Source organism: Neoarius graeffei, chromosome 6 (assembly GCF_027579695.1).
Source record: "Neoarius graeffei isolate fNeoGra1 chromosome 6, fNeoGra1.pri, whole genome shotgun sequence".
Taxonomy (NCBI): domain Eukaryota; kingdom Metazoa; phylum Chordata; class Actinopteri; order Siluriformes; family Ariidae; genus Neoarius; species Neoarius graeffei.
Window position 1 is genome coordinate 89,052,925 of NC_083574.1, and position 144,179 is coordinate 89,197,103.

General features: G+C 42.2%; 1 protein-coding gene across 1 annotated transcript; it reads right to left on the bottom strand.

The window, feature by feature from the left end:
- Window positions 1–4,438: 4,438 nt before the first annotated feature.
- On the bottom strand, window positions 4,439–58,450 carry LOC132887538 (probable G-protein coupled receptor 149). Its single transcript, XM_060923005.1, has 4 exons — window positions 57,545–58,450; window positions 45,085–45,268; window positions 44,503–44,984; window positions 4,439–5,032 (listed from the first exon to the last, which is right to left on the bottom strand). Exons 1-4 carry the CDS (start codon window positions 58,448–58,450, stop codon window positions 4,439–4,441), a joined length of 2,166 nt encoding a protein of 721 aa, XP_060778988.1.
- Between the last annotated feature and the right edge of the window lie 85,729 nt (window positions 58,451–144,179).

The following is a 144,179-nucleotide window of genomic DNA, read 5'->3' on the forward strand; positions in this document are numbered from 1 at the left end:
CTCAAAGCGGCGAAATGACAGAAGCAATTTGTGAAAAATGCGATAATAATAATAATAATTCTTGAAAAATAATTTTTTAAAAAAGATGCGTTTTTACCATCAAATACTTTTATTCCATATTTTTTGGCTTTTTCGTATATTTTTGGGGTTTTGTGTTCGAGTAGAGTTTTTATTTCATCCCCGGTTGGTTCAGCAACACGCTCCGCCATTTTGTTTTTCTGTACTCATGATGTATGAGCTGATATCCTAGTAGTAGAGTAGCCAATCAGAGCGCACTATTGCTCATATCCAGTGAATGTGGATAGAATAATTTATAATATCCTGTATACATTTTAAAAATGTTATAGATCTGTAAAAGTTTGCTGCCTCACCCCCACACTCCCATGTTCTCGGGTTTGGCTCCGGATCCACCCTGACCCTGACTAAGCATGAAGTGCTGACTAAAGATGAATGAACGATGGAAATTAAATCAATCACCATGAGTTGCTTTTATATAATTACCATTTTGATGTCTTTAACGGGAACTGGAATGAAATCTTTACTCCCTTTTCACTCAAAGCTTAGATTGGTTTGGTTTGTAAAAGCCGGTGTTTTTCAGCCGAGAGTACACCTTGATCAAATTTGACCATGCGAAGATTTTTTTTTTTTTCCAGGCCCGTGGCTTTTGTTGTTGTTTATGACACTTGTGCATCATGCGAATGGCGTTACTGATTTTGGAGGAAAAAAAAAGTGTGGCTCGAAGCTGTTTGAGGACAGAGGTCTGTTCACACTAATAACACGAGAGTGGTAATCAGGAGGACTGGGAGAATTCCCAGTGGGATTATTTTCTTTCAGGCTGATTAAAATTGGCTAACAGCATTATCTTTCTGTAACCGGCTGTTACTGTTTCCTGTAATATACACACCCAGAGACACTCTAATTGACTGTAAACATCTCACACACACACATACACACACAAAGACTGAAGACCCACCTCATTACTAAAGCACTAAATCCAAGGGGAAAAAACATGACATTTGTACTAACTCCTCTCGAACAGGATTTTTAATTGAACTGTATTATTAAAGCCTCAGCATACGGAATGCCGAGACGACGTCTGTGAGGTTCATATTCATGAACGCAAGCCAGCATGTTTTCTGAAGTGTCATGTTGGGCGCTGCAAATGAGTGCTCCAGATTTATAAAGAGAAAAGGAAAAGAAAAAGAAGAAAGCAAGTGGTACATTAAAGACCATAATTAGGCGTATCAGACGCTCGCTGGCTGTGCTGTGAAAATTGTCCATGCAGACGCTCATCTAAGTTTCCAAATCTGTCAGAATATTTTCTATCATGAATACTATCATTAAAAAGCTTATAATGTCTGCTTTCCAAAGAAATGTATCTGGTTAAGATCTGTTCAGTACTTTAGGAGTAATGGCAGGTTGACGTTGGTACAACGGAGTACACTCTCTGCTCTCGGGACATCGGGAAACTGCCGGTGCTTTTCTATGTAAGTCACGGGAAAGTGATCAGGCTCGCTCTCTCTTCTGATCAGTTTCTGACTGGATTACTCGTCAATATCAATCAGATCACTTTTACAGGGATGTCCTCTCGCTCTCATTGTTTCTGATGAAGGATTCAGCAAAATTTTCCCTCAGCTAGTTTTGATGCTATGATTCACGCGAGACTTTGAAGTGAGTTTTTGTAGCTTTACCTACTTATTTTTTCAAATCAAACTGATTCATGTAAAGAAACAACTATTTTGGAATATAACGAGTTGTTGTGATGAAACAAATTGAGATCTTAGTGGTTGGAATGAGATTTTAAAAAAACGGAAGTCAGAAGCGCGAGTGTCGATTTCAATTCAGTTAATGTGAATTGTTTATTGGATGTGGATCAGACAGCTTTTTCAAGGTTCGCCTTGAAGCCTATGAATATTAATCGAAATAATCATTTATATTCTTTCATATAAACACTAGTAGGCCCTACTATTGAGAAATACCAAGCCCTACAGAGCACAAAGTGGGGATTAGAAATAATCTTTTATTACCTTTTTATTGAGTGTACCGATTTCACATGTTTTTTTAACCCAATTAGCATAATTAATACTAATTAAATACTAATTTGCACAATTTGTTTTTAATAATTTTTCAAACTTTGTATTCAGTATCCAACCATCTATGTGCCTGCCAATTTCCATGTCAATATCTTGAAAAATAAAACAGTTATTAAGAAAAAAATATTTTATCTCATTGGTTAATGAGGCCCATTTTGGACCACGTGATCCTCATACAGAATATTACGGCCGTTTTCTAAAAATTAAGCCGTTTTTTCAATCTTTGATTTGTAATATCTCAAGAATGGATAAACATATTTTAATTCTGTAAAAAGTATGTTGTTCTGCATTCAGTTCTTAATTCAATTTTAAGCTATTTGGACTGAATTTGAATTTTCACCTGATATACGTATCCTTAAATAAACTAAGGGTTGAGGATGGTGGGTTTAGCACGCTAGTAAAACGTGTGTGATGCCTGGAATTAAGTGGCTTGGGTACCCTTCATTTGTAACGACCAACAACATGGAGTTCACCCAACGACGTCCTCGCGCATGAAGCATGCTATCGCTCTGACCTCTTTTGCTAGCATGAGGATACGTACGGCTATGTTTAAGATGATGTAACAACATAACATAAGATGCACCTTCATACATCGTCAACTGTAAACTTTCAGATTTCAAATAGTTTCAAAAGGATACCAGTTTTCCTAAATTACCTATGAACAAATAAATGCTAATATTTATTGGAAAAAAAAAACAATGGAGAGTTAAAGTTCTACTTGGAGTGCTAGTCAGGAGCAAAACCCTTTCTTATAGGGTTCTACATAAACCCTTTACATGGTCCCCCAGTAGGACAAATCAAAGACTGCTTCATGTCTTTAGATTTTACCTTTTTTTCTTTAACTCTGGTCATTTGTACATATACAGTACTGTGCAAAAGTCTTAGCCCCCTATATATTTTTTTCATACAAACTTTGTGACAGATTTCCATTTTATGACTTCTATATTATCGACTCAGCAACACAAAAACATTTTACAGAAAAAAAAGCTTGTATCTGAGCAGCGTATTTAACAGTTATTCCACAAAATTGAGTCGTACATGAGCTGATAGCTGACGAGGCGTGCAGATTGAGTGGAATAACTATTTTATTCTATCCATATTCACTGGATTTTGAGAAACGGAGCATTTTTATTTTTTGCAAATTCGGTAAATAAAAACTTTATACCAAACGTCCGACAAAATCATTTCTGCTTAGAATGTAAACAAACCGGCGAAATGACAGGAGCAATTTGTGAAAAACGCGGAATTCTTGAAATTTTTCAAAAAAAGATACGTTCTTACCATCAAATACTTGCATTCCATATTTTGTTGCTTTTTTTGTATATTTTGGGGTTTTGTTTTTGAGTAGAGTTTTTATTACGTCCTCGGTGGGTTCAGCAACACGCTCTGCCATTTTCTCCTTCTTCTTTAGGGTTTTTTGGTGGTTGGCAAACCAACTTAAAGGTGCATCACTGTCACCAACTGGGCTGGAGTATGGAACAGAAGATATTGGGGGGGACTATATCCTTTTAACTATTTCTGTTTCTTTTAAATACTTGATAACAAAGTAACATATTTGACTTGATGTGCGCCGCCATTTTGTTTTTCCCTACTCACAGTATATGAGCTGATATCCTAGTAGTAGAGTCAATCAGAGTGCATGATTGCTAATATCCAGTGAATGTGGATAGAATAAATACATAAGAGAATACTTTTCAGATTAAAAAGAAACCATAATGAAGGCTACTGGGTTTTGGGGCAAAATTAAGAAGCGAGTGTGACAGTCAAAGTGTCCAGAAGAACTGTGGCTGGTTCTGTAAGATACTCAGTAAAACCTACAGCTCATTTCCGCATAAAACTGCACTCACTGGACCTGAGACTAATATACTTTTTTTAAAGCAAAGGGTCGTCTCACACCAAATATTGACTTTGTTTCATTTGGCTTACTGATTACTGTTTATATATATATATATATATATATATATATATATATATATATATATATATATATATTTTAATGCTGAAACATTTCATTTCAGTATTTTTAAGCCATTTTTGGTTGACAGCATTTCTTTACATGTACCTAAGACTTTTGCACAGAGCTGTATATATAACTGTATTTAACCATGTGAAATTCTTGATATCTCTTAAACCTACTTTCTATTTTGGAGAAACCACACACATTTCCTTCATGAGTTGACCTCTAGATCTCTGGCATGCTTCTGAAATGAACTGTATCCCAAGCTTATGTCCTTACTCTCCTGTCTACCTTCTTAAATTTTTGCTTTTCAAATAATACTTTTGCGTTGAAGACATTCAAACCTGTTTCAGTCAGCACTAGCAAAGTCTTTGAGCATCTGCTAATATTATTTGTCCAGTTCTCCCTCCTGTTTCTTGTAGACCTCATTGAGAAGCTGGATCTCCTCACGGTAGCCACCTGCCTCGCTCCGTTGGCGCCGGCTGTTCTGCCGATGTGCCTCCACCGTATCTGGGATGTGTATGTTGAGGCCATCGGCATCAGGGCTGGAGCCAGGGATCAGCAGTGAGTATGAAGCCGTTTCTCCCAGCTCACAAGATACAAAGCGGTTTTCACGGCGAGAGTAGCGCAGCGATGGGGAGCGTGCATGCGTTGAGGACTGGCTGATGTTGGACACAATAGAAACACTGTCCATGGCTTCCTCATTGTCACAGATCTCCAGAACTTCCAGATGGATCTTCACGTTGGTGTCGGCCACCCCGCCACCACCCCCATTGCCAGAGTCAGGCTCTTCCGCGCTGGGCTCATGACCCACCGATTTGGAGCGGTACACCTCAACCTTCTTGGCGTTGTTGGGAGAAATCCTGAAGCCATCGCTGCTGACCTCATAGGTGGAGAGGGACAGTGTTTTGCCCGTGGGTGCTTGGAGGGACACGGTGCCCTGGAAGGCACAAAGAGGGATCGCCAATCCACCTGAAGATCTCTGTTGAACAGAAATAAGAATTAAAGCCAAGTATCACCAAGGGCTGTTTTTAAAGCCTTATGGATAGAAAACGCATTGAATATATCCATTATTTTAGTTCAGAAATATATTTTTGATTAATTTGTGCCTGTTTTTGAAGTTTCTTTAAATCACTCTGTGATCTGGACCACATTACTTGCATTTCCACCAAATCTGGGTATTCAAGGAACAAAAAAGTATCACAACTGTCCTTAACGAGAACTTCACAGTTCCTGGTTGAGTTCCTGCTTTGTTTTCCCACTTGACTTTAATCCATAGGTCCGAAAGAAGGCAACTTGGCTTGCTTGAAATTCTTAAAGACATTTCACCTCTCATCCGAAAGGCTTCTTCCGTTCTGTCTGACTAGTGTGGAGTTCCAGGTATTTATCCTCAAGTGGATCAAAAGCAACCCTAAGGCAAGTCATTGAGGTCACCTGGGTGGTTGACCCTCTCAGTCATCCTGTAGGTTGTTAGGATCACTGGAGGCCAGGTGTGAACAGTGTTAGCAGCCTAGAGGGTCATTAGGGTGATCTGTGGGTCATTGGCTCTCTGCCATCATGTGAGTCATTGAAGTCAGCTGAGTCTTGATGTGGATGGGTATTCAGTCTTCTGGGGAGGGTGCCAAGGACTGCATTGTAGGTGGCTGATAAGGCTGGCTGAGAGGGTCAAAGACCCATGTGACCTCAATGACTCTCCTTAGGTCCACTAGAGGATAAATACTTGGAACTCCCCCACTAGTCAGACAGAACTGAAGAAGCTTTTCGGATGAGAGGTGAAACATCTTCAAGGATTTCAAGCAAGTCCAGTTGTCTTCTTTAGCACCTATGGATTACGATGCCCTGGATGACTAGAACCTTCACAGACACGACTAAGGCTACATCCACACGACAACGGCAATGAGATTTTTTTTTAAATATCGCGTCCACATCAGTAAAATTTCAGGTACATATAGCAACGTAACGCTTGCTGAAAACGATGCAATACACATGCCACACCTCTAGGTGCGCTGCAAGACGGTCCCATCAGAGACACCAGAACAATAGAAGAAGTAGATGCATGCGCATAAACCCCTTCTTCTGTAGCATTAGCCACATAAAGTTTTGATTATTAATCAGTAGCGTAAAACGAAAGACGCGGAAAGAGGAATGAACGGGAGTAGATGGAAGCCGGTACGCCAACATTCTGATATCCTCCAGAATTCTTTAATGGTCCGGAATAAATTGAATGCTACACGTTGCTGGATTACTTTGTTCTTCTACGCCCTTTTTGAGGAATGTATTGCCGGACTTAAACCAACATCTGAAGAGGTGAGATCGCTCCTTTTTTTTTTACTATTTTTGCTGGCGGGATTGTTCTTGTTTTTGGAAAGCGCACGGGCGGTGCGCGGTTTGGTACTGCTTCCGCAGTGTTTGGACTAAAGACTCTGCCCTAAGGGCTATTCTCTCACTCTCTCTCTCTCACTTTGCACCATTACACAATAAATATTCACAGTGAAAATATTTTGTAAGCGCGTTTCATGAACCAAGTTATAGGATTTGTTGACAACTCGCATCGAGTTCGTTACACTTCTACCCGGCGTGAAGCACTGACAGTCATGTGGTTGTGACGTCATCGTAAACAAATCCGTTCTACTCATCCAGACGACTTTGCAACGGCGCCGTTGCCAGATTTTTCCACTCTGGAACCCGTTCTCAAAAGATTTCATTTTGGGGCACCCAAAACGCCGGTGCCGTGTGGACGCCAGGCCGAAACGATAAACAGTTTTATCAGATTCACCTGAATCCGTTGCCGTGTGGACAGGGCCTAAGTGCTGTGACCATTACCAGAAGTTACATAAACTAACATTTCATGGCATGGCACAAACAAAGCAATTCAGTAAAAATGGAGGACTGATGTTAAGGGTCGATATGATTTTATCGATAATGTAGCTTTTACATCAGGTACCTTTTAGTTTTTCCATAAGTGTCTTGGACTTATTTTCTGGACTCACCAAGTTTTTGTTTCTGGTCATGCCACACCACATCCAACCAATAGTTCCTGGTTTGCACATGAACTACAAAAGGTTCCTGATAAATCAAAGGAACTAAAATTGTTTCTGGTTCCTCAGGGTTTGAAGTTCCTGAAATGGTTCCTTCTATGGAAACGCACACACTCAGAGCAGGTTTTCAGTCTTGTCCTCAAAAACCTGGTGTGGTTGAAGGTTTTCATTCTAACCAAGCAGGAGCCGCCTGATTCCACCTGTTTAATCAGTTCATCTTGGTCTCCTATCAACTATTAAATGTACCTCCGATTTGGCTGGAACGAAAACCTACAGCCACAATGGCCTTTTGTGGACAAGTTTGAAGATGAAAGAATTTTTCACTCTGAACAGGAACTGAAAATGAACTAAAATTGTTGAAAAGTTAACTGTGAAGGAAAACTATACTATTATTAGCCCTTCTCAGATCTTAGCTCCACACTATCAGACACCCTGGACTTCTCTTGCTAACAGTTAACACACTAGGAAATGTCTGAAGTGGTGATTAGAAACTTCATCTACAGATACGGCCCAGAGGCCAGCTCCGAGATAAAGTCCAGTCTCGAGAGATTTGAAATAGAAAAAGGGGAAAGAGATGAAAATTCTCCTCATTATTCTCCTGCGCAGTGAACTATGTCCAATAAAAGGCTCTAAAAATGAATCTGCATGGAAAAGCATCCTGGCTCTCGATTTGATGAAAAACGAATCAACTTCGAATTAAAGATGCATGAATTACATTTTATCAGTGGAAAGGCAGACTGCAGTTTGTCAAAGTGCTCAAGCTACTATGAGAGAACACTCATTACCGTCCTTTAGAAATCATTTCATTAATTAAAAGGGACATCATAGGGACATTTCCTCCCTGGATGAGGACACAGGCAAAAAAAAAAAAAAGGGGTTATAGACATTCGACTATGACAAAAACATTAATGACATTCACAAAGCAGGCTGCATTTTCTTATGAACAGTACTGTGCAAAATAATTTTTACATTCTATAATAATAATAATAATAATAATAATAATTTGCAATTTAATACAACCCCATTTCCAGAAAAAAGTAAGACATTGCATAGAATATAAATAAAAACAAAATGCGATGGTTTGCAAATCATGGAAACTATATTTCATTGAAAACAGTACAAATAAACCATATCAAATTTTGAAACTGAAAAAATTTTATTGTATTTAAAAAAACCAAAAAACCCCAAATATATATATATATATATATATATGAGTGATTCCACGCTTATGGGTACTGAAATGGGGACATGAACTTATTTTTAAAAATTCACCTAAAACCATTTCTTTTTTTACCATCAGGTCACAAAACATGTAATCTTTAATGATTGATATGTTAAAAGATAACTTTAATTTTCTGAGATGTAATAAAAACATATTTATATGCCAAAGTCAAGCCTATGAGTTCCAAAATGATGTCTGTTCCATTACTTCTGTTACGATTGTCCATCTCGCGTCTGTTACAAATTAATTACAATCTAGCTATATACCATGTTAATCTTATTGAAAGAATGTGTATGTTTATTCTACTACACATGTTTATTAATTATATTTGCTAAAACATCACCTTCCTATGTTTCAAAAAGTAATTCTACATTGTTAAAATTGAGAATATATATGTCCACAACACTTCTGTTACGTTCTGACTTTGGCATATAAATATGTTTTTATTACATCTCAGAAAATTAAAGTTATCGTTTAACATATCATTCATTAAAGATTACATGTTTTGTGACCTGATGGTAAAAAAAGAAATGGTTTTAGGTGAATTTTTAAAAATAATATATATATATATATATATATATATATATATATATATATATATATATATATATATATGCTCATTTTAAATTTTATGTCAGCAACATGTTTCAAAAAACTGAGGAGACCAATTGCTGTAGTTTTGAAAGTGAAATGTTTCACAATTTTTTGCTTGATATACAATTTCAGACAATACAATGCTCAACAGTTTCGGGTCTCTTTTGTTGAGTTTTGTGCCTCATAATGCGCCACATGTTTTCAGTGGGTTGCAGGCAGGCCAGTTTAGCACCTGGACTCTCTTACTACAGAGCCATGCAGTTGTATTTTTTTATTTACATTTTACACAGCAGCCCAACTTTTTTTGGAAATGGGGTTGTAAAAAAATAAGAAAAAAAAAACAAGAAGACAGACAAGAATAAAAGGAATCGTATAATAATAAGTGAAATAAAATAAAAATATAAAATATATAAAAAACTAAGAAATGAAAACGCTTCTAATCATATTGCTAACTACTATATTGAGCATTAAACAGTAAAACAACCAATCCAATTAAAAATGAAATCAAATAGCAATTGGCCTTCTCTTAGGTGTTGTGTTCTCAGTAATGTTCCATTTGCTAAACAACAACAAAAGTTGGAGCTGATCTACGTTTTTCTTTCCGACACCCTGGTGCAGTAAATATAAAATAAATGTCGGTTGGCCGGGTGTTTTGCTTGCTTAGAGTTAATGAGACCTGCATGTGAAAGCCATGTAACACCAGTAAAAGACTAATCAAATTAATGAGTCCGTTTCCTTCATCACTCTCTAAATGAGAAGTTCAGACTGGATCAAATATCCTTCTCCATCCTGTTATCCTAAAACGTTCTGGCCTTGCATCAGCTGAGAACTTAGCATTCTCGTCTCGGCATGTCAAGGTGTGGCAATGCTCCACATCAGGATTAACTGTGCTGCAGTGTTGTTGTCCTAGACAAGTGATGCTACAAGCGTCTGGAGGATTGAAAGAAATTGATTTTTTTTAACAGAAAGTCAATTTAGACTTTACAAAACCACAGGAGTAGTGTAGAGATAGAGCTGTGACAGAAGATCATTGCACCACACACCACTGAGAGCTAAATTATTCAAAAGTTTTGGCTTTGGTGCTTCTCATGTTTTACAGATAATGATTCATATCAGTTTTTATGTTACCACATGGCATGTTGCATCTTGTCCCGGGAAACCAAATTAAATATTGATCAGTGTTTAGAGGCACAATATAGACATATGAGTCTATTTGAGCTAGACTGCTGAGAAAGAGATGATGTATCATTATTTTAGTTTCTAAGTCTGAGAATGTGTTTTTTTTCCAGTTGAATTCCATTGAAAATCACAAATACAATAGTCACAGGAAACTTGACCATATTCAGCGACGGTTCCATCAACTTTCCTGGTTTGTTTCTGGTCATATTGCTGCATTCCATTTAGCCCAGAAGTCAGAGTTGGGAATGACATCACACCCAAGTAGATCACGTTCCAGAATAGCAACCAATATGAATAATTAACAATGCAAGTTTGAGCTAAAAATGGTTCGCCATTATGAGCAATATCAGTTGATCACAATGCATTATGCGGTATTTTGCTCAGACAAACACCATAGCAACATGTCCACAGATAGAAATTGGACAGTACTGTGTGTACGACTGATCAAATGAGACACAAATAAGACAGAAGTGCGAATAAACAACTTGTTTTACTACACTTTTCATATTGGGGACACATGGAGCAGCCATCTTGGATTTTCAGGTCAGGGTTGTTGATGTTTGTCTAACTTTCCGAGTTGGAAATTTGAGTTCAGGGGGTGTTCCAGTTAAAAATTCCGAATGGGAACGCAGAAATTGTGACTTCAGTACAAATAGAACGCACCGTATGTACTGTAACTTTGGTAAACAGGAAGTGTGATGACGTTAACAGTGCATTGTGAGGCCAAGCTGCCTTGTATATGTTGTAAAACATATTTGCGTATTTTAACTTGTTAAATATTAAGTTAACTTTTTGTGAGACTTTTGCACCATAATGGTTACATCTCTGAAGTTATGCAAGGAACAAAACAATTAGGAGTGGAGTGTTATAGGAAAATAATTAATGATGATATAATGTGATGCAGATTGATTTTTTTCCTGTAGCATTACACCTCAAAGTGTTTTATTCATCTTATAGCAATTTAGCAACATGAACAACTTTGTTTTTATTATTTATAGTTACATTTAATGTCAAATGTCTGCAAAAACGTGTTAATTTCTGTCCTCACTGACATTATAACAGGTTTAAGCAGCTGTTCCCTCACCAGTCTGTCTTTTTCTCTTCCTTGAAGTTAATAAGTTAAAAAAAACACCACACCTTTACCAAATCAATGATTTTACATTTGTTTCTCTTTGCAAATGTGGATCATTAGTATTAGAATATGTGGAAAATAAATTTTATATCTCATCTCATTATCTCTAGCCGCTTTATCCTGTTCTACAGGGTCGCAGGCGAGCTGGAGTCTATCCCAGCTGACTACGGGCGAAAGGCGGGGTACACCCTGGACAAGTCGCCAGGTCATCACAGGGCTGACACATAGACACAGACAACCATTCACACTCACATTCACACCTACGGTCAATTTAGAGTCACCAGTTAACCTAACCTGCATGTCTTTGGACTGTGGGGGAAACCGGCGGAAACCCACACGGACACGGGGAGAACATGCAAACTCTGCACAGAAAGGCCCTCGCCAGCCACGGGGCTCGAACCCGGACCTTCTTGCTGGGAGGCGACAGCGCTAACCACTACACCACCGTGCCGCCCAAATTTTATATCTATATCTATATACACACACACACACACACAACACAGTTATTCAATCGAGTTGTACATAAGCTGATAGCCAACGAGATGCGTAGCACTGAGTTGGCTATAAGCCATGTACGACAAGATTGAGTGGAATAACTGTTTTATTCTAACCACATTCATTGGATTTTGAGAAACAGAGCATTTTTATTTTTTGCAAATTTGATCAATAAAAACTTTATACAAAGCGTCCGACAAAATCATTTCTGCTTAGAATGTAAACAAACTGGCGAAATGACAGGAGCAATTTGTGAAAAATGCTATAATAATAATAATAATAATAATTCTTGAAAACTAAAAAAAGATACGTTCTTACCATCAAATACTTTTATTCTATATTTTGTTGCTTTTTTTGTATTTTTTTTTTTGGGGGGGGGTTGTTTTCGAGTAGAGTTTTTATTTCATCCTTGGTTGGTTCAGCAACACGCTCCACTATTTTCTTTTCTTCTTTTTTTTTGGCGTTTGGCAAACCAACGTAAAGGTGCATTACTGCCACCGACTGGGCTGGAGTGTGCAGGAGATATTGGGGGGGGGACTTCTGTTAGCTATTTCTGTTTCTTTTAAATAATTGATAACAAAGTGATATATCTGACTTGATGCTTGATGTGCTCCGTTATTTTGTTTTTCTCTACTCACAGTATATGAGCTGATAGCCTGGTAGTAGAGTAGCCAGGATCAGGTCTCTTGCTTCGCTACACAGTATATCTTGGATATTGTTACATTATTTATTACCTCTGCCAACTTAGTTGGAGCAGGTTATGTTTTCACCTCTGTTTGTTTGTCTGTTCCGAACATCACTCAAAAACTACTGAACAGATTTTGATGAAAAGGTGAGCCATGGGCCAAGGAACAATTGATTAGATTTTGATGCAAATCCAGATATGTATGTGGAGCCAGGATTTTTTTTTTCTCTTAACCAATGTAACTCAAAAATTAGTGAACGGATTTGGAAGAAATTTGGTGGACAGCTGTAGTATTATCCTAGGTCCAAGTGATTTAATTTTGATGTTGATAATACAGTATGTGGCTTGGCGGAGGTATGCACTCTACCATGTGCCCTTCTAGTTTGCAATAGAATGACTAGAAATGTATATATTGGCAGAAGAAATATATCAAACTACAGTTTGATATCTCATCTCATCTCATTATCCGTAGCCGCTTTATCCTGTTCTACAGGGTCGCAGGCAAGCTGGAGCCTATCCCAGCTGACTACGGGTGAAAGGCGGGGTACACCCTGGACAAGTCGCCAGGTCATCACAGGGCTGACACATAGACACAGACAACCATTCACACTCACATTCACACCTACGCTCAATTTAGAGTCACCAGTTAACCTAACCTGCATGTCTTTGGACTGTGGGGGAAACCGGAGCACCCGGAGGAAACCCACGCGGACATGGGGAGAACATGCAAACTCCACACAGAAAGGCCCTCGCCGGCCACGGGGCTCGAACCCGGACCTTCTTGCTGTGAGGTGACAGCGCTAACCACTACACCACCGTGCCGCCCAGTTATTATGTATGTCATAAAAACATTTCTGCAATTGCAGGAGTGAATTTTCACACTGTATTGCATGTTAAACTCCACACAGTGCAACATTCGTTGTACAATGCAACACCGATAAGAATATCACAACCCTCTGGAGAAAGAAACACAGATGTTTTGTTGTTCAGTAGCTTTCTGACAGGAGGTGGGTGGCAGTCAAAAAGGTAAGAAAAGGTTGAATATTTTGAACCACTTCAAAGAAACTAGATGCTTTCTTTTTGTGTCACTCACTAGTAATATTTTAAAGACAATATTTTAAAAGCTGTACCAGAACAGCGATAAAGGTGATTAGACAGAGGTCGGAGATAATACACACACCATCCCGATGATCACCATTTCATTATAAAATGAATCACAGCCAGTCTGTCATATCCTCTGTCCCACTCTGCCTTTGATTCATTTTATAATTGAATGTGAATGTCTTTCCTTTCCACTGAGTCCTGAGTGTGGGTGTGCTTCACATGCATCAGGAATTCATGATGGAATTTTAAAACCACAGGCCTCCTTAACTTCATCTAAACTGCACAACACACATTATATATCAAAATTTTATATATACACAGTATTGTGCAAAAGTCTGAGGCATCCTATTTCTTTTCACACAAACTTTGTTATAGATTTCTATTGTTTGACTTCTACATTATCGAGTCAGTACAAAAACACTTGAGTCCCAAATGTTCGTTTTTTTCCAGCACAAAATTTAATGTTACAGAAAAAAAAACTTTGTATCTCAGCAGCATATTACATAAGGAGCACTTTTCAGAGTGCTGCTGCTGCTCACTTACGTATCCCCCCGCTCTCGCTTATATCAGAATGCAAGCAATCGAAGGAATAGGACACTTATTATGAATGTTGACTTCAACAAATAATTAACCCTCAAACAAGTAAGTAAAGAGCAGTGTTCTCCCCAGGGATTTGAAATAGCATTTTGCTTCTTGAAATAGCGTCAAAATCCACGTTATGTGTTTCATAAATGCATTCAGTCAGTAAACAGGAAGTCGATGTGGGACAGACCTGAAAATGGTAGACATGGGACAGAACCCTAAGCTGAAGCTCAGTACCAAATATCAAGGAGGTATGATTTGTAGTTGCTGAGAAAAATGTTATGAAAGTTTTGTAAATCCAGGCTATAAGTTTCTTCAGTATATTCAGTCGGTAAACAGGAAGTCGATGTGCGACAGACCTGAAAACAGTATATATGGTATAGAACCCCAAGCTGAAGCTTGGTACCAAATATCAAGCAGGTATGATTTGTAGTTGCTGAGAAAAATGTTACGAAAATTTTGTAAATCCAGCCTATATGTTTTGTAAATACATTCAGTTTATAAACAGGAAGTTGATGTATGACAGACCTGAAATCAGTATACACAGTATAGAACGCCAAGCTGAAGTTTGGTACCAAGTACCAAGTGGCTATGATTTGTGGTTGCTGAGAAAAAGGGTGTTTTGCACAGATGGAAATACGGAGATATGGATGGACGGACGGACAGAGGTAAACCAGAAGGCTACTGGATTTTGGTGCAAAATGAAGACGCGAGTGTGACAAAGTGTCCAGAAGAACTGTGGCTGGTTCTGTAAGATGCTCAGTAAACCCTACAGCTCATTTCCACATAAAACTGCACTCATTGTACCTCAGACTACTATTTTTTTTAAAAGCAAAGGGTCGTCTCACACCAAATTTTGACTTTGTTTCATTTATTATGGCTTACTGATTACTGTTTGTAGTATTTTTAATGTTGAAACATTTCATTTCAGTATTTTTAAGCCATTTTTGGTCGACAGCATTTCTTTACATGTGCATAAGACTTTTGCACAGCACTGTATATACACTGTTTGTGAATGTGTCTATTATGAATAGATATTTCTGCATTTCAATTAAACTTAAGATACTACTAGTTCTATTTTTGCCATCCAAACTGGTCTTATTGCTAGAGGATCGTGATGACCACAGCAGTGGTTTTTATACTTTTCCTCATTAAATAAGATTTTACTCAAGTGATCATCTAATAAGTACATCATTAAATAAAATAAGGTGTGCTTGTGTTGGAATTTTCCAGAGTTGTGCGGGTGTGTGTGAGTCTGTATATACCAGGGGTCACCAAACTTTTTTCTCTGGGGGCCACATTGTCGTTCCTGACTGTGATGGGGGGCCGGGGTCGGGTCAGCTATATAACATAGAATTGTATGACCCAGACAAATATGACCACCAGCAGGCCTCATTGTGTAGTAGAGATTACTAACTTGGCACAGCCATCCCCACTACTATATCCACACTACTAAATCAACACTTAATTCCTGGCACATATTTGTTTATCGTTACTAGTGGTTTGCAAAAGTAGTAATCGAGTCTTCACACTTTGTTTTAATTTGAAATACCACAGATATTCCATTTATTAATTTTCTAATAAAAATAACATCAAAGCTGTCAAGGTAAGAAACATCTGCCTATTTGAGGTGATTGACACTGGCAAAGGTGAGTGGAAAATTATAAACTGTAGGTAGGCCTGTTGATATTATTAATAATATTAATAATAATTGTGTGCAGCACTTAATAAAGGCCAAATAAATAGGCCTATAAAATAAATACATTTAAAAAAACAGTGAAATTATAATATGAGCAATAGATCAATAGATCACAGCAGTTATGCTGTGTCCTGCACGTCATTGCTCTCATCCATGGCCAAAGCAAAAAACTCGAATTCTGACACTTTCTCATTCAGTTGGTCATACACGTTGTCCCCCAAATCTTCGGTTCGCCTGGTCATAGTAGGTGTGGAGAGACTCGCCGCGTTGAGCGCATCCTTCTTGTCGGGACACACCTCCTTGGCCACAGCAAGCATGCATATTTTGTTAAAGTCCCCATCAGTAAACGGCTTTCCATGGGTAGCTAGTAGATGAGCTACCTTATAGCTAGCTCAGACAGCAGCCTGGTTGATCTGGGTTTGGCGAAGGAATACATTCTGTTGTGCAGCCAGTCCGCATTTCATCCTCCGAATCCTGTCTTCTCTTGTTTGCCCTCGCAAACTAGCATACTCTTTGTGGCGGGTTTCGTAGTGACGACGCAGATTATATTCTTTGAAAACTGACACACTTTCTTTACATACAAGACAAACTGCACGGTCCTTACACCGAATGAAAAAATAATCGGTAGTCCACTGTTCTTTAAAAACTCTGCACTCTCTGTCAGCTTTTCGCTGACTGCTAGCCATTTTGCTGTCCTGAACACTGACAGTTCTCTGTGCGTGCGCTGCCTGTCACTGCTTGATCGCGAGCATATGACGAAAATTCGGAAAATATGAATAGTTCATTTTATAACTAAATATCAATTTTAATTGATAAAATCAACAAAATACAAGATGCAGACATGTTGTTATTTGCCAAAAAGCAATTTAAAAAAATAGGCCATGACCACTTTTGGGGATTGCCTCATAGGGCTGGTTCAAGTGGTGGGGGGCAGAGGGGCTGGGGGGCCTGTCAAAGGGGGGTGGCGGGCCGGAGTCGGCCCGCGGGCCGTAGTTTGATGACCCCTGGTATATACTATATATATTCGGGGTACATTTTGCATCTCTGAGACAAACCTTTTGCTTTTGTTATTTTCCACAAAAGAAATCTTTCTTGAATCAGATTTGAACAATAATGCAAATTATGATAAACTTTCACCAATAGCAGTGCTTGATGTACATTTTAAACCCAATTTATCCATAAAACATTAACTAAATGACTCCCACCCCTCCCCCCACGTTATTGATTGTCTTCGACTCCTGAGTCATCCATTCAACTCAAACATGAAGTGATTCAGTCTAACTATCTGTTTTTTGGGGCTTATTTTGTTAACTGTTATAAAATCAATTGCAATTGTGAAAGTCTATTTTCTGTATTATGTAAAATTTCTGTCATAAAAATATATATTTTGTAATCCGTCCCAATGTTCCTGTCAACTCTGTTGTAAAACCGCATAAAATCCACTAAGACTTTTAATAATACGCATGACACCTGCACCGAGTGATGTCACTTCCTCTGGCGGGAAACCTCAGAAAGGCAGTGAGGTGTGTTATGTTTCTTCTCTCGTTAATTTGAACAAAATGTTGAGGATTTTACACCAACGGTAGATTAAATATTCGTCAAATCTGTTATTGTGATATTGGAGTGAATCACTCACTCAATTTTTTAAAAAACAATAATAATATGATTAAAATCCATAAAATCCTGTTTTTATACATGCCATCTGGGAGGTAGTCTGAGGTTAGCATGTGCAGTTAAGACACAAAATGGTGGAGCATGTCAACTCTATTATCATCAGTTCTATTAACGGATTGCTCAGTTTAATGATAAACAGAGTTTACGATGACTAACAGAGTCTACACTTGAAATGGACCCACAATTATAGAATAGACGTTATACAGTTGTGGTCAGAAGTTTACATACAGTGACATGAATGTCATCTTGGATATGGATGTCATGGTAATATTTGTGTTTTCAGTAATTTCTTTGAACTGTTCTTTTTTCTGTGGTGAAATGACTGTACAACATATTTATTTAATAAAAAAAACCCATGAATTTGGTGCAGAAGTTTTAATTTATTTTGAGTTTTCTGAAATCAACACAGGGTCAAAATTATACATACAGGGTCAAAAATTTACATACGCTCACTTAGATTATTAATACGGAGGTGCTGAAACTTCCAAAATGTCTTTTATCTTGCTAAGGCCGAGGTCTCTTAACTTCCTGTTAGTGATTATGATTGACTACAGCTAGTAGCTTATCTGTGCTTTCAAAAAAAGGGTTTGTTTACAGCACTCATTGGATTGACCAACACACAGTAAAATGGGAAAGTCCAAGGAGCTCAGTGCAGATCTGAGAAAGAGGATCGCAGATATACACAACTCTGGAATGTCTCTTGAAGCCATTTCTAAACAACTGCAGATCCCAAGATCAGTTTAAACAATTGTATGCAAGTTATTGTGAGGTGTAGTCACTTTGCGAAGCCACTTTGCTTCAAGAAAACCCAAACTGCCACCCTCAGCTGAAAGGAAATTGGTTTGGATGGTCAGGAACAACCTAGGAACCACCATGGCACAGCCCTGCCATGAACTAGAAGCTGATGGATCACTGTCTACAGTTCAGATCACCATGGACTAAGAGGCTGCTATCCAAGAAATAACCCCCTGCTCCAAAATTGATACCTTCAAGCTTAAGTAAAGTTTGAAGCTGACCACACAGACAAAGAAAAAGCCTTCTGGAGGAAAGCTGTATGGTCAGATGAGACAAAGACTGAGTTGTTTGGCCACAATGACCACCATGTACAGTGGCATGCAAAAGTTTGGGCACCCTTACTGAAAATGTCTGTTACTGTGAATAGTTAAGTGAGCAGAAAATGAACAGATCACCAAAAGGCATAAAATTAAAGACAATACATTTCTTTTAAGCTTTATGCAAGATTTGTGTATTATTTTTGTTTTGTACAATTGGAGAGTGAAAAAAGAAAAGGAAAACCAGGCGAAAGTTTGGGCACCCTAATACATTTGAGTTCTCAGGTAACTTTTACCAAGCTTCCAGACCTTAATTAGCTTATTGAGCTGTGGCTTGTTCAAATTCTTCGCTAGGAAAGGTCAGATGATGCAGATTTCAAAGCTGTATAAATTCTCTGACTCCTCAAACTTGTCCCTAAAATCAACAGCCATGGGGTCCTCTAAGCAACTCCCTCACATTCTCATCTCATTATCTCTAGCCGCTTTATCCTGTTCTACAGGGTTGCAGGCAAGCTGGAGCCTATCCCAGCTGACTATGGGCGAAAGGCGGGGTACACCCTGGACAAGTCGCCAGGTCATCACAGGGCTGACACATAGACACAGACAACCATTCACACTCACATTCACACCTACGGTCAATTTAGAGTCACCAGTTAAACTAACCTGCATGTCTTTGGACTGTGGGGGAAACCAGAGCACCTGGAGGAAACCCACGTGGACACAGGGAGAACATGCAAACTCTGCACAGAAAGGCCCTCGCCGGCCACGGGGCTCGAACCCGGATGTTCTTGCTGTGAGGCGACAGCGCTAACCACTACATCACCATGCCGCCTCCCTCGCATTCTCGTCTCGTCTCGTCTCGTCTTCTTCCGCTTTATCCGGGACCGGGTCGCGGAGGCAGCAGTCTAAGCAGGGAAGCCCAAACTTCCCTTTCCCCAGACACCTCGGCCAGCTCCTCGGGAAGAACACCGAGGCGTTCCCAGGCCAGCCGAGAGACATAGTCCCTCCAGCGTGTTCTGGGTCTTCCCCGGGGCCTCCTCCCGGGGGGACATGCCTGGAACACCTCCCCAGGGAGGCGTCCAGGAGGCATCCGAAAAAGATGCCCGAGCCACCTCAGCTGATTCCTCTCGATGTGGAGCAGCAGCGGCTCTACTCCGAGCTCCTCCCGAGTGACTGTGCTTCTCACCCTATCTCTAAGGGAGCGCCCAGCCACCCTGCGAAGGAAACTCATTTCGGCCGCTTGTATCCGCGATCTTGTCCTTTCGGTCATTACCCAAAGCTCATGACCATAGGTGAGAGTCGGAACGTAGATCGACCGGTAAATTGAGAGCTTCGCCTTTTGGCTCAGCTCCTTCTTCACCACAACGGGCCGGTAAAGCGACCGCATCACTGCGGAGGCTGCACCGATCCGCCTGTCGATCTCACGCTCCATCCTTCCCTCACTCGTGAACAAGATCCCGAGATACTTAAACTCCTCCACTTGAGGCAGAACTTCTCCACCAACCTGGAGAGGGCAAGCCACCCTTTTCCGGTCGAGAACCATGGCCTCGGACTTGGAGGTGCTGATTCTCATCCCAGCCGCTTCACACTCGACTGCAAACCGCCCCAGTGCATGCTGAAGGTCCTGGTTTGAAGAAGCCAACAGGACAACATCATCCGCAAAAAGCAGAGATGAAATCCTGTGGTTCCCAAACAAGATTCCTTCTGGCCCCTGGCTGCGCCTAGAAATTCTGTCCATAAAAATTATGAACAGAACCGGTGACAAAGGGCAGCCCTGCCGGAGTCCAACATGCACCGGGAACAGGTCTGACTTACTGCCGGCAATGCGAACCAGACTCCTGCTCCGTTCGTACAGGGACCGGACAGCCCTTAGCAAAGAGCCCCGAACCCCATACTCCCGAAGCACCCCCCACAGAATACTACGGGGGACACGGTCGAATGCCTTCTCCAGATCCACAAAGCACATGTGGACTGGTTGGGCAAACTCCCATGAACCCTCGAGCACCCTATGAAGGGTATAGAGCTGGTCCAGTGTTCCGCGACCAGGACGAAAACCGCATTGTTCCTCCTGGATCCGAGGTTCGACTATTGGTCGAATTCTCCTCTCCAGTACCCTGGAGTAAACCTTCCCTGGGAGGCTGAGAAGTGTGATTCCCCTATAATTGGGGCACACTCTCCGGTCCCCTTTCTTAAAAAGAGGGACCACCACCCCAGTCTGCCACTCCAGAGGCACTGTCCCTGACCGCCACGCGATGTTGCAGAGGCGTGTCAACCAAGACAGCCCCACAACATCCAGAGACTTGAGATACTCAGGGCGGATCTCATCCACCCCCGGTGCCTTGCCACCGAGGAGCTTGCAAACCACCTCAGTGACTTCGGCTTGGGTAATGGACGAGTCCACCTCTGAGTCATCAGCCTCAGTCTCCTCAGTGGAAGACATGACGGTGGGATTGAGGAGATCCTCAAAGTATTCCTTCCACCGCCCGACAATGTCCCCAGTCGAGGTCAACAGCTCCCCACCCGCACTGTAAACAGTGTTGGCAGAGTACTGCTTCCCCCTCCTGAGGCGCCGGACGGTTTGCCAGAATTTCTTCGAGGCCGACCGATAGTCCTTCTTCATGGCCTCCCCAAACTCCTCCCAGTTCCGAGTTTTTGCCTCCGCAACTGCCCGAGCTGCAGCACGCCTGGCCTGCCGATACCCGTCAGCTGCCTCGGGAGTCCTGGAGGTTAACATGGCCCGATAGGACTCCTTCTTCAGCTTGACGGCATCCCTTACTTCTGGTGTCCACCACCGGGTTCGGGGATTGCCGCCACGACAGGCACCGTGAGGCGACAGGCACTGTGAGGCGACAGCGCTAACCACTACATCACCATGCCGCCTCCCTCGCATTCTGAATAATAAAATAATTGATGCTCACAAAGCAGGAGAAGGCTACAAGAACATAGCAATGTGTTTTCAGGTAGCTGTTTCCTCAGATTGTAATGTTATTAAGAAATGGCAGTTAACAGAAACAGTGGAAATCAAGGTGAGGTCTGGAAGATGAAGAAAACTTTCTGAAAGAACTGCTCATTGGATTGCTAGAAAGGCAAATAAAAACCCCTGTTTGACTGCAAAAGACCTTCAGAAAGATTTAGCAGACCCTGGAGTGGTGGTGCACTGTTCTACTATGCAGCGACACCTGAACAAATATGACCTTCATGGGAGAGTCATCAGAAGAAAACCTTTCCTGCATCCAAGCCACAAAATTCCACATCTGAAGTTTGCAAATGAACATCTAAATAAGCCTGATGCATTTTGGAAAAAAGTCCTGTGGACTGATGAAATCAAAATAGAACTTTTTGGCCACAATGTGCAAAGGTATGTTTGGAGAAAAAAGGGTGCCAAATTCCAGGAAAAGAACACCTCTCCAACTCTGAAGCATGGGTGTGGATCGATCATGCTTTGGGGTTGTGTTGCAGCCAGTGGCACAGGGTGCATTTCACTGGTCGAGGGAAGCATGGATTCGAATAAATACCAGCAAATTCTGGAAGCAAACATCACACCATCTGTAAAAAAGTTGAAGTTAAAAAGAGGACGGGTCCTACACTAAGACGATGATCCAAAACACACCTCAAAATCTACAATGGAATACCTCAAGAGGCGCAAGCTGAAGGTTTTGCCGTGGCCCTCACAGTCCCCTGACCTAAACATCATTGAAAATCTGTGGATATATCTCAAAAGAGCAGTGCATGCAAGACAGCCCAAGAAACTTGTCGAACTGGAAGCCTTTTGCAAGGATCAATGTGTGAAAATCCCCCAGGTAAGAACTGAAAGATTATTAGCTGGCTACAAAAAGTGTTTACAAGCTGTGATACTTGCCAAAGGGGTTGTTAATAATTGACCATGTCAGGTGCCCAAACTTTTGCTTTGGGCCCTTTTCCTTTTTTGTAATTTTGAAAATGTAAAAGATGAAAAAAAAATTGTTTTGCTTAAAATATAAAGGGAATGAGTCATCTTTATGCCTTTTGGAGATCATTTCATCTTCAACTTGCTTAACAGTACTTGCTTAACAGTAACAGCAATTTTGACCAAACTTTGGTGCCCAAACTTTTGCATACCACTGTACAGAGGGACACTGTACCAGCTGCTGGTGGTGGTAGGATCATCATGCTCTGGGGCTATTTTGCTGCCAGTGGAACTGGTTCATTGCTCAAAGTGGATGGAATAATGAAGAAGGTGGACTACCTCAGAATTCTTCAGCATGAACCATCAGAAACTTGAACACGACTTGGGAGTTACAACAGGACAATGAACCCAAACACGCATCAGAGCTGGTTGTGGAGGATAAAGCAGGCTAACATTAAGCTTAAAACAAGTTCTAACTTCAACCCTATTGAAAATATATGGACCGTGATTATAAGTCGAGTCCATGCCAAGAAAAAATAATAATAATTGAACTCTACCAATTCTACCATGAAGAGTCCTGAAATATCCAACCAGAATTCTGCCAGAAGCTTGTTCATGGTAAACAAAAATGTTTGGTCAAGGTGAATCTTGTGAAGAGACATTTTACCCAAATATTAGGTGTGCTGTATGTATAATTTTGACCCTGTATTGATTTCAGAAAACCCAAAGAAAATTAAAACTTGTGCACCAAATTCTAGTGTTTTTTTTTAATTAAAGCTGTATGCTGTACAATCATTCTGCTACAGAAAAAGAACAGTTCAAAGAAATTACTGAAAGCCCAAATATTGCCATGACATTCATATCCAAGGTAACATCCATGTCACTGTATATAAACTTCTGACCACAACTGTAATATTTTATATATATATATATATATATATATATATATATATATATATATATATATATATATATATATACTGTATATATATACTGTGTATTCTATATATACAAATTCTGACCCATTCATGGTCACCATATTGGAAACATGACCTCAAGTCAAAAAACGCTTTCGACTCCAAAGACAAATGTTTCAGCGTAGATGAATGCAGTTAAAAAAGATTCAATTATATGCTTTTTTGAGGCGTCTGTTATGAATTCCGAGGCCTTGATATCGCTCTCTTTCCCTTAAAGCATTTATTATGCATTCAGTGCAGTTCAAAAGGCAGGAAGTCACTTCTAAAGCAACAGTCCATCCTGTTAGGTGACTGTAAATTGGACTGCCAGGGAGGTCATGTGACCTGGCATAAATGAACCACTTCAAATTCTTAGGTAGCAACATTAGTCTTTTTTTTTCCCAGCATAAAACATCACACACACCTGCTATCAAGAAGATCCCTGAGCATGGAAATGGCTTTTTTAGAGCTAGTTTTTCATCTCTTATCGCTTATTAGTAATAACATCGCGTGGCGGTTGGGGCCAGTGCTTCTGGAGTGGCAGACCGGGGTGGTGGTCCCTCTTTTCAAGAAAGGGGACCGGAGAGTGTGCACCAATTATAGGGGACTCACACTTCTCAGCCTCCCCGGGAAGGTTTACTCCAGGGTACTGGAGAGGAGAATTCGGCCGATAGTCAAACCTCAGATCCAGGAGGAACAATGCGGTTTTCATCCTGATTGTGGAACACTGGACCAGCTCTATACCCTTCATAGGGTGATCGAGGGTTCATGGGAGTTTGCCCAACCAGTCCACATGTGTTTTGTGTATCTGGAGAAGGCATTCGACTGTGTCCCTCGTAGTATTCTGTGGGGGGTGCTTCGGGAGTATGGGGTTCAGGGCTTTTTGCTAAGGGCTGTCTGGTCCCTGTACGAATGGAGCAGGAGTCTGGTTTGCATTGCCGGCAGTAAGTCAGACCTGTTCCCAGTGCATGTTGGACTCCGGCAGGGCTGCCCTTTGTCACCGGTTCTGTTCATAATATTTATGGACAGAATTTCTAGGTGCAGCCAGGGGCCGGAGGGAATCCTGTTTGGGAATCACAGGATTTCATCTCTGCATTTTGCAGATGATGTTGTCCTGTTGGCTTCTTCAAACCAGGACCTTCAGCATGCACTGGGGCGGTTTGCAGTCGAGTGTGAAGCGACTGGGATGAGAATCAGCACCTCCAAATCTGAGGCCATGGTTCTCGACCGGAAAAGGGTGGCTTGCCCTCTCCAGGTTGGTGGAGAAGTCCTGCCTCAAGTGGAGGAGTTTAAGTATCTCGGGATCTTGTTCACGAGTGAGGGAAGGATGGAGCGTGAGATCAATAGGCGGATCGGTGCAGCCTCCGCAGTGATGCGGTCGCTTTACTGGTCCGTCGTGGTGAAGAAGGAGCTGAGCCAAAAGGCGAAGCTCTCGATTTACCGGTTGATCTACGTTCCAACTCTCACCTATGGTCATGAGCTTTGGGTAATGACCGAAAGAACAAGATCGCGGATACAAGTGGCCGAAATGAGTTTCCTTCGCAGGGTGGCTGGGCGCTCCCTTAGAGATAGGGTGAGAAGCACAATCACTTGGGAGGAGCTCGGAATAGAGCCGCTGCTCCTCCACATTGAGAGGAATCAGCTGAGGTGGCTCGGGCATCTCTTTCGGATGCCTCCTGGATGCCTCCCTGGGGAGGTGTTCCAGGCATGTCCCCCCGGTAGGAGGCCCCGGGGAAGACCCAGGACACGCTGGAGGGACTATGTCTCTCGGTTGGCCTGGGAACACCTCGGTGTTCTTCCTGAGGAGCTGGCTGAGGTGTCTGGGGAGAGGGAAGTTTGGGCTTCCATGCTCAGACTGCTGCCTCCGTGATCTGGCTCCGGATAAACGGAAGAAGATGAGATGAGATGAGATGAGTAATAATTTAGACGTTTTTTGAAATGGATTTTTCCTGTCAAGTGGGTCACTCCTGGTGTGTGGTGCCCTTAGTGTCTCAGTATTATCTCAAAAGTATTGCCTTAGACTGCTTTTAAATATTCCAGTATCAAATTTTCATGGTTTATGTCGCACAGGAACAGTTAATTGTTTTTTGTATATAAAGACAAAACTTTTACATTTTTTTAAATTAATTTTTAAAAATATTTTATGTAATTGTTTTATTATATATATATATATATATATATATATATATATATATATATATATATATATATATAAATTAACTTTTCATTTTAATTTTTAAAAATTAAGATATAATACATAAACATTATATAAATAAATAAATAAATATCTCATCTCATTATGTAACCACTCTACATATATTGATTTGATTTTATATTACTTTACTGATTCCCCAGTGTAATAGGCCAACTTAATGCTTTTATTCTCTGCAATGCCATACAAATGTTTAATATTTTACAAAAATGCATACTTTAATCTGAAAAGCTCTTCCTTTGAAGAAATTATTCATTTCCACCAATATTTCATTTTATTCATTGGTATTTTAGTTTTTTTCTTTTTTTAAACAATATTCCATCCTGTTAGTATGTAGAATCGTTGCTTTAATCTGTTAAGCTTATTACGTCCTTCAACTATTTTTCATTTAAAACCTTTGTGATATTTTATCGGGATGGTATGTTCCACTCATCCCACTGTTACTTCGAATTACACAGCAAACCAATTACAGTTTACTCGTACATGTTGAAAATATGAAATAATGTTATTTTGAAACCATGTCAAAAAAATTATATTCTCACACAATGACCAATTTAGCAGAATCCACAGTTAACCGTCTTCAAGTCTTTGTAGTTCTCGCTGTAGTTGTCATACACATCACAAATATTCTTACCACAGTATTTTCAAGAATATAAACAGAATAGCATACACTCTAAATGCAATAAGAAGAAGGTTTTTTGATTTCCAAAAGGCAGCGAATAGTACAAAGAAACCCTTGACCTTGTTGTGTGTGTCAGATTTTATCCATCGGGCAGGTCACGAGCCTGGATTTTCCATCATCAGAGGCAGAGCAGATTTTATCGCAGCAAGCTCAGACACACTACAATCCACACAGCACCTGTTCAGTACAGAATACTCAAATAAAGCCCGTACTAAAACACTGTCTGGCAGCAGCTGAGCTACAGTTCAGCCTGAGCGAGTAACATGTGCATTTGCTGTCTGACACACAGCTAAGTGGGTCTGTGAAAGCAGGAGCGATAGAGTGGTTTTACACCTGCCAGAACAGAAGGCAATGAGAAATGGACCTTGATCAGAAGTATAACACGAAGAGCACATGGTTACAATATTTAAGCAAAATGTCACTTATATATATATATATATATATATATATATATATATATGCGCGGCATGGTGGTGTAGTGGTTAGCGCTGTCGCCTCACAGCAAGAAGGTCCGGGTTCGAGCCCCGTGGCCGGCGAGGGCCTTTCTGTGCGGAGTTTGCATGTTCTCCCCATGTCCGCGTGGGTTTCCTCCGGGTGCTCCGGTTTCCCCCACAGTCCAAAGACATGCAGGTTAACTGGTGACTCTAAATTGACCGTAGGTGTGAATGTGAGTGTGAATGGTTGTCTATGTGTCAGCCCTGTGATGACCTGGCGACTTGTCCAGGGTGTACCCCGCCTTTCACCCGTAGTCAGCTGGGATAGGCTCCAGCTTGCCTGCGACCCTGTAGAACAGGATAAAGTGGCTAGAGATAATGAGATATACTGTATATACACACATACAGGGTGTTTCAAAAAATTTGATATCATTTCACAATCTAATAACTTTGGCAATTCTCGTTCAATTGACCTCAAATTTTAACAGCATGTGTGGAAACAGGTCAAATTTTTATGTTTAATTCCCTCGCCCGGGACGGAGTCCACCAGGGGGCAAGGTATTGTTTTCAGTGTTTTTTTTTTTTTTTGTTAGCAACATTACAGGAAAACGGCTGGACCACTCTTCATGTAACTTTCAGGATAGATGGGAATTGGTCTCAAATAGAACCTCCAATATTTTGAGGGTCATCTGGTCAAGGTCAAAATCCTTTTTGGTGTAAATGGTGGCCCACTGTCCTGAATGTGTCCCAAATCACTCCCTACTCACTACATAGTGGACTATATAGTCAGGTTGCCATTTTGTAGTGCTGTCCGAACGTATCGTGAGCATTATTACACCCTGTACAGTGCACTCAATGTATCTCAATGCATCATGAAAAGTAGAAAAAAAAGGCCGCAGCAAAGAAGAAATTTTATCATTTAAATCAATGAGCTCATATAGTCCTCTATATAGTAATTCCCTATATAGTGAGTAGGGTGTAGTGAACGAGTGAGTGATTTAGGACACAGCATTTGTAACCAATCAGCATTTATCCTGATCAAGTTTGATTACCCGTTCGATTTCTTGATAAACGTCGGAACTAATAAGAACTAGAAATGAAACAAGTGTTGCCAGGCAAAACAAACCTCACCCGGCAGCACTTATTTTATAAGTGTATAAAATATCAAATATCATGGTGGCAAATGAAAGGCCGTATGGGAGTTCATTATAGTAAACTATCTATCAACAACCATTTGAGTCATAATGGAAAATATGTTATTTTGACCAAAACGTTGACCTTTCTGGTGAGCTTGACCTTCACCTGGTTACCCACAAAATTTAAATCAGGTAATCTACGGACCATTGCCCACCTACCCTGAAAATTTGAAGTCAATTGGTGCAACCGTGTAGATGCTAGACTTTTAACACACACACACACACACACACACACACACACACACACACACACACACACACACAAACGAAAGTTTGAAAGAAAACTATGAGAGATACCCCATCATGTAGTATATCAGTGGAAGCAGAATTGAAAGATGAACATTTTGGAATTGATTTGAAGTAAATATGATGAATATGATTCAGGAAGAGAAGGAAACAAATAAATTAAAGCATCATTTAGCAAGAGCAGACATGAGTTCCCAGGAAGCTTTACTGAGAAAACTAAAATTCAGTGGTGCTTAAAAGCCAAGATTGCTACCAGGAGAAGCTGCGGTGTCAATCTGACACACGACAGTACCTTACTTTTTCAACATTTCCACTTCTCTTGTTTGAAGATGAGGGAAAGAGGACAAGATGTTCCCTGAGGACTGGAGTCAAGATTCTGCCTTTCTCATAATACCTCAGTGGTGCACAAAGTGAGGGTGATGAAAGTGATACACGTATGTGTGCGTGTGTATATACATAAAGTAAGTCACTAAATGGGTAATTGTATTTGCATGTGTGAGTGTCCATATGTAGCAGTGTGTAGGTGGGTAAATGTGTGAATGTAGCTTTGTGAGGAGGTATTATAGACTGATATCATGATATACTGTATACAGCGGTGCTTGAAAGTTTGTGAACCCTTTAGAATTTTCTATATTTCTGCATAAATATGACCTAAAACATCATCAGATTTTCACACAAGTCCTAAAAGTAGATAAAGAGAACCCAGTTAAACAAATGAGAGAAAAATATTATACTTGGTCATTTATTTATTGAGGAAAATCATCCAATATTACGTCTGTGAGTGGCAAAAGTATGTGAACCTCTAGGATTAGCAGTTAATTTGAAGGTGAAATTAGAGTCAGGTGTTATCAATCAATGGGATGACAAGCAGGTGTGAGTGGGCACCCTGTTTTATTTAAAGAACAGGGATCTATCAAAGTCTGATCTTCACAACACGTTTGTGGAAGTGTATCATGGCACGAACAAAGGAGATTTCTGAGGACCTCAGAAAAAGCGTTGTTGATGCTCATCAGGCTGGAAAAAGTTACAAAACCATCTCTAAAGAGTTTGGACTCCACCAATCCACAGTCAGACAGATTTTGTACAAATGGAGGAAATTCAAGACCATTATTACCCTCCCCAGGAGTGGTTGACCAACAAACATTACTCTAAGAGCAAGGCATGTAATAGTCGGCAAGGTCACAAAGGACCCCAGGGTAACTTCTAAGCAACTGAAGGCCTCTCTCACATTGGCTAATGTTAATGTTAATGAGTCCACCGTCAGGAGACCACTGAACAACAATGGTGTGCATGGCAGGGTTGCAAGGAGAAAGCCACTGCTCTCCAAAAAGAACATTGCTGCTCATCTGCAGTTTGCTAAAGATCACATGGACAAGCCAGAAGGCGATTGGAAAAATGTTTTGAGGACGAATAAGACCAAAATAGAACTTTTTGGTTTAAATGAGAAGCGTTATGTTTGGAGAAAGGAAAACACTGCTTTCCAGCATAAGAACCTTATCCCATCTGTGAAACATGATGGTGGTAGTATCATGGTTTGGGCCTGTTTTGCTGCATCTGGGCCAGGACGGCTTGCCATCATTGATGGAACAATGAATTCTGAAATATACCAGCGAATTCTAAAGGAAAATGTCAGGACATCTGTCCATGAACTGAATCTCAAGAGAAGGTGGGTCATGCAGCAAGACAACGACCCTAAGCACACAAGTCGTTCTACCAAAGAATGGTTAAAGAAGAATAAAGTTAATGTTTTGGAATGGCCAAGTCAAAGTCCTGACCTTAATCCAATCGAAATGTTGTGGAAGGACCTGAAGCGAGCAGTTCATGTGAGGAAACCCACCAACATCCCAGAGTTGAAGCTGTTCTGTACGGAGGAATGGGCTAAAATTCCTCCAAGCCGGTGTGCAGGACTGATCAACAGTTACCGGAAACGTTTAGTTGCAGTTATTGCTGCACAAGGGGGTCACACCAGATACTAAAGCAAAGGTTCACATACTCTTGCCACTCACAGAAATGTAATATTGGATCATTTTCCTCAATAAATAAATGACCAAGTATAATATTTTTGTCTCATTTGTTTAACTGGGTTCTCTTTATCTACTTTCAGGACTTATGTGAAAATCTGATGATGTTTTAGGTCATATTTATGCAGAAATATAGAAAATTCTAAAGGGTTCACAAACTTTCAAGCACCACTGTACTTTTCCATACATTTTCCCTTTTTGTACTTCTAAAGCCAAATGTTTTTCCATCGAAAGCCAAACCCACAGATTGTAAACCTTCTGCTGGGTCAGATATTAGGACCAAACTGGACATTAATGCAATATGAGCACTATGCAGATTCAAATCAAAGAACCACAAACACTGATCATCCATCCATTATCTGTCCTTATCCTGCACAGGGTCACGGGCAAGCTAGAGCCTATCCCAGCTGACTATGGGCGAGAGGCGGGGTACACCCTTGACAAATCGCCAGATCATCGCAGGTCTGACATATAGAGACAAACAACCAATCACCCTCACATTCACACCTATGGTCAATTTAGAGCCACCACTTAGGCTATATCCACACGACAACGGCAACGAGATGTTATTTAAAAAAATATCGCGTCCACATGGGCAACGATCAGTAAAATATCAGGTCCATATGGCAACGCAACGCTTGCTGAAAACGATGCAATACACATGCCACACCTCTAGGGGTGCTGTAAGACGGTCCCTTCGGAGACACCAGAACAATAGAAGAAGTAAGGACGCATGCGCATAAACTATTATGCGCGAGACTTCATATTAGCCACAAAGTCAGAAAAATCTGTCCGTAAAATTACATTATAATGACCAAATACAATGAAAAGTATTTTTCCAGTCTCACCTGTGAAAGGTAATCCCATGTGATCTCGTTTGGATGGTAAACCTGTTGGTACAGTTAAACGCAGCACATGAATGAGGCATCTTTATTCTCTGCTTTGACCCATCCAATATGGCGGCGAGGATGACGTATGATTCTACGCGGAAGGCGGCGTCTTTAATGGTCCGGAATAAATTGAATGCTACACATTGATGGATTAATTTGTTCTTCTACGCCCTTTTTGAGGAATGTATTGTAGGACTTAAACCAACATCTGAAGAGGTGAGATCACTCCTTTTTTTCCCTATTTTTGCTGGCGGGATTGACTCTGCCCTAAGGGCTATTCTCTCTCTCTCTCTCTCTCTCTCTCTCTCTCACTTTGCACCATTACACAATAAATATTCACAGTGAAAATATTTTGTAAGTGCGTTTCATGAACCAAGTTATAGGATTTGTTGACAACTCGCATCGAGTTCATTACACTTCTACCCGGCGTGAAGCACTCACAGTCATGTGGTTGTGACGTCATCGTAAACAAATCCGTTCTACTCATCCAGATGACTTCGCAACGGCAACGTTGCCAGATCTTTCCACTCTGGAACCCGTTCTCAAAAGATTGCGTTTTGGGGCAACCAAAACGCCGGTGCCGTGTGGACGCCAGGCCTAAACGATAAACAATTGTATCGGATTCACCTGAATCCGTTGCCGTGTGGACAGGGCCTTAGCCTAACCTGCCTGTCTTTGGACTGTGGGAGAAACTGGAGCACCCAGAGGAAACCCACGCAGACATGGGGAGAACATTCAAACTCCACACAGAAAGGCCCCCATCGGTCACTGGGCTCAAACCCAGAACCTTCTTGCTGTGAGGCGACAGTACTAACCACTACACCACCAGCACTGAATATTTTTTACAGTCATAACATTTCTCTACTCTGTCCATACTCTTCTGTACTACTGACTCAGTCCTGACATGAGTCAACACAGGTTTGACATTATGCAAATAAAACTGACCTTTTCCTTTGCATTCTGACATACAGACTATAATTTTTTGTTCAGAAAATAAATGAGCTCCCTTAACTTATTTAAACCGAACTAAATTAGCCATTTGAACAACATTGCAGTCACAACAGCACTTGTTGTGCATTGTTTCTGAATAAGCCGAGTTTGTTAAAGCAATGTCTGAACAAATTAGAACATCAGAAGGATCCGCCCCTTTCCTTACCACCTACTCTACTCAGCTCCTGGTCCAAGCACTGATCCTCTCCCACTTTGTCTACTGCAAGTCCCTCCTTGCTGGCCTTCCAGCTTCTGACATCAGACCCCTGCAGCTCATCCAGAGCACTGAAGCTCGCCTGGTCTACATCCTCCCTCATTATTCCCATGTCACCCCTCTGCTTGTTGACCTGCACTGGCAAACTATTGCAGCTCACATCAAATTTAAGACATTGGTGCTAGCTTACCAGGCAGTCAAGGGGTTAGGTTCAAAATACCTCCAGAGTCTGATCCGCCCCTACACGCCAGCCAGATCCCTATGCTCCGCTACTACTGGTCTCCTGACCCCTCCTCCTCCTCTCTGCTCCTGCCCAGCCCGCCCAAGACTGCTGTCTGTCCTGGCTCCCCGTTGGCGAAATGACCTTCCCATTGAGGTCAGAACTGCTGACTCCCTGACCACCTTAAAGAGCAGATTGAAGACTCACCTCTTCAGTCTGCATCTCTTCCCTTCTTCCTTGCCCACTGTGTAATCAAGTAGCGGTCCTGACCAACCTCAGGCTGTGTACCGTCTAGCCTGGTCATGATGACTCAGTGTTAGCCATTGGGGTTTTATTTTTCTCTATTTAGTTGTACTTTGTCAGCTCATTTTTATGGTTGGCTTGTTTTGTTATGGGTGGCACGGTGGTGTAGTGGTTAGCATGGTTGCCTCAGAGCAAGAAAGTTCTGGGTTCGAACCCAGTGGCCGGCGAGGGCCTTTCTGTGTGGAGTTTGCATGTTGTCTCAGTGGGTTTCCTCCAGGTGCTCCCACAATCCAAAGACATGCAGTTAGGTTGATGTGGGGCGGCCTTGGGCTGAAGTGCCCTTGAGCAAGGTACCTGGGTGCTCTGGTGTGGCTGCCCACTGCTCTGAATGTGTGTTCACTGCTTCAGATGGGTTAAATGCAGAGGATGAATTTCACTGTGCTTGAAGTGTGCATGTGACAAATAAAGGTTTCTGCTTTCTTTGCATATTTGCTGATTGTTGTTACTCCAACAGAATATTACACTCAGTGTTATTCTGTTACTTGTTCCTTTGGCACGAGAGCTTTCTTGTTGAGAAGTTCAGCATTTCTTGTTCCTGACTTTTGCACTTCTTGTACATTGCTCTGGATAAGAGCATCTGCTAAATGCCTGTAATGTAATGTAATAAACAGCACATCTCCTCCATCCCAATTATTACTTTACCAATTAGAGTGATTTCTTATTAGTTCAGTGCAATTGCTCCAGGAAAACAGTACACAGTATTGAACAGTGTGACCCTGTAAACACATGAAAATGTGCACACACACACACACCCTTCTCACACAAGATATAATCACATGCACTAGAAATAATGCTCAGTTTCTTGAGTGGGATTTATCAGTGTCATGGTCCTACCTGTGGTTTCCTCTCTTCAGGTAACATTCCACTCCTCTCCACTCTGTATTACCTGCCACGCCCACATGCTCCTTCCCCATCAGGCTCACCTGCTGTCTATTACCATCATTAACCCTCATTTGACTTTCAGTGGCTGTCATTGGCTGGTTCCTATCACCTGCTCCCTTCCCTGTGTATATTTAAACTGCAGTCCTCCCAAGCTTCAGTGTCAGATCGTCTTTCAAGGCATTGACCCCGTCTACTCTTCAGCCCTGGTAACCTGACCCTGCATTTCTGTCCCCATTCTCGCTACCTGACCTGTGACTCTGTGTTTCAGTCTGTTCCCAAACTCCTGTCTGTCGTGCTGTCCTGTCTGTCTGCTGAGAGCCTGCTCGCTGGGAGACCGCCTGGATACCAAGTGCTGTCAGCTTACTACTCTGACTACGCCGTATCCCGTCTGATCTCTGAAGCTAAGCAGGGTTGGGTCTGGTTAGTACTTGGATGGGAGACCTCAAACATCACCACCATGCTCCCACCAGCCATCCCTGTCTCTCAGTCCTCCTGCCACTGAACTTCACACACATCCTCCCAAATCCCTTTCCCCTGCTATCAATAAATTCAACATTTAACTTAGGCTCTTGGGTCCTCGTCTGTTTGTCCTGACAATGTTATTTAGAGGAGTTGTAGTAATAGTGGAAATAATAATTATTATATCCATATTCACTGGATATGAGCAATCATGTGCTCTGATTGGCTACTCTACTACTAGGATATCAGTTCATATACCATGAGTAGAGAAAAACAAAATGGTGGCGCATGTTGCTGAAGCAACTGAGGATGAAATAAAAACTCTCCTTGAAAACAAATCCCTAAAAAATACAAAAAAGCAACAAAATATGGAATAAAATTATTTGATAAGAATGTATTTTTTTTTCCAAGAATTATTATTATAGCATTTTTCACAAATTGCTCCTATCATTTTGCCGGTTGGTTTACATTCTTCATCTTTAAGCGTTCAAATTTGTTGAATTTATTTAGACTGGTTCAAAAGCTCAAGGAAGTTTGAAAATTACAGAACTGAAACGTCCAAGGAAGAATTAAATGTCTAAAGCAATTTTACAGTGCCTTGAAAAAGTATTCATACCCCTTGAACTTTTTCACATTTTTCCACCTTACAACCACGAACTTAAAAATTTTTTATTGAGATTTTATGTGATAGACCAACACAGAGTAGCACATAATTCTGAAGTGAAACGAAAATGATAAACGGTCTTCAAAATTTTAAACAAATAAAAATCTGAAAAATGTGGTGTGCATTAGTATTCAGCCCCCTGCGTCAATACTTTGTAGAGCCACCTTTTGGTGCAATTACAGCTGCAAGTCTTTTGTGGTATGTCTCTACCAGCTTTGCACACCTAGACACTGAAATTTTGGCCCATTCTTCTTTGCAAAATAGCTCAAGCTCAGCCAGATTGGATGGAGAGCGTCTGTGAACAGCAATTTTCAAGTCTTGCCACAGATGCTCAATGGGATTTAGGTCTGGACTTTGACTGGGCCATTCTAACACATGAATATTCTTTGACCTAAACCATTCCATTGTAGCTCTGGCTGTATGTTTAGGGTCATTGTCTTGCTGGAAGGTGAATCTCCTTCCCAGTCTCAAGTCTTTTGCAGCCTCCAACAGGTTTTCTTCCAGGATTGCCCTGTATTTAGCTCCATCCATCTTCCCATCAACTCTGACCAGCTTCCCTGTCCCTGCTGAAGAAAAGCATCCCCACAGCATGATGCTGCCACCACCATGTTTCACAGTGGGGATGGTGTGTGCAGGGTGATGAACAGTGATAGTTTTCCGCCACACATAGCGCTTTGCATTTAGGCCAAAAAGTTCAACTTTGGTCTCATCTGACCAAAGCACCTTCTTCCACATGTTTGCTGTGTCCCCTACATGGCTTCTGGCACACTGCAAACGGGACTTCTTATGCCTGTCTTTCAACAATGGCTTTCTTCTTGCCACTCTTCCAAAAGGCCAGATTTGTGGAGTGTACGACTTATAGTTGTCCTGTGCACAGATTCTCCCACCTGAGCTGTGGATTTCTGCAGCTCCTCCAGAGTGATCATGGGCCTCTTGGCTGCTTCTCTGACCAGTGCTCTCCTTGCTTGCTCTGTCAGTTTAGGTGGATGGCCATGTCTTGGTAGGTTTGCAGTTGCGCCATACTTTTTCCATTTTTGAATGATGGATTGAACAGTGCTTCTTGAGATGTTCAGAGCTTGGGATATTTTTTTATAACCTAACCCTGCTTTAAACTTCTCCAGAACTTTATCCCTGACCTGTCTGGTGAGGTCTTTGGTCTTCATGATGCTGTTTGTTCTTCAGTGTTCTCTAACAAACCACTGAGGCCTTCACAGAACAAGTGTATTTATGCTGAGAGTAAATTACACACAGTAGGACTCTATTAACTAATTAGATGACTTCTGAAGGCAATTGATTGCACTGGATTGTATTTAGAGGTATCAGAGGACAGGGGGCTGAATACTAATGCACACCACATTTTTCAGATTTTTATTTGTTTAACATTTTGAAGACCATTTATCATTTTCGTTTCACTTCACAATTATGTGCTACTCTGTGTTGGTCTATCACATAAAATCTCAATAAAAAAACTTTTAAGTTCGTGGTTGTAAGGTGGAAAAATGTGAAAAAGTTCAAGGGGTATGAATATTTTTTCAAGGCACTGTATACCTCGGCATGACAGCAAGACAGCACTTTCTACAAAACAACACCACTAAAGTCAATTCGTGCAGCCATTGATAGGTTTTTAAGGAGTCCGCCTAAGCGGAAATGATTGTCAGATGTTTTGTATAAAGTTTTTATTTATCGAATTTGCAAAAAAATAAAAATGCTCCATTTCTCAAAATCCAGTGAGTGTGGATAGAATAAAACAGTTATTCCACTCAATCTTGTTGTACATGGATTATAGCCAACTCGGCACTACGCGTCTTGTCAGCCATCAGCTCATGCAAAAAGCTACATATAGTGACCTTGAGGTCCAATAACAAGCCCTGGGGGGTACATTAGTGTAGACTGTACCTTGGGGGATAGAAATGGACACCTACTGTATCCCTGTTTCTCACAGTGTAGTAGTGGTCATATTAGTACTAGTAATAATAGTAGTAGTGATAGCAATATTAGTACTAGTAGTAGTAAAATCAAGTCAACTTTATTAATATACCACTTTCCCTTGCTCAACAAACTGCTTTACATAAATCATTAAATCACAATATAACAAAAGGCATAAAACCAACATACAACACATGTACACAAGCTGCTCTGGAATATATTCAAGTCTCCTTAAATGGTAATGAAAACAGATGAGTTTTAAGTGTAGATGTAAAGACTAAAATAGAAAAAGAACACCTAATTTTTAACAGTCTACTATTACAGAGCGTTGATGAATGCACTACACCAATACAAATGCACGGCTACCCTTTATTTTCAACCATGACATTGGACTCACATTTATGAATGTATCCATGGTCCTTTGAATATAAAACTACAGGATGTCAATGAGTAACCATAGCTACTTGGAGTTACAGCATGTTATATTGAAAACTCATTAGAAACCACATCCATGTCCAATAACTTAAATGACAGCAGAAGAAGTACTGTGAAGGTGACAGACTTATGATTAATAGTCTTAAGCTAAACATTGTAATGTTTGAAAGAAAATCAATACACATGCATTCTAAGAAAGGGGGTTACTCAATGGTTCTTTGGTTGATTAAGGGTTGTACGGAGCTTTCTGAAGGACTTCTACTTGGTTGAACCTTGGCTTTTATGAAAAGGAAACTATCTGTTGTTGGGTTCTACTGAGATAGAAAGCAAAGAAGATTCTGGATGGAATCTAAAGGCCAGAGACTGGCTTAAAGAGACATATGTGCGTGCAAGATGGCTCAACCCACATTCATTTTGCACAAAGATTATGTAAATGCAAAATGGGTCAACACAAGCAGGAACAGTAGGAGAGGCAATACAAGAGTAATATCATCATCATCATCATCATCATCATCATTAAATTCCTTTCATAGAGGCGCACGAATTATGTTCTCCATTGCTGTGGTGGGTTTAAAGACCTGATCAACATTGGTACTGCTGCTACTATTTCTGCTGTTTTTTTTTTTTTTACAAGATACATGCCATCAGAGCCAGCTCAGCTCCAGTCATCTTCATTGTTCATCTTACTGTGCAAACTCAGAAACCAGGTCAAACGTTTTCTGGTCCTTTAGAGCCATGATTTGGCTTGGACCTGCACTTGCACAGTTTCCACCTCAAGTACAACCCCCAGTTTAAGAGTGTAGATGCAAGAAACATAAGTGCAAAGGCAAGTCTGCTAACTACCTGTCTTTTGGGTACCCTGGACAGAACAGTCTTTGAGAACCCTCTCTGAAAGTCATACCTTCTCATAACGTGACACGCTGAAGAATTATCACATTCAACAACCCATGACACTTTACCTCCACACCCCAGAGATCCTGCTTTCCTGAATACTAACCATCAGTGGTGTCATTAGGCCTTATCATTTGGGGCTATAGCCCCAGGTATTTTGAGCCTAGCCCCAGGTATTTTCATCCTCGAAAATAGTAAGAGATTAATAAAGGTGGCACGGTGGTGTAGTAGTTAGCACGGTTGCCTCACAGCAAGAAGGTTCCAAGTTCGAACCCAGTGGCTGGCGAGGGCCTTTCTATGTGGAGTTTGCATGTTCTCCCCATGTCTGCGTGGGTTTCCTCTGGGTGCTCCGGTTTCCCCCACAATCCAAAGACATGCAGTTAGGTTGACGTGGGGCGGCCCTGGGCTGAGGTGCCCTTGAGCAAGGTACCGAACCCCTGAGTGCTCCCCAGGCGCTCTGGGCTGCCCACTGCTCTGCGTGTGTGTGCGTGTGTTCACTGCTTCAGATGGGTTAAATGCAGAGGATGAATTTCACTGTGCTTGAAGTGTGCATGTGACAAATAATAAAGGTTTCTTCTTCTTAATAGAAAATAACCGACTGAAATAGATCAGAACTTGACTTGCAGCATCTGAAGGGGGGGCAGGCATAATTGAACACGGCACAGTGCATGTTCAAAATGTTGCTCACCGCCAACAGCAGAAGAACATTCAGAACTGGTTGGAAGACGACTTAAAAAAACCCAATCCACTATTGTTGGATTTTTCTCAATGAAAACAGATGGTAAGTCATTGACCGTGGGTGTATATATAGACCGTATCAACAGTGTAACCTATCTAATTATGTTGATGCACAAAAACTGCTCTGTGTAGCCTGGTGATGTTGAATTTACAGCATAGGGTCGGGATGATTAGTGTACCAGGTGAGCTCAAAAGTCCGAGTGGTTGAATGAATATCTACAGTGGTGGTCTATTTGCCCTGACTAAATTTATTTCACAGATCAACAACAATTTGTGTTCATGTAGACACCAATAGTTGCCCTGACACAATTTAATCATATGTTTTAATGCTACATGTAGCCCTGCAATGACCTGGCGACTTGTCTAGGGTGTATCCCCCTTCTCACTCATAGTCAACTGGGATAGGCTCCGGCTTGCTTGCAACCCTATACAGGATAAGTGGTTACAGATAATGGATGGATGGATGTAGCCTATGCAGAACCAGCCAGCCAATCATACCATAGCCAGAGTTGGCATATTAGTCACGTATAGGGATCAAATAGTTTTGTTGTTTTGCCAAGCAATATTAATGTCAGTATAAATTTGTGTTGTCCAGATACTACAAATGAGTTGCTGCAGTCAACTGAGCCTGGATGCGTTGGAGAAAATGGAATTTGTGTGTGTGTATGGGCGGCACGGTGGTGTAGTGGTTAGCACTGTCGCCTCACAGCAAGAAGGTTCTGGGTTCAAGCCTATCTGTGTGGAGTTTGCATGTTCTCCCCGTGTCTGTGTGGGTTTCCTCCAGGTGCTCTGGTTTCCCCCACAGTCCAAAGACATGCAGGTTAGGTTAATTGGTGGCTCTAAATTGACCGTAGGTGTGAATGTGAGTGTGAATGGTTGTCTGTGTCTATGTGTCAGCCCTGTGATGATCTGGCGACTTGTCCAGGGTGTACCCCGCCTCTCACCCATAGTCAGCTGGGATAGGCTCCGGCTTGCCCGTGACCCTACACAGGATAAGCGGTTACGGATAATGGATACATGGATGGATGTGTGTGTGTGCGAGAGAAATTTGGAAGACATATTTATATACTCGTAGTCTTGTAAGATGGGATGTCATCTGGGATTTTGAATGTTGTAATATAATAATGTAGCTTAGAATTTGTGTCTTTGTGGTCCTAAAGGAGAGATATATTGTGAGTGAGAAATGATATTTTTATTAAACTCATGATAAAGTTTACGAGTGATATTTAAGTCAATTGACACATACCTCAGTTTCCTGAGACATTATGGGTGTTAATAATCACTTAATAATAAGGAGACAGAAACTGAAGTGAACGACATACATTTAAAAAGAGCAGTGCAAAAATCAGTAATATAGATGCCATAATCTTTGAACATGTGTGGGTGAGAATATTTGTTGTAAAGTTAGAAATAACCTCCCCAAGCTATCTATGGCAATCTTCATTAAAAAAAATCCAAGCCCCAGCAAAACCCGACTTAGCCCCTGGTCTTTTCAATAGCTACAAACGCCCTTGTTAACCACTTCCTCACTATAACTTCCTGTTTAGAGATTATACAAAGCCAGTAAAGCTTGTACGAAGTCTTGCCAACATCTCTTTGTAAGTCTTGAGCCTCTGTGGATTTACCCTTTGTCTAGATTGATTGTGTATTGCTGTTTTTGACCTTTGGCTGCTTTGACACTGATTTTGGATTGTGACTTGGATTTGTTATTAAACCCCCTCACGCATGGATCCTCACACTTCTTTTGAGTCCTGTTCATTATAATAACAGTATAAGTACGGTGGTGATTATAAGAAATTGTGTGAGCTGATTGGTTGAGAGATTCGGATTATTTCTCGATAATCACCTTGAGCGACTCAGCAAAATGGCGGCCAATCGCTTCGTCACTGTAAGTGAGGTAGCCTGGCAAGCCAGACTAAATGTGAATATTTAGTCTGGCCTCGATCCGTAGACATTTCCGAAGGGGGTAGGAGGAACAAACCACTGTCTTTCAAACTGTCTCTGTATAGGCCAACGCTCTAACCAATCAGCGCAACAGTGACTGTGACGTAGTCAGAGCGACAGAAAGCAATGGGGGAGACCTTGAAATAAATAATTTTTCAAAATGCGTATTAATTAATAAATAGATTCTAGATATTAAGAAGTTTGGAGATAATGACCACAAGTTTGGAGTCTGTACCACATACACTTTTTTTTCCAAGTGTTTTTCAAGGGTTTGCTTAAACTATTTTTGAGAGTTTTTATTTAGTGGTGTTTGGTGAAATAATTTCCTTTAAATTTAAAATAACGGGAAAATAAGAAACAATCAAAAAGTAATGTTTCAAAGCTGTTTATTAATTCTTCGTACTGCACAAACTAGCCCCATACTTTTGGCTACGAGCGGAGTCAGCTGGTAGATCAGACTTTTGCCATAGCCGGTCGGCAAAACAGCGAAAACGTCCTTCTTGAAAAGGAATGAGCGGAGAGCCTCTTCCTGCTCATGTTTCAACGAAAACTCCAAGTCTAATTCTTCTAAAACTGATTCCAAAGCGGAGTCAAACGCGCGCTGTTCACTAGCGGTAGCCATCTTTCCTGTTGCGCTTTCTCCAGCGTCGCGCAGCTTTGTCGTCACTCCTGCAAAAGCCCGCCCAAAGAATCCAAACAAAAACCTTGCGTTGTGATTGGCGGGCACGATTTGATGCCCGGGGTGTTTTTGTTTATATGGCGCGAGGCTAGACCCATTTGCTAGGCAAAAATATTTTTGGCCGCTAGGCGGGTGGGTCTAGTTTACTAGGCTATAAGTGAGGCAGAATTACAACTGATGGAAGAAAATGCTGTTCCTAAAAGCACTCAAGACACTATGAAGTTTGGTCTCAAACTCGTCAAAGGTAAGGTGGAATTGTGATTTATTTTATCGATTTCAAAACAAAGTATTTTATGTGACTCGGCGTAGATAAGTGACACAAGTCTGCGCCGCACCTTTATTACATTCACATGTCGCTTTTGAAGACTGAAACAAACTTTTTTTAAATACGATTTGTTTGAAATAATCACCTGTGTATTTATACTAAAACAATTATACACCTCAGGCTCAGTGAATATCAGTGATTATTATACATACAGTGGTGCTTGAAAGTTTGTGAACCCTTTAGAATTATCTATATTTTTGCATAAATATGACCTAAAACATCATCAGATTTTCACACAAGTCCTAAAAATGGATAAAAGAGAACCCAGTTAAACAAATGAGACAGAAATATTATCCTTGGTCATTTATTTATTGAGGAAAATGATCCAATATTACATATATGTGAGTGGCAAAAGTATGTGAACCTCTCGGATTAGCAGTTAATTTGAAGGTGAAATTAGAGTCAGGTGTTTTCAATTAATGGGATGACAATCAGGTGTGAGTGGGCACCCTGTTTTATTTAAAGAACAGGGATCTGTCAAAGTCTGATCTTCACAACATGCATTTGTGGAAGTGTATCATGGCACGAACAAAGGAGATTTCTGAGGACCTCAGAAAAAGCGTTGTTGATGCTCATCAGGCTGGAAAAGGTTACAAAACCATCTCTAAAGAGTTTGGACTCCACCAATCCACAGTCAGACAGATTGTGTACAAATGGAGGAAATTCAAGACCATTGTTACCCTCCCCAGGAGTGGTCGACCAACAAAGATCACTCCAAGAGCAAGGCATGTAATAGTCGGCGAGGTCACAAAGGACCCCAGGGTAACTTCTAAGCAACTGAAGGCCTCTCTCACATTGGCTAATGTTAATGTTCATGAGTCCACCATCAGGAGAACACTGAACAACAATGGTGTGCATGGCAGGGTTGCAAGGAGAAAGCCACTGCTCTCCAAAAAGAACATTGCTGCTCGTCTGCAGTTTGCTAAAGATCACGTGGGCAAGCCAGAAGGTTATTGGAAAAATGTTTTGTGGGCGGATGAGACCATAATAGAACTTTTTGGTTTAAATGAGAAGCGTTATGTTTGGAGAAAGGAAAACACTGCATTCCAGCAAAAGAACCTTATCCCATCTGTGAAACATGGTGGTGGTGGTATCATGGTTTGGGTCTGTTTTGCTGCATCTGGGCCAGGACGGCTTGCCATCATTGATGGCTCAATGAATTCTGAATTATACCAGTGAATTCTACAGGAAAATGTCCAGACATCTGTCCATGAACTGAATCTCAAGAGAAGGTGGGTCATGCAGCAAGACAACGACCCTAAGCACACAAGTCGTTCTACCAAAGAATGGTTAAAGAAGAATAAAGTTAATGTTTTGGAATGGCCAAGTCAAAGTCCTGACCTTAATCCAATCGAAATGTTGTGGAAGGACCTGAAGTGAGCAGTTCATGTGAGGAAACCCACCAATATCCCAGAGTTGAAGCTGTTCTGTATGGAGGAATGGGCTAAAATTCCTCCAAGCCGGTGTGCAGGACTGATCAACAGTTACCGGAAATGTTTAGTTGCAGTTATTGCTGCACAAGGGGGTCACACCAGATACCGAAAGCAAAGGTTCACATACTTTTGCCACTCACAGATATGTAATATTGGATCATTTTCCTCAATAAATAAATGACCAAGTATAATATTTTGTCTCATGTGTTTAACTGGGTTCTCTTTGTCTACTTTTAGGACTTGTGTGAAAATCTGATGATATTTCAGGTCATATTTATGCAGAAATATAGAAAATTCTAAAGGGTTCACAAACTTTCAAGCACCATGAATAAAAACCATGGAATTTTTTCCATGGAATAAAAACGTGTTCTATTCCCTTCTACCGGGTTTACTGATAGCATGCAATATTGTTATCATATCACTTATCCTCCATGTATTACGCTAATCTCCGCAATGGAGAATGAGCATGCAATATTGTTATAATATTGCACGTTGTCAAGACAACGCAACGTCACATGTCAGAGCTCATGCGAAGATCTAATGACAAAACTTTTCTGCTGTGCAAGCGCACAATCATTTCTTTGTCCGCCGTGAAAGAGAGAAGACAAGGCTAATCCAGTGCTAGGCTTAAACACTAAATAAATAAACTGAAACTGAAGATGTGTTGAACACCTGAAAGGCTACCAAAACTTCATTATATATATTTCGCGCATATTTACAAGAGAAAAACATACCAATGGACATCGAAAAACTGGAAAAGAGACACGTCGGAGATGTAAAACTTCCACACTAGCGAGTGACAGTTTGTAAACAAACATGGCCACCAGGTTTGCTTTGTTAAAAGTGGAAGATTTTGAGAAAATTTTGGCTGCCAGGTTGCTCCGGTATGTGTAGCTGTCGATGTTGATCTTAAAAGTGACTAAATTATACAAGGGAAATAATAATAATAATAATAATAATAATAGGCTTGACTGTGCTAGCATTGGCCTTCACTAACACTGCACCAGCTAGAAGGTAACTGGACTGCTGCGCTAACAGCACCGAGTCGCGGGTAAGCTCGCGCTGGCCTTTGAGAATGCTGATATGAAGAGCGTGTATGTATAATAATAATATGGGCTAGCTTTTTTCATGGTCTATCAGATATATTCCATTCAGCTACTCGTCTTCGACTCGTTTAGTATCATACTCGCTGAACAGAATATATCTGATAGACCACGAAAAAAAGCCAGCCAATATTATTTCAATATCGGTACCTCAACTTTGTCTCGGGTATTATTTACTGATATTCACTTCACCTTCTGCAAATAATTGGTGAGCAATAGTGCTAGACAGAACCTTTATTCTCTCCCGAGTGCGCAGATGTAACGTACCTGTCTTGGCGTCCTCTCAGATTTGCTCCTGCACCACTCCCAGTCAGTCAGCTCAATCTTGCGACACTCCTCATGCGAGAGCCTCCTCTCTGGACCATCGAAAACCGAGGAAGTATCAAGGTTCAGGTCTTCCCCATCACAGCCCGACACAGCTGGAGACACCTTTCCGAAAGCGTCCTGTTGCACCGAGTTCAGCTTCTCTGGGGCGTCTGATCTCACCTGGTGTGACACGCTGTCCGAGAGGAGCTTACCGTGCAGGGAGCAGTCCTCCTCCTCTTCCACCACCATCTTCCTGAAGTCACGCGAGGCCAGACTCGTAATCTGCCCGCTGCTTAGAACTGCAACTCGGCTTTTGGAGAAATCGTGGTCATACAGGCTGCTGTAGCACGGCTTCTCCACACAGGGGGAGGCTGTGTGAGGTATCTTGTAAATGCTGTAACCTTGCTGGAAGGACAGGTTGAATTCGAACCTCCTTTTATGCACTGAAAACACACAAATAAGTGGCACGCATTTCATAAAAGACTCTTTATATTCCTGATCATGAATAAACCGTGTCCACAAGCACGTTATTAAAACACTCACTAGTGGAGGAGACAGAGCTGACATCCTGACCGCAGTTGATGAAACAGCCGCAGGGAAGATGAACCCAGCGCTCTGAGAGACAGAACACCGGGGTGACAGTGGCTGAGAGCAAGGTCAGGAAGAAGCACAGCGTCTCCACAGATGAACTATGGACCCGGACAATGTGGCTGACGAGGATCTGCGTCTGCGAAGGCCATATTAGTAACATAGAAAGAATATTACAATGACTTTGGGTTGAAATACAAAGCGCAGATGGTGAAATTTGGACAGTTTGGTTTGTGAACAGCAAGTGCTGTTGAATACGCAATTCTCCCCTTTTTTGCATAAAAAATCGGGGGGGGGGGAAATGGTGGTTACTTTGAAGAATCTAAAATATGAAATTAAAAAAAAAAGACAAAAAAACACTTGGTGTCACATGGTTCCGTGTGTGTTGTCCCAGACTTTTGGTGTCTTCAGTAATACAACCCCGATTCCAAAAAAGTTGGGACAAAGTACAAATTGTAAAGAAAAACGGAATGCAATGATGTGGAAGTTTCAGAATTCCATATTTTATTCAGAATAGAACATAGATGACATCTCAAATGTTTAAACTGAGAAAATGTATCATTTAAAGAGAAAAATTAGGTGATTTTAAATTTCATGACAACAACACATCTCAAAAAAGTTGGGACAAGGCCATGTTTACCACTGTGAGACATCCCCTTTTCTCTTTACAACAGTCTGTAAACGTCTGGGGACTGAGGAGACAAGTTGCTCAAGTTTAGGGATAGGAATGTTAACCCGTTCTTGTCTAATGTAGGATTCTAGTTGCTCAACTGTCTTAGGTCTTTTTTGTCGTATCTTCCGTTTTATGATGCGCCAAATGTTTTCTATGGGTGAAAGATCTGGACTGCAGGCTGGCCAGTTCAGTACCCGGACCCTTCTTCTATGCAGCCATGATGCTGTAATTGCTGCAGTATGTGGTTTGGCATTGTCATGTTGGAAAATGCAAGGTCTTCCCTGAAAGAGACGTCGTCTGGATGGGAGCATATGTTGCTCTAGAACCTGGATATACCTTTCAGCATTGATGGTGCCTTTCCAGATGTGTAAGCTGCCCATGCGACATGCACTAATGCAACCCCATACCATCAGAGATGCAGGCTTCTGAACTGAGCGCTGATAACAACTTGGGTCGTCCTTCTCCTCTTTAGTCCGAATGACACGGCGTCCCTGATTTCCATAAAGAACTTCAAATTTTGATTCGTCTGACCACAGAACAGTTTTCCACTTTGCCACAGTCCATTTTAAATGAGCCTTGGCCCAGAGAAGACGTCTGCACTTCTGGATCATGTTTAGATACGGCTTCTTCTTTGAACACTTATGGTTTTAGCTGGCAACGGCGGCTGGCACGGTGAGTTGTGTTCACAGATAATGTTCTCTGGAAATATTCCTGAGCCCATTTTGTGATTTCCAATACAGAAGCATGCCTGTATGTGATGCAGTGCCGTCTAAGGGCCCGAAGATCACGGGCACCCAGTATGGTTTTCCGGCCTTGACCCTTACGCACAGAGATTCTTCCAGATTCTCTGAATCTTTTGATGATATTATGCACTGTAGATGATGATCTGTTCAAACTCTTTGCAATTTTACACTGTCGAACTCCTTTCTGATATTGCTCCACTATTTGTCGGCGCAGAATTAGGGGGATTGGTGATCCTCTTCCCATCTTTACTTCTGAGAGCCGCTGCCACTCCAAGATGCTCTTTTTATACCCAGTCATGTTAATGACCTATTGCCAATTGACCTAATGAGTTGCAATTTGGTCCTCCAGCTGTTCCTTTTTTGTACCTTTAACTTTTCCAACCTCTTATTGCCCCTGTCCCAACTTTTTTGAGATGTGTTGCTGTCATGAAATTTCAAATGAGCCAATATTTGGCATGAAATTTCAAAATGTCTCACTTTCGACATTTGATATGTTGTCTATGTTCTATTGTGAATACAATATCAGTTTTTGAGATTTGTAAATTATTGCGTTCCGTTTTTATTTACAATTTGTACTTTGTCCCAACTTTTTTGGAATTGGGGTTGTATTCTGCAGTGTAGAAAATGGTAAAACAGAAAAACCTATGAATGAGTAGGGGTGTATAAACTTTTGACTGGTACGGTGTATATATTACAAATCATGGATACTGTATAAATCACTCAAGGATTTAATTGGCACTTTAAAAAAATCTACCTCTTGGTTCATTACACATCTTGTATTCACTCTCTATGCACTACTGTCTGTTTTGTTTTATTGTACAGCCTTTGTGTTGGTATTTAAAAAAATACGCAATTCTTATTCGTCAGAAAGTGTTTCATTTCTTATTAACGTCAAGAGAGGCAGATAAAGCAACGACTCTTGCTATAACGTAAGCGATAATGAAACTTGCTTTGTAGATGTTCCACAATTACAATTAGAAATGGATTTTTTTTTTTAATCACAAATTCTTCAATAAACAACAGTTGTGATTATTGTCAAATTGTTGTGGTGCAAGACGAATAAAACACTTCAGGACGTGGATGTTATCAAAACAAACTCAATTTTGGCGTTGGAACAAAAATGGTGCCGGTCTCATTTATCATTGTGGCAGCGGGGGCGTGGCCTAGCATCGGTTTGTGAATGGAGGGCGGAGCCAGGGAAGGTGAGTGGCAAAGTCAATGCATCTGTTGCTGATCAGAGCGCAATCGCAGCGTACGCGTATAAGGACTCGCAGTAGGCAACACACACACACACACACACACACACACACACACAAACCAACGCTAGGCCATGCCCCCGCTGCCACAATAATTTTCTTATTATTTCTGCATACCCAAGTGTTTTAGGCCTTACAGTAAACAAGTTTATTCTATCCATATTCACTGGATATGAGCAATTGTGCGCTCTGATTGGCTACTCTACTACTAGGATATCAGCTCATATACTGTGAGTAGAGAAAAACAAAATGGCAAAGCATGTTGCTGAACAAACCGAGGACGAAATAAAAACTACTCGAAAACAAAACCCCCAAAAATACAAAAAAGCAACAAAATATGGAATAAAAGTATTTGATAGTAAGAACGTATCTTTTTTATTATTCTTCAAAAATTATTATTATTGCATTTTTCACAAATTGCTCCTGTCATTTCACCGGATTGTTTACTTTCTTCATCTTTAAGCCTTCAAATTTGTTGGATTTTTTTTAGACTGGTTCAAGAGCTCAGAAGTTTGAAAATTACACAACTGAAATGTCCAAGGAAGAATTAAATAAATGTCGAAAGCTATTCTATACTTCGACAGCAAGACGGCACTTTGTCACGTGTCTGCTAAGCGGAAATGATTTGGTCGGACGTTTTGTATAAAGTTTTTATTTATCGAATTTGCAAAAAATAAAAATGCTCCGTTTCTCAAAATCCAGTGAATGTGGATAGAATAAAACAGTTATTCCACTCAATCTCGTCGTACATGGATTATAGTCACCAGCTCATGTATGACTCGATTTTTGTGGAATAACTGTTAAATGGATAAAAAAAAATATCACAAGTCCTTTGTTAAAACACAATGGTAATCACTGTCAAATTGCTGTGGCACAAGAGGAATAAAACACTTCAGGATGTGGATGTTATCATAATGAACTCAAGTTTAGTGTTGGAACAATACCAGTGCCACTCTTTCTCTTATTATTTCCCCATACCTGAGTGTTTTAGACATTACAATAAACAAGTATAGCCCTCCCATCCATGACAACACAGCCATTCATAACAGAGCCATTAGGAAAGCATTTGTAATATATTACGACACTGAACATGTCTGATTCGATGCTCATTTCATCAATAATGCAGGACATTATCTTTACGGATGGTTCATTTTAGACGGTTACAGCTTAACTTGAATAAAGATGACCTTAAAATTACTAACAATCAACCTGCCTTTACTCAAGATAGATCAACTGTTACGGCTCTCGCCTGAGTCACACGGGACTGGTATAATGCTACGGGTTTTGGCAGTAAGACAGAAGGTGTGTATACTGTCTCATCTCATTATCTCTAGCCGCTTTATCCTGTTCTACAGGGTCGCAGGCAAGCTGGAGCCTATCCCAGCTGACTACGGGCGAAAGGCGGGGTACACCCTGGACAAGTCGCCAGGTCATCACAGGGCTGACACATAGACACAGACAACCATTCACACCTACGCTCAATTTAGAGTCACCAGTTAACCTAACCTGCATGTCTTTGGACTGTGGGGGAAACCGGAGCACCCGGAGGAAACCCACGCGGACACGGGGAGAACATGCAAACTCCGCACAGAAAGGCCCTCGCCGGCCACGAGGCTCGAACCCGGACCTTCTTGCTGTGAGGCGACAGCGCTAACCACTACACCACCGTGCCACCCCTGTGTATACTTTATTTGTGGATTTTTGTAAAGCATTTGATTTAGTTGATCGTCTTGTTGACCAAGCTTGCCACCATAGGAGTGAGTAGAAGTTTCTGGAAATGGACTTGGAGCTTTTAGTCAGGAAGAACACTGCAGGTAAAGCTACCTGGAGCATTGTCTAAATTAGCCAGGCTTGTAGTACTCAAGTCTGACTCGTGCCCTAACTTTAAGGACTCGTGACTTGACTTGGACTTGAGCACTGATGACTCGGACTTGGGCATTAATTGCATTCGGACTCGTAAATTGGAGACGAGGACTCGGATTTTTTCTTTACTTTTTGTAACGCCGTAATAATTTGTCATAAGATATTTATATCTACATTAATTTTTATATTACTTTCGTGCAAGAGAATGCGCATTCACCTGTTCATACGTCATGTTCAGGAACAAACTAATGTTAATGGCGTTAAAATGCCTGGAGAGAACGCCCCTAGGATTGCCCGCGTCACTTATACAGACTTCTCGTGCAGTGGGAAAAAATGCACTGCTATGTGTTCCATATGTAGAAGAACTATCGAGGAGACGACAAGGACAACCTCAAACTTCAATCGTCATTTGGTAAGCCTCCATCCAGAGAAGGAAGTGACACACTATGGCTACATCCACACGACAACGGCAATGAGATTTTATTTAAAAAAAAATCGCGTCCACATGGGCAACGGATCAGTAAAATATCAGGTACATATGGCAACGCAACGCTTGCTGAAAACGATGCAATACACATGCCACACCTCTACGTGCGCTGTAAGACGGTCCCATCGGAGACACCAGAACAATAGAAGAAGTAGGATACATGCGCATAAACCCCTTCTTCTACCCGGCGTGAAGCACTCACAGGAACAAACACACAACAACAACAACAAGATGGCTGCAACTACGCGAGGAAATCGTGCCTTCTGTGTGTACAAATTAGTTTTATTAGTGTGCATAGTTTTATATAACTTAATTTTCTTATTGTGTGTGAACATTTTGAAAAGCATTTTTATATAATTTATATAACTTTTCATATTGTGTGTGAACATTTTGAAAAGCAGTCTTATCCAATAAAAAAAAGAAATTCGAGAAATGGTTCAGTTACTTGTTTATTTAAAAGAAAAGCTGTATACAAAAGTGAATGCAATGCAGTGGTTCATACAAAACAGCGAGAGTGCTGCTTGTTCTAGTCATGTGGTTGTGACGTCATCGTAAACAAATCCGTTCTACTCATCCAGACGACTTCGCAACGGCGCCGTTGCCAGATTTTTCCACTCTGGAACCCGTTCTCAAAAAATATCGTTTTGGGGCACCCAAAACGCTGGTGCCATGTGGACGCCAGGCCGAAACGATAAACAATTTTATCAGATTCACCTGAATCCGTTGCCGTGTGGACAGCCTCTATGTTCATTGCTCTGTTGACAGTGGGCGGGGCTTGCTTGCTGAGCGATGAACTAGCTAGTGTTAACCCTCTCTCATGTTATTTGCCCTGTTGATAGTGGGCGGGGCTTGCTGAGTGATGAACAAGCTTTTTATCTGTAGCCTGTTAACTAAAATGGGGCAGTCGAGCAGTAACGTTAGTCCAACACAGTCGCAGAGACGCTTTCACATAAAGGCAGCAACAGCCAGGATCAAATGGTGTGGGTGGAGTCTTGTTCCCGGACTCGACTCAAAATTTTCTTTAATGACTCGGACTTGAACACTGGGGACTTGAGACCGGACTCAGACTCGAGGTTTAGTGACTCGACTATAACACTTAAATTAGCTCAAGTAATTGCTGGTGTTCCACAAGGCGGAGTTAGACCTCCTACACTCTTCAGTGTTTATATTAATGACATTGAGGAAGCCATTCTGAGTGATGTGGTTATGTTACAACATGCAAATATGCCGACGACTGCACGCAATACCAGACAGTAGGACATCATGCACTATTTGGAATCTTGCGAATAACAAGATGGAACTCAATGCCAAGAAAACAAAAGAGATGTGGATTTCTTTAAAAAAAAAACCCTCCTAACAACTCCCTACCTTCTTTATATATCAACAGTGTAGAGCTTGAAAGAGTCACCGAGTCCAAGTTGCTTGGCGTTGGAGTACAGAATGACTTAAAGTGGAACTCTCACATATTGAGTATCATCAGTAAAGCTAGCAAACATATTTATTACGTGAGAGCATGTTGGAAAGCTAGTCTTCCTATTGAGCTTGGCCTTACTACCTACATAACAAAGATCCAGCCCTTGCGAGACTATGCCAGTCCTATTTGGGGTGGTTTGCCTGAGTATCTCTCTATGGAGCCACAAAGAGTGTAAGACCACTGTCTGAGGATCCTTGGACGTCCAAAGGACATCCTGGAACCACTGAGCTGAAGAAGAGACACGATGACTAAGAATGAACTAAAGGGTATGATGGAGAGTAACAACGTTAATGACTTATTTCAACAATCTGAACCTGTACACAACTACAGCCTGAGGAACAGGAAAAGTAACCAAGTACCACTTTCCAGAACGAAGAGACATCAATGATCATTCATCCCTAGGGCTTTGAGGCTGTAGCTGTCGGAGTTATCTATTCTATTATATTTAACATTCACATGATCTCATCTCACCTCATTATCTGTAGCCGCTTTATCCTGTCCTACAGGGTCGCAGGCAAGCTGGAGCCTATCCCAGCTGACTACGGGTGAAAGGCGGGGTACACCCTGGACAAGTCGCCAGGTCATCACAGGGCTGACACATAGACACAGACAACCATTCACACTCACATTCACACCTACGCTCAATTTAGAGTCACCAGTTAACCTAACCTGCATGTCTTTGGACTGTGGGGGAAACCGGAGCACCCGGAGGAAACCCACGCGGACATGGGGAGAACATGCAAACTCCACACAGAAAGGCGTGAAAGAGTGTCTTAAAGCTAGACTGCCTTTCAAATTTTTCAAATGTCGGTCATAAAAAGAGTTTCCCCAGACACCCAATTATTTTTGTTTAGTGGAGCGAAAGCTACTGAATTTGAATCACAGACTTCCAATTTTATTATTATTTTTAAATTAATTTACCTCCATGTGACCCTAAATTCTCCGCTATTTTTTCCTGCTTCACCATGACCCAATACAAGATACTACGTCATGCATCATGTGGTGAGCTTTCCCTGTTCACGCAAGGCATTGTGGGATACAAATTTGAAACAGGAGAGAAAAATGGAGGACACAAATGAAACGTGAAAGACCGACTACAGTAACGGAAAGCGAGAAGAAAAGACTTTGTTATATACGAAGGAAAGGAAACGCAGGACCAAACTAATAAATATCAGCGCTCAGCGAGCACCTCGGTGTGATCAGTTGTTCGTTTAGTCACAGAATGATGGAACTGTCAGTGCACACTCAAAGGTAAACCTGCGCATGCGCACACGGACTTCCTCTATCTGCCTGACTGCGCAAAGCGAGTGATTTCATGCACATTATTTGCTCAGGAATCCCCTCAAGCCTCTTAAATAACTTCCCAGCTACAGAACAGAATGGCCTGATATTTTGTGAGATATTACAGAAATAAACAGATATCACAATGACCACATTTCAGAGGGAACTACATTTCACCGATTTTATGAAATCGAAAGGCCGTCTCGCTTTAATAAATATATTATTATTATTATTATTATTATTATTATTATTATTATTATTAATTTGCACTAGCAGTGCTGGCGCAAATTGTTACTCTCACTCAGGATCTTTCTACTTTCTTCTTCTTCTTATTATTATTATGAATTGTGTTGCTCACTGTTTTTCTCAGTGGTACTAATTTCATGAAATTTGGTATCAATATCCATACATGTCAACCTATACGGAATGTCCGTATTTTATACGGATTTGATTCAATAAACGTAGTATACGGGCGTATAAATAAAGTTATACGGATTCTTTAAAAAAAACTTCAATATGTATTTAGAGCTATAATCAATTCCCACGATGATAAAAGAGCGCATAACATTTACAAACGTACTGTACACCACAGACAGCCAGTAAAGAGTCTTATGACATCGCGCGTTATCTTGTGGTAGCGAGACTTCGTTCCATTTTTGATCATGCGCACACCGCATTGCGAGAATCCCGCCAACCGTGAAGTCATAGACATATAAACATAGACGCCGCCTTCTGCGTAGAATCATACGTCATCCTCGCCGCCATATTCGATGTGGCAAAGTGGAGATTCTTCAGCCGTCTCTGGTATAGCGTCTAGACAGTAGCCGAGAATAAAGATGCCTCATTCATGTGCTGCGTTTAACTGTACCAACAGGTTTACCGTCCAAACGAGATCACATGGGATTACCTTTCACAGGTGAGACTGGAAAAATACTTTTCATTGTATTTGGTCATTATAACGTAATTTTACGAACAGATTTTTCTGACTTTGTGGCTAATATGAAGTCTCGCGCATAATAGCCGCTCTGTGAAACCTGTCTCCAAACAACGAAGTATTTCCTTCGTAACTACGCTGATAACACTTTGTGTTTTTGTCAAACATTGGAGCTTTGTATTCATTCTGAAGGTTTATTGTTATTAATATTGAATAAAAAGTAACTGGGATATATATCATTGTTAATTATCATTCAAATTTTAGGTAAATTATTTTAATTTGCATCTTATACGAATTTTATAAGGGAAATACGGATTTTGGAGGTCAGGTTTGATTGACCAAAGGTTGACATGTATGAATATCCATCCATCCATTATCTGTAGCCGCTTTATCCTGTTCTACAGGGTTGCAGGCAAGCTGGAGCCTATCCCAGCTGACTATGGGCGAAAGGCGGGGTACACCCTGGACAAGTCGCCAGGTCATCACAGGGCTGACACATAGACACAGACAACCATTCACACTCACATTCACACCTACGGTCAATTTAGAGTCACCAGTTAACCTAACCTGCATGTCTTTGGACTGTGGGGGAAACCGGAGCACCCGGAGGAAACCCACGCAGACACGGGGAGAACATGCAAACTCCACACAGAAAGACCCCCGTCAGCCACTGGGCTCAAACCCAGAACCTTCTTGCAGTGAGGCGACAGTGGTAACCACTACACCACCGTGCTGCCTCGATATGAACAAGATTCCTCAAATTTCAAGGACTTTATGGAGGATCTTTTCAGAGTGGATGGTAACTGTTTTCTGCAACTCAAGAATTCTTGTTCTTATTCCCAGGTCATCTAATCTTTTCCATAATTCTCTTGGTGTTGTGCCGAGTGCTCCTATTATGATTGGAATGATCTTTGTTCTCATAGCTTTAGTAGTTCTTTTGTACTTCTTTATTTTTTCCATCTCTTTTTCATTTACTCGACTGTCGTATGGTATGGCAAAGTCTGTTATTTTACATTCCTTCTTTTCTTTATCAACCAGTGCAGTATCAGGTCGTCTGGCTTCTAATGCACGGTCAGTCTGGATGCTGAAATCCAACAATAACTTACAGCTGTCATTTTCTGGTACTGTTTCCGGTTGGTGTTCATACCATCTTTCTGTTACAGGTAGTTTATATCTTCGGCACAGTTCCCAATTAATTTTTCTTCCCACCCGATCATGCCTACGTTTATACTCTTTTTGAGTGAGCATGTTATATTCACTTATAATGTGATTCACTGTTTCGTCTACCTCTCCACACAACCCACACTTGCTCTCTTCCTGTGTTTTATCAATCTTTACCTTGATAACATTGGTTCTTATTGCTTGTTCTTGGGCTGCTAAAATTAATGATTCAGTTTTACTTTTATTCCAGTTCCTTTAAGCCACAACCATCTTTCTTTTCCTGCCTCATTATCTGTTTGTCTTAAAAATCGGCCATGTAATGTTTTCGCCTTCCAGTCCTGTTTCCTTTCAGTTTTCTTTTGGTTCTTATTCAGTCACAGCCTCTCCTTGAAAATCATCCATTTGTTTTGCAGCCACTAACAACCTTTCATTGCTGCTTCTCACAGAATAATAATAATAATAATAATAATAATAATAATAACTTTTTAGTATGCCATTTCGCTGTCAGTTTTCAACCAATCACCACCAAATTTCACATGAAGAGTACCTCTGGGCTGAATTACATTGCTATGACTTTTGGTGCTGATCAGGATCACTGATCTGGAATGATCCATGAAAAATGGGATTTTTTTTAAATCACATACATTTTTCATGATTGTTTCAATCAGTTTTTTAAAAAAAAATTTGTTCAGGAAAATGACCTTCAGGGGCAGCACAGTGGTGTAGTGGTTAGCACTGTCACCTCACAGCAAGAAGGTTCTGGGTTCAAGCCCAGTGGCTGATGAGGGCCTTTCTGTATGGAGTTTGCATGTTCTCCCCATGTCTGTGTAGGTTTCCTCCAGGTGCTCCAGTTTCCCCCACAGTCCAAAGACATGCAGGTTAGGCTAATTGATGGCTCTAAATTGACCGTAGGTGTGAATGTGAATGGTTGTTTGTCTCCGTGTGTCAGTCCTGTGATGATCTGGTGACTTGTCCAGAGTGTACCCTGCCTCTCACTCATAGTCAGCTGGGATAGGCTCCAGGTTGCCCACGACCTTGTACAGGATAAGCCGTTACAAATAATGGATGGGTGGAAAATGACCTTCAGTTGATAAAGGTCAGCTAGTGCAAATTAGTCTCTATCTAGTTATTATTATTATCTAGATAATAAAAACATGAGTATAAAGATCCAAACTTGAATCATGGCTGAATCATAAATGGCTTTCTATTAGAGAAAGCGTTTACTAAATAGCGTGCACTATTGAACACCCTGAGTATATCAACTACAGGGAAAACACAATCATTTCAGCCTTTAAAGCTTTAGGGCTCACAGAATTATCGTGTCCCTACCCTGAACAATACCTGATGTCCAATAAGTAGTTCCTTCCTATCTCATCATTTCTACATCCTTCAGACCACAATCGACCGAAGCCCGCCATCTTGAAGGACGTGCCCATTCTTTATATTTGCTCAAAGGACTCTAGTGATGAAAGGGAACACGTCTAGAGCAAGGTTCTTATATACACAAGCCTTGTGTAATTGGTAATACCGGGTTATTCAAGGGTTTGAAGGATAGTAGCAGGTTCTTAGCTTCTCTTATTTAATCACGGCTGCACATTCACTAAATAGACAGTTAGATAAGCGCTGGTAATGGTCCTTGAGAAATGATAACCTACCGTCAAAGAAAAAGTGATTTAAGGTCGGCAGCTTTCCCAGTTTGTAGTGCAACATGAGAGCTAGAGGAATGCACTACAGGTGCAACACATGACGCTGTCACCATCAGTGTACGGTACATCAGTCATGCAACGAGGAACAGAAATGAGCCATTTGTGTTTGGAAAATGTTGCTGAACTGATTAAAAGCTTTCTGAATTGTGAAGTGAAGCGTCCTTCTGATCAGCTACCACACATCCTGAGCTGTTTAAATGCTGCTACTAGGAAATAGTTTATAAATTGTTTGGATGTTAGTTGTCTGTATTATTTGCTTTGTCTCCCTTGAGACAAAGCATGAGCACCCACCACAGAGGAGATGCGGTAGAACTTCACCAAATAAAATTATCACCATCATCTGTTGCCAGGTCAGGGTTTAATATGGACCCTATTAACTGGAGCATATTATTGACGCTATAATATTTTTTATAACTAACTAATATGTTATAATAGCAATATGCCAACATAATGTATCTGTTTACACCAGATACCCTTCCAGTAACAACCATTGGATGATTTAGAGTATCCGGTTAACCTAACCTGCATGATTGTGAGGAACCGGAGCACAGCTATGAGGTTCAAACCTAGAACCTTCTTGCTGAGAGCACTAACCATTACACCACTGTGCCACCCCGACTTCACCAAAAAGCTGATCTGAGAAAATAAGGGTACTAAACTGGAGCCATCCTTGCGTCAGGGTGATCCTAGACCTTTTGTGTTTGGGGGGAAGATTATCTGTGAAGCTTTCCTCTCAAACGAACTGATGTCCAATGATGCATCTTAAATCTACGATTGTGTGGGATGAAGGATGAGTGGATACTGAGAGATTTTTAGGTGAAATCCTGTTTCTCTCACCATCATGGGCATCCACAGTAACACTCGTGCCATGGCCAGGATGAGAGAGAAGCGTTTCTGTGCGAAGAGTCTGGCGGGGCAGCGACGCACACCGTCCTGACTGAAGCGCAGCTCGCTGGCCGGAGAAGAGCACGAACACGTCTCGCTTTTACTCCTCAGGCCTGTCACATGGGACCCGAACCCGCTGAAACTCCGGTCCAAGCTCTCCCGAGACAGAGAGGAGGTGAAGGCGCTGGGCTGGAGCGCATCGGCGGAGCACAGGAGCCGGTGCGCGAGAGGCGCGGCGCACACGGCCAGTCCGACGGCGCACAGAGCGTACAGCGCGAACAGGAACGGCGCGTACAGGTCCTCAGTGTGCGGCAGGCAACCGAGGGAGGCGCGCACGAAGCGTCCCCAGCCGCACAACGGGAGCGCGCTCACCACCAGGCTCAGCACCCAGACCAGCGCGAGCGCGCACAAGACACGACCCCGTCTTCGGTTCTCGTCTTCTGCTCCGGTGCGCTCCTCGTGCGCTCCGATGCGCTTGGTCGCGTACAGCGCGTACGCCACGACCAGGCACGCCTTCATGTTGCTCGAGAGTCCTTGGAAAACGTACAAGAGACCGGATAACGTGCACACAGGTCCGTCCGCCGTTCCATCGGTTCTCGTCCACTGCAGGACCATGGTGAGGCACAGCAGAACCACGCAGATCAGGTCATCCACCGACAACGAGGCCACAATGAGGCACATACCGGATCTGCCCCGTGTCCTGAGCAGAGACACGAGCGAGAACAAGCCGCCTGCGCAGATCACAGCGGCGAGCGCGAGACACGCACCGAAAAGGACGCGCCAGTGGTCGGGGTCGGGGTGCTCCGCGCTGTCCCGGCTCTCCGCCGTCACGTTGGTCGCGTTCACACCGGCTGACATCCTCGCGCCTCGGACCCGTCCTTCTTGTTATCACGCGCCCGCGCGATTAAAGTTCGTAGACACCGCGCGCGCATCAAACCCGCCGGGAATCCTCGGCACGCCAAGACGCACGCGCGCTTTCGGTCGGCCGTGAAATGTCTCAGAGTGGCTCGTGAGGCACAGATCAGCCGGGATGGACTGGGTTCTTGGCACCGGTGGCACAGGCTGATGCTCATCATAGCCTTTTTGCGCAGTCGGGGAGCACACTGCTCACGGCATGAATGAGCGCGAGCGGAGCGACGGGCTCGTAAAGGGAGGAGCGTGCCCTCCGCCTCTCAATGAACGCGTGGGCGTGCGTGTGTGTCCGCGCGCTGTGATGCACGCGTGACGTGCTCGCTCTGTCACTGGAATTAATGCTCGAAAGCCTCTGTCTCCCTATTGGACAAATAGTTCATGAGATAGCCTACGTCACTCATTTCATGCTAATTAGTTTCAATTTTGTGGAATTAACTGATGTCAAAGTGTAGTTCTCTGTCTCATCTCATCTCATCTCATCTCATAGAGATGGGCTGACACATAGACAACGATTCACACTCACATTCACACCTACGGTCAATTTAGAGTCACCAGTTAACCTAACCTGCATGTCTTTGGACTGTGGGGGAAACCGGAGCACCCGGAGGAAACCCACACGGACATGGGGAGAACATGCAAACTCCACACAGAAAGGCCCTCGCCGGCCACGGGGCTTGAACCCGGACCTCCTTGCTGTGAGGCGACAGTGCTAACCACTACACCACTGTGCTGCCCGTTCTCTGTCTCACTGCTAATAAAATCTTTCTTTCTTTAAGATCCCCGTCAATTATGACGATGGGGGACCCGTAGCCCTGTGATGCCTCCTTATTCGTCGCTCTGCGGCTCGTTCTCTGAGCCTAAGCTCGCAGGTTTCCGACCCAGAATGGAGGGCACACCTCTACAGGCAGCGGTCCTGGGCGTCCTCATACCAAGTCTTCAGATCGATTTGGAAGGCGCGAAGGTCTTCTTTAATGCAGTCCTTCCAGCGCTTGCAAGGGCGTCCCCTGTCGCGTTTACCAAGCTTTAGCTCGCCGAATAGAAGTTGCTTAGGAATCCTGGAGTTGTCCATTCGGGATACATGGCCAAGCCATCGAAGTCTTCTACTACGGATCATGCTTTCAGTGGAAGAGCAGTTGGCACGCTCAAGGATCTCCATGTTGGTGACGCGATGCCACCACTTGATGTTCATGATTTGTCGGAGTGACCTTTGGTGGAAGACTTCCGAGCGGCGTATATGATGGGCAAGAGTGGGCCATGTTTTCAGATCCATATATATATATCCATATATAAAATAAATAAATAAATAAAGAAAGAAAGAAAGAAAGAAAGAAAGAAAGAAAGAAAGAAGGGCGGCATGGTGGTGTAGCGGTTAGTGCTGTTGCCTCACAGCAAGAAGGTCCGGGTTCGAGCCCCGTGGCCGACTAGGGCCTTTCTGTGTGGAGTTTGCATGTTCTCCCCGTGTCCGCGTGGGTTTCCTCCGGGTGCTCCGGTTTCCCCCACAGTCCAAAGACATGCAGGTTAGGTTAACTGGTGACTCTAAATTGACCGTAGGTGTGAATGTGAGTGTGAATGGTTGTCTGTGTCTATGTGTCAGCCCTGTGATGACCTGGCGACTTGTCCAGGGTGTACCCCGCCTTTCGCCCGTAGTCAGTTGGGATTGGCTCCAGCTTGCCTGCGACCCTGTAGAACAGGATAAAGCGGCTAGAGATAATGAGATGAGATGAGAAAGAAAGAAAGCACAACTTTATTCATCACACACTTGTGAAATTTCCTTTCTGCATTTAACCCATCTGAAGCAGTGAACACACACATACCGTACATACCCAGAGCAGTGGGCAGCCTTGCTAACAGCGCCTGGGGAGCAGTTGGGAGTCTCGCTCAAGGCCGTCCTATATTAACCTAACCTGCATGCCTTTGAACTGTGGGGGGAAACCGGAGCACCCAGCGGAAACCCATGCGGACACGGGGAGAACATGCAAACTCCGCACAGAAAGGCCGTCGCCGGCCACGGGGCTCGAACCCGGACCTTCTTGCTGTGAGGCGACCGTGCTAACCACTACACCGCCATGCCACCCAATAGAATATACTTTAGAATAGAATTCTACTTAAGAAGGTTCAGGGTTGAGGGCCTTTCTGTGTGGAGTTTATATGTTGTCTGCGTGGGTTTCTGTCACAGTCCAAAGACATGCAAGTAAGACTAATAGGCCATTTGCAGGAATCGGTCACATATCAGTTTTCCCCATAGCAACAAGCCCGTGGTGGGCAAGCTAACTTGACGTTCCTTGACAACCATAAGAGTTTGACTGGTGACGTGAAGCAATCCATTTCTATAATAGCTGTTTTTACCTTTTCTACTGTCTTTTTTTGACCCGCATTTTCGTGTGTACTTGGAAAAAGTTTGTGGTTTTAACTTCTGTCGTAAGTTAAAGCGAATCACTGGCCGTAAAAGAGAGTTTTTTGGACTCAAGTTGGTCACTGGCGAAAGAAATCCACGTGCGAATGGCAGATTTCTCAGGTATGTTTATAACTTTTAATTTCTCCTTTTCTACCTTTATCATTCACTTAATGTATGAAGATTCTTGAAAATAAATACAGGTATATAAATATAAATATATCCGCCATTTCGAACGTGAATGTCTTTTGGCGGCGACCAAGTTGGGTCCAAAAAAGTCTCTTTTACGGCCAATGATTCGCTTTAACTTATGACAGAAGTTAAAACCACAAACTTTTTCCAAGTACACACGAAAATTTGTGAAAAAAAAAAGACAGTAGAAAAGGTAAAAACAGCTATTATGGAAATGGATTGCTTTGCATCACCAGTCAAACTCTTATGGTTGTCAAGGAATGTCAAGTTAGCTTGCCCACCACGGGCTTGTTGCTATGGGGAAAATTGACACGTGACCAATTCCTGCAAATGCCCTATTCATGGCTCTAAATTGACTGTAGGTGTGAATGTGAGTGTGAATGGTTGTCTGTGTCTATGTGTCAGCCCTGTGATGACCTGGCGACTTGTCCAGGGTGTACCCCGCCTTTCGCCCGTAGTCAGCTGGGATAGGCTCCAGCTTGCCTGCGACCCTGTAGAAGGATAAAGCGGCTAGAGATAATGAGATGAGATTCCATTAAAGTCTGTACCATGTTATGCTGGTATGCTAATGGTGGAAATAGTGCCACTTTGTGTTGCAAAGAGTGGTTGTTAGATAATGTTGTCAGAAAGGAACCTAGCAAGGTTGACCTGTTTAAATTTGTGTTTTGGGAAAACTTTTAATAGTTGTAATGCAGTACAAATACAAAAGTGATCTTTTTCTTTGTGTTGGTTTAAACCTTGGACTGATGTTCGCTTTGGGACACAAAAGCATTTGTTGTACTTTCAGTTTTGATCAGAAATGCAATGATTTTGCATGCACTGAAGTCCTGTAGTTATCAGGCGTTTACCTGTTTAACATTGTGAGACTGTTACATGCATAGAATTAGCTCACAAAAATGGGGTTTTATTTTTGCCTTGAGGGGCGACATGGTGGTGTAGTGGTTAGCGCTGTCGCCTCACAGCAAGAAGGTCCGGGTTCGAGCCCCGTGGCCGGCGAGGGCCTTTCTGTGTGGAGTTTGCATGTTCTCCCCGTGTCCGCGTGGGTTTCCTCCGGGTGCTCCGGTTTCCCCCACAGTCCAAAGACATGCAGGTTAGGTTAACTGGTGACTCTAAATTGACCGTAGGTGTGAATGTGAGTGTGAATGGTTGTCTGTGTCTATGTGTCAGCCCTGTGATGACCTGGCGACTTGTCCAGGGTGTACCCCGCCTTTCGCCCGTAGTCAGCTGGGATAGGCTCCAGCTTGCCTGCGACCCTGTAGAACAGGATAAAGCGGCTACAGATAATGAGATGAGATGAGATTTTTGCCTTGTCCATGTCATGTTCTACAGTCAAATCAAACCACAAGTTTGTTGTTTAGCTGCTGTTTTGTACTTGAATGTACAAGAAAGTGATACTTGGGAACGGAACACTTGAGGCTGAATAATAGATTTAATGCATATTGTTATTACAATAGCCTAACAGACATAGATCACACTATGAGCAATTTTACAATTAGCTTTAAAATACATATTAAATATGACAAGAGGATGGAGAACAGTAAATTTTACTGATTATTGTAAGGTTATTACATTAGTAATAAAACACAAATTTTATATTGGAGAATTGGAGTCAAAAGTAATAACAATATCAAACATTTATTGTTCAGCCTAGATCTGTCAATGATGCAATTATTTTTTTAAATAAATGTTGTAATGCAGCTGAATCAACCCAGTGAGTGTTCTTTTAAAGTATATTTTTGCGGTGTTTTTGCCTTTATTAGATAGTAACAGCTAAAATATGTAAGAAATGAGAGAGAGAGATATTGGACCCAAACCGGGCCGCTGCAACAAGGAGCCATTCAAGGAAATTGGTTTGTTTAATTCACACTACCGTTCAAAAGTTTGGGGTCACCCAGACAATTTTGTGTTTTCCATGAAAAGTCACACTTTTATTTACCACCATAAGTTGTAAAATGAATAGAAAATATAGTCAAGACATTTTTCTGGCCATTTTGAGCATTTAATCGACCCCACAAATGTGATGCTCCAGAAACTCAATCTGCTCAAAGGAAGGTCAGTTTTATAGCTTCTCTAAAGAGCTCAACTGTTTTCAGCTGCGCTAACATGATTGTACAAGGGTTTTCTAATCATCCATTAGCCTTCTGAGGCAATGAGCAAACACATTGTACCATTAGAACACTGGAGTGAGAGTTGCTGGAAATGGGCCTCTATACACCTATGGAGATATTGCACCAAAAACCACACATTTGCAGCTAGAATAGTCATTTACCACATTAGCAATGTATAGAGTGTATTTCTGATTAGTTTAAAGTGATCTTCATTGAAAAGAACAGTGCTTTTCTTTCAAAAATAAGGACATCTCAAAGTGACCCCAAACTTTTGAACGGTAGTGTAAGTGAACTTGAAAAATGAGTGAGTAGTAAGTTGTAGGTATTTAGTAATTCTAAGTGGGGTTAAATTTGTATCAAGCAGTCCACACAAAATGAAAAAATTAACGCTAAGCATGGCTATTAAGTTACATGAACTTAATTTTTTTTAGTTGTACTACTTGATTTAGTACTGCACACTTAAAATAAACAAGCTTTTCGAACTCACTAATCTTAAGATTACTTTGCTTAATTTTTTTGAGGCAACGAGTTTGCATATTTTTTTAAGTAAGGTCAACTAATTCGATTTTATAGTGTATGTGTCAGCCCTGTGATGATCTGGCGACTTGTCCAGGGTGTACCCCGCCTCTCGCCCATAGTCAGCTGGGATAGGATCCAGCTTGCCCGCGACCCTGCATAGAATAAGCGGTTATCGATAATGGATAGATGTTTCAGTTTTCCTACATCGTGTTTCAGGATTAAACTGTCTCATTCCTTGTTGCTAAGATTGTACATTCAAGGACACATCTTTTATACCTTTTAATATTTATCTTTCACCTGGAAATGTGGATAATACACTTCTAACAATGGTTTAAGGTGCATAAAAAGCTTCAGAGTGCACCTTTTCTAGGTAAACGGTGCAAAAGATGTACTACACTAGTGACAAGGAAACATATATTTATTGTTATATCCCTCATCAAAAATTCCCGTGCAGGGATTGGCCAAGGATGGCTCACATGACATAAAACAGTTCCACCACTGATTAAGCAATGTATCTCATGATGTCAAAAAAAAAAGTATATAGTGTGAGTCAGTCATGGTATATCCTGGATATACCATGAACTGATGTCACAATTTCAAGCTATACGGCCGACTCGAGTCACAGCTGTGGCTCCACGAGCATTTCTGTGTGTGTAGATCTATGTATCATGATCATGCCTAGCGAGGCATGGTACACTGCGCACGCGCAGGTCAAAGGTCGCTCCGGCGTAAACAACAAACATTGCTGTCTCCAGTGAGTTTATGGTGAGATTCAATCTTAACACTTTTAGTTTGGAATTTTTTGATGAGGGATATAAATCTAATATCCCATGCACTGAGAGGAACCAGGAATTATGGATTCTTTTCAGTGACTGGTGTAGTACCGCAGCACCTCATAAAATGGTACGATACCTCACAGTGCATGGTATATTAGGTTATTATTCTATCCACATTCACTGCATATGAGCAATCTGATTGGATACTCTACTACTAGGATATCAGCTCATATACCATGAGTAGAGAAAAACAAAATGGCGGCGCGTGTTGCCGAACCAACCGAGGATGAAATAAAAACTCGACTCGAAAACAAAACCTCCAAAAATACAAAAAAGCAACAAAATATGGAATAAAAGTATTTGATAGTAAGAATATCTCTTATTTTAATTTTTCAAGAATTATTATGATTATAACATATTTCACAAATTGCGCCTGTCATTTCGCCGGTTTGTTTACATTCTAAGCGGAAATGATTTTGTCGGACATTTTGTATAAAATTTCTATTTATCGAATTTGCAAAAAATAAAATTAAAAATGCGACCAATTCCAGCGTTATGGTCGTGACACTTGAACTCAAAATGGCAACAAATGACCCAGTGCATGTTTTATTTTCTCCCAGTATTTAAACAGGTGTTGCATATTTTAAGGCTGTACCATACTGGAGAAGTGATAGAACAAGAACAATTCCCATAGTACATCTAGGGCATGCCAGAAAACGCCAATAAAAGATGCGTTATGGATGTGACAGAAAAAGTATCACTTTTCTTGGGTGACTGTACATTTTTATCAAACTCTGTGAAATTGTAAACCTAATGTCGAAATGGAGATATCCATTTGATAGAGGGGTCCAAGGTGAATATTAAAAAATCTTTGTTTAAAATATTTTGTATTTCATGCAGAGTTTCGGAAGGAAAAGTCAGCGTTATGGATGTGACGAAATTCCGTTATGGATGTGACGCGTCTGAAATAGACATGGCATATGTTTAGAAAATCAGCAATTTAACCACCATAACCCTTTGAAAAACTCTCTAAATATCAGCTAAAACTATCAAAGCTCTTAAATAATATTTAGGATGGCTATTGTTTTGCTGTTTTGTGGATTTTAGCATACATTTCTGTGGCTTGTGGCAATAATATAGAATTGTACATGATCAAAGTTGATTTTAGCTTGGGTTTTACATTATAAGAAAGAAAGACTGACAGTGACACATTAGGTTGGTTACAAATTGGTTCAACTTATTCACATCTGTAAAATACAGGCCTAGGTGAGATCTCTGGGAGTGGTTTTGATGTATTACATGTTGCTTTATTTTTGCATGGTGAGGTTGACATTTACATGGAATTGCCCATGCTCGGTTTCTCAAAATCCGGTGAATGTGGATAGAATAAAACACTTATTCCACTCAATCTCGCCATACACAGCTTATAGCGATCAGCTCATGTACAACTCGATTTGGTGGAATAACTTAAATGTATATCCCATACCTAATATTTCAAAAAGGACATTATTTTGGCTCAGTGGTATTAATATTTATGATGATTCATATCTCAGCGTCTTTCTACAAATGCACATTCCTGTTTTATGTCAAAGGGTTCAATTAAAGTGAAATTTCTGTTTTTCTGTACAAACTCAAATAGAACAAAAATATTTATGAGCTCACTGCGACACCAAACAATGAGCAACTAAAAGAGGTTTAAAAAAAAAGATTCTGTTTTTTTTTTTTAAATTCAATATTGATATCGGAGCTCTGAGTATCAGCCATTACCTGGAATCCAGCCAATACCTGAACTCAGCTTTAAAAAAAAGTCACAAGTGCCATGATGGTGCACTAAGTGGTGTTTTGTATTCACTTCCACGATCTGGGTCATGTTGCATATTCAGTGCAAAAAAAAGAAAAAAAAGCATAAGCTTGGAAGTGATGTAAAATCTGATGCTGTTGAAGTGTTTCAGGCCGACTTTATTATGTTAATGCGTTTTCCTTTTACAGTTGGTACTTTGCAATGTTTCATATTGTATTTTCTTTTTTTGGAGCTTTTCATCCTCTACAATGTTATGTTTTATATTTTATTGTTTAATAATATCCTTGGCGGCACGGTGGTGTAGTGGTTAGCGCTGTCGCCTCACAGCAAGAAGGTCCTGGGTTCGAGCCCCGTGGCCGGCGAGGGCCTTTCTGTGTGGAGTTTGCATGTTCTCCCCGTGTCCGCGTGGGTTTCCTCGGGGTGCTCCGGTTTCCCCCACAGTCCAAAGACATGCAGGTTAGGCTAACTGGTGACTCTAAATTGACCGTAGGTGTGAATGGTTGTCTGTGTCTATGTGTCAGCCCTGTGATGACCTGGCGACTTGTCCAGGGTGTACCCCGCCTCTCGCCCGTAGTCAGCCAGGATAGACTCCAGCTTGCCTGCGACCCTGTAGAACAGGATAAGTGGCTACAGATGATGGATGGGTAGTGGTGGTGTGTAGAGTTGTGACTCCATCACCTTACCTTTTTTCACATTGTAAAGTGACACGCTATGGAAGGTTTTTGGAAAACACGACTTAGCTTCCCTGCTGAAAAATGATCAAATATGCAAACAAACAAACACCAGCCCCAGTTCACACATTTTCCGCACTACCTCATCTTAACAGCTGCTAGTTTGTTTATACTGCTTATTTCATGTTTCCCTGCTATATCTCAAGTGCCCTTGACTGTTTGGTTATTTGAACCAATTTATGTGTGTGTGTGTGTGTGTGTGTGTGTGTGTGTGTGTGTATATATGAGTGTTTAGTCTACGTCTAGTTCATATCTAGAGTGTTTATATTGTCTGTTTGAGTGTTTAGTCTGTGTGTAGTTCTTATCTAGTGTTTACACTGTTTATATTGTCTAAGTGTTTAGTCTATGTCTTGTTCTTATCTAGTGTTTATACTGTTTATATAGTTTGAGTGTTTAGTCTATGTCTAGTTCCTATCTAGAGTGTTTATACTGTTTATATTGTTTGTTTTTTTTCAATTATTCTATTTTTATTTATTGCATTGCCTGTTTGCACCGTGGGTCAGCGAGGACTGATATTTCATCTGTGCTGTATGTCGAGCATGTATAGCATATTTGACAATAAAGTTGACTTGACTTGACTTGATTTTAACGTGTAATGTTTGAGGAATTCCAGGAACTATATCATCATCAACATAATGAAGCTGATTCCAGATTTCCTCATGATTCCTGAAATCTGTTTAGAGAATCACAGTTCCTGAATCTGTACACGTGGTATAACTGTTCACAACAAACTCAGGCGATAGAAAATAAAATAATGTAGTACTTATGAAAATACACGAACTTCATAATCTGACTCAAGACGCACCTTGATGCAAACAGCGAACTCGTCTGAAAAATACTCTTTTTAAAGGTTTAAATTGCTTTTCCATTTTAAGCGAATCATTTTCTTCCAAAATGAAGCTCCTGTCTCTGTGCCTGCGTGTAACGCAAAGTCTGCAGCAGAGACCTTTTATCCAATAAAGCCAATCTCATCTGGCCTTCTGGTCCAGTCAGTGCACATAGAGACATTTGATGGAGCAACTGACTGTAATTTAATCAGCGAAAGAGGAGATGATACTGCTGTTCAATCACGCTTTACATTTACACTGTTAGTGTCCATGTCCTTATCACAACCACAACTCAAGTTTCTTTTATACTCGACCGCTAGAACACAATCTGAGCATGTTTAATAGTTTTCTGCTTTGCGTCATTTTCAACAGCACCACATCCTGAAGTGTTTTATTCCTCTCATGCTACAGTACTTTTGATGCTTTTGATCCATTTCGAGTTACATTTAATGTTGTGGGATTTGTTGTTCTCACTTACATTATAGCAACTACAAACTCATCACCACAGCAGCCTTTCTTTCCTTCTTCTGGTCAAGTTAATAGTCGATCCATCCATCCATCCATCCATCCATCCATCCATCCATCCATCCATCCATCCATCCATTATCTCTAGCTGCTTTATCCTGTTCTACAGGGTCGCAGGCAAGCTGGATCCTATCCCAGCTGACTATGGGCGAGAGGCGGGGTACACCCTGGACAAGTCGCCAGATCATCACAGGACTGACACATAGACACAGACAACCATTCACACTCACATTCACACCTACAGTCAATTTAGAGCCACCAATTAGCCTAACCTGCATGTCTTTGGACTGTAGGGGAAACCGGAGCACCCGGAGGAAACCCACGCAGACACGGGGAGAACATACAAACTCCATATAGAAAGGCCTTTGCCAGCCACTGGGCTCGAACCCAGGACCTTCTTGCCGTGAGGAGACAGTGCTAACCACTACACCACCGTGCTGCCCCAAGCTAATAGTAAAGATAATTAAAAAACAAACAAAACCATGCATCCTGTGATGTTACAGAGAAACGTAGAAACCTCAGCTTTAGTCAGATTTGTTGTTAGAAAATCATCTTTTTCTGACCAATCAGACTCAAGAATTCAGCAAAAAGGTATAAAGTAGCATAAAATGTCAGAAACCATATAAACAAGTCAGTTTGAGGGAATAAACAGTGTGTCACATGTGTTCTATTCCCTTCTAGTGGGTTTCATTCATTTGGTTAGATAGCATGCAATATTGTTAGCATATCGCTTATTGTACGTGTATTATGTCACTCTACCCAATGGAGAATGAGTGTTGAATATGGTTTACAATACTGCATGGTTGTCAAGACAACATGACGTCACACATTGGAGATGATGCGAATATCCAATGAGATAGTTTTCTGCTGCGCATGTGCACAAGCATTTATTTGTTTGCTGGTGACGCCTGCAGTAAACTGTCACAGTGAATTGAAAATGCTATAAGATACATATTTAAAAGCAGTGGTAAACTGTTAGTATTAGATCTGGGACTTGAGCTCAGCCAAAACTTAACCAGACACCAAAAAAGCAACAAGGGATTAGTGGCAGGCTGCCGGGTCACGCCATTGTGTGTAGCTGTTGATGTTGATTTTAAAAGTAACTCAGTAAATTACAGAGAGAAATGAATACTTAAGTCTGAGTGTAAAATACTGTAGTGAGCATGCAGCATGGAAGAAGAGTCTGGGGACAGAAATCTTAGTTTCTCGGTCGTTAGCCCGTGTTACTTGTTCTTGATAGATAGCATTGGCTTGGCTGCTTTATTAGCATTCACTAACACTACTGATGGACGCTACACTGGCTGGAAGGTGACTTCACTGCTGCACTGACGGTGCCAAGTCATGGTTAAGCTCACGTTGGCCTTCGAGAAGGCTGAGGGTGATACATTTTTGGTCCCTCCCTCTCATTATAAATCAAAATCTGATTGGTTAATCAGTCATCTGTCACTTCCTACATAAACATACCTTGCCATCAGTGGCGGCTGGTAGTCTTTCAAACAGGGGAGGCTGGTCGGTTACGATATTTCCAGATTTTAAAAGAAAAAACATCAATTTTGCCCATACTCTTGCCTCTGATCTGGCTGATTGTTGGCAGCGTCACAAACTGTGAAATAACAGGTTCTTTTGGCCCATTAGCCTACTGTCCAATATACATGATGGTGGTGTTGGGGGGGGTATATTTTAACATTTTATATTTTAAAATTGTGGCATGTTGTTTAAAAATTGATCATTATTGAAAGCAGCTCTTTGTCAGGAACCTCAGCAGTAACAGCAGAGTGTTCTGGAATAGGCACAAGCACTGACCTTGGGGAGCCAAACATAGAGCTGGGTGCCACACATTTCATTCAATGACACTTTCCCTATATTTTACTTATTTTGACTGAGAAAAGTTTTATTGACAATTTTGATAACCCTTCACTTTTAATCCAGGTCTGTAGTGTGAAATGTTCTCGGCTGTGTTTTTGTTTAAAAATGTTTTCCAAATTGTAGCTGTGTTTAATTCATATCCAGAAAAATATATATTCCAATATAATATACTCAGCATAAACATTTTAAATAGATTCTATATTTTTGGTCCATCCATGACATATTACTAAAGTAGCCTATTTACTGTTGTTGATGTGGGTCACTTGCTGTTAGCCAATTCACTTTCTCGTACCAGGAGAGCTGAAAGGAACGAGTATTATTCCCTACCTTTTTCACCAAGTCAATTTGAGGCGTTGGTCTACCCTGCTCTTTAATTTTAATTTTTTCCTCGAAAGGAAGACTGGCAAATGGCTTCGCCAAAATTAAATCAGCAATGCTTGGCATCCGTGCGCAGCTTTCTTGCTAGCTGACTAGCCCCCTCAAGTTCAAATTCAGTCACTCAAATAAACAAAATTTCTGGAACTAAGATAGCAAACTTGACAACACTATATTTACACTTTATTTACAATGAAAATATATACAAACTAAAAAAGCTGGTAGAAACCGTATGTAATGAATGAAATCAAAATGTAAGCTGATCTCTTACAATACACCACAGCACTTGCGAATCCACATGGGACTGAACTGAGATTCACCGCTGCCTGTCTATAGTTGAAACGAGCTGTCAACCAAAGAAAATATCCGGCCGCTTTCACCAATCACCAGTCTCCTCGCGGAAACTGCCATGTCCCTCCCATGTGAGGCTCGGAGTCCGTAGGCGGGCATTTTCGCAGTATTTGTCCAATAACCGTCTTGCATTTTGAGATTGAAAAGCGCAGAGCTCCCAAATGCCATTGAAGTCCACTGAGACTGGGCTGCATCGCGCTGTCACAAGGGGGAAAAACTCACGCACACATTAGGCGAACTGGGGAAAGTTATACGGGAATGATTTCGCACTGTAGTTGGGTTGAGCACATATATTTCTATGATTCTGGATCTGAAATAGCAATGTTATAAGGTCGGCTATAACATAAGCCTAGCGCAATTCATCCTACACGATGTTCGTCATTTTTAGAGGAGGCTGAGCCTCCCTCGTTGTCTTAGAGCAATCGCCCGTGCTTGCCATGGCCTTCTGTCCCGGCAATGAAGTCTTAACCAATGAGTGAGCAGCTCAAAACTCTTCTCAGCCTAGAGACAACAAACGAAACAATCTCATTGGATAACTCGATTTTAATGTTTTCAGGACAGTAACCCTTTCATTTCTGAAGATAGAAAATGAGGCCAAATTAGAATTAGAAGAGAATAATTATAATGAAATTATGAAAGAAATTAAATATAGCAGTTGAAATGCTGATATTTTTGGGTTTCTTTGAAGGATTAGAAGGCCCTGATGGTTCCCCTCTATGTATTACACATAAAACTTCCTTGCTAGTGAGCAACTGTGACAATTTGTAAACAAATCTATAATTGTTCCATTGAATATATAATAATAATAATAATAATAATAATAATAATAATAATAATAATAATAACTGGCTTTTTTTTCATGGTATATCAGATATATTCCATTCAGCTACTCGTCTCCAACTCATTTAGTATCACATTAGCTGAATGGACTATATCTGATATACCACGTAAAAAAGCCAGCCAATATTTTATATATATATATATATATATATATATATATATATATATATATATATATATATAGACAAACCTCCCATGAAAGCTATCCTGCAAATCCTGCAAAAGTGTGTGTGTGTGCACGTACATGTGCGATAAGGACCTTGTCCTTTCTTCTTCCTGACATCGTCAAGGCTTACGTTTTGACTGATGGGTCTCTTTGGTGCAAGGTCACTGGAGAGAAAGCGCTTCCACACTATTATCTACACCCTCATTCCTCAGGTTTAACGTGGATGCCTGCCTCTCATTCATACAGTTCACTGCAGTTGATGGGATGGATACAAAAATGATGGGATATCTGGTTATTTTTATGAATCTTGCTGGAAAAAATTAGCACTGTATTTTATTAAAGACAATATCAGGAGGAAAAGCAGTTCACCATTCAGTGGCACTGAAAGAAAAAAAGAAAGAAAATTCCCTTTGCTTTGTTGGTAAAAATGGAAAAAGCCCAATCTGTCATATGGTTTCACACCAGCACAGATAATAGGATGTTCCTATACCTGATACCTGATTGTTTTTGTCAAAGTTATTAAAGTTCTTAAGTCATTACCATCTAGCAGCAAGCCAAACACGACCGTATCAGTCAATCATCCCAAATAGAGATCAAACCGAAACACTTCCCAGACTGATCTACAGTCCTGCCTAGAACAAATAAGCACCAGCAAGCTAGACATTTAAAACATGAGTAGATAACATTAAATAGCCAGCGAGCTATCTAGCTATGTCACAAGCTAACACTAGCAACTCTAAGATTGCTTTATTGTCTATACAGTAAAGTACCTTACAGAGCTTTCTAGAAAATATTCCATTATAATTGGTGCCATCATTAAAAATGGAGAGAACTAACAAACATATTTTGAATCTCAGTCTTCTCCATTCATTACTTGCTTTTTAATCTCCTTTGGAGGCAGCAAGGACTTGGCATTGTCAGGGGAAAATGAAATCATTTTCACACACACACACACACACACACACACACACACACACACACACGATGAATGTGAATGCATCAACTGACCTTGTCTGTCCTCATAATAAATTTGGTAAATATGAAAGTTTTAGAAAAGCTTAAAAGAAAGTACATGAGAAACCGAGGTGGGCAAATACTAAAGTGAGGCTAGATTGAAGAAGACCACCAGTCGGCCTAGTGGTTCGGGTGTCCACCTCTCGATCGTGAGTTCTACTTGTGGTTGGGTCATACCAAAGACCATCATAAAAATAGGTACCCTATGGGTACATGTGGCTACTGCTTATAAATAAAATTGTTTTCTGATCCCATGTCCATACAGTAAATATAACATATATACAGTGGTGCTTGAAAGTTTGTGAACCCTTTAGAATTTTCTATATTTCTGCATAAATATGACCTAAACCATCATCAGATTTTCATACAAGTCCTAAAAGGCAAGGCAAGGCAAGGCAAGTTTATTTATATAGCACATTTCATACACAATGGCAGTTCAATGTGCTTTACAGAAGCAAAAACAAAAACAGTAAACAATAGAGAAATAAAATTACATAAAATAATTTTATTTTTAATCTAAAACAATTAATTAAAAGAATTAAAAGAAAATAATAAGAATTAAACAACAGTAGAAATAAAATAATAAAATGCCAAAAAGAAAAAAGGAGAAAAAGAAAATGAAACCAGCTGAATAAAATAGAATAAAATTAAAGTAAATTTAAAACATGCAGAGAAAGTGAAGATTATAAAAAATGTAAAAATATTAATTATTTAACAGAAAGCATCTGAAAACAGCTTGGTCTTTAACCTAGATTTGAAGCTGCCAACAGCAGGAGCATTTTTAATGTCCTCTGGCAGTTGGTTCCATAGATGTACTGCATAGTAGCTAAAAGCTGCTTCACCACACTTTGTTTTAACAACTGGTTTTAATAGTAAATTTTTCTGTTGCGATCTGGTAGATCTGATTGGGTTAGGCCGCTGCAACATATCAGAGAGGTAATTGGGCCCTGTACCATTTAGAGATTTGTACACCAGCAGCAATGCTTTAAAGTCAATTCTGTAGCTTACTGGAAGCCAGTGAAGGGACCTTAGAATTGGGGTAATGTGCTTTGTTCTTTTTGTTCGTGTGAGAACCCTCGCCGCTGCATTTTGAACCAGCTGAAGTCGTTTGATGGTCTTTTTTGGCAGGCCTGTGAAAAGGCCATTGCAGTAATCAACCCTACTAGAGATGAAGGCATGTATTAGTTTTTCCAGATCATTTTTTGACATAAGTCCTCTTAGTTTGGAAATGTTTTTTAGGTGATAAAATGCCGTTTTAGTGATTGCTTTCATGTGACTGTCAAAGTTTAGCTCGCTGTCAATGAAAACACCAAGATTTTTAACAATTTCTTTAGTTTTAATCCCTTTTGTGTCAAGAATAGTGGTAATCCTGAGTCTTTCATCTTTTTTTCCAAATAGAATTACTTCTGTTTTATCTGTGTTCAACTGAAGAAAATTTTGTGACATCCAGCTATTGATTTGATCGATGCACTGGTAGAGACATTCAAGGAGGCATAGTCATTTGGTGATAGAGCAAAATAAATTTGGGTATCATCTGCATAGCAGTGATACAAAATTGAATTTTTATTGATAATTTGCCCAAGTGGGAGCATATAAAGGTTGAAAAGTAATGGTCCAAGAATCGACCCCTGGGGGACACCACAGGTCAAGGGCATTGACGTTGAGGAACAATTTCCCAGGGTAACAAAGAAGCTTCTATCTTTTAAGTATGATTTTAACCAATTGATAACTTTACCAGTCAATCCAACCCAGTGTTCAAGTCGATATAGCAGTATGTTGTGATCAACCGTATCAAAAGCTGCACTGAGGTCCAGTAATACCAGGACCGATGTTTTGCCTACATCAGTATTAAGACGTAAAAAGTAGATAAAGAGAACCCAGTTAAAAATATGAGACAAAAATATTATACTTGGTCATTTATTTATTGAGGAAAATGATCCAATATTACATATCTGTGAGTGGCAAAAGTATGTGAACCTCTAGGATTAGCAGTTAATTTGAAGGTGGAATTAGAGTCAGGTGTTTTCAATCAATAGGATGACAATCAGGTGTGAGTGGGCACCCTGTTTTATTTAAAGAACAGGGATCTATCAAGGTCTGATCTTCACAACACATGTTTGTGGAAGTGTATCATGGCACGAACAAAGGAGATTTCTGAGGACCTCAGAAAAAGCATTGTTGATGCTCATCAGGCTGGAAAAGGTTACAAAACCATCTCTAAAGAGTTTGGACTCCACCAATCCACAGTCAGACAAATTGTGTACAAATGGAGGAAATTCAAGACCATTGTTACCCTCCCCAGGAGTGGTCGACCAACAAAAATCACTCCAAGAGCAAGGCATGTAATAGTCGGCAAGGTCACAAAGGACCCCAGGGTAACTTCTAAGCAACTGAAGGCCTCTCTCACATTGGCTAATGTTAATGTTCATGAGTCCACCATCAGGAGAACACTGAACAACAATAGTGTGCATGACAGGGTTGCAAGGAGAAAGCTACTGCTCTCCAAAAAGAACATTGCTGCTCATCTGCAGTTTGCTAAAGATCATGTGGACAAGCCAGAAGGCGATTGGAAGAATGTTTTGTGGACGGATGAGACCAAAATAGAACGTTTTGGTTTAAATGAGAAGCGTTATGTTTGGAGAAAGGAAAACACTACATTTCAGCATAAGAACTTTATCCCATCTGTGAAATATGGTGGTGGTAGTATCATGGTTTGGGCCTGTTTTGCTGCATCTGGGCCAGGACGGCTTGTCATCAGTGATGGACCAATGAATTCTGAATTATACCAGCAAATTCTAAAGGAAAATATCAGGACATCTGTCCATGAACTGAATCTCAAGAGAAGATGGGTCATGCAGCAAGACAACAACCCTAAGCACACAAGTCGTTCTACCAAAGAATGGTTAAAGAAGAATAAAGTTAATATTTTGGAATGGCCAAGTTAAAGTCCTGACCTTAATCCAATCAAAACGTTGTGGAAGGACCTGAAGCGAGCAGTTCATGTAAGGAAACCCACTAATATCCCAGAGTTGAAGCTGTTCTGTATGGAGGAATGGGCTAAAATTCCTCCAAGCCGGTGTGCAGGACTGATCAACAGTTACCGGAAACATTTAGTTGCAGTTGTTGCTGCACAAGGGGGTCACACCAGATACTGAAAGCAAAGGTTCACATACTTTTGCTACTCACAGATATGCAATATTGGATCATTTTCCTCAGTAAATAAATGGCCAATTATAATATTTTTGTCTCATTTGTTTAACTGAGTTCTCTTTATCTACTTTTATGACTTGTGGGAAAATCTGATGATGTTTTAGGTCATATTTATGCAGAAATATAGAAAATTCTAAAGGGTTCACAAACTTTCAAGCACCACTGTACATGTTATCAATTATACTCGCCTCATCTCTTGCAAGCTTTGAGCAACATAAGGGCATGTAGTATTTTGGTTACCAATTTTGTTTACTGTGTTTTGTTCAAAATACAGTGCCGTGAACTATATTTTCAAAATAGTAAGAAAGCACTTGTTCGTGAATTGTCTTAGAAGCATTATTTAGTACTAATGAGCACATTTTGTTTCACAAGTGTAGTGTAAAGACTCTATGTCAGGGCACAGGCACCGGGGTGGACTTACCATTAGGCAAACCAAGGCGGTTGCCTAGGGTCCCCAAAATTTGGGGGCCCCTAACAGTCAGCCCCGTCACGGTAAACACCAAACAATATATATGTAATCTTAATTTGTCTCTGATATTAAGTAGTCAACGATATAAATGGAAAAACACACCAAAATAGCATCAGAATATCAAATTCATGTGTATATAGTATTTGTCCCAGCACACACACACCCTGGTTGTTTTACATTGGACTAGTCCATGATCTGACGACATAGACAGGTGCGCGATGGAAATTCAAACCAAAGAAGAGGGAACTGTAAACAAAATGAAGCGCAGTTATGAGAGTGGTTGCGCTAAACGAAAAAAAGGGCACAAAGCAAAAAGAATGCAGCTGCACTTCTGAAACTAACTACATTTTTCAAATTACATTTTTTTATGTATAATCTGGAATATCAAGAGTAGTAGCTGAAGTAGCCTGTTTATTTATTTATTCAAATCAATCTAATTATTATAGCTGTCGGTCAAATATGCAACCTTTTTCAAGAAGCAACTTTAAAACAATCTTTTTATTGTTGCAAGTTAGAGCATAAGTGGATATTGATTCAAATTGTGACTGAGGGGGGAAAAGGTATCAGTCATAGCTTGACGGTTTTAGTTGCAGCGGCATCGTGGCAGCAGTTGACTTTCTACCACTTTTACACTCTTTTCTGGAGACCAGAAAGACAATAACAATAGGATTATATAGATGATGAAGGCCAGGAGAAGTACATGGAGAAGAGACAAGCAAGAAAGGCACAAAGGAGAGAGGGAGACCTGAAACATAAAGGCAAAACAGACACACAGATGAAGAAAAACAGGGGTACAGACAAAGAAATGGAAGACAGGGACAAAGAGAAGGTATTCATTTTAACCATACATTTTGGGTATTTACCGGTATTTCTACTGTTCCATGATTGATTTGCTGTTGTCTTGTGTCACAGTAGTGAAAGATAATAAGAGACAAGACGGATGGACAACGCCAACTTCTGCCAGTGAGCCCTTGTTGAACAAGGTATGTGATTTGACAAAGGATAGATCATATCATCAAAGAAAAAAGTGTATTGAGTTGTTTTGTTATAATGCTGTGTTGTTTATTGTAGTTTGGGTTCCATACCTCTGCACGCCACCTTTCTATGAAAACTTTGGAGAAGCCAGCAACAAGTAGGACTTTCTTTCTCATATGATTATGATGAACAATGGACATTTGGAGATTAAGGACTTTTCAGTAATGTACTGGCTGCAACCTTTAAAAACTCATACCTCTCTCTTTCTCTACCCCCCCGCACACACACAAACACTACGGTATCTCTCTCTCTCTCTCTCTCTCACACACACACACACACACACACACACACACACACACACACACACACACACACACACTCACCCACCCACCTACAGTACACCCCATTATGGAATGGTGATGGAATACATGAACAATGGAATTTTGAAGATTAAGGACATTTCAATAATGGACTGGCTGCATCCTTTACAAACTCACAATCCCTCTGTATCTGTCTCTCAACCACTGTATTGCCTGTCACTAAATGGCTCTCTCTCTCCCTCCCTCCCTCACTCACTCTTTCTCACACACACAAACTCTCTCTCTCTCTCTCTCTCTCTCTCGTACATTTATCTTGGCATCAGTCTTATCCCATTGAAATGTAGAGGTTTCAATAGAGTAATATCCATTTGTGTTGTAGTTCTGATAACAGTAAGATCATTTTGTATCTCTGGTAATGTGTATCTGGTAATATGTATCTCATCTCATCTCATCTCATCTCATTATCTCATTCTCATTATCTCTAGCCACTTTGGGATAGTCGCAGGCAAGCTGGAGCCTATCCCAGCTGACTACGGGCGAAAGGCGGGGTACACCCTGGACAAGTCGCCAGGTCATCACAGGGCTGACACATAGACCCAGACAACCATTCACACTCACATTCACACCTACGCTCAATTTAGAGTCACCAGTTAACCTAACCTGCATGTCTTTGGACTGTGGGGGAAACCGGAGCACCCGGAGAAAACCCACGCGGACACGGGGAGAACATGCAAAGTCCGCACAGAAAGGCCCTCGCCGGCCACGGGGCTCGAACCCGGACCTTCTTGCTGTGAGGCGACAGTGCTAACCACTACACCACCGTGCCGCCCGTAATATGTATCTGTGGAGTAAAAATAATAATTGGATTTCAGATATCCTTGTTTTATTAAAATATGGAGATTGACTCTTAAAATTGTCTCTCTCTCTCTCTACTGTCTCTTCTTCTGTTGTTTGCCTTGTTGCTCTCTCTCTCTCTCTTTCTGGTTTGATCTGAGCAATAAACACTGTCAGAATTTTGGCAAATGCTGGAGTAATCTCAAACCTGTTTCACTGTGGAGCTTATTTGGGGCACATTGTTAGTGGCAGTTTGCTATCTTTTTTTCTGAATTTACAGCAAGGAGATATGGCATGTGCCAAGTAGGGATGACCATTATTTTGTATGTGTGTTTCAAGACTGACTTTTGAGGGCCCCATGTCTGTATTTCACCTAGGGCCCCAAAATGGCTAGAACCGCCCCTGACAGGCACTTATGGATGTATGTGCGGGGAGAGCAGGAGAAGCAAACTGGAAACAAAGTCAAAACGCTAGATGAGAATCATGGTCAAAGGACAGCCAAGGGTCAGTCTATCGGTACACTGGGCAATGCAGGCAGGACTAGAGACTAACGAGAATAATATGAGAACGAGGGTCAAAAACACAAGAAAGCAGGCAACCGGTAAAGGCTTTATATGACAGGAATAAACACTGAACAATACTTCGCACTGAGTGAGAGTGGGAGAGATGCTTAAGTAACAGGGCTGATGAACCAGGAAACAAGTGACAGGTGTAATTAATAGACAGGTGATAGAGGGCGCTGTGGTTCTTGGGTGTTGTAGTTCTGAGAAGCCATGTTTGAAGTTTGTTTAGAGCTGGTGCCCTCAACACCATTACTGACACTCAAAAATAAAAAATAAAATAAAAAAATTAAAGCGAATAGCAAAAGTTTAATATCGGCTTTTCAATATATCTGCCAAAAAGCTAAAAAAAAAACCTTACAAAACTGTTCATTTGACCTTTCAGAAGGAGCAAACAAAAGCTGTGATAATCAAAAGATAAATTTTCTTAAAATAAACACCATTTACTTCATGTAGAATCAGTAGTCTTGCCAAACCAGGAGGTAAATTTCATTTATCTTTTTATCTGCCGATTAGCTTCCGATACTACGAAGTTATAACGAGGTTTCTTTTATTTTGTTTCTGGTTCTGATTGGTTCCAAAGTTTATCAAGAAGTAGAACGGGTAGTCGAACTTGATTAGGATAAGTGCTAATTGGTTACGAAGTTTCGCTATTGTTACACTCATTCTTACAACACGATGACATTGTGGCTTCGCCACTCGTTCTTGTGTAGATTTGATAACGTGTGATCAACTGTCTGTACCGCGAGATCACGATTCACCGTTCTGGTGATTGTAATGCTTATGCGTATGTGCATGCACAGTGCACTATTGTTACACTCATTCTTACAACACGATGACATAGTGGCTCCTGCCTCACTTCGCCTCTATGAGACAGTAGCCACAAAAATGGTACCTACTGTCATCTGGTGAGGCACGCCCCAATACAGATGTGAGTAGGGAGTCAAACTCGTAGTTACCAGAGGACCAGCCCCCTACTGTAACCTTAGCTGTGTAATAGGTGAAAGCCAGAGGGCGATAGAAACGGAGATCGTTGCCACCCAATGTACCTTAAGGGCCTGATTAGTACTAGGATGGGAGACTGCCTGGGAAGAAACCACCAAGAGTATCCTAGATTTTTAAAGTATCCACTTGTAAAACCCCACCCCCTACCTTTAAGCCTTCCTCCGAAGCCAATCCCTCAAAACCCATGAACGCGCATCGCCTGACTACTGCTGGAAGACGAGTCCACCAGACAGAGCATTCGGGAGAGCAGTAGATGAAGTAGAGTTACTGGTACCACCCTGAAGTTGATTGCTTTTCCATAACAGCACACCACAAAGTGTTCCATTTCTCCTGTTTATTCCAATTTGCCAATGGTTACAATTTTTGATTTCTCAAAGAGCAGCACATCATGCGTATTATCGGTTTATAGTTACATTTAATATAGTGGACCATCCATGAAAAAATAGTTCCTGCTGTCACTTACTGGATGTTATAGCAGGAATAAACAGTTATGCTCCAAGATTACAAACAAACAAACAAACAAACAAACAAACAAACAAACAAACAAACAAACAAACAAACAATGTGCTATGTTACAGAAAAATACAGATTTCTCTGACCTGAAGACTTTCCTTTGGTGGAAAACCTCCTCACTGTTACAAAGTGCTGACACTGGTGACTCTTTCCTTAAACATTTAATCAACTTCTCCTTTCAGAAAAATCACCAAATCAACAACTATTTGGTTTTCTTTGTTAAATAACAACACATAATATAAAAAAATATGTATAGCAATCTGCCATACAAGTCCTGCATAAGATGTTACTATAGAAATGAGCATATAAGTAAATTTTTATAATAAGTAAATTCATCAATAAGTAAATTAATGAACAGGTGCATGAAAATTAAGCTGTGATTTGCTATGTACTACCATTGTTCAAGCTGCTGTAATAGAAAATGAATCAACTTTTGACCAATCAGAATTGAGAATTCAATACTGCTGTGCTATAAATAAGAAATATACAGTAGTTTCTGTGTATGTGTGGAGTAGGGTTTGTGAGATTTATAATCATACCATGCTTTTGTTTTTTTTTCCTTCTAAACAGCTATTTGTGTAAACTGGCTTGAAATGAAACAACAGAATCAGATGACAGGATTGAAAATTGCTGTGAGCACTTTAATCATACATTCATATAACTTTTACACACGCACACACACCTTCTGTTATAAACTGAGTTGTGAGATTATTATTATTATGTTTTACTAATTCAGCATATCTAATCATCACATTGTTTATATGTATTTTTTATTATTCTGAAGCCATTTTTCCACTTCAAAAAGTACCAGTTCTTTCATCCAGCAGTCCAGTACCAAAGATTCCAGCTGAACATCCCCTGCTGAAAATCAGTATCCATAGGAACAAATAGTACTTTGAGGCAGGGCTAGGTGCACTGGTCATTACTTATTGGTTTAAAAAAAATCACTGAAAACAACCTATGGAACATAAGAAATATGGAATAATCTGTTTAATTTTTGCAACATGAAAAGATCAATCTGATGCTCTAAAGCAGGGTTTCTCAAACTTCTTTGCTCTGGGGCCCAGTAATGTTAGGCCTTGGTGCTGCAAGGCCCTGCATAGGCCTATGCCTCTGTGCGCCCCCCTCCACACACACACACACACACACACACACATCATGTGCGCCTCCATAGATAGATACATACATACATACATACATAGTTTATTATTATTATTATTATTTATTTTATTATTTTTGTTTGTAGTACTTATTACAAGTAGCAGACTTATACCAGCATAACAATATTTTGGCTAAATAAGACCTAACAGGAGTGCATTGCCAGAATTGTAGAAAATTGCCAAATGACCAGTAACTGCCCAAAGATATGCCATTATAATAATAATAATTATTACGGGGCGGCACGGTGGTGTAGTGGTTAGTGCTGTCACCTCACAGCAAGAAGGTCCGGGTTCGAGCCCCGTGGCCGGCGAGGGCCTTTCTGTGCAGAGTTTGCATGTTCTCCCCATGTCCGCGTGGGTTTCCTCTGGGTGCTCCGGTTTCCCCCACAGTCCAAAGACATGCAGGTTAGGTTAACTGGTGACTCTAAATTGAGCGTAGGTGTGAATGTGAGTGTGAATGGTTGTCTGTGTCTATGTGTCAGCCCTGTGATGACCTGGCGACTTGTCCAGGGTGTACCCCGCCTTTCGCCCGTAGTCAGCTGGGATAGGCTCCAGCTTGCCTGCGACCCTGTAGGACAGGATAAAGCGGCTAGAGATAATGAGATGAGATTATTATTATTGCTTAGGTCTAAACTATTATTAAACAAGGGAAACTAACAGAAGTGCTTTGGCTTTGAGATTATTGCCAAATTACATAAATATACTGATATGTAGGCCCAATAATTTGACTATTATTATTATTATTATTATTATTATTATTATTATTATTATGAATAACCTATTATTACCATTTGCATAAGAACCATTAAACCAAGATTTTTTTTTTACTTTTGTGTTTTAGATTTAATTTTTTTTAAACTACACCTTTGAACTTGAAGCACTGCCAAACAGTGCCTCAATAACATACACACACTTACAGTTACTGAAACATATTCAAGTTATAGTTATATAATGGACATGGACATAAAGTCCAGACTTTCAGCTTTCATTTGAGGGTATCCACATTAAAATTGGATGAAGGGTTTAGGAGTTTCAGCTCCTTAACATGTGCCACCCTGTTTTTAAAGGGACCAAAAGTAATTGGACAATTGACTCAAAGGCTATTTCATGGGCAGGTGTGGGCAATTCCTTCATTATGTCATTCTCAATTAAGCAGATAAAAGGCCTGGAGTTGATTTGAGGTGTGGTGCTTGCATTTGGAAGATTTTGCTGTGAAGAAAACATGCGGTCAAAGAAGCTCTCCGTGCAGGTGAAACAAGCCATCCTTAAGCTGCAAAAACAGAAAAAAACCATCCAAGAAATTGCTACAATATTAGGAGTGGCAAAATCTACAGTTTGGTACATCCTGAGAAAGAAAGAAAGCACTGGTGAACTCATCAATGCAAAAAGACCTGGACGCCCACAGAAGACAACAGTGGTGGATGATCGCAGAATAATTTCCATGGTGAAGAGAAACCCCTTCACAACAGCCAACCAAGTGAACAACACTCTCCAGGAGGTAGGCGTATCAATATCCGATTCTACCATAAAGAGAAGACTGCATGAAAGTAAATACAGAGGATTCACTGCACGGTGCAAGTCGCTCATAAGCCTCAAGCATAAAAAGGCTAGATTGGACATTGCTAAAAAACATCTAAAAAAGCCAGCACAGTTCTGGAAGAACATTCTTTGGACAGATGAAACCAAGATCAACCTCTACCAGAATGATGGAAAGAAAAAAGTATGGCGAAGGTGTGGTACATCTCATGAGCCAAAGCATACCACATCATCTGTAAAACACGGCGGAGGCAGTGTGATGGCTTGGGCATGCATGGCTGCCAGTGGCACTGGGTCACTAGTGTTTATTGATGATGTGACACAGGACAGAAGCAGCCGGATGAATTCTGAGGTATTCAGAGACATACTGTGTGCTCAAATCCAGCCAAACTGATTGGTCGGCGTTTCATAATACAGATGGACAATGACCCAAAACATAAAGCCAAAGCAACCCAGGAGTTTATTAAAGCAAAGAAGTGGAATATTCTTGAATGGCCAAGTCAGTCACCTGATCTCAACCCAGTTGAGCATGCATTTCACTTGTTAAAGACTAAACTTTAGACAGAAAGGCCCACAAAAAAACAGCAACTGAAAACCGCTGCAGTAAAGGCCTGATAAATTAAAGCTGAAAGTCTGAACTTCAACTGCATCTGAATTGTTTTGTTCACAATTCATTGTGGTAATGTACAGAACCAAAATTAGAAAAATGTTGCCTCTGTCCAAATATTTATGGACCTAACTGTATAAAAAGGTCTACCAGAAACATGGGACCTCAAACCGAGAAACCTAAGGACCTACTGTAGCCCTAATACTGACTGATTACACAGTCCCAGTATGAAGAAGGGAGAACTGAACATAGGCTACGTGCTGACTTTTAACCTCAAATGACAGGCCCAGTCACCCACAGAAATTTGGTAAAAGAGAAGTCAGCATTCTAATGCGAAGGATGTGCCTGCTTTCTCACCACTAACAGGTCGAAACGAGGAAGACAGGGTGACAAGGCCACTAGGAGCATGTTTTCTGAGTTGAGCCTGTTTCAGTATTTTGTCTTTGTGGCTGTCAAATGTGAAAATGCGGTCTCGCAGAGGTATGTCGAATGGAAAGGCATCAGTGTTTTCACTGCCATCTCACTCAGCTGGGGATATTCATCGCAGCATGACAGCCAGATTTCAGACAGAGAAAGTCGACCAAATCTCGACTGCAGACCAGCATCGCATGAAAGCCCCAGAAGTTTATCCTGCACCACAGGTGGCAGAGCGCTCATTTCTGGGTTGGTGAATGGATCTCTTACCAATTGCGTTTCTGTGAGATGGGATTTTGAGGGGAAGTATGAATCAAAACGACGCAGTGTTTCGGTAAGGTGTTGTGCAATCACTGCCAGCACCTGCCCCAAATCCACACCTTCATCAGCCAGAGATGACAGACAGCCGAACATGTCAAACACACCTCTATTAACTCTGTTGGTCCAGACTGAGAGCTTCTTTTTGAAAGCCGTGATTTTATCATTGGCTTGAAAAATGTCACACGCTTGACCTTGGATTGACAGATTTAGCATATTGAAATGGTCCAGGATATCAGAAAGATAAGCTACCTTTATAAGCCAAGACTGATCTCGCAGGTGATCGACAAGATTGGACTGTTTATTTGTCAAGAATGCCTCAACCTCATGCCTCAACTCACACTCTGTTCACCACTTTACCCCGTGACAGCTAACGAACCTCAGAGTGCAAGAGCAGATGAACATGATCTGCACCCATCTCATCACAGAGAACTGTAAATAGATGGGAATTTGTCGGATTGGCCTTAATGAAGTTCACTATTTTGACCACTTGATTTAAAACTTCATGAAGCTCTGTGGACAGGCGTTAAGAGGCAAATACCTCTCGATGAATAACACAGTGCGTTGCCTGCACTGATGGTGAAATGGCTTTTACCCGAGCAACAACTCCGTTGTGCCTGCTGGTCATAGCTGCTGCCCCATCTGTGTAGACACCGACGCAACACCCCCATATCAACCCATGCCCAGAGATGTACCCATCAAGCATACGGAATATTTCTCCAGTGGTTGTGGTCCCTGGAAGCACCTTACAAAACAAAAAATCCTCATGAAACCGGCCCTCATGAGCATATCTGATGTAGACCAGAAGCATAGCCAAGTTAGAGAGATCTGTGGTCTCATCCAATTGAATGGCAAACCAGTCAGATGACTTCACCCTTTCTAAAATTTGCATTTTGATGTCTGCCGCCATATTGTCAATTCGACGACAGACCGTGTCATTTGACAGAGGAATCTCTTTTACTTTGGCTGCAGCAGCCGGACCCAACACCTCACTACAAGCAGTAACAATCGAAGGCATAATTAGCTTCTCCCCAATTGTGAAGGGTGCCTGACATTTGGAAATGTGGTGTGAAATCATGTATGATGCCTTTGTTAGCTTTTCATTCTCGGTCAAATTACTTTTCAACACTTTAGTTTGGGTGGCCAATTCATCATTGTGGCAGTGGGGGCATGGTCAAGTGTCAGTCTGTGACCAGAGGGTGGAGTCAGGGAAGGTAAGTGGCAGAATCACTACACCTGATGTGAATTAACCTGTGTTTGTGTGTCTTCCCAGCAACCACGCCCTATATAAGGAGAGAGAGAGAGCAGAGGAAGTGAGCTGTCTCCCGCACCAGGTGACTTGTGTGTGTGTATGCGTGTGGCTGGGAGAGTATACATTGCTACTGAAAAAGGCAAATAAAAAAGAGTTTTTGGCAATCAGTTCTGGCCGGCCATACTTCTGTGCTCCACCCACCCGCTCTGACTTCTACAGTGGTGCCGAAACCCGGGAGGGAGCACAGAGGAGAACAGCCCCATGGAGTCCTCCCCCTTCACAGACCTGATCCACGCCCTCACCATGGCCCAACAGAGCCAGCACCAGGCGCTGCTCGCCCTCTGAAAGGAGCAAGAACAACAGTTCGAGGCCCTGGTGCTGGCACAACAGGAAGATCGTCAGGTGTTCCGGCACCTCCTCGTGTCGGCGGGAGTCACCATCTCCACCGCTGCGGGCCCACTCCACCTCATCCCAATGAAGATGGGCCCGCACGACGACCCCAAGGCCTTCCTCACGCTATTTGAACAAGCAGCAGAGGCCTCGGGGTGGCCGGTGGAACAGCGCGTGGCACGCATCCTCCCCCTGCTAACGGGCGAGGCACAGCTGGCTACACTACAGCTCCCCGCTGACAGCTGGCTGGTCTACGCGGACCTGCGCCGGGCCGTCCTCCAGCGTGTGGGGCGCACCCCCCAACAACATCGTCAGTGCTTCCGCGCTCTGCGCCTAGAGGAAGTCGGCCGCCCATTTGCGTTTGGCCAGCAACTCCGAGACGCCTGCAGGCGGTGGCTGAGGGCTGACAACTGCGACGCCGAGGGAGTCGTCGACCTGGTGGCACTGGAGCAGTTCATCGTGCAACTTCCCAAAGGAACGGCGGAGTGGGTCCAGTGCCATCGCCCGGCATCGCTGGATCAGGCCATCGAGTTGGCGGAGGATCATTTGGCAGCTGTTCCCGCGGCAGGATCCCAGATCCCCTCTTTGCTTCTCTCTCTCTCTCCCCCTCCCCTTCTGTGTCTCGTCCTCGCCCCGTTCCCCCACCGCGGAGGCAAGGGCCGGCTCCCTCACAGCCAGTCCGCCGCACCCGTGGTGTCCTCCCGTTTCCCACTTCCGTGTCTGTCTCTCCCTCCGTGTCTGTCTCTCCCCCCCGAGGTGAGTAAGCCCCAGAGTACCGGTGCAGAGAGAAAGCCCGGGCCAGTTTGCTGGCGCTGCGGGGAGCCGGAGCATCTCCAGCATCAATGCTCGGCAAAGGAGGTGGGCGCGGTGGTCTGGATCCCCGACCCGCCAGGAGCCGCCCTCGATTGGGCCGGAGCGTATCGTATATCGGTGAGTATCCAAGGGGATACATATCAGGCTTTGGTGGACTCTGGCTGTAATCAGACCTCAATCCACCAAAGCCTGGTGCAAGACGAGGCATTGGGGGGAGCACAGGGGGTGAAGGTGTTGTGTGTGCACAGGGATGTTCACAGCTACCCTTTAGTGTCGGTCCACATTTTTTTCAGAGGGGAAAAATTTAGAGTAAATGCGGCGGTTAATCCTCGCCTCACCCACTCGATGATTTTGGGGACTGACTGGCCGGGATTCGGGGAGTTAATGAGTCATTTAGTAAAGAGTGGGTCCTGCCATATTTCAGCAAGGGGAGGTCCCGGTGTCGCATTGGCGGGAGCAGCTGTCACAGAGCTGTCTACGTCATCTCCGTGTCAGAGTGAGGAGCCACCGGCTCCTCCTCCCTCTCTCGGGGAATCCCTTGCGGATTTCCCGTTAAAGCAGTCACGAGACGAGTCTCTGCGGCATGCGTTTGACCAAGTGAGAGTAATCGATGGTCAAATGCTCCAGCCAAACGCCACCCCGTCCTTCCCCTATTTTTCCATTATGAAGGATAGATTATACCGAGTGACGCATGACACTCAGACGAAAGAACAAATCACGCAGCTCTTGATTCCAAAAAGCCACCAGGAATTGGTATTCCAGGCGGCTCACTTTAATCCCATGGCTGGACACTTAGGGCAGGATAAAACACTAGCCCGAATAATGGCCCAGTTCTATTGGCCAGGGATTCGTGGCGATGTCCGTAGGTGGTGTACGGCATACCGCGAATGCCAGTTAGTAAATCCAGCGGCCATTCCAAAAGCGCCTTTGCGCCCTCTCCCATTAATCGAGACCCTGTTCGAAAGAATTGGGATGGATCTCATTGGGCCATTAGATCGGTCAACACAAGGGTACCGCTTTATATTAGTTCTAGTGGACTATGTAACACGATACCCGGAAGCAGTGCCTCTTCGCAATATCTCAGCACGCAGTATTGCGGAAGCGCTCTTCCGCGTCATCTCCTGAGTTGGAATCCCCAAAGAGATTCTGACTGATCAAGGCACCTCGTTTATGTCACGAACACTGAACAAACTGTATGGGTTATTAGGTATTAAGCCAATCTGCACCAGCGTTTATCACCCACAAACAGACGGTTTAGTTGAACGGTTCAATCGCACCCTCAAAAATATAATTAAGAAATTCGTAAGCGAGGACCCACGTAATTGGGATAAATGGCTCGAACCCTTGTTGTTTGCAGTGTGAGAGGTCCCACAAGCCTCCACGGGGTTCTCCCCATTCAAATTGTTATATGGGCGTAAGCTGCGTAGCATTTTAGACGTGCTGTGAGAAAATTGGGAGGAGGGACCTTCACCAAGTAAAAATGAAATTCAATACGTTATTGACCTACGCGCAAAACTCCACACACTCACACACCTAACCCAGTAGAATTTGTGACAGGCTCAAGAACAGCAAACCCGTCTGTACGACAAGGGTACGCGCCTCAGGGAGTTCGCACCGGGAGATAAAGTACTCGTACTGTTGCCCACATCAAGCTCCAAATTGGTCGCCAAGTGGCAAGGACCCTTTAAGGTCACATGGCGAGTCGGGGACGTCGACTACGAGGTGAGGCGAACGGACAGGGGTGGGACGCTACAGATTTACCACCTCAATCTGCTCAAACTCTGGAACGAGGAGGTCCCCATGGGGTTGGTGTCGGTGGTTCCGGAGAAGGCGGAGCTGGGGCCGGAGGTTCAAAAGAGAGCATTGGCATTGCGTACCTCTCCGGTCACCTGTCGAGACCACCTGTCCCCGACACAACTCACGGAGGTTGCCCAGTTGCAGACCGAATTTTCAGACATGTTCTCGCCCCTGCCCGGCCGCATGACCTCATAGAGCACCACATTGAGACGCCCCCAGGGGTGGTAGTGCGTAGCCGCCCTTACAGGCTACCCGAACACAAGAAAAAAGTGGTTTGGGAAGAACTCGAGGCCATGCTCGAAATGGGCATCGTCGAGGAGTCCCACAGTGACTGGAGCAGCCCGGTGGTCTTGGTACTCAAGGCTGACGGGTCGGTCCGGTTCTGTGTAGACTATAGAAAAGTCAACGTGGTGTCTAAATTCAATGCGTACCCAATGCCTTGTATTGATGAGTTGCTCGATCGACTAGGCACGGCTCGCTTTTACTCGACACTGTATTTGACAAAGGGTTATTGGCAGATCCCCTTGACTCCATTATCCTGAGAAAAAACGGCCTTTTCCACACCATTCGGCTTACACCAGTTTGTCACACTTCCTTTTGGGCTGTTTGGGGCGCCCGCTACGTTTCAGCGGCTGATGGATAGGGTCCTCCGCCCCCACGACACCTATGCAGCTGCATACCTTGACGACATCATTATTTATAGTAATGACTGGCCGCGGCACCTACAACACCTGAGGGCCGTCCTTAGGTCGCTGAGGCAGGCGGGTCTCACAGCCAACCCGAAGAAGTGTGCGATTGGGCAGGTGGAAGTACGGTATCTGGGCTTCCACTTGGGCAACGGGCAGGTGTGTCCCCAAATTAACAAGACGGCAGCGATTGCGGCCTGCCTGAGGCCCAAGACCAAAAAGGGGGTGAGACAGTTCCTGGGGCTGGCTGGCTATTATCGTAGGTTAATACCTAATTATTCGGACGTCACCAGCCTGCTGACTGATCTCACTAAAAAGGGGGCACCAGATCCGGTCCAGTGGACGGAGCAATGCCAGCGGGCTTTTTCTGAGGTAAAGGCTGCACTGTGTGGGGGGCCACTGTTACACTCCCCTGACTTTTCTCTCCCTTTTATATTGCAGACGGACGCGTCGGACAGAGGGCTGGGGGCTGTTTTGTCCCAGGAGGTGGAGGGGGAGGATCGCCCAGTGCTGTACATAAGTTGAAAGCTGTCAGTGCATGAGGGGCGCTACAGCACCATAGAGAAGGAGTGCCTGGCCATCAAGTGGGCGGTCCTCGCCCTCCATTACTACCTGCTGGGACACCCTTTCACCCTCTGTTCAGACCACACCCCCCTCCAGTGGCTCCATCGCGCGGATCACCTGTTGGTATCTGGCACTCCAACCCTTTAACTTCAAGGTGGTCCACAGGCCGGGGGCGCAGATGGTCGTGGCGGACTTCCTCTCCAGTCAAGGTGGGGGGGGAGTCAGCTGCGGGCCGGATGGCTGCCCGGCCTGAGTCAGGCGGTGAGGGTATGTGGCAGTGGGAGCATGGTCAAGTGTCGGTCTGTGACCGGAGGGTGGAGTCAGGGAAGGTAAGTGGCAGAATCACTACACCTGATGTGAATTAACCTGTGTTTGTGTGTCTTCCCAGCAACCACACCCTATATAAGGAGAGAGAGAGCAGAGGAAGTGAGCTCTCTCTCCCACCAGATGACTTGTGTGTGTGTGTGTGTATGCGTGTGGCTGGGAGAGTATACATTGCTACTGAAAAGTGCAAATAAAAAAGAGTTTTTGGAACTCAGTTCTGGCCTGCCATACTTCTGTGCTCCACCCACCTGCTCTGACTTCTACAATCATGTTTTCTTCTGAAAAAATCCTCTGATTTATCCTTGAGATGCGAATGTTTAGTTTCCAAATGCTGGCGTAATTTGGATGGCTTCATAGCTTCGTTGCTTAGCATGGTTTGGCAGATAACACAGATTGGTTTTGGGGGACAACTATCACTTGAAATGAAGTCAAATTGTATGTATGAAGGGTCGTAATTGCAAGTGAATGGGCGATATTTTTTTGCCTCTGGCAGACATCCCAACCTGACAAAATTCATTTCATGGAGGTCCCTCTCTTTGGGGAAGGATTTTTTTTGGGGGGGGGCAAATACATTGCTGGGGGGCAGTGGCGTGCACAGACATTTTGGGGGGCAAGTGCTCTGGGGGGAAAAAAGGGCACTTTTTTGCGCATGTGGAACACCTTATTATAAAAGTCTGAGATTTAACCCTCCTCTTGTGTTCGGGTCGCCACTGACCCGTTTTAGTTTTTAAAGGTGTAAAACAACCACTTAATGTTAATTTATTACATCAAGGCTTTTTGACTTTGCCAGGAATCTCTAGTTGAACAAAATAGAAAAAGAAATTTTTGTTTTCCTAAATCTGAAAATGGTCTAGCAAAAAATATAATACTTATGTGCAGTTGTTTCTGTATGCGAAGGGCTACTTCACGACAAAATAATTACAGCTTGGGCTTAGAGGGCACACAATACATTTTCACTCGATTCATGTGTTACCTGGCTGGTGGGGCAGGGGAAGAGTTGACTGACTGCCCGATGTGTTGCCTGCGCTACGACAAGGCCGTGGCTTCCAGGACGCTATGCTGCTGCAACCTCACATTGAATGCACTGCACGCTTGTTCACGTGACAGAGCAAGAGAGACAGAGGTCCGGTGTGTGTGCGGAGGGGGCACACACCGGGACATTATTTTCACACACGCTTTTAATGCCGCGGCTTTTCTAAAAGATCATGTCGACATTGGCCTCAGTAAACTGTAAAAAAAAAAAAATTCGAAATGGCACTTTTTTGGACAGAGGGCAGAGGGGCAGGTGCTTGAGCACCACCTCGTGTCTATCTGTGCACGCCACTGCCGGGGGGTATAGGGGTACTCCCCCAGAAATTTTGAATTTGATGTGATTTCCTGCATTCTGGTGGATTTTGGGGTGGCCTTTTGGACATGAACAATACCTGAATTCACTCAGATTCATAGCTGACACCCTGACTTGGGGACTTAGCTGCCCCCAACCCATAAACTATGATAACTACAATGTGCCATATATTAAGGTCCTTACTGATTGAATCTGGACAACGCCCCCCATAAATAAGGAAGGATGACCAGGATAGATAGAAATGTTCACCACAGAACATTGCTTTACTTAGATACCGAAACACAGATGAATATAACAGAACAATGAATGAATTGCATGAATGACAATGAATCAGAAATCAGAATCAGAAATCAGAAACACTTTTATTGCCAGGTATGTGGACACACACGAGGAATTTGACTCCGGTTTCACTTAGCTCTCATAGTACAAAACAGATAAAAAGCATATACCGTACACAAAACAAACAAACAAACAAAAATAAAATGGTACAATAGGTGCATAGTGCAAAGTAATCCAGGTAAGTCAAGTATGAAATAGATAAATAAATATAAAGTATACAGTGTGCACAGAATGACGGTATGAGTGTGCAGATATTTTACAAGTGATATTACTGATATATGAATCTGGATTTTAGCTGTTCATCACAGAAAGGATTTTCCCTTTTCATGCAATATGGTGCATAGTGCAAAGATGAAATAGTAAATATAAATAAGTATAAATATAATATAAGTAACAGTGAGCACAGAATGACAGTATGAGTGTGCAGATATTTTGCAAGTGATATTACTGATATATGAATCTGGATTTTAGCTGTTCATCACAGAGACAGCCTGAGGGAAGAAACTATTCTTGTGTCTGGTTGTTTTTGCATACAGTGATCTATATCGCCTCCCTGATGGGAGAAGTTTAAACAGTTTGTGACCAGTGTGTGATGGGTCCACAGAGATGTTACCTGCCCGTTTCCTGACTCTGGACAAGTATAGGTCTTGGATGGAGGGCAGGTTGACACCAATAATTTTCTCTGCAGACCTTATTGTCCATTGCAGTCTGTTCTACTCCTGTTTGGTGACCGATCCAAACCAAACAGTGATGGAAGAGCAAAGAACAGACTGAATGATGGCAGAGTAGAATTGTGTCAGCAGCTCTTTAGGCAGGTTGAGCTTCCTGAGCTGGCGCAGAAAGTACAACCTCTGCTGAGCCTTTTTGATGATAGTGACTGTGTTGGTCTCCCACTTCAAGTCTCAAGATATTGTGGAACCCAGAAACCTGAAGCTTTCAACAGCAGTCACAGTGTTGTTGGTGATGGTGATGGGCAGCAGAGTGGGGGGGCTCCTCCTAAAGTCCACTGTCATCTCCACAGTTTTGAGTGTGTTCAGTTCCAGATTGTTCTGACCGCACCACCAGACCAGCCATTCAACCTCCTGTCTGTATGTAGACTCGTCACCATCTCGGATGAGGCCAATGACCGTTGTATCATCCGCAAATTTCAGGAGTTTAACAGACGGGTCTCTTGAGGTGCAGTCATTGGTATAAAGGAAGAAGAGCAGTGGGGAGAGCACACACCCTTGGGGGGCGCCAGTGCTGATAGTCCGAGTGCTGGATGTAATGCTCCCCATCCTCACCTGCTGCTTCCTGTCAGTCAGGAAGTTTGTAATCCACTGACAGGTGGAAGAAGGCACAGTGAACTGGGTGAGCTTGGTGTGGAGGATGTCTGGAACAATGGTGTTGAATGCCGAACTGAAGTCCACGAACAGGATCCTGGTGTACGTCCCTGCAGTGTCAAGGTGTTGCAGGATGTAGTGTAGACCCATATTTATTACATCATCCACTGACCTGTTTGCCCGGTAGGCAAACTGCAGGGGGTCTGTGATGTCCTTCAGGTATGACAACACCAGTCTCTCGAAGGACTTCATGACTACAGATGTGAGGGCAACATGCCTGTAGTCGTTCAGTCCTGTGATATTGGTTTTCTTAGGAACCGGGATTATTGTGGAGTGTTTGAAGCATGAGGGGACTTCACACTGCTCCAGGGATCTATTAAAGCTCTGGGTGAAGATGGGAGCCAGCTGGTTAGCACAGACCTTCAGACAAGAGGGTGACACACCATCTGGGCCAGGTGCCTTCCTGATCTTCTGTCTGCGGAAAAGCTGACAGACATCCTCTTCACAGATCTTGAGTGCTGGTGGGGGGTCAGAGGCAGGGGGTGGCAGAATGGCAGGGGGTGTAAATGGGTCTTTAATGACTGAAGGGGGGAGAGGTGTGAATGTGTCGAATCTGCAATAAAACACATTCAGCTCGTCAGCCAGTTGATGGTTCACTGCAGTGTTGGTGGATGGTCTCCTTAGTTAGTTAGTTAGTTAGTTAGTAATGTTCTGCAGGCTTCTCCACACTGATGTCGGATCGTTTGCTGAAAGGCTGTTTTTAATCTTATCAGCATAGCTCTTCTTAGGTGGGGTTTACATTAGACCGTATCAGCGGATCATCAGATTAACGTTTTTAAAACGATTAGTGTGCACACAGCAACGCCAATACACGATTCGCGTGTACATAGCAACGCCAATACACGGATACGCTCGGCTCCGCAGGCATCCTGCGCTCCAAATCACTCCGCCCTGAACAGCGAGTGCCCTCTGGAGGGTGCGCACTCTGGCCCTCCACAGCTCACAGAGTGCGCGAGTGAAGTGCACGAGCAGTGATTTGGGACTGAGCCGCTGTGTGTGTGATCTCAGTGCATGTCGGGCATGCGCGTCACTTACCACTTGCAAGTGGAAGGATGGCAAGCCTAAAGACAATCATAACTACACAATGGGCAGTATTTGCATCAGTATTTGCAGTATTTTCATACTTTTATACTCTTTAATGAAAGGTGATACAAGGCGGAAGTCCGCGCCGTTTTTCAGCAGTCACGTCACATGACCAATGCCAGCGAATCAGGAAGGTGGATGTCACAGTGACATTGTCCAATGACGACGCCAGCTAGAGCTCAGCACAGCGTATCCGCGTATTCTCAATGTTTACACAGCACCGGACCAGACAAGATTTGGATTGAATACGTGGACCCTGGTGGATTCCCGTTTCCCGGCGTTTCCAGGCGTTTTAATGTAAACGGACAGTGCATCCGCGAAGAAAACGAGACAGATACGGTCTAATGTAAACTTGGCCTTAGCTGCTTTCACCTCCATTGTCAGATTCCGAGAAATCAAGTTTGGTTCAATTTCAGCCGAATTCAAGTGTATACATGGCATTTTGAACTTCGATTTCAGTCGAGCAACGGCAGAAATTCGATTCTCTCTATGTGCATGTAAACGCACTCAGTGTGTTTCTGGTCTGATTATACAGAACTCTGTCTCCACTTTTGTAGGCCTCTTCTTTGTTCTGACAAAGTTGCCTGAGTTTTGCAGTGAACCAGGGTTTATTGTTGTTATATATGTATAAAGTCTTGGTGGGCACACACATATCCTCACAAAAACTGATGTAAGATGTCACAGTATCAGTCAGTTCATGCAAGTCTGAGACTGCAGCCTCAAAAACACTCCAATCAGTGCAGTCAAAGCAGGCTTGTAGTTCCACTTTGGCCTCATCGGACCATCTCCTCACCGTCTTAACTACAGGCTTAGCAGATTTCAGCTTCTGCCTGTAGGACGGAATAAGATGAACCATACAGTGATCAGATAGTCCCAAGGCTGCACGGGGGACAGAGTGGTATGAGTCCTTTAAAACAGTGGAACAATGGTCTAGAGTGTTAGAGTCCCTGATGGGACACTTAATGTGCTGTTTATATTTTGGCAGTTCGTGGCTGAGGTTTGCTCTGTTAAAGTCCCACAAAACAATGCGCAAAGAGTCCGGGTGTTTTTTCTCCACATTGTTTATCTGGTCAGCCAGGTGTTGTAATGCCTCAGTAACACACGCCTGAGGGGGGATGAAAACTTCAACCAGAATAAACGAGGAAAACTCTCACGGAGCATAAAACGGTTTGCAGTTTATGAATAATGTCTCCAGATGAGGACTGCACGATTTGTTTAGAACTGTGACATCAGTACACCAACCTTCGTTAATGTAAAAGCAGACTCCGCCTCCCCTCGTTTTCCCTGTGAGCTCCGTTTCGCGGTCCGCTTGGTGCAGGTGAAATCCAGGCAGATGGAGAGAAGTGTCCGGGATGTGCTCACCGAGCCAGGTTTTGGTGAAGCACAAGGCAGCAGATCTGTTAAAATCCATGTTAATTGAGTTGAGGAGCAGCAGTTCGTCCATCTTGTTGGCCAGAGAGCGGACGTTCGGCAGGTGAATAGACAGGAGTGCAGTGCGAAACCCCCGCTGCCTCAGTCTGACAAGTGCGCCGGCTCGGTTCCCCCAGTGTCTCCGGCGTCCTCGGCATAATCCATAGACAGCTGCTGCTCCTCCTCCTCTGGAAAACTTTCCAGATCAATGAAAGCCGATGAAAAAACTTTACTGGTGGTTATTCCAATGTTTATAAGTTCTTCTCTGGAGTATGTGACCAGCAAAGGAGCGCAAAAAACACAACAAATACACAAAAATGGAAAGTACGAGAGAGCGAAGTACCGAGGCAACCGTCCGCGGCGCCATCTTGGATTATACCAAGATACAACTGTACATGTAGGCCTAGGTCTAAAGAGCTCTTTCCTTTCCTCTGTTCTCTGCTTGTTCCTTTTGCAAGCTTTCATTGTATTTAGAGGCTGCTTGCTTTGCAGATTTAAGCAATTTTCCAGACACCTCCACCTCGTAGTACTCTGTGTCAATAAACTTGTTAATCTTGCAAGACATCGGATTCACACGTGTTTGGTGAGACGTCTGACTCCTAAATTCTGTCTTGATGTGACTATGCTGAATGCCCTTTCCACATCACAGTTAGAATTTGGCAGCACCAACAGCAGCTCCATCAGCTGAGAGAGCTCCCTGAATCTCAACTGCCCTGAGCTCACAGATGTGACTTTGGACAGCTTCCCCCAGAACTCATCAACTGGTAAATTCTTATAATTTAGAACCAGCACTTCCAGGTAAGATGAGACATAATCCAGGACTTCTAAATGGAGTTGTTCTCTTGCATCTGCCTTCATTACATTTGGAAATCTCTCTGCCAAAGTCAAAATCTGCTCTGGTTTCACATTATCATGGTTCCCAGGATTGACCACTGACAGATTCGTCAAGATTTGATCTCTCACTGGGAATTTTTCCTTTTTTTTTTTTGGAAAGCTTCTGACGTAGAATGCTCTCGCATCTCTGTAGAATTGCTTTGTCTTGTGACGGGAGAGTGCTGATTTTCACATCAGAAAATCACGTATTTGACGGAAGATGGATGTGTTAATAGTACCTGAAGATACAGTATTAATTGAACAGTGTAAATTTTGCTCATGTTGTGATTGAATCCGTTTCAGAGCCTATAAACACAGAAAACCCCGATGAGTTAGTTGAGAGAGATAACAGGATGGCGTGTCCATTCATTTGATATTGAAATCATATTTTTAGATGCAATATAACATCACGTGTTTCAGTGGACAAAAAGGCAACGACAAGATTCAGAAATACACAGGGAAGTGTCTCATCTCATCTCATTATCTCTAGCCGCTTTATCCTTCTACAGGGTCGCAGGCAAGCTGGAGCCTATCCCAGCTGACTACGGGCGAAAGGCGGGGTACACCCTGGACAAGTCGCCAGGTCATCACAGGGCTGACACATAGACACAGACAACCATTCACACCTACGCTCAATTTAGAGTCACCAGTTAACCTAACCTGCATGTCTTTGGACTGTGGGGGAAACCGGAGCACCCGGAGGAAACCCACGCGGACACGGGGAGAACATGCAAACTCCACACAGAAAGGCCCTCGCCGGCCCCGGGGCTCGAACCCAGGACCTTCTTGCTGTGAGGCGACAGCGCTAACCACTACACCACCGTGCCGCCACAGGGAAGTGTATAAATTATAAATTAATATTGCAATGGCTTTATCCTTCACTCCAGTTCCGTGATTATTGTAGGGACTTTACCTTAAAATTTCAAACAGGTTCAATTCACCTTAAAATCAGCTCTCTGTAAAGGGACACCGCAAGAAGATCACAGGGTTTGGAATTTTGAAAAAAAAAATCTTGTATGGTTGCAGAGATACGATGATTTTAGTAAAAATTAATTAATTAATAAATAAATAAGTAACTGTAATTACGTGTTGACCCCCCCACCTCTACTTAACGTTGTAGCACAAAATAGAAAGGGTGTGCATAGTCCTAATTGGTTCTGTTTGAACCAGAAAAAGTTGTAGTTTTATGAGCGACTTAGTTTTGGAGGTGAATCCGAACAAATTCCTGATGGTTGTGCGCTACCTGCTCCTGCAGCTCCAGCACTGAAAGGGAAAGTAATTTATTGCCATTATTGAGCCTTCCGCCGAGCAAGTGAGCTTACAAAGATGAGAATTACAAAGAGACACTGCTTTATCATAACCGTGAAAGTTGAACACCAAATCAGTTAAAAAACAAACAAACAAATAACAACCCCCCGATGATTTATACCATGCATTAATTTCCTGGGTTCCAGAAAACAGCTGGAGCAGCTGCTGCTCTTCTTCATGCTCTATGCACTCACTAACTGGTCAATGGATTTGGGATAAAGATTGCTCGCTTGCTCTAGATTCTGTGAGATTGTATGTAATTTGCGGGCATCAGGCAGCCGCTATCAATATGTGGGAGACTCCCGGAACTTCCGGGAGACTTGGGATGTCTGCTGTGGCTCATGTTGTGTATCTGCACTGTCAGATGGGCACTTTCCAAAGAAAGAGTCAAGAGTAGCTTGCTTTGAACATGCCATGATATTGCTCTCATAAAGCATGTGTGCGCAAATGACTGGACTTGGGACAGAATGAATGAATGAATGAATGAATAAGTGCAAGTGTGCAACCTCGCACGGGCGGGAACGCTTAACATTCTAGAATGGGGGGGCGGGACTTACACTACATGGCACACAGTGGCAAAAGTACTGAGAGCAGAGCCAGCCAATTGCTCTTCTACATAATCTGATTGACAGTGACCAGTAGTTTGAAATTATAATACTGACTACTAGTGCAGAGACAGGCTTGCGGACCGATGGTAATTGTTATGTTGGTGCAGAGAGAAATACACGGCCAAGCATAAGTTGAGTTTACTCTTTTACTGAACTGTTATTAGAGGTTACATGTCTGGGCACATGCTGGTGCGTATCTGAATTTCCTCTAGCCCCCCGCATACGTCATTACGTCACTGTAACAAAACTAATCACACAACATTCCCCTTTGTCAGAAATATCTGCAGGATATTATTTAAACTAAATTAGCAACACATCTGTGCTTAAACTCAAAATTCAGGACTCTCTTATTTAAAGTCACACAATACCTAAATTGTTTAAATTCAGAATATTCCCTTTTAAAATCATACAGTAAACTGGTTTTAAACTTCAACTGTTTTAACTATATTTGTGATTCTGACTATTCAATAGAACAATAATAAAGCTCTGCATTCAGCTTTATAAATCAAGTCTCTGAGGTTTACTTCTCTGCCACTCCTGGTTCTGGTGGCAGACTCTGAGTGTAGAGGTGGCTGTTGTGGTGCAGGAGGGGCCTGTTTGGGAGGTAAGTGTGGTTGAGGGGGACCCTCTGATGGGCCCTCTAGAGGTAAGGGGTCTTTTCTGTTCCTACGCATAACTCCCTGTGGTCCATCCACCAGGTAGGCTCTCGGGGCTGTATGAGGTGACAGAACAGTCCCTTCAGCTTTTACATCCGCCATCCACACCTCAGTGCCTTGTGAGAGTGGGCTCAGGTCACGTGCGCGATGTCTTTTGTTGAACACAGCAGCATCCTTTTGTCTCCTCTCCCTTTCTGAAGAATGCAACTGCTCTCTGTCCGGAAGCTCAGGCAGCAATGCAGAAGGAAGTTGAGGGACAGTGGTCCTGAGCCTGCGTCCCATCAGCAACTGTGCTGGGCTGTAGCCATTGGCTAGTGGTGTTGCTCTATAAGCAAGAAGTGACAGGTAAGGGTCTTTTGCTTTTTTGAGCAGGTTTTTCACTGTTTGAACATGGCGCTCAGCTTCGCCATTACTTTGTGGATATTTTGGGCTACTAGTGATGTGCTTGAAGCCATAGTCCACTGCAAACTGAGCAAAGTGACTGGATGAAAACTGAGGCCCGTTATCAGAAACAAGGACTTCTGGGATGCCGTGCCTAGCAAACATTGATTTTAAATGCACAATTACATCCTCAGATCTTGTAGGTGTAAGTCTGGCTATTTCAACAAAATGTGAGTAGTAGTCTACAATTAACAGGTAAGTAGCAGAGTCCAGTGTAAACATGTCAGCACCCAATTTTTGCCATGGACGCTCTGGCAACTCAGACCTCATGAGTGGCTGTGCAGGATTGGTTCGTTCTTTGATGCAGGTTCAGCAATGCAAAACAAGCTTGTTCAACTGTCCACTCAATCCTGGCCACCAAACAGTCTCTCTGGCTCGCTCTCTGCACTTTACGACCCCCTGATGGCCCTCATGCACTTTCTCTAGGACAGCATTCCACATGGCAGAGGGTATCACCAGTCTAGTGCCTCAGAGTAGGAGACCATTTTGCACTGTGAGCACTGCTCTTTCTTGCCAGTACTGTTTGAGGACTGCACTCAGTGTGGAGTACTCTGGCCATCCATTTTGACACATAGACATTACTTGCGAACAGGTGCTGTCTGCTTGAAGCTGCTCTCTAAGTTCTGCAATGTAAGTGTCGCTGGCAGGTAAGTTACACATGATGCTATGCACATAAATATTTGTGTCCTCCATTAAGAGATTGGCTGTGCTGCTGGCTCTGGTGCTATTGTTTACTGGTGCACGTGAAAGCGTGTCGGCTGTAAGAAGTGTCTTACCGGGTACATGGTGGACTGTGTAGGAGTAAGTCATGAGCTTCATACGAAATCTTTGAATTCGTGGCGGCAGGTCAGACAGCGCTTGATTCCCCAGCAGACTGACCAGGGGTTTGTGGTCTGTCTCGAGTTGGAAATGCTGCCCGATGAGGAAGGCCCTGAATCTCTCACATCCCCACGTCAAGCCTAGGGCTTCTTTTTCCACTTGTGCATATCGTCGTTCGGTCTCGGTCAACGATCTAGAGGCATATGCAACTGGCCTCCATTCACCCTCTGCTTTTTGCAGGACAGCCCCCAGCCCATATGAAGACGCATCCGCTGACAGCTTTAGCTCTTTGTTTGGGTCATACAGTGCGAGAACAGGCGGTGAAGACAGCTCCTGCTTCAGACGATCGAAGGCAGTCTACTGAGCATGCCCCCACACCCACTCGTTTTTCTTGGAGAGCAGGTCTCTCAATGGCTTGTCTCTTTCTGCTAAGTGAGGAATGAATTTCCCAAGCTGCGTGACCATGCCCAGGAAACTACGTAATTCACTGACATTGGACAGCTCTCTCATGTCCTGCACAGCACTGGTTTTCTCCGGGTCAGGTCTCACTCCGTTGGCCGATATCACGTGACCTAAGAAGTTGACCTCTGATCTGTTCAGCTCGCACTTTTCCAGGTTCAGCGTGAGCCCTGCTTTGTGGAGGCTTGAAAGCACATTTCATCGTGCTCGGCCTGTGACACCCCCCCATATGAGCACGTCATCGATATGGCACACTGTGCCTGGCAGGCCCTCCAGCACGAGTGACATCCGCTGCTGGAAATGCTCAGGTGCAGATGTGATGCCAAATGGCAGTCTATTGAAATAAAAACGCCCAAATGGTGTAATGAATGTGGTGAGCTTGGCGGATTCTTCTGACAGGGGCACCTGCCAGAAGCCCATATTGGCGTCGAGCTTGCTAAAGATGCGTGCACCTGCTAACATCCCTAGTGTGTGTTCGACTGAGGGCAGAATGAATTTCTCCCTACACACTGCTTCATTCAATTTTGTTAAGTCCACACAAATTCTCACCTTGTCATTCTTTTTAGGCACTGGCACCATACCGGCGCACCAATCCGTTGGTTCGTCCACCCTGGATATTACACCTAATTGCTCCATGCACTCAAGCTCTTCTTTAACTTTCCCTAGCAGGGATATTGGAACACGTCTGGGTGTAGACAGAGAGTATGGTGTAGCGTCCAGCTTCAGTTTAATCGTGTATGGCTGTTGCACCCTACCAAGTCCACTGCACAGTGATGGGTAAGTCTCTTTCAGTGTCTGTGTGTCAATGGTATTGAGTCTAGCCACCAGTCCGAGTTTCGTTATGGCAGGCCAGCCTAGCAGAGGAGTATGCAGGCCACGTACCACGTACAAATCCTCCTGAACTGTGTTCTCGCCCTTTTTGAGTGACTCATTGACTACTCCAACAACAGAAAGGCAACTGCCCCCCGGGCCGAAGAGGGGTTTGTCTGTTTGGGCCAGTGGGCATTCACCATTGGATTCCATGATCACCTTGTAGGTCTGATGCGGGATGACTGACACATCTGCCCCGGTATCAATCTTAAACCTGACTTTGTGGCTGCGAATCTCTAAATCCACTAACCATGAGTTTGTCCCTGGCTCAACAGAGCCCAGGAAGAGGCTGTCAGGCTGTTCATCTGCAAAGCCTACTGCATTCACAGATGTTGCTTTCCTACAGACCTTCTGGACCTTCTTCCCACATGTATGACACACTACATTTTTAGCTGGGCACTGTCCCTTGGGATGAGCTGCATTTCCACATTTGTAACAGGTTAATTTCTTTGACTGACTTTTAGGCTCAGATCCACTTTTCTTTTGCTGCATGTTTGGCTTGAACTTCCCTTGCATTTGTTTCTTATTTTTGAACATCACAGCAGCCACTTCCATGGTGCTTTTCACGGGTTGAGCATCTGCTTTTAAATCAGACTGCTGTCTTTTGATTGCTTCGGATTGTCTTGCCATTGTGACAGCTTTTTCCAGAGTCAAATTTTTGTCCAATTGCATCTTTTCAGATAATGCTGTGTCTCTCAGTCCAACTACAAGTCTATCACGAATCAGTTCCTCGTTCAGTGCACCATAATTACAGTTTTGAGCAAGAGCATACAATGCGGTGATAAAACAATCCACAGATTCCGTTCCTGACTGCACTCTCCTATTAAATTTCGCCCTCTCATAAATGACATTTTTCTTTGGGACAAAGTACTTGTCAAAGGCATCTCTAACGGGTTTGTACTGGTGTCTTTGATCTTCAGTCAAGTTTAGTCCTCGCAGAATGTCGTCAGCTTCGTCGCCCATACAGTAGATGAGAGTGTTTACCTGATTAGCATCGGACGAAAGGTTGAGATTGCTAGCCAGTCGGAACTGTTCAAACCTGCGTATCCACTTCTCCCACTCCAGTGGTTTGGAGAATGTGAATGCTTCAGGTGGTTGGATGGTGAAGGCAGTCGGTGTGACGTCGGGTTGAGGTGGTACAGCTGCTTCTGCGGCTTGTGCAGTGGTTTGTGCTCCGGCTGCTGCCCGTACATTGCTTTGTGCAGTGGCTACTGTCCGTGCAGTGCTTTGTTCTTCTGTGTCCATCTTGGCGCCCGAACTAGCTGACTTGCCGAACTCGTTAGCAACTTATCTATCGTACTCACTCACTTTTCTTTTCCCTAACTACAAACACTCTGCACTCTTCACTCGTCCCTCATGTGGCATAAGACGCACTTCTGGCACCATGTTATGTTGGTGCAGAGAGAAATACACGGCCAAGCATAAGTTGAGTTTACTCTTTTACTGAACTGTTATTAGAGGTTACATGTCTGGGCACATGCTGGTGTATATCTGAATTTCCTCTAGCCCCCTGCATACGTCATTACGTCACTGTAACAAAACTAATCACACAACAGTAATCTTCTCATGGACCGGTACCTGTCCACGGCCCATAGATTGAGAAACACCGCTCTAAAGGGTTCTGCAGTGTATTCATGAAGGAAACATTCAATATAGCATACTGAAAATGTGTTAATGTTTTCCTGTTCACAAAAAGTTTTAAGTAGAACCCCTTGAGTTATCCAAATTACAATGTTTAGCTAGCTACCTCTCCAGGTTACAGTGTTTAGCTAGTTAACTATCCAGGTTAGTGTTTAGCTAGCTAGCTATCTAGGTTACAGTGTTTAGCTAGTTAAATATCCAAGTTACAGTGTTTAGCAAGCTATCTATCGAGGTTACAGTGTTTAGCTAGCTACCTATCCAGGTTACAGTGTTTAGCTAGTTGACTATCCAGGTTAGTGTTTAGCTAGCTATCCAGGTTACAGTGTTTAGCTAGTTAATGATCCAGGTTAGTGTTTATCTATCTATCTATCTATCTATCTATCTATCTATCTATCTATCTATCCAGGTTACAGTGTTTAGCTCGTTAACTATCCAGGTTAGTGTTTAGCTAGCTAGTTATCTAGGTTACAGTGTTTAGCTAGCTAACTATCCAGGTTAGTGTTTAGTTAGCTAGCTAGCTAGGTTACAGTGTTTAGCTAGTTAAGTATCCAAGTTACAGCGTTTAGCTAGCTAGCTATCCAGGTTAGTGTTTAGCTATCTATCTATCTAGGTTACAGTGTTTAGCTAGCTAACTATCCAGGTTACAGTGTGTGATATCCTTTAAGGTGCCGAGGAAATACCACACTTAAAATCTTCTGAACTGTTGGCTTTATTCACAACTCGCAGCACATGCAAACATTTGTGTCTCCCACTCATACTGCCCTAGTTCTGTGTCTGCTTGCTTATATCAAACCTGAAAGATGCTAGCTCCCTCTAGTGGACATTCTGATTTATGTATCGCATTCACTTTACTACATTCCCTCCCCTCTGAGAAGAATTAGTTCAAAACTAGTAAAACCCACACAAAAGTCTCTTGAAGTTTCCTTACAACCTCACTTAACTGATATTAACTAACGACTATCAGTCCATAACAAATGGCAGCATTTTTTAATTTTTAATGAACAACTTAAGCTAGGGATTTGGGTGGACTACCGCATCCCAGTGAGTTTCCAGGACATATTCTTGTCCTGTGGCTGGGGAAACCACTACTAAACTAAGTATAGTCTTTTAAGTATTCTGGAGCTCTTCTCACTCGGTGAGACCTTCTTGCTGCAGACTGCTCTTCCACAGGCACTGAAACAGACAGTTCATCTGCTTTTGCTGCTGTAGCGCCTGGACCAGCCTCAGAGGAGATGGGTGTCTCTGGAACAATGGGTGGTTCTTCGATCTCCCTCTCTGAAGTATCAGGTAATGCTGCTTCTGGTGTTTCTGGCATCACGGCACTCCTGCCACGCAACTGATCGATGTATCTTGCACCACTTGTCCATTGCCTAATGTGACCTTGCATGAAACAGGCCCAGTCTTCTCTGTCACTGCGCCAGGTATCCAGTTCTGTCCTGAGCCATAGTTACGAGTGAAGACTAAGTCTCCTTCTGCAAGACTTCTCGCTTTGGCATGCATGTCATGATAGTGCTTTTGTTTCTCTTGCTTTCTGTGCACTCTGGTCTTGAAATCTGGATGTATTAAGTCAAGAGTTGATCTCAACTTCCTACAGCACAATAACTCAACTGGTGATTTCCCAGTGGTGGATTGAGGTGTTATACGGTAGCTGAAAAGTGCTTGGGCCATTTTGGTTTCAACTGACTCTCCTGTGCATTTCTCCATGATAGACTTGAAGGTTTGAACTCCCCTTTCGGCTAAGCCATTTGAAGATGAATGATATGGTGCTGACATGATGTGACATATGCCATTCTTTTCAACAAAGTCTTGAAACTCTTCGCTGGTAAAACAACTAACGTTATCTGACATGATAATTTCGGGTATTCCAGGTTGACTGAAACTCTGCCTACGGCAATCAATAGTCACAGTAGATGTTGATCTACTCACGGCATGTGCGTCAATCCACTTTGAGTATACATCCACCTGAATCAGGAACATCTTTCCTTTCCATGGACCCACATAATCAATATGGATTCTTCTCCATGGCTTGTCTGGCACTTCCCATGGGTGTAATGGGGCCACCAGAGGACTGTTTCGGTTTTCTTGACATTTCACACGAGCCTTCACAAGCGCCTCCACTTCAGCAGCCATATTGGGCCACCACATGTAGCTACGGGCTAACCCTTTCATTCTGGTAATGCTGGGGTGGCTTTGGTGAAGCTGCTTGAGTAGTGCACTGCGGCCAGGTGGAGGAATAACAACTCGTCCTCCCCACAGTACACAACCCTACTGGGTGCTGAGTTTGTCCTGATGCCGGGTGTACGGTGCAAATGCCGGATCCTCCACCTTCTTTGGCCACCCTCTCAGGACGTATTCTTGCACTCTAGACAGTACTGGATCTTTGTCAGTCCATTTCTTTATTTGTTGTGTATTCACCAGTGGCATGTCACTGTCGTCGAGCAACAGCACTCTCTCTTCTTCCTCAGGTGTCTTTCCTTCTTCCCCTTCCAGCAGCAACCTACTCAGAGCATCTGCATTGTTGTGGTCTTTGCCTGCCTTATAAATAATGGTGTACTCATATGCTCCTAATGTGATTGCCCATCTCTGTATTCGTGGAGATGTCATTTGTGGTATGGCTTTCATTTCACTGAATAGTGAAATCAGTGGCTTATGATCAGTCACAATGGTGAACTGTCTTCCATAAAGATATTTGTGAAATTTCTTAACGCCAAAGACTACTGCCACTCCCTCCTTATCCAACTGTGAGTAATTTTTCTCAGCAGGATTCAGAGTTCTTGAAACAAACCCAATGAGTCTGTTGGATCCATCTGACATTTGATGGGAAGGTACGGCCCCCACCCCATAGGGTGAGATGTCACACACCAAAATCAGTGGTTTGTTTGCATCATAGTGCACTAGTACACTACAGGATTCCAGTAGCTCTTTTGATGCACTGAATGCTTTCTGTTGCTTGGCACTCCATGACCATTTTTCCTCTTTCTTCAACAAGGCATGCAATGGAGCCAAGAGTGTGGAGAGTTTTGGGAGGAATCTGTGGTAATAATTTAACAGTCCCAGGTAAGCTTTCAATTGACCTACATTCTGTGGTTTGGCTATCGCTTCCACCTTTTCTGTCAGTGGGTGCAGCCCACTGGCATTTATCTTATGGCCTAGAAATGCCACCTCTTTTCCCATGAACTCACACTTGTTTCTTTTTAACCGCAGTCCACTCTTTTCCAATCTACGGATAACTTCCTCCAGGTTTTCCAGATGTTTTTGCTCATTGGATCCTGTGACCAGGATGTCATCCAGATATATAGTGACGTTTGGAATGCCACCTAGGACGCCCTCCATGGTTCTTTGAAAAATGGCTGGACTCGATGCTACTCCAAATGGTAGGTGGGTATACGTGAACAAGCCCTTGTGTGTGTTGATGGTTACATACTTCCTGGATTCTTCCTCCAGAATGATCTGTTGGTAGGCGTGACTCATGTCTAATTTTGTGAAGTGAAAACCTCCATTCAACTGTGCAAACAGGTCCTCAACTTTAGGAATAGGATATTGATCCACCCTTGATGCACGGTTTACTGTGAGTTTGTAGTCTCCACAGATTCTGATCGATCCATCCGGTTTCTTCACTGGAACAATAGTGGCTGCTCATTCCACAACTTGCACTGGCTCTATGATCTTGTTATCCTGTAGCCTCCGTAGCTCTTGCTCTACTAGTGGCTTTACGGCATATGGCACTGGACATGGCTTGCAGAATTTTGGCTGAGCATCTGGGTCTACATTAATTTTTGCTTTGACACCTTTCAGTTGCCAAAGTCCTTCTTTAAACACTTCTGAGTGTCTTGCAAGAACTTCTTCCAACTGTAATGGAGGTGCTGACTCCACCTTGTTAACTAGTTGATTTGCCATGGCAAGCTCCTGAAGCCAGCTTCATCCTAGTAGATTTGGACCTTCACACTCTACTATCACCATGGGCAATGTCTTTTCTGCCTTTTCATTTCTCACATGCACATGTGCCATGCCCAGTACTCCGAGCCTCTCCCCTGTGTAAGTTTTTAATTTTAGCGAGCAGGGTTTCAGTTCTGATATATCTGTTTTCTTCCACAGCTGCATGTACTGGTTTTTGCTTACTATAGTTACCCCACACCCAGTATCAATTTCAAATGTTACCTTCATTCCATTGACATTCATTGTCCGAGTGACAGGAGCCACCTTTGACAATTCTTGTGACACACTGTAGATGGTGTGCATGCCTACCTCCTCCATGTCACTCTCTCCCTCCCCCTAAGCAGATGCATCCACTGCACTTTGCCCAAGCCTCCATTTTCACCTTTCTGGCCTTTGTACAGGGCCTTTGGTACAGCCAGGGTCGCTGTCTTGGATCTGCAGGCCTTCCGGATATGACCCCACTTACCACAATTATGACATAGCTCAGAGGCAAACTTACATTCAGCTGCTGGGTGCTGTCCGTTGCAGTGGTAGCAACAGGGAGGTTTTCAATGAGTATTGCCAGCAGACACTGTGTACAGTTACTTGAGCTTTAGTTGCATGCGCATTTTGAGTTGTGTCCTCTGCCAGTTTTCCTTGAAGATCTTTCACATCCTTAGATGCAGCTTCCATCGCTTGGCACAACTTCAGGGCCTTATCGAATGTCAGGTCTACTTCAGACAACAGCCTCCGCTGCATTCTGTCTTCATTCACTCCACACACCAATCTGTCTCTCAACAGCTGTGGAAGTGCATCAGCATATTGGCAGTGTTGTGCTAATTTCCTTAATTCAGCTACATAGTCAGAAATGGACTCCTTGTTCTTCCGTATGCGTGAATTAAATTTAAACCTCTGCACAATTTCACTCAGCTTGGGGTTGAAATGAGTCTTCAGAACGTCTGTGAGCTGGGAATACGTCTTGTCTTTGAGTTCTGCCGGGCTGACTAAACTTCTCAATAAGCTATAAGTGGTTGCACCAACTCCACTTAGCAACACAGCTTTCTTTCTAGCCTGATCTTCAATCTTATTTGCTTCGAAGAAAAGTCCAAAATTTCATGATATTCTTCCCAAGACTGAGACACTGAATCAAAAGGAGTCACCGTACCAATCACCGCAGCCATTCTTCCTGGTTCCGGGACCATGTACTCGTCTTCTGAACTTTATGATAAGTTCACCACACTTGCAGCTTTCCAGCCTCACACTGCACCGAAACTTCTGGCTTTGATCCTCATCGGCAATTGTGTGATATCCTTTAAGGTGCCGAGGAAATACCACACTTAAAATCTTCTGAACTGTCGGTTTTATTCACAACTTGCAGCACATGTAAACATTCGTGTCTCACACTCTTACACTACGTTCAGACTGCAACCTGAAACGACCCATATCCAATTTGTTGTGAAATCCGATTTTTTTGTTAGGCCATTCACATTACCAATTATATGAGACTTGTATGCGATCTCCAATATGAACGGAAAACGACCCAAAAGTGTCCCGCATGCGCAAATTGACATGTAATAAGCACATCTACGTAATACGTAAAAAAAAAAGCGCACTCTTCAAGTTTGCAAGTAAAGCACGGAGATGAGGTGAGACCTGGCGATGTGGTTTTTGTGGCGGCGGCAGAACTCACACAATAATCTGATTAATGTGGGCAGCAGACTAATGAGACCGAAGGTGTCAAATTACTGGAAATTTCCAGAACAATCTTATAATCTTGTAATACAGGATGATTTAACATCCAGGTCCCTACCAAATCCACCATTAGCTTGATCAATTCTATAAAAGTCTATTTAAATTCTGAAAACTGTACAAATGTCAGACTGCAGTCGCATGTGAAAATAACGGATATGCATCGGAATTAGGACCACATATCCAAGCGGCCTGGGTCGCATGTGAAAAAATTGGATCTGTGTCGTTCAGATTGTCAATAACGAATCGGATACAGGTCGCATATGGGCAAAAAAATCGGATATGGGTCGTTTCAGGGTGCAGTCTGAACATAGTCTTATACTGCCCTAGGTTTGTGTCTGCTTGCTTATATCGAACCTGAAGGACGCTAACTCCCTCTAGTGGACGTTCTGATTTATGTATCGCATTCACTTTACTACACAGTGTTTAGCTAGTTAACTACCCAGGTTAGTGTTTAGCTAGCTATCTGGGTTACAGTGTTTAGCTAGTTAACTATTCTGGTTACAGTGTTTAGCTAGTTAACTATTCAGGTTACAGTGTTTAGCTAGTTAAATATTCAGGTTACAGTGTTTAGCTATCTACCCATCCAGGTTACAGTGTTTAGCTAGCTAGCTATTCAGATTACAGTGTTTGGCTAGTTAACTATTCAGGTTACAGTGCTTAGCTATCTACCCATCCAAGTTACAGTGTTTAACTAGCTAACTATCCAGGTTATAGTGTTTAGCTAATTAACTATTCAGGTTACAGTGCTTAGCTAGCTACCCATCCAGGTTACAGTGTTTAGCTAGCTAGCTATTCAGATTACAGTGTTTGGCTAGTTAACTATTCAGGTTACAGTGCTTAGCTATCTACCCATCCAAGTTACAGTGTTTAGCTAGCTAACTATCCAGGTTATAGTGTTTAGCTAATTAACTATTCAGGTTACAGTGTTTAGCTAGCTACCCATCCAGATTACAGTGTTTAGCTAGCTAGCTATTCAGATTACAGTGTTTGGCTAGTTAACTATTCTGGTTACAGTGCTTAGCTATCTACCCATCCAAGTTACAGTGTTTAGCTAGCTAACTATCCAGGTTACAGTGTTTAGCTAGTTAAATATTCAGCTTACAGTGTTTAGCTATCTACCCATCCAGGTTACAGTGTTTAGCTAGCTAACTATCCAGGTTATAGTGTTTAGCTAATTAACTATTCAGGTTACAGTGCTTAGCTAGCTACCCATCCAGGTTACAGTGTTTAGCTAGCTAGCTATTCAGATTACAGTGTTTGGCTAGTTAACTATTCAGGTTACAGTGTTTAGCTATCTACCCATCCAAGTTACAGTGTTTAACTAGCTAACTATCCAGGTTATAGTGTTTAGCTAATTAACTATTCAGGTTACAGTGCTTAGCTAGCTACCCATCCAGGTTACAGTGTTTAGCTAGCTAGCTATTCAGATTACAGTGTTTGGCTAGTTAACTATTCAGGTTACAGTGCTTAGCTATCTACCCATCCAAGTTACAGTGTTTAGCGAGCTAACTATCCAGGTTATAGTGTTTAGCTAATTAACTATTCAGGTTACAGTGTTTAGCTAGCTACCCATCCAGGTTACAGTGTTTAGCTAGCTAGCTATTCAGATTACAGTGTTTGGCTAGATAACTATTCTGGTTACAGTGTTTAGCTAGCTACCCATCCAAGTTACAGTATTTGGCTAGTTAACTATTCAGTTTACAGTGCTTAGCTAGTTCACTATCCAGGATACAGTGTTTAGCTAATTAACTATTCAGGTTACAGTGTTTAGCTAGCTACCCATCCAAGTTACAGTGTTTAGCTAGCTAACTATCCAGGTTACAGTGTTTAGCTAGTTAAATATTCAGGTTACAGTGTTTGGCTATCTACCCATCCAGGTTACAGTGTTTAGCTAGCTAACTACCCAGGTTATAGTGTTTAGCTAATTAACTATCCAGGTTATAGTGTTTAGCTAATTAACTATCCAGGATACAGTGTTTAGCTATCTACCCATCCAGGTTACAGTGTTTAGCTAGTTCACTATTCAGGATACAGTGTTTAGCTATCTACCTATCCAGGATACAGTGTTTAGCTATCTACCCATCCAGGATACAGTGTTTGGCTATCTACCCATCCAGGTCACAGTGTTTAGCTAGCTAGCTATTCAGATTACAGTGTTTGGCTAGCTAACTATCCAGGTTACAGTGTTTATCTAGCTAACCTGGATAGTTAGCTAGATAAACACTATAACCTGGGTAGTTAGCTAGACCAGCTAACTGTCACTATGATTAGCTACAGCAATGATAGACTCTTGGTGTGAGAGCAACAGATTTATTGCCTTTATTTATTGGCTATATTTAATTTTATAAAATGATAGATAGCTACTGAGCGAGCTGACTATTGATGTTTACAAACTCTAAGGGCAATTCTCTGATCGAGCAACAGAGGTGTAATGCTCAGCTAGCTTTATTCATTACCTTGGGTTATTAATTAGCTTGCTATTTATTTTTACCCACTCACATACAACACCACACAGCTTCTTGCTGCAACATCAGCTTACTAAAAGCAAGCGAACACTTGGATATCTTTACTGAAGTACCATTTCTTTATAAATAACTCATAAACTGTCAGAACACATTCTCCTCTTCCATTCTACACACTCTCCTCACTTCATTTACACACATTCTCTGCTATTGTATATTCCACAGCTATTATGCGGAGGAAGCTACTTCATACTTCATTGCTCTCTCTCTCTCTCTCTCTCTCGCTCTCTCTCTCTCTCTCACACACACACACACACAGGTAGAGAAGTAACTGAATATGAATACATTATTCAGAGTGAACAGACGATGTGTTCTAAGTGGATACAAGGTTGAGGAACAGTCAGATCCAGAATTCACACACAATGAAATAAAAAGGTTCAGGCCATGCCCACTTTGGTGTCAATTTCAAATAGAGATATACAGTAGCTGTATGTACATACATACATACATACATACATACATACATACATACATACATACATACATACACAGAGGCTAGAGCCAGACTCTGCAGGCATGGCTGGACTGTTAATCAGCTTGCCGATGGTGGATGATGAGATGGTGACCGGGCTGGTGGAGAGAGCAGCTCTTGGCATTCAAATCCAATTGCAGCCAGCAGGTGAAGCACTATAGAGTGAGAGAAGTGTGAAAGCTTTGAGACTGAATTATTGGCATTATTCGTTGATATTCACTGAGCCTGAGGCAGATCATTCTTTTAGTATAAATACACAGGTGTTTATTTGAAAAAAAAAAGTATTTAAAAAATAGCTTATTTCAAACTGCAAATGTAATAAAGGTGCGGCACAGACTTGTGTCACCTTTTTACGGCAAGTCACATAAAATACTTTGTTCTGAAATTGCTAAAATAAATCACAATTCCACCTTACCTTTAAATAGTTTTAGACCAAACTTCGTCGCATCTTTACTGCTTTTAGGAACAGGATTTTCTTTCATCATTTGTAATTCTTCCTCACTTACAGTGACAAAGCGATTAGCTGCCATTTTGCCGAGTCGCTCGAGAAATAATCCAAATCTCTCAACTAATCAGTACGTGCGATTTCCTATAATCACCTGCATATTTATACTAATAATTAATAATGAGTTTTTGAGGGCACAGACATTTTGCCTTGGACACATTCACTCTTTTAGACCATTCCCACATCCTGTAGTGTTTCCACCTGGAACTGAAACAGACTTAATTTGGATTATGTTATGAATTTACGTAAAATGGCCCAAATTTATTTAAAAAAAAAAAGTGATTGTAGAAGTATTCACAAGTGTCACATAAGCTTAAAATAAATCCAGCTGTTCTTAGAAAAAGAACATGGCACAATTGTGACTCTGTCTAGGGGAAGCTGTTGAAGAAAAGTCAGCAACTGAGTAAATTAAGCATTAATCAGAGAAACAACTAAGAGGTCATGGATGAGCGATCCATACCTCGGATAGGAAGTTATTTGTAGGACAACCATAGCTTGGATAAAGTCCCATTTGGAGTGTGTCAAAGACATGTTGGAGATTTGGCAAACGTGAAAAAAGGGTTGAAGTTTTGGCCAAATTTGGCAGAAAAACAAAACTTAGGGTCTAGTCCCACAACATCAATAACTATACCTATAACTTCAACTCTGACTATACCTCTGCCTGAATTTAGTTCCAGTCTGGAACAGAAACACCACAACTATGGTATAATCCTGACTATAATATTGGTTGGTGCTGCCACTCAGGGAAATAAATGTGTGCAACTTAGGAATAGTCATGGAAGTTTTTTCCAAGTAGTAGCACGTTATTCCGGGTCATACTGTACAGCTTGGGCTTCAAAACAACCCATGTACACACTCCAGTGGTTGATAAAATACGGATAGGTTATGGATTACAGAAATATAATAAAAAAAGCATACAAAATACGGAGTGTTTACAGATTTTAATACAGCTGCATCACAGATGCTAATAATTTATGGATTGGTCATGGACGTTTCAGTATATTACAGATTGGTTATCGATTCCATACAGATGATGCATCACAGAAAAATTAAGAAGTCTAAAACCATTAAATGTTTGGACTGCTGAAGTTCATAATTAAAATATATTGCCTGCATTTATATGTTTACTTGATTAATTTACTATTGATATTTCACAGAAAATCACATATCCGTGAATAAAAGATCCGTGCTTTGTATTATTATTTTTATTTTCCGTGAATCTGTATTCCGTAACTTCATAAAGCAACAAGGATGTACAAAGATGCTTGGGGGAAAATAGCATGTGCTCAGACAATGTCATGCAAACAATTACCTGATTGGTCAGATGTTTTATCGGATCAGGTCCAGGTCTGGGGAAATCGCTCCAGAAGCAATCTCACTAATATGGATAAACCCAGGCCTGGACTATAGGTATCGTTATCAGTCTGGTGTGAGCACTGACCAGATAAACTGCAGGGGACCGATTTATTTATAGTTATAGTTATTGGTATTGTGGGACCAGGTCTTCATCCTGAGAACACCATTCTCACAGTGAAGCATGGTGGTGGCAGCATCATATCAAGAGTAAGCCTTGTATCCTTGCTTGCTTCTCTGGTAATACCCTCCATACTAGGTAACTGATGGATGGTGTCCTCTAGAGAGTCTAATTTTTGCTATATTCTTTCCATTTATAAATAATGGATTCAAAATTTGTGTTAAAAATTTGGGATATTTCTTTTCTAACAATAAAATCTCCTTGTTCTTCATTGATGCCTTTGGTTTGGATATGTTCTCTAACAAACTCCAAGAACAGATGTTATATTAAGACTACACTTAAGTCAAACACAGGTGAACTGCATTCAAATCAAATCAAATCAAATCAAATCAAATCAAATCAAATCAAGTTTATTTGTATAGCGCTTTTAACAATAAACATTGTCGCAAAGCAGCTTTACAGAATTTGAACGACTTAAAACATGAGCTAATTTTATCCCTAATCTATCCCCAATGAGCAAGCCTGTGGCGACGGTGGCAAGGAAAAACTCCCTCAGACGACATGAGGAAGAAACCTCGAGAGGAACCAGACTCAAAAGGGTCTCATCCTCATTTGGGCAACAACAGACAGCCTGACTATAATATTAACAGTTTTAACAGGTATAACCCTCAGCTGTCCTCATGGGGCCGTCCTTCACAGGAGAGGTGCGATAAAACTCTGACCAGACACAGGGCACCAGGATGGATCAAGCAGGTCAGGTAATTCAGGTAATTCATGCATTTTATATCCAGTATAATCACATTTAAGTCCATTCCACATCCAGGTTGTAACACTACAAAATGCGATAAGGTTCAAAGGGGTGTAAATACTTAAGCAAGGTTGTGTAACATTCATAAACAATGTAATGGAGGACAACACATGGTTTGTACCATTCACTGATTATGAGCTTCTCTTCATCTCCATCTAAATCCACAGGATCTGTGTGTATTCCCTCAGCCTGAGGTTCAGACTGATAAGGCTCTGAGCTGAATGTTTGCTCATCCAGCTCATTATTGTTATTATTATCACAGGCGTGTGGTTTTGGTAGACATGAGCCTTCCACTTCAAATAAGCTCTCCAATTTGAAGCTACACATCAAGGCATCTGCTGTCACTTTCACTGACAGAATTAGCATAAAGCTTTATTCTTATGATTGCTAATCCTGAGAAGGCCTCCCTGCCTTGCTTTTAGTAGTGCATCTTTTTATTTTTCTTCTGATTTTCATGATGCATTTTTTTAAAAGTATGATTCATTTATTTTAACTTGTGATTCTCACACAATTCCATTATTTTCATATGGTTCATTCACTTTCACTTTCACATCATCATACTACACCACTATGGTCTGCATGTTGTGTACGTTTTATACACAAGAACACGGCTCCTGCTATTTTCATGATTAAATACCATCCATCCATCCATCCATCCATCCATCCATCCATCCATCCATCCATCCATCCATCTTCTACTGCTTATCCAGATCCGGGTCGCGGAGGTAGCAGCCTAAGCAGAGCAGCCCAGACTTCCCTCTCCCTGGCCACCTCCACCAGCTCTTCCGGAGGAATACCGAGGCATTCCCAGGCCAGCTGAGAAATGTAATCTCTCCAGTGTGTCCTGGGTCTGCCCCGGGGTCTCTTCCCGGTGGGGCATGCCCAGAAAACCTCCCTTGGGAGGCATCCAGGGGGCATCCTAACAAGGTGCCCAAACCACCTCAACTGACTCCTTTCAATGTGGAGGAGCAGTGGTTCTACCCCGAGTCTCTCCTGAATGACTAAGCTTCTCACCCTGTCTCTAAGGGAGAGCCCAGCCACCCTGCGGAGAAAACTCATTTCTACCGCTTGTATCTGCAATCTCGTTCTTTCGGTCACTACCCATAGCTCGTGACCATAGGTGAGAGTGGGAACGTAGATGGACCAATAAATTGAGAGCTTTGCCTTTTGGCTCAGCTCTCTCTTTACTACAACAGACCGGTTTAGCGTCCGCATCACTGCTGATGCTGCCCCAATCCTTCTGTCCAACTCCCACTCCCCCCTACCCTCACTCGTGAACAAAACCCTGAGATACTTAAACTCCTCCACTTTAGGTAGCAACTCCCCCCTGACCTGGAGTAGGCACTCCACCTGTTTCCGGCTGAGCGCCATGGCCACAGACTTGGAGGTGCTGATCCTCATCCCAGCCGCTTTGCACTCAGCTGCAAATCATCCCAGCACATGCTGTAAGTCACAGATTGATGAAGCCAACAGGACCACATCATCCGCAAAAAGCAGAGACGTGATCCTGATGCCACCAAACCAGACACGCTCTGCCCCTTGGCTGCACCTAGAAATTCTGTCCATAAAAGTTATGAACAGAACTGGTGACAAAGGAGAGCCTTGGCGGAGTCCAACATGCACTGGGAATGAGTCCGACTTACTGCCGGCAATGCGAACCAAACTCCTGCTCCAGTTATACAGGGACTGAATGGCCTGCAGTAGTGGGCCCTGAACCCCATATTCCCGAAGCACCCCCCACAGGGCACCACGAGGGACACGGTCATAAGCCTTCTCCAGGTCCAGAAAACACATGTAGGCCGATTGGGCAAACTCCCATTCACCCTTTAGTACCCTTGCAAGGGTAAAGAGCTGGTCCAGTGTTCCACAACCAGGATGAAAACCGCATTGTTCCTCCTGAATCTGAGGTTTGACTATCAACCGGACTCTCCTCTCCAGCACCCCAGCATAGGCTTTCCCAGGGAGGCTGAGAAGTGTGATCCCCTAGTTGGAACACACTCTCCAGTCCCCCTTTTTAAAAAGGGGGACCACCACCCCAGTCTGCCAATCCAGAGGCACTGTCCCCGACCTCCACACAATGTTGAAGAGGCATGTCAGCCAAAACAGCCCAACAACATCCAGTGCCTTCAGGAACTCAGGACAAATCTCATCCACCCCCAGAGCCCAGCCACCGAGGAGCTTTTTAACCACCTCAGTGTAGGTGCAATCGGCTTATCAAATCAGTCTCATGTAAAAAGGGATCAGTCTCATAAATTCATTAATCATTAATTCAAGTGTCTAATAGTTTATAGCTAAACTATTAAAATCAATGGAATAACTTAGTGGTGATGTTGCTATAGTTTTAGTGAGTATTGTAGCTCTAATGTAATACGTTTACTCTAGATCTATAACATTCATATAACAACCAAATGGGTGAAGGCAATTATAATACTTGTTTGGCAGAGGTTGGCACTCAATGAATGTTGTAGCAATAGACAGGACACAGTTTACTCCAAAGGTACCATTTATTGAAATAGCTGACATGAATTAGTAAACTAATATTGATCAGATATAGCAACAATAGCAGCCAAGGAATAATTTAATATAAATGGTGATACAATGTATACAAGTAATAATGAGTAGTGTATGTGATGATAACTAAGTCACTAGTGGTGATCAGAAGTAATAGCTATATGCAAGTTTACAATGTAGGAGCGAGTGGATGTTAAAAATGTGAGAGGGAAATAACGTGTTTATGTATGTCTGTGTGAGAGTGTGTGTGTAAGAGTGTAGGTGAGTGTGTGTGTGTGTGTGTGTGTGTGTGTGTGTGTGTGAGAGTGTAGGCGTGTGTATGCATGTGCGCGAGCCTTTGTGCTAGGTTCCGCCTAAAGGGGGATGGGCAACAAGGAGAGCGCACGAGGGAGAGAGAGAGACAAAGGATCTGTAGCTTAAAACTAGTCCAGCTAAACTTCTACTCAACCCTTAGCTACTCATGAAATCCCAATGTTGAGGAGTGTAGTACAGAGGGAGTTAAAAAGAGAGTGAGAGAGAGAGAATGCATGCACGATCTAACTAAATACAGATAGTAAACAAAGTAAATCAAACAACACACGGTCTAAGACCGACTTTCATGTGAATCAAAATGCGTACATTTAAACCATAAATTAATTCAAATAAACAACACTCTTCACATGAACTAGTCACAATTAAGACCAACAATTGCCCAGATGCCAGCTTTACTTGAGATCGCTCTTGCTTGGCGACTGAAAGTGTGCTGTCTGTTATCTGAAGACAGAGCGGTGCACAGGTCCAGGGAGGAAACAGTTTTGTTCCTTTTACTTTTACAGCTCGTCAGCTGAAGATCTTCGGTGTCATGTTGGTCGTCCGATGATCTGGAAGGAATCTTATTTGTAGTTCGTCGACGTTGCAAAAGGGAAAAGGGATCCGGTCACCTTTTCTCTTGAAAATACTGTGTGGGCTGCAGTAACTAACTGGTTCAGTTATTATGACAACTATGCGAAGCTCAAATACATTGAACTTTGGCTAAAGGTCCAGTATCAATAGCTCGTTCTTTGTCCTTTGTTCTCCTGTAGCACCAATGTAACGATGTCTCTTTCACGCGTGGAAACCCACCACCAGAGAGAAGGAATTTCAATTCTGCCACAAGTTTAAAGCACAGTCGTGACGTCACTGTATTTGGTATCCGGTATCATCTCTGTATCCAATACCATTACAGGGAGTCAGAAGAATGGGCGGAGATAGAACATGGCATTGAGTACAGGGATTGGTGTGTTCAATGCTGTACAGTGAAAGGGAGAAGATGGTTCATAAATGGCTACTATGGCTACGGCATGGCAATCCATCCCTACATCGGCAACCTCAGCCACTGTGATAGGCAAGTCCTCCCAAGCACGCTCAGATTCTGCATCCTCCTGGGACAACATGAAGGTGGGATTGAGGAGATCCTCAAAGTATTCCTTCCACTGTTGGATGATGTCCCCAGTTGAGGTCAACAGCACTCCATCCTCACTGTAAACAGTAGGGACAGAGCACCATTTTCCTTTCCTGAGCCGCTGGACGGTTTGCCAGAATCTCTTCGAGGCTGACCGAAAGTCACTTTCCATGGCCTCTCCAAACTCCTCCCACACCCGAGTTTTTGCTTCAGTGACTGCCAGAGCCGCATTCCACTTGGTCCGTCGGTATCTGTCAGCTGCCTCTGAAGACCCACAGGCTAACCAAGCCCAATAGAACTCCTTCAGCTTGACGGCTCCCCTCACCACAGGTGTCCACCAGTGGGTTTGGGGATTACCGCCATGACAGGCACCGACAACCTTGCAGCCACTGCTCTGCATGGCTGCCTCAGCAATGGAGGTGCGGAACATGGTCCACTCAGACTCAATGTCCCCATCCTCCCCCTGTATGCAGTTGAAGCTCTGCCGGATGTGACAGTTGAAGATCCGATGGATGGGAGCCTCTGCCAGACATTCCCAGATACCCTCACTACTTGTTTGGGCCTGCCCGGTCTCCTCCTCTGCCATCTGATCCAGCTCATCACCAGGTAGTGATCAGTTGACAGCTCTGCTCCTCTCTTCAACCGAGTGTCCAAGACATATGGTCGTAGATCAGATGAAACAACTACAAAGTCAATCATCGATCTGCGGCCTAGGGTGTCCTCATGCCACGTGCAATTATGGACACCCTTATGGAAACCCTTATGCTCTAACATGGTGTTCGTTATGGCCAAACCATGCATGGCACAAAAGTCCAACAACTGAACACCAATCGGGTTCAGATCAGGCAGGCTGTTCCTCCCAATCACACCCCTCTAGGTCTCACTGTCATTGCCCACATGAGTATTGAAGTCCCCAAGTAAAACAATGGAGTCCCCTCGTGGTGCATTGTCTAGCACCCCACTCAAGGACTCCAAGAAGGCCAGGTACTCAGAACACTATCATTTGGTGCATAAGCGCAAATGATAGTCAGCGACCGTTCCCCAACCCGAAGGCACAGGGAAACGACCCTTTCATTCACTGGGGAGAACTCTGATGTTAGCGCACCAAACTGGGGGGCTACCATCCCCTCCTTGAATCGCCACCTTAATGTGGTGGAGGGGTTTGAGTGCCTCAGGGATTCTAGGAGCTATGTTGTCAGGGCAATTGCCCCTGATACGGTTTCCCAAGCCAAACAGGTCCTAGATGAGAGGTCAGATGAAGAGCGGTTCAAAAAGGACCCTTATGAAAGAAAAAACAGGTATCCGAGTACCCTCACCCAGATCAGGGATATTGGGGCCCCACCCTGGAACCAAGCCTGGGGGAGGGGCTCATCGGCAAATGCCTGGTGGTTGGGTCTATATCCGTGGGGCCCGGCCGGCCCCAGCCCGAATGAGCAACACGGAACCACTCTCCTGTGGACCCACCACCCGCAGGAGGTGCCGTAAGGGTCCGGTGCACTGTGGATCGGGTGGCAGCCAAAGGCGGAGGCCCTGGCATACTGATCCCTGGCTGACAAAACTGGCTTTTGGGACATGGAATGTCACCTCTCTGGTGGGAAAGGAGCCTGAGCTTGTGCGTGAGGTTGAGCGGTACCGACTAGATATAGTTGGGCTCATCTCAATGCATAGCTTGGGCTCTGGAACCAATTTCCTGGAGAGGAGTTGGACTCTCTTCTATGCTGGAGTTGCCAAGGGTGAGCGGCGCCGGGCTGGGCTGAAGGTCAGAGGAGACACACAGATCCATAATGACCCGTGAGTACGTTTACTGAGAACATGATTAAATACGCTCCAGAAAAAGCAGTTAGTTAACTGTGCGATGTGGAATGTATGAAACAGTAAACAGCAGTAGAATATTCATGAAGTCATCCCTTAATCACTCATGGCTGAAGGTCAGAGGAGACACACAGATCCATAATGACCCATGAGTACGTTTACTGAGAACAAAATTGGCATTAAATATGAATAGAAAAATATTGAAAATATATCATGCAGAGACCCTCACCAGCCACTTTATTAGGAATACCCCTACATCCTCCTGCTGTTTTATGCAGTTCTCTAATCAGCCAATCGGTTGACAACAACATGATGCATCAATTCATGCAGATACAAATCAAGAGCTTCAGTTAAAGCTCAATGGCCTTTCGATTTCATAAAATCGGTGAAATTTAGTTCCCTCTGAAATTTGCTCATTGTGATAATATGTTTATTTCTGTAATATCCAATAAAAATTTGTGCAAAAACTTGCTTTGTGCAGTCAAGCAGACAGAGGAAGTCCGTGTGTGTGTGTGTGTGTGTACATGGGCAGGTTTACCTTTGACCGTGCACTGACAGTTCCATCATTCTGTCACTAAACGAACAGCTGATCACACCGAGGTGCTTGCTGAGTGCCGATATTTATTAGTTTGGTCCTGCGTTTCCTTTCCTTCGTATATAACATAACATCTTTTCTTCTCACTTTCCGTTACTGTAGTTGGTCTTTCATGTTTCATTCACACACGCACGTCCACCGTTTTTCTCTCCTGTTTCAAATTTGTATCCCATAATGCCTCGCACAAATGGGGAAAGCCCACCATGTAATGCATGACGTAGTATCTTGAATTAGGTCATGGTGAAGTGGGAAAAAATAGCAGAGAATTAGCTCTAAATTCATTAATTGTTCTATTTAAAAAATAATAATAATAAAATTGGAAGTCTGTGATTCGAATTCAGTAGCTTTCAGTCCACTAAACAAAAATAATTGGGTGTCGGGGAAAATTCTTTTTATGACCTACACTTGAAAAATCTGAAAGGCGATCTACCTTTAATGTTCACTTCAAACATCAGAATGGGAAAAATTGTGATCTCAAAGTGTGACTTTCTTTCACTGTGGCATGGGTGTTGGTTTGAGCCAGATGGACTAGTTTGAGTATTTCAGAACCTGCTGATCTCCTGGGGTTTTCACACACAAACAACAGTCTCTAGAGTTTACACAGAATCAGGGCTTTGAACCAGAATTTTTTTCCTATTGGTTCGTTCCGAACAGAAACGGAATTTTAACGTTTCCAGTTTTGGGTTCCACCATTAAATAGACGTTCCCGAACCGGTTAGAACAAAAAAATTTCGTTCCCGTAACGGTTAATTACGTTCCCTGTCAGCTGTTTAACAAATAGCTATAAAATTATGTCTCTGTCTCATCCAGCTTAAGCCAAATGTAGGCTAATTCTATTACAACCTTCATTAAATAAGACAAGAAATAATTCAAAACAATTATTATTTCAAATGTTGGTGATTTGGATTCTCAGTATGTCTTCCCATCTACACAAACAAAAAAAGTGCCAAAAATGAAAGATAATTCATTTAGTGTGTTACCAAAGGCTAGTCAGGCCCTATGCATTGATAGGCTAACAGAGGTTAACGTCATTTAATGTTCGCGAGCCTCTCATTAATGTGGACAAATATATTGATATCGTGTTTGAAATTGACGTTTTTGAATAATGATAGACTGCAATATTTACCTCTTATTTAAGATGTGAAGACGTGATAGTAGTCCACCCTCCCACTCTCTACATTCAGTCAGCAAACGTCACACAGGAAGTGAACCCCAGCGGGTCATAGAAACTTGCGCAGGAGAAGAATGACTTTATTTGTAGGCTACGGAAACTTTGAGGAACGAAATAAAAACCGGTATTAACCGGTTACCATTATTTTTAATAAACGTTTCTGTTCCAGAACATAAAAAATAATAAAGTTTCTGGTTTCGTTTCTGTTCCATGTGAAATAGAAAAAGTTCCCGGTTTTCGTTTTCGTTCCTTGAACTGGTTCAAAGCCCTGCACAGAATAGTGCAAAAAAACAACAACAACAAAAAAAACATTGAGTGAGTGAGTGACAGTTCTATGGGTGGAAACAAATGTCTTGCTGATAAGAGAGGTCAGAGGAAAATGGAGAGCTTGGTTGGGAAGGATATAGCAATTCTTTGCAACCGTGGTGAGCAGAAAAGCATCTCGGCATGCAATAGCAGGAGACCACATTGGGTTCCACTCCTGCAGCCAAGAACAGGAATCTTAGAATCAAGAACAAGTTCCTATTAAAGTGGCCAATGAGTGTATATTTTACACAACATGGAATTTGCCACTTTTCCTTTATTAAGGAATATATCATAATAGATTTGCTTATTTGTAGTTTATAGTACTAGAGAACTCTGATTGGTCAGAAAGTGTTGATTAATTTTCTATCACAGCAGCTCTGACGGTGTTACAGCTGCACATCACAGGTTCAAATTAACATGCTTGTTCTAATACTTTACTGTTTCTATGGTAACACTTTACACAGGAATGGTGGACATTGTGCATAAACACATTTAATGGAGATTATGGAGTTTATTTCACATTTATGGAAGGAGTCTCCAGTGTTAGTGCTTTATAACAGTCAGAGGTAGGCTATAGTTTGCAGTTTCTTAACTAGAAAAGCACTTGGGAGAGTAGAGTTCATACCTCTGCCAAGCCACATATTATCAGCATCAAAATCAAATCACTTGAATCAAGGATAATACTAAAGCTGTCCACCAAATTTCATCCAAATCCGTTCACTAATTTTTGAGTTACGTTGGGAACAGACAAAAAAAATCCTGGATCCACATATACATCTGGATCCTGGATCCGCACATATCCAGACTTGTATCAAAATCTAAGGAATTGTTCCTTAGCCCATGGCTCACCTTTCCACCAAATTTCATCCAAATCCATTCACTACTTTTTGAGTTACATTGGGAAAAACAAACAAACAAATAGAGGCAAAAACATAACCTCCTCCAACACAGTTGGTGGAGGTAATTATTGGGACATTTCTGTATCTACTTGAAGGTTAAAGGTCATTCTTAAGGTCCCATTAGAAGCAGAGCATTTTTTAACATAGTTACTGGGAGACCAAATGGTCTCCCAGTGGCCAGATTTGGTCTCCTAGTCAATGCCAAACCAGCTTTACTGGGAGACCAAATTTTAAACCAAGTTATGTCTTATCATTTGGTTCAATCAGTTGCAGTTAATTAAGCAAGTACCATGTAAGTATACATTTAACAAGGAAAACGAAGATCTATGTTATAAGATATACACACGATCATGTTGGTTAAGAAAAACAAAACTAAAATTTGGTTACTGAGATGGCTGATGTCAGAATCCGATGTCATTACTGTGTAACTTTGAGTGTCTTTGACATAACATTTGTGCTTGGTAATTGCTCTTGATAGCTGTGTAGTCACTGTAGTGTGTTTGTCTGTATGGTGATTGGTGAACCATTTTGCATCACAGAATATGCTGCAGCGGTGCAGCCGCATGGACTCTGGGGCCTGTGATTGCATTGCCCAGACCGGTTGGTCTCCTAGTGGAAAATCCTTAAAAAATGCTCTGATTAGAAGCCAGAGATTGACTAGTTGCACTAGTTTTTCATTTCCACGACTATTTTTTGTTCCTATTTTAATCCACATTATTACAGTATTATAATATTGCTACAGTTATTATAGCATTACTAAGTTCCTTGGTCCCTGGTATCTTACTTGTGCTTTAATTAACCACGTCTGTCTGTTTGTCTGGATTTTTGGGTTGTAGATTTACCCATTTCCTGACCTTGCCTATAGATGTTAGCAACAATTCTCCATTAACCTGTAATAAAATTCTTGTATTTGGATCCTCACTGTTTTCCTGAGTCCTCCTTGTTAGCAGTGTGGGCTGAAAGCTTTAAAGCATACTAGGTCATCCATGCGAACACATGCACGGCACAGCAGGGTGCACTTTTAGACTTAAGTCTGCGCTCCTGAGGGAGACGAGTCCTGCATACTGATCCACTGCATTCTCCAAAGAGAGGGAAACACACACACACACACACACACACAGAGAGAGAGAGAGAGAGAGAGAGAGAGAGAGAGAGACTGGATCCTGGAGTCTACTGCATCTTACATGTGAACTATATATACTAACCTGCCATGGGATGTACACCTATACACAGCATACAAGTAAAATAGATGGCTGAGATGCTCCCTCGACATCTTAACAATGTGCTGAGTGTCTGAGAGTGTCCTCAGAACCACTAATGTTAAATAGTTGAAAGTTTGAGAGATATATTGAGGATATTGTGCAAAGATATGAAGTTTATCTTTGAGTGGTGAATGTATATATTTTTCAACATGAGAAGATAAACTTCATATCTTTGTGCCACCATGTAATGTTCTATAAATTATATGGACACATCCACACAAAAAAAATACACAAGTTAATAAAAAGAATTTTAATTTTCAACTGGTTCGGCATTTTGACAATGCGCACTTAGTCAGTGGGAAAACACTGGGAGTGACATCATCTGAGTGAAATATTGGGAATTATTATACATACAGAACACTTTTTTGATGGAATAAAAACATATGTTCTATTCCCTTCTTAATGGGTTTTGTTCATTTGGTTTGATAGCATGCAATATTGTTAGCATATCACTTATCCTACATGTGTTACATCACTCTACCCAATGGAGAATGAGCATTGAATATGGTTTACTATATTGCATGGTTGTCAAGACAACATGATGTCACATGTCGGAGCTGATGTGAATATCCAATGAGAAAGTTTTCTGGTGCGCATGCGCAGAACCATTTCTTTGTTTGCCAGGAAAGAGAAAGACATGTTGAACCCCCAGAAAGGATCCCAAAAACTTCTTTAGATATTCTTCACATATAATTACAACAAGTGGTGAATCGTTACTATTCGAGCTAAGACTTGAGCTCAGCCAAAACTGAGCCAGACACCAAAAAAGCAACAGGGCAAAGGATTTTGCAAGGGATTAGCGGCAGGTTGCCAGGTTGCGCCGTTGTGTGTAGCTGTCGATGTTAATTTTAAAAGTAGCTCAGTAAATTACACAAGGAAATGAATCCTTAAGTCTGAGTGAAAAATACTGTAGCGAACGTGCAGTGTGGAAGAAAAGTCTGGAGACAGAAATCTTAGTTTCTCAGTTGTTAGCCTGAGCTACTTGCTCTTGATAGCACTGGCTTGACCGCTTTATTAGCATTCGCTAACACTACTGATGAACGCTACACCGGCTGGAAGGTGACTTCACTGCTGCGCTGATGGCGCCAACTTGCGGGTAAGCTAGCGTTGGCCTTTGGGAATGCTGATATGCAGAGAGTGCGTATCTCATCTCATCTCATTATCTCTAGCCACTTTATCCTTCTACAGGGTCGCAGGCAAGCTGGAGCCTATCCCAGCTGACTACGGGCGAAAGGCGGGGTACACCCTGGACAAGTCGCCAGGTCATCACAGGGCTGACACATAGACACAGACAACCATTCACACTCACATTCACACCTACGCTCAATTTAGAGTCACCAGTTAACCTAACCTGCATGTCTTTGGACTGTGGGGGAAACCGGAGCACCCGGAGGAAACCCACGCGGACACGGGGAGAACATGCAAACTCCACACAGAAAGGCCCTCGCCGGCCCCGGGGCTCGAACCCAGGACCTTCTTGTTGTGAGGCGACAGCGCTAACCACTACACCACCGTGCCGCCCGAGAGTGTGTATGTATAATAATTATCATATTGGCTGGCTTTTTTTTGTGATCTATCAGATATATTCCATTCCGCTACTCATCTTTGACTTGTTCAGTATCATGCTAGCTGAATGGAATATATCTGATAGACCACTCAACGCCAGCCAATATTATTTAAATATATCACTCAGATCCACGATGTATTTTGTATAAAAATGCGAGTTTTTCAACACGAGAAGATAAAGTTCGTATCTTCAAGCCAACGTGTGATTTTCTTTTTATTATATAGACACATTCACAAACAAAAAGGACCCAAATTTATCAAAACAATTCATCAATTTCTTCACAAGTGACATATAGAGATTTATGTCACGGTTTTGGTTCTCTGTGTCCTGGATGGAGCTCATATGAAAAATACGAGTGGTGTATTTCCCAATAAAACACTCAGGTCTAAATAATATAACAATTTACTCAACTCTACATGATATCACCTTGGGGTACATGAGAACAAGTTATCATGCAAAACTATGCCACTCTGACACACCGTCACTGATCGGCTACATGAATAGGCTGTACAGTCTGGGCCGGAAAGAAATCAGCCCCAGCCTCCTTTCTTGCTTCTTTATACCATTCTATATATTTTTCTTATGACCATTGGTGTTGTTGGTGGTGTGAACTTCCACAAAAATACAAAATAATCCACTGAAAGATATTTTGAGAATACCAAATAAGCTGAATAGGAGGAGCTTAGTCATGCTAGTCCATTTATACTGCTCAGAACAGAAGAACATGAAGCGGTAATTAAATTCTCCTTAAATATTCTCTTTTGCAGAATGTCTGTATGAATTATTGAAACATACAGGATGAAGAAAACAAGTTAAATTTTACACTCATGTAACGTGATGTGGAAAAGCCAGGAAAAGTGTTTTGCAGAAGAACAGGGAAAAAAAAGGCCTGCATGTTGAGAGAGTAACCTTTACGGAGCCATCTGCAGACTGGCCACTGCAGGGACACACACGCCCTCGGTGTCAGGCTCCATCCGGTCGAGAGTGATCACTGCATGCACAGTGCGTCACTGGGGATGACCTGAGTTTACATCAGAGCATGTGTGTGTGAGTGTGAGTATGAGTGTGTGTGTTTACCAGACAGTAGGGATTATAAGTCATGGAAGTGATACAGAGAAGAAACGAGATTGCTTTATAATGTTACTTTCCTTGGAAACATATTAATGCAACAGATATATTGTTTCATATCACACGTTTCTTGTGATGTTTTTGTGTACACTAGTTACTAGACTGTTGTACCTAATAAACTGACAATATATGGATCAAATACAGTGTATAAACACACCATTCTGCGGAGTAACACTTTCAATATTTCTATAATAATAATAATAGGGGCGGCACGGTGGTGTAGTGGTTAGCGCTGTCGCCTCACAGCAAGAAGGTCCTGGGTTCGAGCCCCGTGGCCGGCGAGGGCCTTTCTGTGTGGAGTTTGCATGTTCTCCCCGTGTCCGCGTGGGTTTCCTCCGGGTGCTCTGGTTTCCCCCACAGTCCAAAGACATGCAGGTTAGGTTAACTGGTGACTCTAAATTGACCGTAGGTGTGAATGTGAGTGTGAATGGTTGTCTGTGTCTATGTGTCAGCCCTGTGATGACCTGGCGACTTGTCCAGGGTGTACCCCGCCTTTCGCCCGTAGTCAGCTGGGATAGGCTCCAGCTTGCCTGTGACCCTGTAGAAGGATAAAGCGGCTAGAGATAATGAGATGAGAGAATAATAATAATAATAATAATAACAACGAGACCGTTAATGACAGCGTAGCTCACTCTGGCCCCGTCTAGTCCAGAAGGAACGATCTAAAGTGGGCCACCATGCATAATAAATGTTGCAAGCTATATACACTATATACAAGCTATACATAGAAGCAATATCCACCCTAGGAATACTGACCTATTTACCAGAAAGAATCCAAAACGGTGAGGAATTGTCCGAGAAGAAGCGATTTTTGTTGAACTGCTTAAGGCATTAAGGCTTAATTAGTCCATAACTTCATGAATAATTGTAATTAAACAAATCTGGGTAGAAGTTCTATGCACCCTAGGTACCCCTACCTTCATGCCAGAAAGAATCAAAATCGGTGAAGAATTGAGGGAGAAGAAGCGATTTGTGTGGAAACTGCTCGTTAGGAATTGATTAATTACTCCATATCTTCATTATTAATTTCAATTATGCAAATTTGGGTAGAAGCTATATGCACCCCAGGTAGACCTACCTTCCTGCCAAAAAGAATAAAAATCGGTGAAGAATTGAGAGAGAAGAAGCGATTTTCGTGAAATGTGGACAACGCCAGATGGACAACGGATGACAGACAATGAATGACAAATGGACAACAGACAACAGACGGATGACAGATAACAGACAATGGATGACGGATGGATGACAGACGACAGCCAATGGACATCGGATGACAGATGACGGGCAATGGATGGACGATGGATGACAGACAATGGATGACGGACAACAGATGATGGACGACGGACAGACGACGGATGACAGACGATGGCTTTTGGACAGATGACAGATGATGGACAATGGATGGATGACAGATGATGGACGATGGATGACAGATAATGGATGATGGACGAGACAATGGACAATGGACAGACAACAGATGACAAATGATGGACGACGGATGACAGACAATGGATGATGGATGGACAATGAACGACAGATGATGGATGATGGATGACAGACGATGGATGGATGATGGATGACAGACAGATGACAGGTAACAGATGATGGATGACAGATGACATACAATGGATGATGGATAACAGATGATGAACGATGGATGACATGATGGACGATGGATGACAGACTATGGACAATGGACGGACGATGGACGACACATGATGGCATAAGCTCATTGCCTGTCAGCCGGATGAGATGATAATAATAATAATAATAATAATAATAATAATAATAATAATAATTTACATTTCTATTGCACCTTTCAATATCCCATGGTCATTTTACAGTGGGAGGGAAAAAAAACCCTTTCATAACCTTTCCTAACAAATCTTCACTGATTACAAATAGTAATAATTATCAGGTTGTATAATGAGTTTTACAGATCCTATATTAAGATGAGTTTATTTTATTTTATTTTTTATTTTTTTTGTTGTGACCATAATCCAGAGTTGTGCTAAAGAACATTGAGTTGTGCTAAGAGACTTTAGAACTTGTGCTAAAAGACATTGGATTTGTGCTAAAAGACTTTTGTGCTAAATAACCGGATACCGTTCCTCCTAGAGAGCTTCTGAAGGTCACTGAATGCAAACAGAGCTGATTTAAAAGGGAGGACACAGCAGAGCACATTTTTTCATTCTTTCCACCATCACATAATCAATTTTTACCACGTGCACTGAATCTTTAACACTCCACACCTTCCACTATTTTCCACTATTAAGGAGATTACTCAGTCTCTGTTGTGAGAGATAGTCCAGAACCCAGGATAGATGTTTTGCCTACAGGTTTACAGACTATTACATGCATAATGGCTGTTAGGAAACCAAGAATTTTATACACGGTGCAAAATCATATGGTATGTATTCATAAGTTACATCCATAAGCAGCATGAAAACAATAAGCAATGGGCCTTACTATGCGAGTGCCTGTGGCACCTGAGTGAAGGGGTCGCGACTCCTCCAACTCTGATGGATGGCTGGTGGGAGTGAGTAGACACTTCATGCACCCTACACCACCCTTCCTGTAGTGCCAAGAATACCATCTAGGCTTCCTATTTACCCACAGGTAGGAGTTGGATTGGTGAGTGCCACGGCATATCCACATGCCAGTAAACCATGCATACTGGACCTCTAGGGCTCCAACTTACTCCAAGATTTCTAACTGGTCAGCCTGGGACTGTGAGGTACCCAGTTACCATGGTGCACCTCTCTGAGCTTACATTAGAGTCTTGCCTCCAGAGCAGCGCTGTACCAGCAGGGGAGATTGACGTGCTCAGTTCCCGTTTCAGCCCAAGGGTCTATCTGCAGCTGAAAGTGTGAACATGAAGCATACACTACACTCTAGTGCTACTGCTACAGTACTAGACGCAACACACACACACACCTGTGAACAACATACCACACCACACCACAGTTTGGCTTGGCTGAGGCTGCCCGAGTAAGTAAGTGAGTAAGTAATAAGCAATGACCTGCACCGCAATCGGCATTTGTACACACCTGTCAAGGGGTGTGAGATATTAGGCAGCAAGAGAACAGTCAGTTCTTGAAGTTGATGTGTTGGAAGCAGGAAAAATGGGCAAGTGTAAGGATCTGAGCAACTTTGACAAAGACAACTCTGGCACATCTTGTGGGCTGTTCCCGGCATGCAGTGGTTAGTACCTACCAAAAGTGGTCCAAGGATCCAAAGGACAACCGGTGACAGGGTCATGGGTGTCGAAGGCTCCCATAGCCCATATGGTCCAATCCCTCAGAAGAGCTGCTGTAGCGCAAACTGCTGAAAAAGTTAACGCTGGCTAAAACAGAAAGGTGTCAGCATTGACATTTTCAGCAGTTTGTTCTGGTGTCAATTGGTGTATTTTTTGGTGCTATGCAATTTTCTAAATTTTTACTTTTTATGGAAACGTTAGGGGGCGGCACGGTGGTGTAGTGTTTAGCACTGTCGCCTCACAGCAAGAAGATCCTGGGTTCAAGCCCAGTGGCCGGCGAGGGCCTTTCTGTGTGGAGTTTGCATGTTCTCCCCGTGTCTGCATGGGTTTCCTCTGGGTGCTCTGGTTTCCCCCACAGTCCAAATACATGCAGGTTAGGTTAATTGGTGGCTCTAAATTGATCGTAGGTGTGAATGTGAGTGTGAATGGTTGTTTGTCTCTATGTGTCAGCCCTGCGATGATCTGGTGACTTGTCCAGGGTGTACCCTGCCTCTCGCCCATAGTCAGCTGGGATAGGATCCATCTTGCCTGCAACCCTGTGCAGGATAAGCGGCTACAGATAATGGATGGAAACATGATTCAAACATAATATGTGACTCAAATACATGAAAAAGAGAAACATATTGCAGTTCAAGAAAGTGTGTCGTTTTTGGAGCTACAGTATATGTACGAGAAAATTCTCCATGTGAAGGAACTGCACCATGTTGTGTGACGCAAAGTCTGGATGAACGCAAATACCGTGTTTATTAAATTACTCTAAGTTAAGACTGCAATAACAGAATACGATTTAAAATTGGGTAATTTAAAGTAAGTCACTCTTCATTTTACCATTCCACCTTAAGTGGAAGAGAGCAAAAGGGGTGGATATGATCACTGTTTTCATTAATGCACAGCACACTGAAGCTGGTTTATAATAATAATAATAATAATAATAATAATAATAATGTGATTTCACTTCTTCAGTATTCTTATTTGTACTTCAATGACCCCAATACACTCCTTTAACACCTGCTGTGTGCTCAGAAATTTTAATCAGGTCTCTTCCTCCCGACTCCACAAAATCTACCATGGGGCGCCATCTGGTGGCCAAATACTGTTATTACTCGCACTGATGAAGATACTTGATTCTGTGTCACCAATATAATTTTTTTTTCTTTTGAAATAAAAATCCTATTTCCTTCAAAATACCATATCATATTATTTCACTGTATCTCATCTGGGGCTGAGCAAAATATACAGTAAATATCAGAATTATTGGGACTGTTTTCCAGACAGTGGTCCAAAATTTCCACCAGAATAGATAGATAGATTAGATTAGATAAAACTTTATTGATCCCTTTGGGAGGGTTCCCTCAGGGAAATTAAGATTCCAGCAGCATCATTACAGATAAACAGAGAAAAGAAATAGAAGAAAACTTCTAGATAAATTAAAATAAGTTAAGTATTTACATATACAAATATAAAAAGAATAAGATATGGGGAAGAGAGGAAGGGGGGAGGAGGAAAAACAAAAAAGGGGGGGCGGCAGGAGAGATATTGCACTTTATATATATATAAAACTGAATAAAATAACTGAATTCCTCACCTTTGCACTCATAAAACATTTGTGCAATATAATATAATATAATCTCATCTCATTATCTCTAGCCGCTTTATCCTTCTACAGGGTCGCAGGCAAGCTGGAGCCTATCCCAGCTGACTACGGGCGAAAGGCGGGGTACACCCTGGACAAGTCGCCAGGTCATCGCAGGGCTGACACATAGACACAGACAACCATTCACACTCACATTCACACCTACGGTCAATTTAGAGTCACCAGTTAACCTAACCTGCATGTCTTTGGACTGTGGGGGAAACCGGAGCACCCGGAGGAAACCCACGCGGACACGGGGAGAACATGCAAACTCCGCACAGAAAGGCCCTCGCCGGCCCCGGGGCTCGAACCCAGGACCTTCTTGCTGTGAGGCGACAGCGCTAACCACTACACCACCGTGCCGCCCATAATATAATATAATATAATATAATATAATATAATATAATACAGGACACTTTTTCAATGGAATAAAAAATGTGTTCTATTCCCTTTGAGCAGGTTTCATTCATTTGGTTTAATAGCATGCAATATTGTTAGCATATCGTTTATCCTACGTGTATTACATCACTCTACCCAATGGAGAATCAGCGTTGAATATGGTTGATGATATTGCATGGTCATCAAGACAACATAACATCACACGTCAGAGACGTAAAATTTCCACGCTAGCGAGTGAGCGACTGTGACAATTTGTAAACAAGCATGGCCTCCAGGTTTGCGTCATTAAATATGGAAGATTTTGAGAGAATTTTGAAAGAGAAAGATGCGTTGAACACCCGAAAGGAATGTGTATGTATAATAATAATAATAATAATAATAATAATGGCATTTTTTTGTGGTATATCAGATATATTCCATTCAGCTACTTGTCTTTGACTCGTTCAATATCATGCTAGCTGAATGGAATATATCTGATATACCACGAAAAAAAGCCAGCCAATATTATTGAAATATTTAACAATTATTTTCTGAAGGTGAAGTGAATATCAGTGAATAATAACTGAGATGAAGTTTAAGGAGTGTGAATGGTTGTCTGTGTCTATGTGTCAGCCCTGTGATGACCTGGCGACTTGTCCAGGGTGTACCCCGCCTTTCGCCTGTAGTCAGCTGGGATAGGCTCCAGCTTGCCTGCGACCCTGTAGAACAGGATAAAGCGGCTAGAGATAATGAGATGAGATGAGATGAGTGCAAAGTTACGTTTTACAACCCAGAATCAGAAAAAAGTTGGGGTGGGATTGGAAAACTCAAATAAAAACAGAAAGCAGTGATTTCAAAATTGACTTTGACTTGTATTTCATTCCAACAAACTGAACCCAAGCTACTTCATGATTTTTTAGTCAACTTCATTTCATTTGTTCATATACAGTGGTGCTTGAAAGTTTGTGAACCCTTAAGAATTTTCTATATTTCTGCATAAATATGACCTAAAACATCATCAGATTTTCACACAAGTCCTAAAAGTAGATAAAGAGAACCCAGTTAAACAAATGAGACAAAAATATTATACTTGGCATTTATTTGCTGAGGAAAATGATCCAATATTCCACATCTGTGAGTGGCAAAAGTATGTGAACCTCTAGGATTAGCAGTTAATTTGAAGGTGAAATTAGAGTCAGGTGTTTTCAATCAATGGGATGACAATCAAAGTCTGATCTTCACAACACATGTTTGTGGAAGTGTATCATGGCACAAACTAAGAAGATTTCTGAGGATCTCAGAAAAAGTGTTGTTGATGCTCATCAGGCTGGAAAAGGTTACAAAACCATCTCTAAAGTGTCTGGATTCCACCAATCCACAGTCAGACAGATTGTGTACAAATGGAGGAAATTCAAGACCATTGTTACCCTCCCCAGGAGTGGTTGACCAACAAAGATAACTCCAAAAGCAAGGTGTGTAATAGTCAGTGAGGTCACAAAGGACCCCAGGGTAACTTCTAAGCAACTGAAGACCTCTCTCACATTGGCTAATGTTAATGTTCATGAGTCCACCATCAGGAGAACACTGAACAACAATGGTGTGCATGGCAGTGTTGCAAGGAGAAAGCCACTGCTCTCCAAAAAGAACATTGCTTCTTGTCTGCAGTTTGCTAAAGATCAAGTGGACAAGCCAGAAGGCTATTGGAAAAGTGTTTTGTGGACGGATGAGACCAAAATAGAACTTTTTGGTTTAAATGAGAAGCGTTATGTTTGGAGAAAGGAAAACACTGCATTCCACCATAAGAACTTTATCCATTCTGTGAAACATGGTGGTGGTAGTATCATGATTTGGGCCTGTTTTGCTGCATCTGGGCCAGGACAGCTTGCCATCATTGATGGAACAATGAATTCTGAATTATACCAGCGAATTCTAAAGGAAAATGTCAGGACATCTGTCCATGAACTGAATCTCAAGAGAAGGTGGGTCATGCAGCAAGACAACGACCCTAAGCACACAAGTTGTTCTACCAAAGAATGGTTAAAGAAGAATAAAGTTAATGTTTTAGAATGGCCAAGTCAAAGTCCTGACCTTAATCCAATGGAAATGTTGTGGAAGGACCTGAAGCGAGCAGTTCATGTGAGGAAACCCACCAACATCCCAGAGTTGAAGCTGTTCTGTATGGAGGAACGGGCTAAAATTCCTCCAAGCCGGTGTGCAGGACTGATCAACAGTTACCGGAAACGCTTAGTTGCAGTTATTGCTGCACAAGGGGGTCACACCAGATACTGAAAGCAAGGGTTCACATACTTTTGCCACTCACAGATACCAGTATGTAATATTGGATCATTTCCCTCAATAAATAAATGACCAAGTATCATATTTTTGTCTCATTTGTTTAACTGGGTTCTCTTTATCTACTTTTAGGACTTGTGTGAAAATCTGATGATGTTTTAGGTCATATTTATGCAGAAATATAGAAAATTCTAAAGGGTTCACAAACTTTCAAGCACCACTGTACAGCCATTCCTGTGTTTCAGGCTTGCAATACATTTAAAAAAAATTGGAACGAAGTAATTTTAGGGCTAGAAATGAGGTAAAAGAATTAAATAATGATGTGGTTTGAAACAGGTGACTGTAATCATGATTTGGTATAAAATCAGCATCCAGTATCCAGGAAAGGCCGAGTCTTTGAGGAGTAAAGATGGGCCGAGGATCTCCAGACTGTCAACAGATGCATGAGAAAATTACTGAAATGTCACTGTGGGGCAACTTCTATACTTGTCAGGTCTGTGGCACTTTTGTGTATCACTTGGCATCAGGTCTGGAGGTCCAGAGAGATGACACAATGGGTGCACGACATTGTTTGTCTTACCTTACTGTGCAAGGCACTTTGTTCGGAGAGGAGAATAGTATACGAGAGCTCACGAGGCCAGACATTCCATGGCGGCTTGGCTGGGCCATTTGTACTGCCACTGCGGAAGACTCTGTCGCTCTGGTGCATCTCCCTCTGATGCATGTCCCTTGTGGCCCATCTGTGTTTCTGTGCATCCTAATGAAGCAGTCATTCTCACTAGCGACGGACAGCCGACGATGATGACAGTTTACACAGCGTCCCAACTTTTTTTGGAAATGGGGATAAAAATACACAAAAATGCAATATATGGGAGAGAACAATCCTTCCCATATATTTTTTGTACGTAGAACAGGATAAAGCGGCTAGAGATAATGAGATGAGACGAGATGTTAATACACATGCATTTATTATACATTTTTGTGTATTTTACATAGCAATATGTGATTATTTTGGTAAACATATTGATTTTTGTGCAATGTTCTGGACATTTGACATTTATTCAAAATGTCTGTTTTGTGCTATGGGTGTTAGTCTTTCATAAATCAGGGCTGTTATTTCTAAAATTTTTTGGAGCCACTATTTCAACACAGGGCTTACAACAGACCGTTCTCTTATTACCACTGGGGTGAGTCTGGAATTAACCCTCCACATCATTCTGATTCCTGAGATTTCTCCAGATTCTAATGTTTCTGCCTTCTCAAGTTTCCACCACCACTTCGGTTATCACTGCTGTTCTCAACCTCATGAGAAATTTGTCAATTTGCAAATCTCTCGTCTCAACCCTGGATGATCTGTGAACCTTTCTAAAAGAATAGTGCATCTCCTATTTGTCTCAGTTTCTGTAACCATTTAGAAAACATTAACTCTTCTTTTTTTTTTAGAATAATATATTTGTATTTGGGTACATCCTTAAATGTACCATTTCTATCTCGATGGGTGTGGTCTCTTCCAGGATGACCACACCCATATCTACACAGGGCATAAGGGCTTACTGGATGGTTCAACAAGGATAAAAATCATATACAGTTATGGTCAGAAGTTTACATACAGTGACATGAATGTCAGCTTGGATATGAATGTCATGGCAATATTTGGGCTTTCAATGATTTCTCTGAACTGTTCTTTTTCTGTGGCGAAATGATTGTACAACATATTTCTTGAATTAAAAAAAACCATGAATTTGGTGCAGAAGTTTTAATTTATTCTGGGTTTTCTGAAATCAACACAGGGTCAAAATTATACATGCAGGGTCAAAAATTTACATACGCTCACTTAGATTATTAATTAGGAGGTGCTGAAACTTCCAAAATGTCTTTTATCTTGCCAAGGCTAAGGTCTCTTAACTTCCTGTTAGTGATTATGATTGACTACAGCTGGTAGCTTCTCTGTGCCTTTATAAAAAATGTTTGTTTACAGCACTCATTGGATTGACCAACACATTGTAAAATGGGAAAGTTCAAGGAGCTCAGTGCAGATCTGAGAAAGAGGATTGCAGATGTACACAACTCAGGAATGTATTTTCGAACCATTTCTAAACAACTGTAGATCCCAAGATCAGTTTAAACAATTGTATGTAAGTTATTGTGAGGTGTAGTCACTTTGCCAAGCCACTTTGCTTCAAGAAAACCCAAACTGTCACCCTCAGCTGAAAGGAAATTGGTTCGGATGGTCAGGAACAACCTGGCACCATGGCACAGCCCTGCCATGAACTGGAAGCTGATGGATCACTGTCTACAGTTCAGTGAGTTTTATATCACCATGAACTAAGAGGCTGCTATCCAAGAAATAACCCCCTGCTCCAAAATTGACACCTTCAAACTTAATTAAAGTTTGAAGCTGACCACACAGGCAAAGAAAAAGCCTTTTGGAGGAAAGCTGTATGGTCAGATGAGACAAAGATTGAGTTGTTTGGCCACAATGACCACCATGTACAGAGGGACACTGTACCAGCTGCTGGTGGTGGTAGGATCATCATGCTCTGGGGCTGTTTTGCTGCCAGTGGAACTGGTCCATTGCACAAAGTGGATGGAATAATGAAGAAGGAGACCTACCTCAGAATTCTTCAGCATAAACCATCAGAAACTTGAACTTGACTAGGGAGTTACAATAGAACAATGAACCCAAACATGCATCAGAACTGGTTGTGGAGGATAAAGCAGGCTAATATTAAGCTTAAGATAAGTCCTGACTTCAACCCTATTGAAAATATATGGACCGTGCTTATAAGTCGAGTCCATGCCAAGAAAAAAACAAAAACAAATTTAATTGAAATCTACCAATTCTACCATGAAGAGTCATGAAACATCCAACCAGAATGCTGCCAGAAGCTTGTTCATGGTAAAGAAAAAAGTGTTTGGTCAAGGTGAATCTTGCAAAGAGACATTTTACCCACATATTAGGTGTGCTGTATGTAAATTTTTGACCCTGTATTGATTTCAGAAAACCCAAAGAAAATTAAAACTTGTGCACCAAATTCTATTGTTTTTTTTAATTAAAGATGTATGCTGTACAATCATTCTGCCACAGAAAAAGAACAGTTCAGAGAAATTACTGAAAGCCCAAATATTGCCATGACATTCATATCCAAGATGACATTCATGTCACTGTATGTAAACTTTTGACTACAACTGTAAGTCATATGCTATGGCAAGGCAAGGCAAGGCAAGTTTATTTATATAGCACATTTCATACACAATGGCAGTTCAGTGTGCTTTACAGAAGTAAAAACAAAAACAGTAAACAGAGAAATAAAATTACATAAAATAATTTTATTTTTATTCTAAAACAATTAATTAAAAGAAATTAAAAGAAAATAATAAGAATTAAACAATAGTAAAAATAAAATAATAAAATGAAGTAGTAGTTCAAATAAGATGAGAAAGAAAGAAGAAGAAGAAAGGAAAAAAAACCCAGCAGAATAGAATAAAGAATAAAATAGGATAAAGTTAAAGTAAATTTAAAACATGCAGAGAAGTAAAGATTATAAAGAATGTAAAGAAGGCAATATTAATTATTTAACAGAAAGCATCTGAAAACAGCTTGGTCTTTAACCTAGATTTGAAGCTGCCAACAGCAGGAGCATTTTTAATGTCCTCTGGGAGTTGGTTCCATAGATGTACTGCATAGTAGCTAAAAGCTGCTTCACCACACTTTGTTTTAACAACTGGTTTTAATAGTAAATTTTTCTGCTGCGATCTGGTAGATCTGATTGGGTTAGGCCGCTGCAAGATATCAGAGAGGTAATTGGGCCCTGTACCATTTAGAGATTTGTACACCAGCAGCAATGCTTTAAAGTCAATTCTGTAGCTTACTGGAAGCCAGTGAAGGGACCTTAGAATTGGGGTAATGTGCTCTGTTCTTTTTGTTCGTGTGAGAACCCTCGCCGCTGCATTTTGAACCAGCTGAAGACGTTTGATGGTCTTTTTTGGCAGGCCTGTGAAAAGGCCATTGCAGTAATCAACCCTACTAGAGATGAAGGCATGTATAAGTTTTTCCAGATCATTTTTTAACATAAGTCCTCTTAGTTTGGAAATGTTTTTTAGGTGATAAAATGCCGTTTTAGTGATTGCTTTCATGTGACTGTCAAAGTTTAGCTCGCTGTCAATGAAAACACCAAGATTTTTAACCATTTCTTTAGTTTTAATCCCTTTTGTGTCAAGAATAGTGCTAATCCTGCGTCTTTCATCTTTTTTTCCAAATAGAATTACTTCTGTTTTATCTGTGTTCAGCTGAAGAAAACTTTGTGACATCCAGCTATTGATTTGATCGATACACTGGTAGAGACATTCAAGGGGGGCATAATCATTAGGTGATAGAGCAAAATAAATTTGGGTATCATCTGCATAGCAGTGATACAAAATTGAATTTTGGCATTTGCATTCATCGGAGATCAACCCAACTGAACACCTATGGGAGATTTTGGAGTGATGGGTTAGTTAGCACCATCATAAAAACATGAAAGAAGGGAAAGTCTTTTGGGTGGCTCATGGTGGCCCAACACCTTCAAGTTAAGGGAAACACCAACATAAAATGTGTTAGTATGGATTTGGGTGACCATGAGCCACCCAAAGAGCTTCAGCACACCTTAACAAAGATACTACAAGTCTCTGAAGTGTATTGGGGGGATATTGTTTGAAAGAATGATGCTGCATACATCCATTACACTTCTAGAGACCTGCAACACCTTCGTAATACACCTTATGTTGGTTTTGCCAAAGTAATTTCCAACCCAGGTGTAGGTGTGGAGGAGCTTGGACCACACTAGAGGGCAGCACTTTTACAATGATGATAGTTGTGATAGATGGTAGATTGAGTCTTTAGCTTTGATATTAAAACCGGTGTATCAGGTGAAAATTCTAATTCAATGCAAATTGCTTGAATTAAAATACGTTTATCCATTCTTGAGATATTACAAATCAAAGACTGAAAAAAAACCAGCTTAATTTTTGGAAAACTGCTGTAATATTCTGTTTGAGGATCACATGGTCCAAAATGGGCCTCATTAACCAATGAGATCAAATGTTTTTTCTTAAAACCTTTTTATTTTTCAAGATATTTACATGGAAATTGGCAGGCACATAGATGGTTGTATACTGAATGCAAAGTTTGAAAAATTTTATTAAAAACAAATTATGCAAATTAATATTTAATTCGGGGCGGCACGGTGGTGTAGTGGTTAGCGCTGTCACCTCACAGCAAGAAGGTCCTGGGTTCGAGCCCCGGGGCCGGCGAGGGCCTTTCTGTGTGGAGTTTGCATGTTCTCCCCGTGTCTGCGTGGGTTTCCTCTGGGTGCTCCGGTTTCCCCCACAGTCCAAAGACATGCAGGTTAGGTTAACTGGTGACTCTAAATTGACCATAGGTGTGAATGTGAGTGCAAATGGTTGTCTGTGTCTATGTGTCAGCCCTGTGATGACCTGGCGACTTGTCCAGGGTGTACCCCGCCTTTCGCCCGTAGTCAGCTGGGATAGGCTCCAGCTTGCCTGCGACCCTGTAGAAGGATAAAGCGGCTAGAGATAATGAGATGAGATGAGATGAGTATTTAATTCGGGGCGGCACGGTGGTGTAGTGGTTAGCTCTGTCGCCTCACAGCAAGAAGGTCCAGGTTCAAGCCCCATGGCCGGCGAGGGCCTTTCTGTGCAGAGTTTGCATGTTCTCCCCGTGTCCGCATGGGTTTCCTCCGGGTGCTCCGGTTTCCCCCACAGTCCAAAGACATGCAGGTTAGGTTAACTGGTGACTTTAAATTGACCGTAGGTGTGAATGTGAATGGTTGTCTGTGTCTATGTGTCAGTCCCGTGATGACCTGGCGACTTGTCCAGGGTGTACCCTGCCTTTCGCCCGTAGTCAGCTGGGATAGGCTCTAGCTTGCCTGCGACCCTGTAGAAGGATAAAGCAGCTAGAGATAATGAGATAAGAATGAGATGAGATTCACAACTTTTCAAGGTGAACCTCAAAAAAACTGTCTGATCCACATCCAATAAACAATTCCAGTTAACTGAATTGAAACTGACACTCGCATTTCTGACTTCTGGTCTTTTAAAATATCATTCTGACCACTAAGATCTCAGTATTTTTCATCAAAACAACTACAGTTATATTCTAAAATAGTTATTTATTTACAGGAATCGGTTTGATTTGAAAAAAAAAAGTACGTAAAGCTACGAAAACTCACTTCAAAGTCTCGCATGAATCATAACATCAAAACTAGCAGATGGAAAATTTTGCTGAATACTTCATCAGAAACATTGAGAGCGAGAGAACAGCCCTATAAAAGTTATCTAATTGATATTCATGAGTAATCCAGTCCGAAACCGATCAGAAGAGAAAGAGAACGAGCCTAACCGCTTTCCTGTGACTCAAAAAGAAAAGCACCGGCATTTTCCTGATGTCTTGCGAGCAGAGTGTACTTTGTTGTACCAACTTCAACCTGCCGTTACTCCCAAAGTACTGAACAGATCTTAACCAGATACATTTCTTTGGAAAGCATAAATTATAAGCTTTTTAATGATAGTGTTCATGGTAGAAAATATTCTGACAGATTTGGAAACTTAGATGAGCGTCTGCATGGACAATTTTCACAGCACAGCCAGCGAGCGTCTGATACGCCTAATTAAAAGGTTTATGTTATATCCTAGTCTTGGAGATACAGTTCTTTCTAGCTGTGAATAAGGCATGACCTTATTTGGGTTACAAACATCAAAAACAGATCTCTCTCTCTCTCTCTCTCTCTCTCTCTCTCTCTCATACACACATACAAGCCCAAGCAAGCAGGATGTAATTTTCTGTGGTCAGGCAGCCCTAGTCTTATTCTCCTTCTCTCTTCAACATTGCATCGTTCCCTGTGGATTTGTGGTCTGTGGTTTCCTGCTTCATGGACAATGTCACATGAAGAACACTGATTGAGATGACAGTGCCAGCTCTGGCACTAAACGGAGGTAATAATGCAACCCTCAGCATCAGTTTAATAGAGTGGTCATCCATATTTGTTCTTGTTTTGCATCCTTGAATATCATGTTCCTTACCCTCCACAGAAGTCTATGCATTTATACACACTCACATGTTCAAAAAGTTCACATTCTTGCCATCTCCTTCTAAAATGATTACAGTATATCATGTTCGAGTCCTATCCAGTTCAAGTGTGTGTTCCCATCTCACACACGGTGTCCCTGGGATAGGACCCACCCAAACCCTGACCAGGATAAAGCACTTCCTTATTGATAATGAATGAGCGAATATTGACATATTCGAACATTTTTGAACAGCTGATCCTGATTGGTCGGAAACTGTTGATTAATTTTCTATAACAGCAATCGTTCCTGTTGTAATCCAAATCGCAGGTTTATATGTCTCATCGCATCTCATTATCTCTAGCTGCTTTATCCTGTTCTACAGGGTCGCAGGCAAGCTGGAGCCTATCCCAGCTGACTATGGGCAAAAGGCGGGGTACACCCTGGACAAGTCGCCAGGTCATCACAGGGTTGACACATAGACGCAGACAACCATTCACACTCACATTCACACCTACGGTCAATTTAGAGTCACCAGTTAACCTAACCTGCATGTCTTTGGACTGTGGGGGAAACCGGAGCACCCGGAGGAAACCCACGCGGACACGGGGAGAACATGCAAACTCCGCATAGAAAGGCCCTCGTCGGCCACGGGGCTCGAACCCGGACCTTCTTGCTGTGAGGCAACAGCGCTAACCACTACACCACCATGCCGCCCAGGTTTATATGTATGCACTCATTTTAATACATCTCATCTCATCTCATCTCATTATCTCTAGCCGCTTTATCCTTCTACAGGGTCGCAGGCAAGCTGGAGCCTATCCCAGCTGACTATGGGCGAAAGGCGGGGTACACCCTGGACAAGTTGCCAGGTCATCACAGGGCTGACACATAGACACAGACAACCATTCACACTCACACTCACATCTACGGTCAATTTAGAGTCACCAGTTAACCTAACCTGCATGTCTTTGGACTGTGGGGGAAACCGGAGCACCCGGAGGAAACCCACGCGGACATGGGGAGAACATGCAAACTCCACACAGAAAGGCCCTCACCGGCCCCGGGGCTCGAACCCAGGACCTTCTTGCTGTGAGGCAACAGCGCTAACCACTACACCACCGTGCCGCCCAGGTTTATATGTATGCACTCATTTTAATACATTATCATTTCTATTATATCTTGCACAGGGAGGGACTTGTGTCGTCGATGTTACACATAAACAGAATCATGGTGATGATGATGTTTTCTGTGAGGAGATGTTTATGTAATGTTTATGGAAAGAGCCGTCTGTATCAGCGCTTTGAAAAAGTCCGAGGTAAAGTGTGAGATTTAATAGAGGTAATCGTGCTGTAGAGGTCATGTCAAGATTGAGTCCAACAAAAACAAGACTGAGTCAAGATTGAAACCAAGAAACACTGAATTGTTTTTGAGGCCAAGCCTTTACTTCAGCTAGTTGGCTCCA

Excerpts from the sequence above, each read along its gene's own strand:
- LOC132887538 (XM_060923005.1), bottom strand. The coding sequence starts at position 58,450 with ATGTCAGCCGGTGTGAACGCGACCAACGTGACGGCGGAGAGCCGGGAC. Across the intron at positions 45,269-57,544 it reads TACTGTGGATGCCCATGATG|ACGCAGATCCTCGTCAGCCA; the intron begins GTGAGAGAAACA and ends TGGCCTTCGCAG. Across the intron at positions 5,033-44,502 it reads CTGAGAGGACGCCAAGACAG|AGATCTTCAGGTGGATTGGC; the intron begins GTACGTTACATC and ends TCTGTTCAACAG.